This window comes from Podarcis vaucheri (assembly GCF_965113315.1).
Source record: "Podarcis vaucheri genome assembly, chromosome: 12".
NCBI lineage: Eukaryota > Metazoa > Chordata > Lepidosauria > Squamata > Lacertidae > Podarcis > Podarcis vaucheri.
In genome coordinates this window covers 60110644-60232539 of record NC_138750.1, presented here as the reverse complement: position 1 = coordinate 60232539, position 121896 = coordinate 60110644, and the positions used below count along the sequence as shown (strand labels likewise).

The following is a 121896-nucleotide window of genomic DNA, read 5'->3' as shown; positions in this document are numbered from 1 at the left end:
CTGGTAGCTTCGAGAACACTGTCCCACCATCTTGTCCTCTGTCGTCCCCTTCTCCATGTGCCCTCCATCTTTCCCAACATCAGGGTCTTTTCCAGGGAGTCTTCTCTTCTCATGAGGTGGCCAAAGTATTGGAGCCTCAGCTTCAGGATCTGTCCTTCCAGTGAGCACTCAGGGCTGATTTCCTTCAGAATGGAGAGGTTTGATCTTCTTGCAGTCCATGGGACTCTCAAGAGTCTCCTCCAGCACCAGAATTCAAAAGCATCCATTCTTCGGCGATCAGCCTTCTTGATGGTCCAGCTCTCACTTCCATACATCACTACAGGGAAAACCAGAGCTTGAACTAAATGGACCTTTGTTGGCAAGGTGATGTCTCTGCTTTTTAAGATGCTGTCTAGCATCACATACTGGTATTTAAATTCCCGGACCCTCCCTCATTCCCCTCCTCTGTTTCACACATAGGCAGGCACCATTTTTGGGTGATCTGTGTCTGTAGATCAACGCTCTACATCACAACACAACAAAAGTCAGTCGCAAGGGCAAACATTGCTTATTCATGTATCTCATCGTACAAAAATTCTCTGAAATAACCTCTGAAAGGCTGAGTAATTTATTCTAGGGAGAAGCATTAATCTCTGTCCTTCATCCTTTTTCTTTCTTTCTTTTTTTTTGACGGCTAACTCCTCTTGCTTTGCTTTGATGTCTGCTCCGTACACTGGCTTCTGAATTATTTAAAATGCAAACATCTGGATGAAATAAGCCAGTAACATCAGGACTGCCTTTGCACATTCACGCTGGTAGGGCTGATGTGGAAATGCGGAATTGAGGCAAAATTGGGTGCATTAGAAATGGTTCGGTTTTGAGTGAGGCCAAATAATAATAATATTATTAATAATAATTTATTATTTATACCCCGCCCATCTGGCTGAGTTTCCCCAGCCATTCTGAGTGGCTCCCAATCAAGTGTTAAAAACAGTACAGCATTAAATATTAAAAACTTCCCTGAACAGGGCTGCCTTCAGATGTCTTCTGAATGTCAGGTAGTTGTTTATCTCTTTGACATCTGATGGGAGGGCGATCCACAGGGCAGGCACCACCACCGAGAAGGTCCTCTGCCTGGTTCCCTGTGGTCTCACTTCTCGCAATGAGGGAACCGCCAGAAGGCCCTCAGAGCTGCACCTCAGTGTCTGGGCAGAACAATGGGGATGGAGACGCTCCTTCAGGTATACAGGACCGAGGCCGTTTCGGGCTTCAAAGGTCAGCACCAACACTTTGAATCGTGCTCGGAAACGTGGGCCAAAGTCCCACGCCAAGCAAATGTCAAGATTTGTGGACGGTAAATAAAACAAAAAACTGGGCAAAATCTTGTGTCTCCATCGAATGAAGCTCACAAATGAAAATAAGAATAAAAGTTTGCTTTCAATTCCGTAATGGTTAAAGATACCCTGATTTCTATCAAGAGAAAGGGAGCTCTTGTTTTCTGTTGATTATTGTTAGGTTTATTATGGAAAGAATCAATACTTTGGTGATTTACTCCCAAATAAGTGTGCATATATTTACCTGGGAGTCTGCCCCATTGAATTCTGTGGGACTTACTTCTGAGTAGTCATGTCTATGTTTGCTACGATAGTGTGCTACATAAATTACCAATGGCCAGCTGTATTGATTCTCTCCATAATAAACAATAATCAGTAATAACCAATAATCCATGGGACGTGGGTGGCGCTGTGTGTAAAACCTCAGCGCCTAGGACTTGCCGATTGCATGGTCGGCGGTTCGAATCCCTGCGGCGGGGTGCGCTCCCGTCGTTCGATCCCAGCGCCTGCCAACCTAGCAGTTCGAAAGCACCCCCGGGTGCAAGTAGATAAATAGGGACCGCTTTCTAGCGGAAAGGTAAACGGCGTTCCGTGTGCTGCGCTGGCTCGCCAGATGCAGCTTGTCACGCTGGCCACGTGACCCAGAAGTGTCTGCGGACAGCGCTGGCTCCCGGCCTCTTAAGTGAGATGAGCACACAACCCTAGAGTCTGTCAAGACTGGCCCGTACGGGCAGGGGTACCTTTACCTTTACCTTTAACCAATAATCCAAAACATGAAATATACTGATTAGGCTTGCCAAGTTCTATTTCCCTTCCAGTAAACTTTCTCTGTTGTAGAAAGTGATATAGAAATGCCTTCAACTCAAGCAGTAGGTCCACTTGCAATCCTATCCCCATTGTCAAATCCAGCACAATCCTAGGCATGTTTTCTTGGAAGTAAATCCTGTTCAGAATGCCCAAGATTGTATTCTGACATGATAACTGTTGGCAGGTGGTTTTTTTTTAATGGAAATGAATTTATCTTGTTTTACAGTATTGTATTGTTTGCGACACTGAATTTTTACCAATGGCTGGTCTAATATTGACAGCTGCTTTATGAAGGCCTTCCCCCTTCCCTTTACTCAGCGTGCCAGCTAAGCAAGCATATGCATGCCCAGGTAAAGGGTAAAAGGACCCCTGACCATTAGGTCCAGTCGTGGCCGACTCTGGGGTTGCGGCGCTTATCTCGCTTTATTGGCCGAGGGAGCCAGCGTACAGCTTTCGGGTCACGTGGCCAGCATGACTAAACCGCTTCTGGCGAATCAAAGCAGCGCACGGAAACGCCGTTTACCTTCCTGCCGGAGCGGTAGCTATTTATCTACTTGCACTTTGCCGTGCTTTCGAACTGCTAGGTAGGCAGGAGCAGGGACCGGACAACGGGAGCTTCGAACCGCCAACCTTCTGATCGGCAAGCCCTAGGCTCTGTGGTTTAACCACCCGCGTCCCATATGCATGCCTACTCAGAAGTAAATCCCGCTGAATTCAATGGGGCATATTGCCGGGTAAATGCAAACTGAATAAATCAAATAATAATAAACAAATAAGAGTGCATTGGTTCACAAGCTTATCCATGGTTGTTGTTGTTTTGCAGATGTTAGCCCCAGTTATGGTGTTATTTATTTATTTTGTAAAATTTAGACATCCTCCCTCAATGGCAAGTTAGTGGCGCAGCAATAAAACTGCTAGCATGTTTGCCGAGTGAAGCAGGGTCCAGTATGGTTTCAGCCGGTTAGACCGCGTCTTCAGTTTCTGGCATTGCGAGGGGGGTTGGACTAGATTTCCCTCGAAGGTCCCTTCCTACCATTCTATGATTCCCTGGTGGGCCTCTCTCACCCTCAATGAAACATATGTTGTGGATATTTCCTCACATTTATCATGCTATTTTTGTGATATACAAATGACATGAGAAAACTTGGGGGGGGGGGAACCATAATATGGACAAATTTTAAGAAAACGAAATTAAGTACTGCGCTAGATGATTGACTGGGACGCGGGTGGCGCTGTGGGTTAAACCACAGAGCCTAGGACTTGCCGATGAGAAGGTCGGCGGTTCAAATCCCCACGACGGGGTGAGCTCCTGTTGCTTGGTCTCAGCTCCTGCCAACCTAGCAGTTTGAAAGCACGTCAAAGTACAAGTAGATAAATAGGTACCACTCTGGCAGGAAGGTAAACGGCATTTCCATGCACTGCTCTGGTTCGCCAGAAGCTCCTTAGTCATGCTGGCCACATGACCCGCAAGCTGTACGCCGGCTCCCTCGGCCAGTAAAGCAAGATGAGCGCCGCAACCTGAGTTGGCCACGACTGGACCTAATGGTCAGAGGTCCCTTTACCTTTACTTTGGATGGTTGACTAAGTGGTAGATGCATGATGGAGTGACGGGAAATTGTGAGAAATTCAAGAAGAATGTATTGTGATGGGATGTAACATATATTACTATTTTCTTTTTTTTCTTCTGGATTACTTTTTTGTTTGTTATTTCTTTTTCATCTTAATAAAGCGTATTAAAAAAAAAGAAAATTTGGGGGAAACCCCCCAGTGCAGAGTCCCTCCTGAGTGGGGAAAGCGCTCTGTGCATGGTCAGAGTCACTGTGGCTGAACAGACCCCTCCTCCAACCAAAAGGGCCACCTTCTTCTCTCTTATGCCCCAACCTACATTAACCCCTCTCAAAATAAAATTAAATCCTCCTCACAACTTTGTGCCCCTCCCCCACTTTTCTTCCGATCGATGATCTCTGCGCTCTGCTCGCCTCGCCTCCCTCCGCACTCACAACTCCGCCCATCGACCACTCGGCAGTCTCCCGCCGCGCGCCGGGCCCTGCGCTCCGCCGCTCTGCGCCTGCGCACTAGGGACCAAGATGGCGGCGCCCGGTGGGCTGCAGGAGGAGGCGCTGAAGAGGAAGGAGCGGCTGAAGGCTCTGAGGGAGAGAACCGGGGCGGCGGCGGCGGCCAGGCAGGTCGGCAGGGGGAGCGGAGCGGGGCGAGGGGTTAAGGGCGGCGGCTTCGGGTCCGAATGGGGCGGGGTGGGGGAGCAGGGCCGAGGCCGGCTTGGCGTGGTGGGAGAGCAGGAAGGCAGCCCTGGTGGATCGGGCCCCGAAGCTTCCCCTCAGCCCTGTGGATCCCGAGGGGGAGGGGCGAATGACCGTCCCTGCCAGGTCACTTTTTGTGTCCCCCCTTCAAATAATTTTTATTTAGTATTATTTTATTTTATTATTAATTTTCTACTTAATAATATGTCACCACATCAGTGTTTTCCACTTTACCTCCCTGGCACTTCGGAGCCTATTGTTTTAAGCTGGGTTCCTCAAACTCGGCCCTCCAGATGTTTTTTTTTTTGGCCTACAACTCCCATGATACTTAGCTTGCAGGACCAGTGGTCAGGGATGATGGGAATTGTAGTCTCAAAACATCTGGAGGGCCGAGGTTGAGGAAGCCTGGTTTTAAGTAATAAAACTGCTCCTTTTATGGGGTACCCAAGAGAGTCCTTTTGTAGGTTCTCTATTAGTAGGAGCAAATAACAGAGGCCAACCAGAGAATATTGAGAAGTAAAGCAGCTAGTGAGCCTGATCTTTATTGAACTGTTGCAACAGGGCCCTCACTCACCACACAAAGGAGGGAGGAGGAACCCAGAACAATGGTGCGCAAGCCCTTATATAGACATTTTAAATTGCCCACCCTGGAGTCCAAGACCACCCGCAGAAACATCATACATACATCACAGGAGTGTAGCCCAATTCCACCCCCCAGGTACATCATACCTACATCACAGAAAAGTCGGTCTACAACAGAAATCTGAGTGGGTTGTTTTTACCCTGTCTGCCATGTTACCAATTTTTTTTTTTTTAAATTCCTTCCAGTGGCACCTTAGAGACCAACTAAGTTTGTTATTGTTATTCAGATACTGTCTGAAGAAGTGTGCATGCACACGAAAGCTCATACCAATAACAAACTTAGTTGGTCTCTAAGGTGCTACTGGAAGGAATTTGTTTGTTTGTTTGTTTGTTTGTTTGTTTTGACTATGGCAGACCGCTTCCTACCTGTTGCCAGGTTACCTGTTAATGGTCACTTTGACTGGATTACCTGGACAGCCTGGCCATTCTTTTGTAATGATAATACTTAATTCCTGAGCCAGGTCACAGGCTCACCCAATTCACACCTTAAATGTGCCCTTAAGGCAGGATTTGTGAGGACAGAGACAATGGGAAGGTTTCTGCATTTCCTTCAACCTTGCTGAGAAATATTTCAAGTGACTGAAAGAGTCAAAATGGTTTTAGGACTTTTCCTGTGGGTTTCAGGCATGTGGTTTTATATATTTATATATGTATTTGCTTGGTACATTTGTGAACATTATATGTAGCAGGAACCCCCCCCCCCCATCATTCAGTTTGTACAAACTTCACACACACTCACACACTATACACTACACTTCTGTTATAAATTCATAGAAAATCAACCATACATCGGATTTGCACTGTTCCACTTTTATTTTACTCCATGAAGGAAGGAATACAAATTGGGGAAGGTTTGATACAGGGTACCCATAATCCCTTCAGCATACCAGCACATCCACAGGAGCCCTGCCCAGTTGCTATGCCAACCCTGATGGTCCTAGACAGAAGACCATCAAGATCACAAAGAACTTGCATATGGGAGTGGATTCAGCACAGACTGGAACAAAGGACAATAATCAGCTCTTCCCTCTGGGGGCAGGAAACTGCAAACTCCCCTCTGTCACCTGGAAAGTACTTATGGCGAGGGGGAAAGGGGGAACCAGCCAGGTGACAGGACACTTAGGTTACCACCACAACTCCTCCCTCAACCCCTCCTTTCTGTGATGTATGCATGATGTTTCTGGGGGTGGGCTTGATCTACAGGATGGGAGTTTCAAAAGTCTTTATAAGACCTTGCACACCATTTTTTCCTGTGTCCTTCCTCTCTCCTGCAAGTGAGGGGAGCACCCTGTTGCAACAGTTCAATAAAGGCCAAGCCTACAGGCTGCTGTTTTGCTCCAAGTTATCCTAGTTGGTGTCTTCGTTTTTGTCCAAGGGAGCCCTCGGATTTTTCCGTTAACTATATATATATATATATATATGCTTTCGTAGATTTTCACGGGTACAGGAATGCAGGTTTTGGTGTCTTCGGGTGTCTTCCCGTGTAAGAGTTGGGGTGTCTGGGCGACGTTTCGACGAGGTCTCACTCGTCATCTTCAGGCTGGTGCTTTCGGCTTCAAGAAGCCGAAAGCACCAGCCTGAAGATGACGAGTGAGACCTCGTCGAAACGTCGCCCAGACACCCCGACTCTTACACGGGAAGACACCCGAAGACACCAAAACCTGCATATATATATATGACGTAAACTTTCTTATAACACTATCAACTTCCTTCCCTCATGATTTTCTAAATTAACTTTTATATCAGTGCTTAGGGATGATGGGAGTTATAGTCCGTCAACATCTGGGGACCCAAGTTTCTCAAGTCTGCATTAGTGGAAGGATTTATGCTTGTGTAATGGCACATGGCCACTTTCCTCCCCCAGGGTGTGCCCCAGGGCCTCCCCAAATATGCTCTGAAGGAAGGGGGAACCCTCAGAACAGATTTAGAAGGTTTGTGGGGGGAAGGAAGTATGGGAAGTTCTGTTTTACATGCAGAAATCCTTGTATTAGCAGAGCAAGTGGCTAATGCTAATTTGGATACAAAGTTGCGATTCCTTTTGGAAAGCAGGTGTGTTTATTTGTAAGACACACAAAAAAATGATTGCCAAATCATACATACATAATTTTATTTGTAAGCCACCTTTCCACAGCTCATACCACGCTCAAGTCAACTTGCAACATGAAAATAAACATAACTACAATGTAACAAAAGTAGTCATTAAAAATATGCAGTTAAACTGAACAGTTTGCACAAAAATCACAACAATATCTGTAATAAAGATTAAAAAACCCCACAAACTTCAACACCCCAACCCAAGAGTCTTTTCAGCTTAAGCTTTTGTAGCTGGATTCAGTCAGAGTCCTGCCCTTACAGGCCAAGTGAAAAAGGCCTGCAGGACAGGAGCAGACCCTCAGGGCTCACAACCAAGATGGTTTTCCACATGATACTGAATTAAAAGGGTCCTTACTCTGATGTATGTACATTTAAAGGGATTCCACACAGATGATGCAGCAGATTTGTGGTTTATCGGTTGCTTTACAGGGAATGACCAAAACTCACAAGTTAGGGGATTTTGACTGGTCCTGAGAGATCTGCATTGGCTCCCAGTATGTTTCCGAGCACAATTCAAAGTGTTGATGCTGACCTTTAAAGCCCTAAACAGCCTTGGTCCAGTATACCCGAAGGAGTGTCTCCTCCCCCATCGTTCTGCCCGGACACTGAGGTCCAGCTCTGAGGGCCTTCTGGTGGTTCCCTCATTGCGAGAAGTGAGGTTACAGGGAACCAGACAGAGGGCCTTCTCGGTAGTGGCACCCTCCCTGTGGAATGCCCTCCCTTCAGATGTGAAGGAAATAAGCAGCTATCTTATCTTTAAAAGACATCTGAAGGCAGCCCTGTTCAGGGAAGTTTTTAATATTTAATGCTGTATTGTTTTTAACACTCAATTGGGAGCCACCCAGAGTGGCTGGGGAAACTCAGCCAGATGGGCGGGGTATAAATAATAAATTATTATTATATTATTATTAAGACTCAACATTAAGAAGAATTTTCTGGTGGTACAAGCCATTGGGTAGTTGAATAGACTGTCTTGGAAGGTGGTGGAGTCTCTTCGTTGGAGGTTTTTAAGCAGAGATGAGATGGCAACCCAGCAAGAGAGTTGTAGTGGTAGATTTCCTGGATTGCCAAGGGTTTGGACTAGACTCTTTTACCAGCATTAAGGGTCTGTGTTACTCAAACTAGAAAATTTTGTATCTTAAATTGAACAAGAATACCAAAACTCAAGTCTCAGTTATGAGATTTGGGGCACAGGAAGTGAATGGGAATACGTAGGGCAGGCACCCCCAAACTCGGCCCTCCAGATGTTTTGGGACTACAATTCCCGTCATCCCTGACTGCTGGTCCTGTTAGCTAGGGATGATGGGAGTTGTAGTCCCAAAACATCTGGAGGGCCGAGTTTGGGGGTGCCTGACATAGGGTATGGGGGACTTCGATCTTCTGTGATCTTCAGAAACGAGTTCTAATGTGTGTGTTTTTTGGGAGGCGGTGGAGAGATTGCAGTAACTTTTGAAGACCTTTTGAGGTAGTGTTTTGGAATCCAGGAGCGTGTGAGCAGCTTAAGGTGCCATGATATGAAGGATTTGAGGAGGCAGGGATTTCTGTATGGTATCTCTTTGATGAGAGAGGCACGTCCAACTCCCAAGAGACTGTGATCTACTCCCAATACAAAAAAAATGGCAGTGATCTACCCATTTTTTTTCAGGGGGAAGCCAAAGTTATAGAGCTTTTTTTTGGGGGGGGGGAGCCAATGGATGCCCCTAGCGCAGGGGGCGGGAGGAGGCATCATTGCTAGACCGCGATTGACTACGCATGTGAGGTGACCTACCAGTTGATCACGATCAACCTGTTGGACATGCCTCATATAGTATATGGTCAAGAGAAAGAGACACTGCTCTGGACCAGAAACCCTGGGTTCAAATTTCTGCTTGGTTCTGAGTGCGTTAGGCAGCCTAGAGTGTTTTTGTGCGAGTGTTAAGGTGCGCCGCCCCTTTCTTTTAATTTCTGGGTGATAATACTGATAAATAACTTGCAGATTGATCGTTTATCTGTATTACTGGCACAGTGTACACATACCACTTTAAACACTTTAAAAGCACTCAACGGAAACTCCCCATTTACACGTGTTCAAGGCATACGTGCATTGCCACAAACCTGGAAGTGGTACGAAAAGTGGCAAAAACAGCTCTTAAAAAGCACGAAAACAATCTTGGGAGCCCTTGCACCGACCTTTGAGGCTTGTGGAGATTTGGAGTTTGAGTGATGAGGTTTGGAGGGAGCGGTTGTGCTGTTTGCAGGCTTTTTCGATCTTGTTCCCAATACAGTATATGCAATTTCACTTAAATGCCTCAGAACATTTACCCTACATAAATAGGGAGCTTGCCTATAGAATAATTTGTTGTTGTTTAGTCGTTTAGTCCAACTCTTCGTGACCCCCTGGACCAGAGCACGCCATAATAATTTAGTAATATTTATTGGGGATTTTCCTTATGATGGAAGGCATAAGCATTTGGGACTTCTTTTTTGGGGGGTGGTGAATCCTGAGGAGTTATGCTTGACGATTATGAATGGTGTAGCAAGGCAAAAAGAATTTGTCTGCTATGAACCCACCAGTGAAAATGATTGGTAGTAGATTCAGTTGCTGATGAAGAATATCGCTAGAAGTTCCTTTGAAAAAAGAACTTCCAAATTCACAAAGGAATAGATCTGTCAGAGGCTATTTGCTAAAATGGAAACCTCCCTTGTTCAGAATACTTTTGATAATCTGATACTAGGAACTAAGAGGACTCTGTTAGCTCCATCGTTCCTCAGCTGTGAACTGCCGGGAGCATCTAGCTGGCTACTATTGGAATACGAGGCTAGAGTAAAATAGGCAGTCCATATGTTTTCATGATTTGAACGCTTTATTCCAGATCTTCTCAGGGCACACCTGTGTAGGTTTAGCATTGGGTACTTCATGCATAACCTGTGTACTATGACAATATCTGCAATATATCCTGAAATAACTTGATAACGTGAACTGACTTGGTGATTCTACATTGAGGAGGGGGGATATCATTGGCCCCAGCTGAGGCTACGTAGTGCTTGTTCTCTCACAAGCTGTTGTCTACTTCACATCTACGCCGTCATGGAAGAGCACTGCTTTTGTCCCTTGGAAACCTTTTATTTCTTAATTAAAAAGAAATACGATAGCTGAAGGTTTGCTGGCGCTTTCCTTGCTGCCAGTGCCCCCAAGAAGTTGCGGCTTCTATGAATTATCCATGTTAGGAATAAAGTGATCTGTCAAGATAAACCGCCTACCCCCACAGCTCATCGTTTATTAATAGCCTGACTAATAAAGCTTCTGACAGCTTGGGAAAATGGATTGCTTCAGGCCAGGCGGTTCAGTCTCTCAGACCAGGTGGGCCGCAGCAGTACTTTGACACAGAACCCACGAGCCACACACTGAATTAAATTTCCATATCGTGAGTTAAAGTGTTCACAGTACAGTGGTACCTCAGGTTACATATGCTTCAGGTTACATACATTTCAGTTTACAGACTCCATTAACACAGAAATAGTGCTTCAGGTTAAGAACTTTGCTTCAGGATGAGAACAGAAATTGTGCTCCAGTGGTGTGGCTGCAGCAGGAGGCCCCATTAGCTAAAGTGGCGCTTCAGGTTAAGAACGGACCTCCGGAACGAATTAAGTACTTAACCCGAGGTACCACTGTATAGCTAATATTATTTAATATACACAATATATTTAATAGAAAATATGTAATTAAATGCACAATTAATAGATTTAATATACTTATTTATTTAGCAAAATTAATAATGCAGACATTGAGCTGTCAGGATATAAAAAGATGGGGTATAAATAAATATTATCATAATAAATTATTTTAGAAGGATTCCAGTCAAAATGATTCAAGGCTTTGGTGAAGCCAGTAAATAAACGCAGCCCGTGAAGAAGAAGAAAAGTTCACAGAGTTGTGGGGCCAGTGCTCGAAATCTGCCAGGCATACAATCCTGTGTTGCGAAGTTGCGACCATATGGAGATCTCTAGATGCTAGGTTGGCAACTGACATCTCCATCTGGCTGGATAGCACTGCTGCAATCCTGTTGTTGTTGTTGTTGTTGTTTAGTCATTTAGTTGTGTCCGACTCTTAGTGACCCTCTGGACCAGAGCACGCCAGGCACTCCTGTCTTCCACTGCCTCCCACAGTTTGGTCAAACTCATGCTGGTAGCTTCGAGAACACTGTCCCACCATCTCGTCCTCTGTCGTCCCCTTCTCCTTGTGCCCTCCATCTTTCCCAACATCAGGGTCTTTTCCAGGGAGTCTTCTCTTCTCACGAGGTGGCCAAAGTCTTGGAGCCTCAGCTTCACGATCTGTCTTTCCAGCTGCAATTCTAGGCACACTTTTTTGAGGATAAGAAAGCTCCTCTGGATGCAGCGGTTCTTACTTCCAAGCAAATAACAACAACAACAACAGAGTTCCTTGAAAATAAAGGAAAAATAGCGCCTAGACCATGGGTAGGCAAACTAAGGCCTGGGCGCTGGATCCGGCCAAGTTGCCAACCACGGACGGTCCAGGAATCAGCGTGTTTTTATATGAGCAGAATGTGTCCTTTTATTTAAAATGCATCTCTGGATTATTTGTGGGGCATAGGAATTCGTTCATCTTTTCTCTCCAAAATATAGTCTGGCCCCCCACAAGGTCTGAGGGACAGCGGACCGGCCCCTTGCTGAAAAAAAAATGCAGATCCCTGGCCTAGACAGTCCATTTTGACGATTGTAACCTAGGCTTAAGTCGCCATTTGGTTATATACGGTGGAACATTGGGTTACGTACCGTCCTCCTTACAAATATTACTGGTAACAAGCTCCACTAACCGAGGAGCCCCTAGTTGCGAACTTTGCCCCGGGATGCGAGCGGAAGTCGTGCGCCGGCGGTGCGGCAGCAGTGGGAGGCCCCATTAGCAGAAGCGGGCCTCGTGTTAAGAACGGTTTCGGTTTAAGAATGGACCTCCAGAATGAATGAAGTTTGTAACCGGAAGAAGAAGAAGAAGAGTTTGGATTTGATATCCCTCTTTATCACTACCCGAAGGAGTCTCAAAGCGGCTAACATTCTCCTTTCCCTTCCTCCCCCACAACAAACACTCTGTGAGGTGAGTGGGGTTGAGAGACTTCAGAGAAGTGTGACTGGCCCAAGGTCACCCAGCAGCTGCATGTGGAGGAGCGGAGACGCGAACCCGGTTCCCCAGATTACGAGTCTACCGCTCTTAACCACTACACCACACCGGAGGTACCACTGCAGCTGGCTTTTAAACTCTGGCGCCCACCTGCACCTGGGCTTTGCCGCTGGACGAAGAGCTCCCAGGGCAGTGTCTTGGGGTGGCCAAGAAGGGAGATGTGGCTCAGTTTCGCTCCGCCAGGTGAGAGTGGGCGAGTGGGCAATGAGCTGCAGATGGAGGCGGCTCTGGAACAGCCATGCCACTGACGCTGCCAGTTTTAGCCCAAAGTGGCGTGGCACAGGATCGCTCCCTTGGCCGCTGTGGGAAAGTGCTGCCATCTACCAAGGGCTGAATGTTGGATCACCCAGCGTAGACTAAAGCCTGCTTCTGTTTTTGCTTTGGGGGAAGTTGCTGTTTCATCCTGGTGACCCTATAGGCCCCAAAAGACACAAAATAAAGCCTAATGCGAGTCACGCTCCTCACGGAGATGGGTTTTTTTGTCCAGGCCTTATTAAATGGATGACACTCTGTTCAGCTGTGCATTTCCTGTTTTCTTTCCTGTTTTCACACTGCATGAGGAAGTGGAACAGCGTCTTCAGGCCACGTTAAGCAGAGCCCCAGAGAAAAATAGGAAAGAGAATGCTTGCGTTGGTGTGATAAGGTCTGTGGTTTGCTCCGGCTGAGGCAGGAAGTGAAGCTGTTGTGTTGCTGCCTGATTTCAGAATACAAATGATAGCTTTCCATTTTAACAACCAAAGCCTGGTTTCGCTGGCTCATGAAACACTTTCTGCTGTCTTAGCAAATGATGGTTATCAAGGCTTAGGCTGGGTAATTTTTAAGGGAAGGAAATGCATTTTTTTTAAAAAGTATTTGACTTATTTGGATTTTAAATTGCATTAAAAATAAAGAAAAGAAGCTACAGCAACAGTCCCTGTACAAAGGAAGAAATGCATGTACAGTGGTACTTCAGGTTAATAACTTGATTCGTTCCGGAGGTCTGTTCTTAACCTGAAACTGTTCTTAACCTGAAGCACCACTTTAGCTAATGGGGCCGCCTGCTGCCGCCGCGCCACCGGAGCACGATTTCTGATCCCATCCTGAAGCAAAGTTCTTGACCCGAGGTACTATTTCTGGGTTAGCTGAGTCTGTAACCTGAAGCGTGTGTAACCCGAGGTACCACTGTATTGCTCTGCTCCCATGTGGCTCTCAGAAGGCTGTTCAGAAGTGCTAAAGGGATACATATGGAGATAACGTTAGTCCTTCTTCATGCCAGTGACCTTCCCTGGCTCAGCGGCTTTTCAAATCTTGGTGCATGCTTTCAACTTAAGCGAGTTTTGTAAGGCCCTTGTTTTGGGAGGTTTATGCCTCACTTGTTTCCACACCCCTGATATCTGCGGCTATAGGACTCCCACTTTTGGAACTGCCCTGTGGAGTGTTTTCCCAGTCCCAAATTGCAGCCTTTATATATTTTAGCCAGGTTTGTGGTGCTGTATGCATGCTAGAAATATTCCCTGCTGGTAGTATTGCTGCCTCTCTGTGGCATGGGACGGGAGACCTTTCCAATCCAGCCACTTGTAACTTATTTCTTGAGCAACCCCGAAGCCACATGGTTCACAATCCCTCCCTCCCTCTCTTCTGCAGAATCTGGGTCTTGGCAGCAGAGCGCTGCTCAGAGTTAAAGAGAAACTGTGCTAACAGAGGGCAGAAAAGGTGGCGAAATCTCTCTCCTTGAGCGCAGAGGACGTGACAGCTTTGAAAACTTGCTATCAAGCTTTTTAGATCGGTTGGCGCCAGTCTGTGTACTGGTATAAATAAAGAAGCGAAAGAGGGCTAGATGTGGATAACAAATGTGGAACAAGGCTGCGAGACAACTTTCCAAACACATTTTACAAGTACATGGAAAGTGAGGAATTTTATAGCAAAGTGCCTTCCGTGTCTTAAGAACCCATGCTGTGTTCTTTTTTTCCAACCCACCCACTTAACTTTTCCAGTCTTGGCTAATTCTCTCTTTCTGGATTCACCTTGTAGTCATTGTTTATAGGGGTCAGAAAAAAGAACTGAAATTTAGGCCAGGGGTAGCCAGCATAGTCTGCTTCAGATGTTGTGGACTCCCTTCATCCCAGACTGCTGGGAGTTGTAGTCAAAGTCTTAATGTTCTGCTGATGGAGCACCTAGCAACTTGCTTTTTAATCCCCTTCGCCAGGAAAGCCTTCCAAAAGGTTAATATGCCGGGTTTGTGCACACAGCCGAAAAACGTTTCAGCTTCTAACATTCTGGCATCAAAATATAATGGGAGTCCAGGTAACCCGGGGCCTAGCACAATGGATGCTTTTGAATTCTGGTGCTGGAGGAGACTCTTGAGAGTCCCATGGACTGCAAGAAGATCAAATATCCATTCTGAAGGAAATCAGCCCTGAGTGCTCACTGGAAGGACAGATCCTGAAGCTGAGGCTCCAGTACTTTGGCCACCTCATGAGAAGAGAAGACTCCCTGGAAAAGACCCTGATGTTGGGAAAGATGGAGGGCCCAAGGAGAAGGGGACGACAGAGGACGAGATGGTTGGACAGTGTTTTCGAAGCGACCAGCATGAGTTTGACCAAACTGCGGGAGGCAGTGGAAGACAGGAGTGCCTGACGTGCTTTGTTCCAGGGGGTCACGAAGAGTCGGACATGACTAAACAACTAAACAAAACAACAACAATTCACACACACACACACACACACACACACACACACACACCACCTTTCTGCCAGGTCCTGATCCAGGATAGTGAACCTAACCCCGTGCATTGACACAAGGCAACACACAAGTAATGCAGAGGTCAATGGTGTTTATTGCTATAAAATTAGAAGTTCCATATAACAAGAAAATGAAACACAGACAACAACAAGCACTTTGAAGATCCATGCAGTAGTGGCTGGTGATCTTGGGCAGCGAATTCTAATTATGCCTTGACAGTTTTGTATAGTGTCTGTCTCTCAAATATTCTCCTTAACAGCCTGAGCTAGTGCGACCCTTACATTCAGAGCTAGCTGATTTTAGTGTTGGAACATTACCCTTTCGGCCACCGAGGTGGCTCTTGCGGCACCTAACCATCCATGCCATAGAATTGGTTTTCCTGGTGGTAGCCAAGTGGCCTGGTGTATTCTTCTGCACATATCTGAGTGGTTTGCTGCACCTCGGTGGTTAACTCTGTTGTGTTCAGCTGGGCAGGAGTTGCTCTCAGCCAAGGTCACTTTTAATGAATGTTAGATTTCCCAGCCAAAGTTTCGTCCCTCCCCTCTTGTTTCCAGGCTTACAATCCAAAGATAGCAGCAGCGACTCCCCTCGTGAAGAGCCAAGGCTCCTCAAGGAATTTCAGGTTTTGAAAGGACAAAATCAAATGCCCATGAAGAGCATGTTTTCTTTTCTGCTTTTAAAATGCCAACCCTAGCTTGGCTAACTGGGCCTGTATTATTGAACTGTATCTCTCGTCAAGCAGCTCTGCCTTTCCCCAGCAGGGCTTTTGTGTTTGATTTAAAAAGGGATTGTGAGGGAGGGGGTGGTAAGAGAAGACTAGGGGGAAACTAGGTTAATGATCAACTCCAAAAATGCACAGTTAGATCTGTGTCTTGCACCCAAGTGGGAATGCTTAATTAGTATCTGCGAAGCATGTGATTTACATCTGCAAACGACTCCCTGGTGTTGTTTGAAATTAACCTGTTATGTGTGTTCACATCATATATATAAATAGCAGCTTCTGTCTCGAATATTTGTTAATATCACAGCAGTGCTGTACACGGATTGCTATTTACAGACGGCTGAAGAGAGAGCGAGAGCACAAAAACAAGCTTTTGCCCTTGAGGACCTTATAACAGGATAGGTTTGAACCCTCTCTTCTGTGCAAGCCAGGAAGAATCAGTTGACACATTCATGGCTCGTTAACTGGTACAAGGGGGAAGAACTCACAGTTTTTAATACTGCAGTGGATTCCCCATTTTTAGCATAGCCAATGTTTAGCTTTTCACAGACATACTGTCTGGGCTCGTGGGGTGGCATGTTGAACTCAAAATCTGAGAGGAGATTTTTGGATGTCCGTGTTTGGTGGCAAATGGTTTCTTTTTAAATATTTGCAAATTTCCCTTTACAGTGGTACCTCAGGTGACATACGCTTCAGGTTACAAACTCCACTAATCCAGAAATAGTGCTTCAGGTTAAGAACTTTGCTTCAGGATAAGAACAGAAATCGTGCTCCTGCGGTGCAGCGGCAGCAGGAGGCCCCATTAGCTAAAGTGGTGCTTCAGGTTAAGAACAGTTTCAGTTTAAGAATGGACCTCGGGAACGAATTAAGTACTTAACCCGAGGTACCACTGTAATAGCTTTTACCAAAATCGGTTTTGGCACAGTCAAAAAAATCCCAAAAGCCATATAGAAGAAGATGCATTAAGAACAACAAGAACAACAACGTAGCAAGACCAAATATTTATTATGTGGTACATAAAAATGAGAAGGCCATTGCCTTCCTCATTTCCCTGCAAAGAAACTCACAGAGATTAGTAGTCTTAAAAAAACAACATTTTTTAAAAAACCTGCCCACCCACTTATAGCTGTGTCAGTGATGTCAAAAAGTGCAGGTGTTGGGTGGGTGGGGGAGGTAATGGGACATCTCTTTGTTACGATCTCCTCCTTCCTCCCTTGGCTGATTTGGCAGCCAGGTGAAGCTACCTTTTTGCATATATTTCTAACTCTTAACCACCTTCTGGGAAGGGAAAACAGCAGTGTGTCACACCGGAGAAACTCCAGAACATTGCATGCAAGAAGGTCCCTGATTCAGTCCTTGGTAATTCCCGTTTTAAATGAACAGGTAGCAAGTGACTGTCATAATGACTGTTAAGAGACTTCTTGCACGTGGTGGCAGAAAGTCAGTTGTTGCACAATAAGGAAGTGAATTGGGGCCTCGGTACACATAAAAGGTAAAGGACCCCTGACAGTTAAGCGATTCACCCTCTTGTCATGTGATTTAGTGAGTAGATCCAGTGAGTTGGCCAGAGATACAGATACTTGTAAGGTGGGGGCAGTGAAGGGCGTTTTTTTTTGGAGGGAAACTGCATCAGAAAATGTTCAGTTTGCGCTGGAAACTGATGACTTAGAACAGCCTTCACCAACTGGCTGCCCTCCAGATGTTTTGGACTACAAATCCCATCAGCCCCAGCCAGCATGGCCAGGGATGATGGGAGGGAGTTGTAAGTCCAGGCTTTCTCAGCCTCGGCCCTCCAAATGTTTTTGGCCTACAACTCCCCTGATCCCTAGCTAGCAGGACCAGTGGTCAGGGATGATGGGAATTGTAGTATCAAAACATCTGGAGGGCCGAGGTTGAGGAAGCCTGTTGTAGTCCAGAACTTCTAGACGGGGCGCCAAGTTGGCGAAGGCTGCTCGAGAAAGGGACCTGCTTTGGCATGTTTATTTTACTTGCCTTTTATAAACCAAGTTAAAGACTCTGAAACTGCCAAGCTTTCATAGGATGGTATTTGCAGTTGGCGCCCATTCACTGTTGCTGGTGAACTTAGAAAATGGAAAGTTTTCTGTGCAAGAATAAAGCACTGGGCGGTGGGAGAGAAACCTGCCTCTCATTGCTGAGCGGAGATCGAGAGGCATAGCTCAGTGCCGGAGCATCTTCCCCTATGCGGAAGGGTCTCAAGATTAATTTTTGGACCTCTCCATTCAAAAGATTTGATATCTGGCGGTGAGAAAGGGCTTTGCCCAAAGTCCCAAAGAACTACCACCGTATGGTACTTAGGCCTTGAAGGACCAGCGGTTTGAAATACAGTGGTGCCTCGCAAGACGAAAATAATTCGTTCCGCGAGACTTTTCGTCTTGCGATGTTTTTCGTCTTGCGAAGCACGGTCCGTCGCAACTGCGCCTCTTCAAGCGGCTTTTAAAAAAAGCGCAAGACGTTTTCGTCTTGCGAAGCAAGCCCATAGGGAAATTCGTCTAGCGAAGCAACGCAGAACCGAAAAACCCTTTCGTCTAGCGAGTTTTTCTCTTGCGAGGCATTAGTCTTGCGGGGCACCACTGTAAATGAATCCAAAAATGGTGCAAGTATAACATTAGTATCTGTGTCTCTGTTTACTTTGGGGGTGTGTGGTGGCAATAAATCACCACGATTAAAATTATAAATAAAAGCTTCTCTCTTTCCCACCCCACCCTGGGCTCCAGTGCCTATTCTGCACGGGGGGAAAACACCCCCTTTATTGCACAATATAAACGCCAACCTCTCCCGGTTTGTTTAGCTTTGCTGACGGGTTCTTGGCCTGCATTTCAGCACACACTGCCCCCTCCACTTTTGAGTGCTTGGAAATCCAAGGGAATGTTTCACCCTTTGGAGTGGCAGGGCGGAAGTTTGCAGCCTCTGATAAAGGGAGGCGATGGAATGAGCGCTGTCTGCCTGAGTTTGCTGTTTTGAGTTCTGGATTATGGCTGCTTGGGCAGTTTTCCCCCGTTCTTTCTCTTTTAATAAGACTCTTGTAAGCATACCGGTTTCTTGCAAACCAAAGGAGTGTACCCAGCAAACCTTTTGCTTTGGTCCTTTTGTAGGCAGATGTTAGCTTTCTCCATATAAAAAGCAGGTAGGCAACCACAGAGTTTGGCTGATCTTGCTAAAAGGTAAAGGTGAAGGGACCCCTGACCATTAGGTCCAGTCGTGGCCGACTCTGGGGTTGCGGCGCTCATCTCCCTTTACTGGCCGAGGGAGCCAGCGTACAGCTTCCGGGTCATGTGGCCAGCATGACTAAGCCGCTTCTGGTGAACCAGAGCAACGCATGGAAACACTGTTTACCTTCCCGCCGGAGCGGTACCTATTTATCTACTTGCACTTTGACATGCTTTCAAACTACTAGGTTGGCAGGAGCAGGGACCGAGTAACGGGAGCTCACCCGGTCGCGGGGATTTGAACCGCCGACCTTCTGATCGGCAAGTCCTAGGTTCTGTGGTTTAACCCACAGCGCCACCCGCATCCCTTGGTAGGCAGCCATTGTTAGTAGCCTCCTGCAAATCTTTGGGCACATGTAGAAGACATTATCCTTTTCTTTCTTTCTTTCTTTCTTTCTTTCTTTCTTTCTTTCTCTCTCTCTCTCTCTCTCTCTCTCTGTGTGTGTGTGTGTGTGTGTGTTGATATCTCATTTTCACATTGCATTTCAGAGACACTCTGGAGCAGTAGAAACCTATTGCAACTTATTAAGTGTTTCTAAACCCCAGCATGAATTGAGATGAACTTCCCCCCAAGGGTCTGGTTTAGTTGATGTGCAGAGAGGTGGTCCTGGGGTCCTGAGCCACATAAGATCTCACAGGTCTACACCTTAGACTTGATCTCTCTCCCTGTAGCCTGAAGTCTTTCATCAGCTGCACCTCCCTCAGCCCTGTTGTGCATCTTCCTCAAATGTTTTTGCCTCTCTGGAATGTGTCCTTGAACACTGATAACACCTCTTCCATGCCTGGGCAGTGAATAGAGGGGTGTGTGCAGAAACTAGCCTGCTGTACAAAGGCAGTGTTAGAAACTCGGATACAGTGGTACCTTGGTTGTCGAAATTAATCTGTCCGGGTGTCTGTTCAACTCCCAGAACGGTTCAGAAAGCAAGGCAGGGCTTCCGATTGGCTGCAGGAGCTTCCTGCGCTCAACTGGAAGCCATGTCGGACGTTCAGCTTCCAAAAAAGTTTGCAAACCGGAACACTCAAACCGGTTTGCAGAGCTCAGGAGCCAATTTGTTCGACAAACTAAGCCTTTTGCCGACCAAGGTACCACTGTATATAAGCTAGGTGTCAAATGGCTCCTTAAGTCAAGTTTACAGTCGCCAAAATGGGATGTCTGGTTGCCATTTTGGGGAAAGACAGCTGTAAAGTCTTATTTTTCAAAGGATGGACTGACTGTGATTGGTTCTCAGTTAAACATCTGGCCGGTTCAGAGGACAGCCTTGAGCAAGGTTTAGAGAACTTAAAGATGAAAAGTCACTTGATTCAGGAACAGTGCACATATTGGCCTATTCCTGCCTCTTAATGGTGACACAGACCATCCATAATGTAGGGCTATTCTTTACAACTGTGGGCAAGGCAGTGGGGTAAGTGAAGACAAGCGACAGCAATTAGCTATAACATCGTTCACTGCTCCTGCTCAGGCTGCACAGAGAAAAAGCATTTTGGTTCCTGAAATTCATTCTGACTGTGCAGATAAAATATACCTTAACTGATAGAATTCTACAGGATGGGGTATTAGCGTCTGAAAAGGGCCCAGAGCCAGTGGTTGATAGCTAGGTGCAACATGCACCTGCGAAAATTCGAACACTGTACGAAGGGTAAATGTTACCTTGGTTCCGAGCAATTCAAAGTGTTGGTGCTGACCTTTAAAGCCCTAAACGGCCTCAGTCCTGTATACCTGAAGGAGCGTCTCCACCCCCACCGTTCAGCCTGGACGCTGAGGTCCAGCTCTGAGGGCCTTCTGGCGGTTCCCTCATTGCTTCGGGTTAAGTACTTAATTCGTTCCAGAGGTCCGTTCTTAACCCGAAGCACCACTTTAGCCAATGGGGCCTCACGCTGCTGTCACGCCGCCAGAGCACAATTTCTGTTCTCATCCTGAAGCAAAGTTCTTAACCCGAGGTAATATTTCTGGGTTAGCGGAGGCTATAACCTGAAGCGTATGCAACCTGAAGTGTATGTAACCCGAGGTACCACTGTACCAGACTTTTAGAAGACATACGAAGGCAGCCCTCTTTAGGAAAGTTTTTAATGTTTAATAGACTATTGTATTTTAATATTTTGTTGGAAGCCACCCAGAATGGCTGGGAAAAGCCAACCAGATGGGCGGGGTATAAATAAATAAATATATTATTATTATTATTATTATTATTATTATTATTATTATTATATTGGTTCCTCCACCCACTTTTGGCTCTGGCCCTGCCTGCTGCTGCCATGTGGCCCCTGAGTGCTTGCCCATAAGGGAATGTGTCCCTCAGTTTGAAAAAGCCCTCTCACACACCCCAGACTAAAAGAAGCAGGAGACGGCTTTCCGTTCCAGCTGCCGCCGCCGCCGCCACAACCCCATCACCTGTTCGTTCCGCTGTGCAACGTCGTAATATTCAGGCTGCGGTTGCCATCATTTCCATAGCAACCTGCTGCGACCGAGCAAGGATTATGACTTCAATAAGGAGTGAACACCAGGAACTACGGCAGCCTTTCGGGCAGGCTGGCTTTTTGAAAGCAGCTAAGGAGATAAGCACATTTTCTCCTTGTAGGCAGGAATTTCTGAAGGATCTTCCAGTCCTCCATGCCCTCGCACTCGGGGCTGGGGCAGGGGCAAAATGCAAATCCCAGACCGGTTTTCAGACGCTCCCAACCAATTGACAAGCCTCTTCTATGCAGATATGGGGTAGGAAAGATCTCAGATTCATAATTGCAGATTTCTGGCTGCCTGAAATTCCCCCCCCCCCTGTCGTCTGAGAGTCCCTTGTACATTGCAAAGGATTTCGGTGGAGGCAGATGGGTCAAGGCATGGGGTGGCCCCCAAAAAGAGAGGCTGGTTGCAGCCTAGACTACACCAGCCAGAGCCTCCCTTGACTTCTTGCTGCATAACTCCTGTCTTCTGTCTCTTTCTTCATGCCAAGGCTCCAGCTGTGCCAAGGTTAAACCAGCTGTGCATGTGGAACGCCCATCCTTATTGCTTAAGCTGTACATCTTCATGAAGTGACAATCCTCTCCGATAGCCCATTGGCAATGATAGCCATTGCAGGACCTTAGAACTGATGGGATGCATTAATAATAATAATAATAATATTGTTTTATTTTTACCCCGCCCTTCCCGGTTCAAAAACTGGGCTCAGGGCGACTTACAACAAATTTAAAACACTTCATTGTAAAAGCAGCATAAAATAAAGTGTAAAAACATGAATAACAATAAAATCCAAAAATCAATTAGATAATCCCCAGGGCTAGCTGGCTGAATTGGTCCCACTTGGGCCAGCGAGGAGGCCAGGGGAGAATTAGCCGTGGGGTCTCAGAGTGGGCAATCTTCATATAAGGTGAGGGGTAAGGGAAGAGAAGGGAAACAAATTAAAGGCCAGGCGGAATAGCTCTGTCTTACAGGCCCGACAGAAGGAGGTTAAATCCTAAAGGGCCCTAGTCTTGTGGGACAGAGCATTCCACCAGGTCGGAGCCATCACCGAAAAGGCCCTGGCCCTGGTGGAGGATAGTCTGACTTCCTTAGGGCCCGGGACCTCTAAACTATGGTTATTCATGGACCTTAACGTCCTCTGCGGGGCAGACCAGGAGAGGCAGTCCTGTAGATAAAGCTCTGGAGGATGATTTAGGGGAGGGGGCGACTCCTCTAGGAAGAAAGGTGGCAATGTTTGGGATTCCCCCCCCCCCATTCTGAGAAGAGGTGAGGAAGAATTGACGTGTTAGAGGTTTATAAAACCATGCCTTGCATGGAGAACATGGGCAGAGGAACATTTTCCTCCCTCTCTCACGACACTAGAACACGCAATGAAGCTAAATGTTGGAACTTTCGGGACTGATAAAAGAAAGCACCACATCTTCACTTAGCATATGGTTAAGCCTATGGAAACCTAGACAGCATCTTAAAAAGCAGAGACCTCACCTTGCCGACAAAGGTCCGTATAGTTCAAGCTCTGGTTTTCCCAGTAGTGATGTATGGAAGTGAGAGCTGGACCATCAAGAAGGCTGATCGCAGAAGAATGGATGCTTTTGAATTCTGGTGCTGGAGGAGACTCTTGAGAGTCCCATGGACTGCAAGAAGATCAAACGTATCCATTCTGAAGGAAATCAGCCCTGAGTGCTCACTGGAAGGACAGATCCTGAAGCTGAGGCTCCAAGACTTTGGCCACCTCATGAGAAGAGAAGAATCCCTGGAAAAGACCCTGATGTTGGGAAAGATGGAGGGCACAAGGAGAAGGGGACGACAGAGGATGAGATGGTTGGACAGTGTTCTCGAAGCTACCAGCATGAGTTTGACCAAACTGCAGGAGACAGTGGAAGACAGGAGTGCCTGGCATGCTCTGGTCCATGGGGTCACGAAGAAGCGGACTCGACTAAACGACTAAACAACAACAACCTATGGAACTCCTCCCCACAGGAGGCAGTGATCGGGAGGGAGAGTGGGCTCTTGTGTTCGAATCCTGGTTGTGGGTTTCCCACTATTGGCCACTGTGAGATCAGGAGGCTGGACTAGATGGGCCACTGGCCTGATCCTGCAGACTCTCTCTATGTATTCTTTGGTTTAATTTTGTGAGCGGTTGAGGCAGTGTTCCTCAATTACCAAGGGCTGCAAAGTTTATCTTTTTAGGAGGGGAAAAATGCATCTTATAGAGTGAAAAATACGCTACCAAGGGCTGCAAAGTTTATCCCCTGTATTAAGCATGGTGTGCTCCTTGTCTCCCTTCCCTGTTATCTGTGCATGTGTGTTTGCGTGTGTGATCTTTAGAAAACAGGTTGTGCTGTTTGCTATCTCCTGGGTTTTGGGGTCCAGTCTGTCGGATGCCTGACTCAATCGCAGAGCGAAGGAGCCGGAGACTTGGAGAGAGCGCGTGCGGCTCCGCCCCCAAGCTCCTGATTGGCTCTTGTGTCGCCATCTGCCACTTGCTTGGTGTAACTGCAGCCAAACGGGACCCTCCCGCCATCTGTCTCTTGCTCACGGAACGCAACAATTGGCTTACCGATTCCCCGTCCTGATAAAAAAGTCCCAGATGGCTGGCGAAACCCAACAGCGCTGTTGGAAAGGGCAAGGAAGGATCGGGAGAGGAAAAACACCAGAAGTTGGGCAGAAACATCTCTGAAATGAGAGCCAGATCTGCTGCGCCGATGAATGCCCAAAGTTCCAAGCACGGCTCACAAAACTGACACGTGGGATGATGTGTTTTGCTCTGTGCTCTAGCGAGATGGCATTTTTCTGCCCGGGGATAACAGGCTGTGCCAGGATAATTCTAAATTCTGTGCCTTCCATCACCTCACCAGGTTGGTGCCCTGTGCGGGGTCTTCCTTCCGGCCACCTGAAAGCTGGAACGCAGCAACTGCCACCCGCCTCTGGATTTGAAGGGCACATCACAGCAGGCCTTGCGTACACAATTCAAAGTGTTGGTGTTGACCTCTAAAGCCCTAAACGGCCTCGGGCCAGTATACCTGAAGGAGCGTCTCCACCCCCATCATTCTGCCCGGACACTGAGGTCCAGCTCCAAGGGCCTTCTGGCGGTTCCCTCGCTGCGAGAAGCCAAGTAACAGGGAACCAGGCAGAGGGTCTTCTCGGTGGTGGCACCCGCCCTGTGGAACACCCTCCCATCAGATGTCAAGGAAATAAACAACTACCTGACATTTAGAAGACATCTGAAGGCAGCCCTGTTTAGGGAAGTTTTTAATGTGTGACATTTTAATGTATTTTTAACCTTTGTTGGGAGCCGCCCAGAGTGGCTGGGGAGGCCCAGCCGGATGGGCGGGGTACAAATAAATAATAATAATAATAATAATAATAATAATAATAATAATAATAATAATAATAATAAATTGTATACTTGCACTGGCTTCCCTGCTGTGTTTGGGACCATAGTATGGGAGAAAGCAGTCACCCCCGTCGAAAAAGAGCTATCGTTTCCCACCCCCTTGATCCTATTTCCATGTTTTTTCTGGCAGAGGTATTAATGTCTTGTGTCAGCCTGGTTCCCTCTGGGTGTTAACAGTTCCCATCATTTGCACCTGGCTTTGGCCAAAGAAAAGCATTGAAGCTCTGCTGCTACTTGTAGGATTAACCAGTGCCGGCGTATCTGTTATCCAAAACTCTGGTTTTTCCTTTCAAAAAAAGGTTCACCACTAATAACAAAAAAAATTGCCACCTGTACTTTCTGCTCATTCTCCTCCCCCAGCACCTGTCTGATAGCTGTACCTCAGGATAACACTCCATGCATTGGTTGAAGTGGACTGTAGCCTGTGGTAGTTTTGCCGTAAAAACGTCTTCACGGTGCTACGATACTCTATTCAGTTCTTTTCACCCCCCAAGACCTTATCCTTAACCTACTCAGCCAATGACCATTCTTAAACATGGTTGGATTGAGCACCCAGTTGTTCCAGTTTGCTTATTCTTTGTGAGCTCCCACATGCTTTCATATTTGACTGTAGGCACCCCCAAACTCTACTCTCCAGCTGTTTTGGGACTACAACTCCCACCATCCCTAGCTAACAGGACCAGCGGTCAGGGATGATGGGAATTGTAGTCCCAAGACATCTGGAGGGCTGAGTTTGGGGGTGCCTGTTTTGCAGCTGTGTGGGTGGCTAGTTGTTGTTGAAAACCCCATCTCATTCTACATTCCCATTCAGCTGTACTGACACTAAGCAAGGCGCAAACCCAGCGAAGCTCTGCATGCAATCTAGCCATGAATCCCCTTGCCCTTCGCTCTTATGTGTTTGTTGCAGCTGCACCAGAGTACAGAAGGAGCCACAGTTTATCCTGGCATTCGTCACGTTCCAGGAAACAGGTTCTGCTTTCATTTGACTGTGTGTGTGTGTTCTCTGCCACCCCCTGCCAAACTCTCCCTCCCCCAGCGCCAGCTTTCTACTTGCTTTGCTCATCCAGCTTGGACCACGGCAGTCCCCAAACGCACAACTTGCTCTGCACGTCCCAGCACCCGCCAAACATCATTTCCCTCCTCGCTGGCCTTGTGTGTGTTTGCGCACCATTTCCATTTCTCTTGTGCGCGCAAGTCACAGTGGGGAATTCAGCCTGGAGCGAAATGAAATTAAGCCCAGACACCGAAGAACCCTGGGCTTGCTGCATCATTTACATGCAGTTCAGGCACCGGGCCTTGGGTTTTTTTAGCATTGAAGTCTCGCACTGGGGAAACGTCAGGCTTGATGGGTGCTCTCCTCCCCCCTAATCCCCCCCTCTCTCTTTCTCTGCTTCTCTCCACAGAATAAAGATGATGGCGCACCGGAGCTCAAGCATTTCCGAGGCGACGGTGAAGAGAAAGATATGGGAAAGCACAAGTAAGTTGCTGCTTATCCTCTCTCTCTCTCTCTGGGATTTGAGTCGTATCGTGGCTCTGTGGTCTAGCGTAGAGGTCAGTGTTTGCTCCCTGCTTGCAAATCAGGAGCTGAGCTTTGGACTGTGTGTTCTCCACACACACACACACACACACACACACACACACACGGCCCCCTCAGAAAGAAAAAACCAGTTTGTTTATAACAGGGAAACTTGCTTTTCCTGTTAAAACAGCATACGAGGTAAGCGAGCCGCAAGGCGGCTTGTTACGCGATCCCAAGGGTGGTGAATAATGAATGACTTTGATATTGCATTTTCCGTTTCTGCTGATTAAGGCTAACGGTTGGAGCGGACTGTAGAGCGGGCAGCTCAAGAGAGGCAGGCCGTTGCCTTCTCTGTTCCACAACACAAGACAGGGTTATTGAAATGCTGAGCTGAGAAGAAACACTCGGGTTGTCTGAGCTGACCTGTGGATGATAACATCCAGACAAGGCGACTGACTCATCTCTTTTCATTTTCCACGCTTCTCTCTCTCTAAAACAACAACAACATCTGGGGATGGAGATTTCCGTAGCTTCCCAGAGGGGATGTTTGCCCGTATACCTTCTTGTGATACTGTAAATGCAAGTGGGGTTTACAAACGTCCACATGAAATGGAATAAGATGCCAAGCCCTGGAGAACGGGTACCAGCTCCCATCCCCTGTCTTCAGAGATGGGGGCAAGGGATGGATCCTGAGCGCAGAATTGGGAGCTTCTCTCCTGAACACCCTCCTCCTCCCCACACTGCGGGCTGCACACCCAAAGGACTCTCCTGGGAGGTATCTTGCCGGGAAGAGGCAGCGCTGCTAATTGCATGTGGCAGGCCTGCGAGAGCCTCGCATTTAGTGTTTAATTAAAGGGATTTCGACCTGTCCGTTTGGACAGGCTAGAGAAATGTAACAAGCCTCCAGCGGTTTCCTGGGGGGCATGGAGTATCGTGTAGCTGGTTTCTGGCTACCTGGCATTGCTCTGGTGCTGTGGAATTGAACGGAAGGCCCAGCAGCACAACCCGTTTTTAACTCTGCATTTAGACCCAGAGACGATCCTTTGCTGAGATGCCGCACGTAGGTTACTCACAAGGAGCATAGGATCCACGGTGGTGCGGTAGCGTGGGTAGAAACCTTGCACCTGGAGCATAGCATACACATGACCATGCCCCAGCGGAATAGCCATTTTTTTTTAAAAAAGAAGAAGATAAATCTCCATGATTTAAAACTCACCTCTGCTATCTTGGATATGCAAAATGAAACTGGTTGTTTGCTTCAGTCAGAATGTTAATGGACCCCAATGTCTTCCTCTCCCCTCTAAGAATTTAAAAAGAAACACAGAACCACCAACTGCTTTGGTGGGGGAAATGCGTTGCACAGGCTAGGTGGAATGCTTTGCATATTTCTATATGCCTCCGGGATTAGTTATAACCCCAATTGCATAGGAGGGTTAAAAATCATTGTTGCATATTTCTCTGGGGTGTTCAGGTCTATTAATTCTGCTCTCTCTGTCTCTCCTACTCCTATTTCCTCCCTTTAAATAAACTGTGAGCATCTCCCTCCATTTCTCTCTCTCTCTCTCTCTCTTTCTTAATTTTTTCTCTCTCTCCCTCGGCCCTCCTCAGTTACTTTCTACTAAGAATCTGGTTTTCAGATATAGAGTGCCTCTGAAGATGGAGGCTTTGTTTAATTTTCTTAGCTAACTGTCACTGGTAGAACTCTCTTTCATCATCAGTGTGCCTTAAATTGCTAAGCATATACAGTGGTACCTCAGGTTACATACGCTTCAGGTTACATACGCTTCAGGTTACAGACTCCACTAACCCAGAAATAGTGCTTCAAGTTAAGAACTTTGCTTCAGGATGAGAACAGAAATAGTGCTCTGGCGGCGCGACGGCAGCAAGAGACCCCATTAGCTAAAGTGGTGCTTCAGGTTAAGAACAGTTTCAGGTTAAGTACGGACCTCCGGAACGAATTAAGTACTTAACCCGAGGTAAAAAGGTAAAGGTACCCCTGCCCGTACGGGCCAGTCGTGACCAAATCTAGGGTTGTGCGCTCATCTCACTTAAGAGGCCGGGGGCCAGCGCTGTCCGGAGACACTTCCGGGTCACGTGGCCAGCGTGACGAAGCTGCTCTGGCGAGCCAGCACCAGCGCAGCACACGGAAACGCCATTTACCTTCCCGTTATAAAGCGGTACCTATTTATCTACTTGCACTTAGGGGTGCTTTCGAAGTGCTAGGTGGGCAGGAGCTGGGACCGAACGACGGGAGCTCACCCCGCCGCGGGGATTCGAACCGCCGACCATACGATCGGCAAGTCAGTCCTAGGCACTGAGGTTTCACTCACAGCGCCACCCGCGTCCCATAACCTGAGGTACCACTGTACATATTCTCTCTCTCTTTCTCTCTCTCTCTCTCTATGTGTGTGTCTGTATGTTTGTGTGTTCACAGTGTACTGCTTTGACAACGTTTGTTGGAAAGCAGTTTATAAATCCATAAATAAATAAAAAAATGCCAGCCCCAAAAGACCCAGAGGTTTGGCTCAGTGCACATACCCTGGAAATTATCCACCGGTTATCGTTTCTGCTTGGAGAGAAGGTTTTGGCCACAGGGGGTAAATCCTGTTGAACTCTGTGGGACTCGCTTCTAAGGAAACATGCATTGAAAGAGGCAGTAGAAAAGAGCGGAACCTGAGCAAATAAGTGCTGATGCTGCCTAGCAACATTTCATTCCTCGCCTTGCTTGTCCCCTGCAAGATTAAGCAACTGCACTAAGGAGAGCAACAAAGAGAAAGATGCTCTCCCAAGTCCCCAGCCAATTTTTATTTTTGCCCCACACGTCTGCCAAACGCACAAGCAGCCCACTCCTCCTGCTGTCCGGCATCTTTCTGAAGGGGTTTGATAGTTGGATGTGGGTCTGTGCCGCAGCAATGCAGTCTGGCTTTCAAGTCCCCCTCTTGCTGGTTTCTGTGTCCATTGGCACAAGATCTCCCAGGTTTCAGGGCTCCCTCCTTTTCTGCTTCTCTATGCCACCACCTCCTCCCAACTCAGAGGGAGAAAACTGCCTGTCCGTAAGGCTCTGAGCTCCTGTTGCAGACAGAGCTGAGCTCAGTGGCAAGATCTCTCCCAGCTCTCCAAATCCAGGGTTGCTGCATCCAGCCTCATCTCTGTCTCCTGGCCCTACTCCTCTCCAACCTGGACTGTTCTTTGTGTCAGGAGCTCGTCCTACACTCAAGTCGGACCCTGGTAGAGACACATGCCCGACTGGCATGTTCTCTCCCTCCTGGTCGTTCATTTGGGAGCTTCAAAGAAGAAGAAGAGTTTGGATTTGATATCCCACTTTATCACTACCCTAAGGAGTCTCAAAGCGGCTAACATTCTCCTTTCCCTTCCTCGCCCACAACAAACACTCTGTGAGATGAGTGGGGCTGAGAGACTTCAGAGAAGCGTGACTGGCCCAAGGTCACCCAGCAGCTGTATGTGGAGGAGCGGAGACGCGAACCTGGTTCACCAGATTACGAGTCCACCGCTCTGAACCACTACACCACACTGGCTCTCAGCTTTCTTCAGCCCGAACATCACAGCAACCGATGCCAACAGACATCGGCACACTTGGGGACCCACAGAGTCTTCGCAGTTTGCGTAAAAGAACTCAGCAACTCAGCATTTTGGCTAATCTACTTTATTTACATACAAACACACACGGAGCACTGCAACATGGCTCCCTCCCTCTCTAGCATCAGACAGCAAAGAGAGAAAGAACAAAGGACAACAGTCCCACTTCACGGAACACAGTAACACAAACATCCTGTCTCCGACACTTCCCACTCCGTGGAGTCAAAACATACACCGTCGTGTGATAGACAACAATCCCATGACTGCAACCACGGAGCAGGAATTCTAACACTTTGCCCCAGCTTCTTTCTGCCCACTTTAACCCTGCTGCCCCTTCAGCTTCTGACACCTCAACTTCCCAGTCCGCTCCCTCATTAAGTAATTTATAAGACTTCAAGTGAAGATCTCATACTGCCTCATTGTTTCCCCTGTGTGTGACATTTATTCTGTCCACGATGTTTCTTCCTGTCCTTGTCTGTCAGACTTATTCCCTGTTGTTGCTACACACCATCACGCTCCCTCTACCCATCTTCACCCCACCACCAACCCTCTGCTTCTGAGCTTTCTTCCCTTGGGGATTCCCCAGCTGATGCCTTCTTCCACTCCTCTACAGCCACCAGTCCAGGACACCCCATGCAAATACTGTATTTTTCGCTCTATAGGATGCACTTTTTCCCCTTCAAAAATTAAGGGGAAACATGTGTGCGTCTTATGGAGCGAATGCAGGCTCCTTGGCTTCAGCGATAGCAACACAAAGCCTCTGAAGCACAGAGGGAGCGCTTCCCCCGCGCGCCGGAGGCTTCGTATTGCTTTCGCTGAAGCCCCCAGAACGCAGCGCAAACTCCTGCTGTGCTCCGGGGGCTTCAGGCAGCTATCTGCAAGCCTTCGGAGCACAGCAGGAGTTCCCGCTGCGCTCCGAAGGCTTGCGGATAGCTGCCTGAAGCCTGGAGAGCGAGAAGGGACGGTACAGTGTGGGAAGGGGCTCCGTTTCTCCTGCCGCTTCGCTGAAGGGGCGCTGCGCAGAGAGGGGGAGAATTCCCCCCCCCCGTTCTCCCCCTCCTATGGTCCGGTTCGTCCTATAGAGCGGAAAATACGGTACCTGCTTGGGCCCAGAACAATCCTTGCTTTCGGCCTGCTGCTCCTTAGTCAAGCAGTACGTTTTCCGAGCACGATTCAAAGTGTTGGTGCTGACCTTTAAAGCCCTAAATGGCCTCAGTCCTGTATACCTGAAGGAGCGTCTCCACCCCCACCGTTCAGCCTGGACGCTGAGGTCCAGCTCTGAGGGCCTTCTGGCGGTTCCCTCATTGCGAGAAGTGAGGCTACAGGGAACCAGACAGAGGGCCTTCTTGGTAGTGGCACCCGCCCTGTGGAACGCCCTCCCATCAGATGTCAAAGAGATAAATAATTACCTGACATTCAGAAGACATCTTAAGGCAGCCCTGTTCAGGGAAGTTTTTAATATGTAACGCTGTACTGTTTTTAACACTGATTGGGAGCTGCCCAGAGTGGCTGGGGAAACTCAGCCAGATGGGCGGGGTATAAATAATAAATTATTATTATTATTATAAGCACCAGGCAATGTTTCTCCTTCCTAGGAGCCCATTGCCATTCTCTCACCCTCAAAACTACCCCTGCCAGGCAGAACAAGCCGCTCTTTGCTGGACACCAAGAGAGTGGCCTTTGTCGGAGGCTGATGGGTAGCCGCGTGTGACATCAGACTGAAGCTTCCCTCTTTTCTTCTTTCCCCTTTCCAGGGAGCTCAAGTTGCGGAATTACACTCCGGAAGACGAAGAACTCAAGGGGCGGGTGGTGCCCAAAGCGAAGCCTGCCTCAGGTGAGTGGGCATCCAGAACCTTTTTTTGAAATGGACCACAGCATCTTGCTTGCAACAGCGACCAATCAGGTGCCTTCTGCGAAGCTCAAAAAGAGGGGCAGACACACTCGTTCTCCTGAGAGTCAGTGCAGTGTAGCAGTTGTCGAGTGTTGGGCTAGGACCTGGAAGACCAGAGTTCGAATCCCTACTGAACTTGGGCCAGCCCCGGTCTCGTAGCCGACCTCGCAGGGTCGTTGCGAAGATAAGGTGAGGAGGGGGCAAGCCCTGCACACCGCGTTGAGCTCCTTGGAGGAAAAAGGTGGGATATAAACACAATAAGTAGAAATAAAAGAGAACACACATGGGAAGAATTTCTCCTTACCTCCCAAATCATCAGTTGTTTGCAGGCAGCAAAGGACACTCCTGTTTGGTTTCACATGGCAGATAGCAAAGAAACTCCTATGTGGTTCTCAGGACAGATCCAAGAGTTTAGCTAAGCTATGAAATTTGCTGTTGCAGGAGGCAGTGATGACCACCAACCTAAGTAAAGGTAAAGGGACCCCTGACCATTAGGTCCAGTCGTGGCCGACTCTGCGGTGGCGGCGCTCATCTCGCTTTATTGGCCAAGGGAGCCGGTGTACAGCTTCCAGGCCATGTGGCCAGCATGACTAAGCCGCTTCTGGCGAACCAGAGCAGCGCACGGAAACACAGTTTACCTTCCCGCCAGAGCGGTACCTATTTATCTACTTGCACTTTGACGTGCTTTCGAAACTGCTAGGTTGGCAGGAGCAGGGACCGAGCAACGGGAGCTCACCCCGTCATTGCGGGGATTCAAACCGCCTATCTTCTGATTGGCAAGTCCTAGGCTCTGTGGTTTAACCCACAGCGCCACCCAAGGCAATGATGACCACCAACCTAGATGGCTTTAAAAGAGCGTTGGGCAAATTCATAGAGGAGGAGAGAGGCACGGATGCTTCTGAATATCACTTGCCATTGGCATACATCCAGAAGGCTCTGTTTACATCCTTTGCCATTGATTAGACTTCTTATTCAGGAATTTGGCTGACCTCCAAAACAAGGGCTGCGTCTCTCCAGAGTTGCTTCTAACTTGACCTTGGGGAGGAAGAAGACTGTATGAACCAGAACAGATAAGCTTGCCGGAGTGATCAAAGCACTTCACTGAGGGCCCTGCCAGACTATCTGAGGATTGGTCCTTCCTTTTTCTGAATACGGGAATTAAGGGTACACCTGTGTCTCACCTGCGAACTGGCTTTTTGTGTCTTTTCCCCAAGGCGTTTTGGGAATTGTAGTACCGCTGGAGAACTAGGGTCCTCTGGCAGAAATCTTAGTGACTTAGAGTTGGAAGGGGCCACAAGGGTCCATCATTGTGGGGTTCTAACCTGCGACCCTGAGATTAAGAGGCTTACTCTCTGCCGACTGAGCTACTTGAGTCTTGCCGTGGCAGCTTGAAGTTTGCGCCCTTGGTTCATCTGATCGGGGAGGGATTCCAGTTGAGGTTCTTAATGACTAGGCCAGCGTTGGCCAACCTGGTGCCCTCTCCAGGTGTTTTGGACTACAACTCCCATTGGCCCTAAAGGTAAAGGGACCCCTGACCATTAGGTCCAGTCATAGCCGACTCTGAGGTTGTGGCGCTCATCTTGCTTTATTGGCCAAGGGAGCCGGCGTGCAGCTTCCGGGTCCTGTGGCCAGCATCACTAAGCCGCTTCTGGCGAACCAGAGCAGCGCACGGAAACGCCGTTTACCTTCCCACCAGAGTGGTACCTGTTTATCTACTTGCACTTTGACGTGCTTTCGAACTGCTAGGTTGGCAGGAGCAGGGACCGAGCAACGGGAGCTCACCCCGTCGTGGGGATTCAAACTGCTGACCTTCTGATCGGCAAGTACTAGGCTCTGTGGTTTAACCCACAGCGCCACCCATTGGCCCTGCTGGTGTCCAAAACATCTGGAGAGGGCACTGTGGGATTGTGGCCTTGTCCTTGTGCTCTCCAGCATGCATGTTGTTCATCGCATGCTTCCACCAGGGACTCCCAGAGAGCTTCTCTCCCTCTGTGACCTTCAGTGGACCTTCCCTGTTCCTGCTCCCCGCCTCTGACCCTCCTTCCTGCCTGTGCTAAAATCGCCGCAACATCTTTCTGTCTCCTTCTGCCCCCTAGTGGAAGACAAGGTGAAAGAGCAGCTGGAGGCTGCGAAGCCTGAGCCCATCATCGAAGAAGTGGTAAGTCTGGAACCTTTGGTGCTTCCTGCTTCAAACGAAACTGTTTTTAAAAACCCCGCCTGTTTTGTTACAAAGCTGACTAGTAGTGGCTCTTAACGAGGGATTCTTTTGTGTTCCTCCCCTCTCCACTTTCCCAGGACTTGGCAAATCTTGCGCCCAGGAAACCTGACTGGTGAGTATGAAGCTCTGAATGGGGTTTGCGGGGCGACCGCACAAATTACTTGGGGATAAAATGCCTGCAAGGTTGCTTAGATTTTATATTAATAGTAGTACAGTGGTACCTCGGGTTACAGGCGCTTCAGGTTACAGACTCTGCTAACCCAGAAATAGTACCTGGGGTTAAGAACTTTGCTTCAGGATGAGAACAGAAATCGCGCGGCAGCGGGAGGCCTCATTAGCTAAAGTGGTGCTTCAGGTTAAGAACAGTTTCAGGTTAAGAACGGACCTCCAGAACGAATTAAGTTCTGGAAAATTCAGAACAGATAAAGTACTTCTTCACACAGTGCTTTTGGGGGTTTGTGCCATTTTAATAGAAGCATGAGAATGTAGAGCTGGAAGGGGACCCCAAGGGTCATCTAGCCCAGCCCCCCAGGAAGCACAATTAAAGAATAGCTGTCAAACCTCTGTTTGGAAACCTCCAATGAAGGAAGGCCCAGCACCTTCCGAGGGATTCTGTTCCACTGTTGAATGGCTCTTATTGTCAGGAAATTCTTCCTGATGTTTAGTTGCAGTCATATTTGAATCCATGCGTCTGGGTCCTCGCCTCCAGAGCTTGTTTCGTCTTCCATGACAGCCCCTCAGATATTTGAAGGTGGCTAAGCATATCCACGGGTGGCGCTGTGGGTTAAACCACAGAGCCTAGGACTTGCCGATCAGAAGGTTGGCGGTTTGAATCCGTGCGACGGGGTGAGCTCCCGTTGCTCAGTCCCTGCTCCTGCCAACCTAGCAGTTTAAAAGCACATCAAAGTGCAAGTAGATCAATAGGTAAACGGCGGGAAGGTAAACGGCATTTCCGTGCGCTGCTCTGGTTCGCCAGAAGCGGCTTAGTCATGACCCGGAAGCTGTATGCAGGCTCCCTCAGCCAATAAAGTGAGATGAGCGCCGCAACCCCAGAGTTGTCCGCGACTGGACCTAACGGTCAGGGGTCCCCTTACCTTTACCTAATCATACCCACCTCCTCATAAAGCTTGGTTTCCAGACCCCTGATCATCTTGGTCACCCTTCTCTGCACACCTTCCAGCTTGTAAACATCCTTCTTAAATTGTGGTACCCAGAAGTGGACCCAGTATTCCAGGTGTGGTTTGACCAAGGCAGAACAGAGCGGTACTATTACTTCCCTTGATCTGGACGCTAGACTTCCATATGTTTCTATACATAATAGCTCTGGGTGTTCATTTGTTTTGCATCCCGATTTTATAATGCAGTTCTCTGCCCTGGGCACTTTTGTTAATCAAGTGTGCCGTGAATCAAAATGTTTTCTCAAGGGACTGGCAATTCAGCCCGGCCATTTCCTTCTCCTTTCTACTGAAGGGGTTTTCCGTTCTGCACAGCCTAGCCCAGGAGGAGCCCTAGTTCTCTTCTGATTTCCTCGCAGGTACTGCTTCCACGTTGCCAAAGGAACTTGCAATCCTGAGGCCGGATAGGTACCCTTCAGGGCCTTGGCCTCCCTGTCTCCTCCTTAGGCCTGGGCTCATTTTGTTTCCATTTCCCTCACTCCTCAGGGACTTGAAGCGGGACGTGGCTAAGAAACTGGAGAAGCTGGAGAAGCGAACCCAGAGGGCGATAGCTGAGCTAATAAGTGAGTGAGAGTCTGCATGGAAATGTGTGAAGTAGTACTGGTGGCGTCCATTGCAGTGCTGAGCATCCTACAGGTCTCTTCGCCATCTAGTTTTGGCTTTCGCTCAGCCCTCTGCGCCTCCCCTTGGTATCCTGGTGTCCCTGCCCCATTCCATAGGAAGCCGCCTTATACCGAGCCTGACGGCTGGTCCATCTAGCCCAGTTTGGTCTACACTGGCTGGCAGCTGCTCTCCAGGATTTCAGGCAAGTGTTTCTTCCAGCCCTACCTGAAGATGCCAGCAGGGGTTGAATCTGGGACCTCCTCCTTACAAGACAGATGGTCTCCCTCTGAGTTGCAGCCCTTCCCCAGGGAAACCTAGCTCAGCTTGAATTCCAAATGTGGATTCTTGACAGGCCAAGAGGCAGAGATGAGTCAGGTTGGCAAAGAAGCCAGAATGCCTCCTCCTGCTGCTGCAACAAGCTCCCCATGTGTCACGGGACCAGGAGAGGCGTGAAGTGGGAGGAGCAAAGGCAGGCACACCGGCATAGTCTGAGATTGCTTGGGGGAAACCCTGGAGAGGAGGAGACTTAGGAGTTAACATCACCGGTCCTGAAAGACCTACATTGGCTCCCAGTACGTTTCCGAGTACAATTCAAAGTGTCGGTGTTGACCTTTAAAGCCCTAAACGGCTTCAAAGGCCCAGTAGACCTGAAGGAGCGTCTCCACCCACATTGTTCTGCCTAGACGCTGAGGTCCAGCTCCATGGGCCTTGTGACGGTTCCCTCATTGTGAGAAGCAAAGCTACAGGGAACCAGGCAGAAGGCCTTCTCGGTGGTGGCACCCGCCCTGTGGAACGCCCTCCCATCAGATGTCAAAGAGATAAACAACTACCTGACATTTAGAAGACATCTGAAGGCAGCCCTGTTCAGGGAAGTTTTTAATGTGTGACATTTTAATGTATTTTTAAACTTTGTTGGAAGCCGCCCAGAGTGGCTGGGGAAACCCAGCCAGATGGGCGGGGTACAAATAATAAATTATTATTATTATTATTATTATTATTACTACTACTACTACTACTACGTGGTGTGGTTTACTGTGGGCTCGCTTCAGACAGGCAACAGTTGCTGAGTGGTGTTTCTGTTTCCCTCACAGGAGAGAGGCTAAGAGGCCAGGAGGAAGATCTGGCGTCAGCGGTTGACTCAGCAAAGCAGGAGGGAAGCGATTCGGACTGAGGCGGCCCATCCGGCAGGCTCTCCTTTGCCCTCGGTGGCCCTTGTGCGAAGCTTCTCTGACTCCGTGCTGGATGCAGGGCTGTGGAACGAGGGGACAAAACACGCTTGACACAAATCGGCAGAATGCAAGGGCATGCCTGGTGTTTACGTCTTCTCCAGGCAGGCTTTTGCTTGGGGGTGTTGCTGGCAAGCAAACGAGTGGGGCAGAGGACTTTTCTCATGCAAGGGAGAACCAGGAAGATGGCCAAAAGTAGGAGCCTGCAGAAGTGGGTCACAATCGCTTACAGAACTGTGTCCCTGTGGATACCTGCAGTACAACAGACATATCTGAAGAGGACCCAGGGAAAACCTCACCCATCCCAAAAAAACATCATAACATAAAATGCTGCATTTTAAATGAAATAGGAAATTCTCCCTTATTGATTTTCATAATGCAAAAGCACACAGGTGTTTAGAGAGTCCTCTGTCTCTTGCAGGCAAATTCCAGTATGCTTCGCAGACTTCCTTGAAGTGCCCCTAGAAAGTCACGTTGGGCAGGAAGCTGACTTGAATGTGGCTTATCCACATATCAAAGGGAGTTGGTCTCAGGGCAAGGACCCTGGATTCTGCCAACAGGCTCGCCTCTGGCAACTGCTGAGGGGCCTGTAGTTAGATTTAGCACAGATTTTCCATGTGTTTCAAAGGATGCTTCAAAATCCCCAGCCCAGCAGCTGTGAAGTGTGGCGCTGCAGGAGACACCCAGAAATTCAGCAGAAAGCTCTTTGCAAAGTTTCCATAGGAAGTCCCCGGCGCATTTGCCCATAATCTTCTCTCGAAGGCAGTTCCCTACCAGTAATGCCACGCCTCGACCTTGCGAAAGAACATAGCTGTCAACTTTTCCCTTTTCTTGCGAGGAATCCTATTTGGAATAAGGGAAATTCCCTTAAGAAAAGGGAAACGTTGACAGCTATGCGAAAGAAAGACGAGACCCTCGTGCTCTTGGCTGACACAGGGCCCCCTCCTCCCTCCAGTCCTGTGCTTGCCGCAGCCTAAGCGAAGACCCTTGCAGTTTGTGGCACGAGATGTCGGGTGGAGAATTTGAGGCTTGGCAAAAGAGCAAGATCGCTTTGAAAATCCAACCCAGGAGTCCGCCCTTGCGAGAATTATTGGCTGTGATCGGGGAGTGTGTCAGGTTTTTTTCAGAGGGAACCAGGCCCTTGGCTGCCTCTCGTGGCCAAGACCCACAGTTCTGTAAATGGTTGTGGTTGTGGTTGGAAAGGCCCTGTCCTTCTGTACCCCAGATCTCTAACCCCTATAGATAAGTTCTTCTTGCTGCTATCTGCTTGCAAAACATCACCTGAGTGGCAGTCCCACTTTAGCATAAGTCTGCAAAGCCACGGACTAACCAGTTCTGAGCACATCCGACGCGGGGCAAGCAAGCGGGCGTCTCCTGGAACAGTTTTGTCGCCAGGCCACTTCTTTGTGGGTTGCTAAAATAACAAGCTCTCTTGCATTGCAGCCTGGGATGTTAATATTTCATTCCGACATGTTTTCAGATCCGCCCGTCTGCTCCTAACTTTGAAAAGTCGATGCCACTCCTTGTGGCCATCTTCCTGTTCTTTAATTGATTCGCCTCCAGTTGTGCAGAGGTTTTTTAAAATAATAATAAAATGTTCTAAAGATCATCCACAGTGCCTTGTATTTTCTTTGATGTTCCTGGGTGATTAAATTAAAAACCCAACTGGGAGACGCACCTTCTGACACAGTATTTCATGCATGGAATTTTTCTGGAGAGGAGAATAGCTCTGGGAAGCTGGATTATATTTTTCCCAGCCTAACCTACTTTGCAGGGGACGCGGGTGGCGCTGTGGGTTAAACCACAGAGCCTAGGACCTGCCGATCAGGAGGTCAGCGGTTCGAATCCCTGCGACAGGGTGAGCTCCCGTTACTCGGTCCCTGCTCGCCAATAAAGCGAGATGAGCGCCGCAACCCCAGAGTCGGCCACGACTGGACCTAATGGTCCTTTACCTTAACCTACTTTGCAGGGAGGAAAAAGTTGGCAGAGGGAAAGCCATGTAGTTTCTTGGGGGAAAGTTTGGGTGTAACCGCAACTAAACTGAACAAAGGCTTGAGCAAAACACACAGGTTGCAAAATGGGGTGGGCCAGGAAGTGGCTGCTGTTAGCTGGTGAGGCAACCTGGTTGGGTAAACTCCGGGAAATGTAGATTTCGACAGGTTGCATGCAAAGCCCGTTTCCTGCTCGTCTCCCCGAAGAAGGAATTTCCTGCGGGAAGTCCAGAGCAGTGCCTTAAAAAGCGCTCAGGACCTGCCTTGTTCTCAGAAGACAAGACGCTCAGCCACCGAAGCACACATCCCAGGAATGATGCGAGGTCCGTGGTTGCTTTTCCTGATTGTCAGCGTCACCCTGGTGGTGGCTGCCATCTCTGAGGCTGAAGTGCCGGCCACAGAAGAAGGACCAATTTCGGAAGATGCACCTGAGAAGGAAGAAGCCCACCTTGAGCGCCGGCAGGTAAGTCTTGGCAATGTATCTGAAGGAGAGACTTCAGGGTTAAGATCTCGGGTATTGGTGGTTGCTAGCCATGACGACTCGGCTCTGCCTCCACAGTCGGAAGCAAAACGTTTCTGAATCCCAGTTGCTGCAGACCGAAGGAGGGTTATAGAATCATAGAGTTGGAAGAGACCACAAGGGCCATTGAGTCCAACCCCCTGCCAAGCAGGAAACACCATCAGAGCACTCCTGACATATGGTTGTCAAGCCTCTGCTTAAAGACCTCCAAAGGAGGAGACTCCACCACACTCCTTGGCAGCAAATTCCACTGTCGAACAGCTCTTACTGTCAGGAAGTTCTTCCTCATGTTTAGGTGGAATCTTCTTTCTTGTACTTTGGATCCATTGCTCCGTGTCCGCTTCTCTGGAGCAGCAGAAAACAACCTTTCTCCCTCCTCTATGTGACATCCTTTTCTATATTTGAACATGGCTATCATATCACCCCTTAACCTCCTCTTCTCCAGGCTAAACATGCCCAGCTCCCTTAGCCGTTCCTCATAAGGCATCGTTTCCAGGCCTTTGACCATTTTGGTTGCCCTCCTCTGGACACGTTCCAGTTTGTCAGTGTCCTTCTTGAACTGTGGTGCCCAGAACTGGACACAGTACTCCAGGTTTTTGGCTTCCCACAGGCATCTGGGTGGCCATTGTGAGAACAGGAAGCTGGACTAGACGGGCCATTGGACTGATCCAGCAGCCTCTTACCTTTTTACCTCCACCCCCATCATTCTGCCCGGACGCTGAAGTCCAGCGCCGAGGGCCTTCTGGCGGTTCCCTCCCTGCGAGAAGCCAAGTTACAGGGAAGCAGGCAGAGGGCCTTCTCGGTGGTGGCGCCTGCCCTGTGGAACGCCCTCCCACCAGATGTCAAAGAGAAAAACAACTACTGTACCAGACTTTTCGAAGACATCTGAAGGCAGCCCTGCTAGGGAAGTTTTTAATGTGTGATATTTTGATGTATTTTTAATCTTTGTTGGAAGCCGCCCAGAGTGGCTGGGGAAACCCAGCCAGATGGGCGGGGTAGAAATAATAAATAATAATAATAATAATAATAATAATAATAATTATTATTATTATTATTATGATCTCTCCAAGGGAGATGGCGGCATCTTGGACCACTCAGGGTTCGGCATGACATGTAGCAATATTTTTACCGATCAGGCTTTGCTGTTCAACACAGCAAAAGGCTGAAAAAAGAAGAATTAGAGCAGATGGTAGACATCTTTCCATGATGAAAATCTGTGGGTTGGTTTCCAAAGTGCCATTGTGGTCCAGGAATAGGGTTCTGTTATTTGTGGCATTATGGTTGCGGGCATGGTACAGCGAGGGGGGAAAGCTTTTGATCCCCTGCTAAATTTGCCCGTCTGCCCTCTGACAAAGAAATGACCGGCCCGTAATTTTAATAGTAGGTTTATTATAGCTGTGAGAGACAGAGAATAACAACAGGAACCCCCCCCACCCGAAACCCAGAAGACTTAAAGGCAGAGATTGATGTGCATTATAATGAGTGGAATAAGTATTCAATCCCTTTGCAAAAGATGACTTAGTACTTGGTGGCAAAACCCTTGTTGGCAATTACAGAGGTCAGACGTTTCTTGTAGGTGGCCATCAGGTTTGCACACATCTCAGGAGGACTTTTGTCCCCCTCCATGTTTGACGGTGGGGATGGTGTTCTTGGGATCCTAGGCAGCATTCCTCCTCCTCCAAACACGGCAAGTTGAGTTGGTATATAAATTTCCCCTTGGCTTTTTTGCTGGCCCAAGTAAGGACCAGCACGGATCGCTGGCTGTGATGAACATCTGAGGTTTCTTCCCTTTATGGTCTTGATTTATGGGCTACTACTAAAATGAGGCTGCATTTTAAACTGTATTTTAGTTAACTGTTTCTTTTTCCTTTTTTTCTATTACGTTTTATTGTACTTTATATTCGGTGTTAGCCGCCCTGAGCCCGGCCCTGGCCAGGGGGGGCAGGGTATAAATAAAAATTTATTACAGTCATACCTCGGGGTTGCGAATGTGATCTGTGCGGGAGGCACGTTCACGACCCATAGTGCCACGCCTGCGCACGTGCGTGATGCCATTTTGTGTTTCTGCAAATGCACGAGCGTCAAAACCCGGAAGTAACCCGTTCTGGTACTTCCGGGTTTGGCGTGGTCTGTAACCCAAAAATGCCCAACCTGCAGCGTTCGCAACCCGAGGTATGGCTGTATTATTATTTATTATTATTATTAAATTCACTGTACGGAATTCTGATTCCAACTATGGGTTTCCTGGGAGAACCTGGCGGAGGGAACCCATTCTGCCTCTTACCTTCCCTCTTAATTCTTGGCATCTTTTGTCTATCAGGGTGCACGGGTCGCTAAAGCCTGGTGGAAAAAGTGGATACGGGAAAGTAGGAAGGAAGAGCCCCCGACCCCAAGGCCTGGGATGTTTGGCCCGCTCCGCAATGTGACAAACACCGTACATTGCAATAGAACCGCAACACCTGGGAACAGAAGTCAGCCGGTCCCCACCCTCTCCGCCTCCCCCCACTGACTGTTTCCCGTGGACCCTTAGCTCTGTAGCTCCTTAAGCTTTTTCACACCCACACTGGATCCACATGCCTGAATTTCTGTAACTTGCTCCTGGTAGTTAAGGCTATGTTGACTAAGGCTACGTTACACACACACACACACACACACCCGTGTCGGAGGCAGATTGCCTCTCAACATCAGTTTCTGAGAATCGCAAACGAGGAGTGTCGCTGTCACGCTTTGATCCTGCTGGAGAACTTCCAAAAATGAGCGCCAGAGTGGCCACAGTGGGGAGAGGATGCTAGACCAGACAGGCCTTTTTAGATGCTTCGATCCCTTTCCTGACTTCAGCCACCGCCGGAGAAGGGCAGCGAAGGAATATTCTCTCTTTCTAGACGATTTCACAGTCAGTGATAGCCATCTTGCGGACTCTCCTTCCTTGGAGGTTTCTAAGGTTTTTTGGATGCCTGTCTGTCATGGATGCTTTTGCTGAGATTCCTGCATTGAAGGGGGTCAGACTAGATGACCCTCGGGGTCCCTTTCCGACTCTACAATTCTGTGTTTCATTGTCTTGTTATATGGAGCTTCTAATTTTATAGCAATAAACACTATTACTGGCAAGGCATTACTTGTGTGTTACCTTGTGTCAATGCACCGGATTAGATCCACTAATCTGGATCAGGACCTGGCAGAAAGGTGGTGTGTGTGTGTGTGTGTGTGTGTGTGTGTGTGTGTGTGTGTGTGTATAAAATCCCTTTGCCCTTGCAGAACTCTCAACCTGGGTAAATCCTCCCCCTCATTGCCCTAATTAGAAAAGATTTTTTTTGCTAATTGCACGGATGATGGAACAACTCGCTTGGCCCGATTCCCTCTGTGTCATGAAGCAATAACCGGTGAGTGGTGAAAGCCGTCTCTTCTGCATTGCTGAACTGCAGAATTAAATTGTGGCGCACAGGGCGGAGGTGGGGTGTGCCGCCTGTCACGGGATGTTAAAATGCATGCGCCACTGATCAATAGGAAGACGAACTGCCGCGCCATGATAAAACACTGTTAACAGAAGGATTGATACAATTCCATAGGCTGGGGTCTCCAAGCCCCGCTTCTAGCTTATCCAGAAGCAGAGAGACAGAAGCTGCACAGTTGAGGGAGGAGCTACCCAGCTACGAGATAGTAGCTAAGCAACCAGAAGGGAGGGAGCAGCTGGGCGATACATCAATTGAGAGTAGGGGGGACCCCCTCCCTCCCCACAAACTCGGAGGTTCGAGCGTGTCAGAGAACAAAGGAGACATGGGGGGGGAGAGACTTGTCATTGGCACGCTTCTTGCTGCTGAAGTGGGCAGGAGTCAGAGTAGGCAACTGATCTCCAGGGTGCCTGTTTGTGCTTGTAACATAATGCAATAAAAGGACTATAAATCTACCAGATGCTTGTTAATTCTTATCGGTGAGCCACCAGAAGAGAAAGTGGAACTCCTGTACTTGACGCTATCTCTCATGCAGCCACAGCCCTTGAAAACCCTTAAAGGTAAAGGGACCCCTGACCATTAGGTCCATTCTTGGCTGACTCTGGGCTTGCGGCGCTCATCTCACTTTATTGGCCGAGGGAGCCGGCGTACAGCTTCCAGGTCATGTGGCCAGCATGACTAAGCCGCTTCTGGTGAACCAGAGCAGTGCACGGAAACGCCGTTTACCCTCCCACCAGAGCGGTACCTATTTATCTACTTGCACTCTGACGTGTTTTTGAACTGCTAGGTTGGCAGGAGCAGGGACCGAGCAACGGGAGCTCAGCCTGTTGCGGGGATTCGAACTGCCAACCTTCTGATCGGCAAGTCCTAGGCTCTGTGGTTTAACCCACAGCGCCACCTGCATCCCTTGAAAACCCTTACTCAATCCTATTTTCTTACTGTACGTGAGGAGCCCTCCTCGCGCCTTACCTGGAGTTGTTTCAGTGACTCAGTTCCTGCTAAGCTGTTTCTCACCTGTTTTGGTCCACATTCTTGTGGCACTGGCCTCCCAGATAATGACCCCAACAGAAATCCCCCTTCAGTAGGAAGGCTGAACCAAGCCAGTGGCGTAGCGTGGGTTCTCAGCACCCGGGGCAAGGCAAGTAATTTGCGCCCCCTAACCCGTGGATTTTAGCACTCGAGTCTCTTCCGCCGCCCCCCAGATGTTGCGCCAGGTGCGGCCGGCCCCCCCTGCACCCCCACGCTATGCCACTGCTCCCACCACAAGTCTTCAGGACAGCCATCCGAAGGCTGGCGCGGGGAGAAGGTCTCTTCGCCCCACCGCCAGGCTTCGGAGCAGCCTTCCGAAGGCTGGCAGTGGGGCGGAGAGAAGCCTGGCGGCGGGAGGAGGTCTCTCTGCCCCACCGCCAGCCTTCGGAGCAGCCTTACGAAGGCTGGCGGCGGGAGGAGGTCTCTCCACCCCACCGCCAGGCTTCGGAGGAGCCTTCCGAAGGCTGGCGGTGGGGCGGAGAGACCTCCTCCCGCCGCCAGGCTTCGGAGCAGCCTTTCGCTTACCGTATTTTTCGCTCTATAACACGCACCTGACCATAACACGCACGTAGTTTTTAGAGGAGGAAAACAAGAAAAAAATATTCTAAACGAAACAGTGGATGTATGATTTTTGTGGTTCATGCTGTGGCCACAGACGTGATCTGACGGTGAGTTTGGGGTAGCCCAATGCAAAAATCCTGAGGATCCATTTGGATCCATGCTTTGTAACCACGTTTTTGCGCCATTGCAGCCCCATGAAACAGTGTGTGTGTGTGTGTGTTTTGGTGCAGGCTGTAGCCATGCATATGCTATATGATCTGATGGTGAACTTGGGGTGACCCAGTGCAAAAATCCTGAGGATCCATGTGGATCCGTGCTTTGTAACCACATTTTAAGTGGGGAGGGAAGGAAAAGTATTAAAGGGAGAAGGAACACGTGTGGGGTGGGTGGAGAAGGATGTGGCTAATAATGCAGGAGAGGGGTCTAAGGGGACAAGGAACACGCGTGGGGTGGGTGGAGAAGGATGTGGCTAATAATGCAGGAGAGGGGTCTAATGGGACAAGGAACACACGTGGGGTGGGTGGAGAAGGATGTGGCTAATAATGCAGGAGAGGGATCTAAGGGGAAAAGGAGCTCGCGTGGGGTGGGTGGAGAAGGAGCTTTTCGGAGAGCTGAGCGGGGAGGGGGGAGGGAAAGAGCACTGTTGCTTTAAAGGAGCCAACCCGACAGCAGCCACTTACAGCAGTGTAAGCAGCTCCTTTCCTCTCCCGCTTTCCTCCTTCTCTCCCTCTTTGCTGCTTTACACAGCTAATGGTGAATCCCCTGCAACCCAAGTCCCGCTCAGCGGATCAGCTGAGACGCTGGGAGAATTGTAATTTCCCCCTCTCCCTCATCCCGTGCCCTCCTGTCCCCAGCAGCCTTTTAAAAAACTTTTTTACTGATTTTCACTGCGCTCGTGGCTCAGAGCCCTCCTGTGCCCTGCCGTCCCTCTGCAGCCTCATTGCTCCGTTTAGAGAGCGCACGGACCTTTGCTAGCTGAGGCTGCAGTAGCTGTTGCTGGCTACGCGGCGCTTTTTCCGGCTCGCTATGGCTCCCGTCTGTCCCTCCTCGCGTGTAAGCGGCTGCTGCCCGCTTTGCTGGCATGGCTCTCCTTCCCTCCCTCCTCCTCAGCTCCTCCCCCTCCTCCTGGCTGTAAAGCAAGCAAAGCTAGAGCCATGCAAAGCCCTGCAAGCAGCTCCCGCTTTGCTTGTCTGACGGCAGCCATGGATCCAGTGAGTGCATTCGCTCTGTAACACGCACAGGCATTTTCCCTTCCTTTCTAGGAGCAAAAAAGTGCGTGTTTTGGAGCGAAAATTACGGTAATTCCCAGCAAGCAATTAGCAGGCTCGCTCCACCTCCTCCTCCTCCCGGCTTTGCTGCTGCGCGGCTCTTTTCCTCCACCAACGGCGCGCTGCGCCTTGGAGAGGTTCCCCTTCCTCGAGGGGGGCCGGCCAAATGCGCCCCCCCAAATGTTGCGCCCGGTGCGGCCGGCACCCCTGGCACCCCCCACGCTACGCCACTGAACCAAGCTAGCATCTTTGGGAATGCAGGGATTTGCTGGTTGCCCTGCCCAGGTGTTGTTTTTTGCCTGGTTCTTTTAAGGATCCAAAGGCAGCAAGCACTCTTACAGGGGAGGCTTTATTAACGCAGAAAAGTAACAAGGCACACGTACGTCTAAACGAAACCTAAGCAGACACAGAACAGAAGTACCTAGGCAAAAATGAACGAAAAATGTGGAATAGCGTCGCTCGTGCTCCTTCTGTTGCTGCTGGGGGAAACAGCTGGTGGGCATTGGAAGATGGAAGATGCTTAACGCAATCCTGGGTGGGTTTGATGCTGGGCTCCCCTCCAGCCCTCTGAGAAACGGCCCGTCCGTGTAGAAAGCGTTGAACTTCGTGGACCGATGGTCTGATTCTGTGGGAGGCAGCAGCTGTGCAAAGTGTGCTTGGCAAGTTTCAAAAGGTAGCGTCGTGGTGAACCTCTCCAATAGATGGAGAGGCAACATTCTGATGTTGCTGCGCCTTTGCGCCAAGATTGGCCGCTCTCGTTCGCATTTCCCGGACCGGTTTGTGCGCGTCTTAGAAGGCTGGTTTGGGGGAGAGAAGAGAGGCTACAAAGGATGCCTTGCTAGCTGCCATGATGGTTGCAAGCGCCTCTTGGCGGATGAAGGCGATGGGGATGGATCAAACTGGTCCTGCACCCGGACTTCCACCTGACGTCCCAGTGCCCTTTGACGCATCTGGCCACGTAGCACATGCCGTGGATCACCTTCGCTTCCTGCAGCGGAAAGATCCGTGGGAGGCGGTGAGAAGGCGAAGAGGCCGCCAACCGCAGCTGGAACAGGCATAGGCAAACTCGGCCCTCCAGCTTTTTTTGGGACTACAACTCCCATCATCCCTAGCTAACAGGGATGATGGGAGTTGTAGTCCCAAAAAAAGCTGGAGGGCCGAGTTTGCCTATTGTTGAGCTAGAACTTGATATGCACGGGAAGGGGAAGGACCCACTGAGGAGGAATGGCTTAGGAAACTGATGGGCTATGCTGAAATGGTGGGATGGACTGCAAAAACGAAGGGGACGTAATGGCAAAGTGTTTAAGGGAGAATGGAGACCACGGGTGGATTATCTATCAAATTATCATTCATACATGAAGTCGCTGGCAGGAGATAATAATAATAATAATAATAATAATAATAATAATAATAATAATAAATATTTATTACTTATATCCCGCCCATCTGGCTGGGATTCTGCAGCCACTCTGGGTGGGTCCCAACAGAATATTAAAAATACAATAAAACATCAAAAATAAAAAACTTCCCAAAACAGAGCTGCCTTCAGATGTCTTCTAAAAGTCAGATAGTGGTTTATTTCCTTGACATCTTATGGGAGGGTGTTCCTCAGGGCGGGAGCCACTACTGAGAAGGCCCTGTGCCCGCTTATATTGAAATATAAGCAGTGGATTATTGAAAGAATTAACGACAGTGGGGTTTAGAAAATTAAAACGTGTTGTAAAACAGCAAAAAGGAGTAAAAAAACAAACATTAGGGAAGGAGGGGTGGGAAGTAGGAAAGGAGGGGTGGGAAGTCAATAACACACACACACACAACAGAGAGAGAGAGAGAGAGAGAGAGAGAGAGAGAGAGAGAGATTTTGGAATATTTTTGGAGATTTAATAAAAATATGGAGAAAAAGAGAATGGGAAGAGGCCAGGTGGTCAGTCAAGGGGTGGGATTTCCGAGTTCCCAATGAGGGTCAAGGAGGGCCATTTGTCTTCTGTTCGTGGCCCCCGGATGTGATTCTCTGGTTGCAGTGGCAGAACCGAGAAGCTGAGCCTAGCCCCGCTTTCGGTTTCCGGCAATGCGCCACACTGATGCTAAGTCACGGGCATTGTGGGAAATAATTAGAATGGCTTACCTGCCTGCTCAGGATGCCAAGCCAGAGGTGGAGGGGGGAAGGAAGGGGTCCCAGGGCAGGTGTTGGTGTCCTGGCAAGTGCCTTAGGAGGCTGAGTACTAGTGAAGGACTCCTCAAGACAGACAGATGCCAACAAGATTACTGCAATGCGCTGTACTTGGGGCTGCCCCGTGCTTGGTTCAGAAGCTGCCTCTAGTACAGAGTGCAACAGCTAAATGGGTGCTCAGTGAGGCGCTGGCAGGACACAAACATCTCACCTAGGTGAAACAGTGGCCCTGGCTGACTATGAGCTAGAAAGTCAGGTCCAAGTTTCTATTTCGAACAACTTGGTGCCCCAGAGAGCCTGCTCATCTGCTCTGTGCCCTCACCTGTGCCTCCTGCTTGGCTGCATCCTTGGGGCCTCCATCGCCTGCCCCTCTTGAATTTGTGTCTTCTGGTGGGGTGGCAGCCCCTCTCAGCACCAAGCCCACCACTAACGCCAGCAGCCAGAAGCACCGCATCGCCCTCGAGGCGCTCCGAGGCACCGCACAACTCTTCGCGTCCGGATTTGGGGAGGGGAGAAGCTCCTGTTGGTGGAGGAGGAATTGCAGGGAGAGAATGAAAACCAGGGACAGGGGTTTAAGGACCAAGGAAGTTCCCCGAAACATCACCTTTGCCTAGGGGAACTGGAAAGGGGAAGAAAGGCAGCAACTAGGTTGGGGAGGAGTACAGAAAGCCCACAACCTATAAAGCCTTAAATGGCTCAGGACCCCAACACCTCTCCCCTTATGAACCTACCCGGACCCTGAGATCATCTTCTGAGGCCCTCCTTCGTGTGCCTCCTCCTCGAGAGGTCCGGAAGGTGGCAACACGAGAACAGGGCCTTTTCTGCAGTGGCTCCCCATCTGTGGGATGCTCTCCCCAGGGAAGTTTGCCTGGTGGCTTCATTATACATCTTTAGGCACCAAGCAAAAACCTTCCTTTTTAACCAGGCCTTTGGTTGACCCAACTTACACCCTATGCCCTTTTAAAATGTGTTTTTTTTTGGGGGGGAGGGGGGCTATTCGGTTGTTGTTTTTATTCTTATTAGGTCTTTTGTGGTTTTATATCTTGATTTTACTCTGTGAACTGCCCTGAGACCCCCAGGTATAGGGTGGTACCGTATTTTTCACTCTATAGGACGCACTTTTCCCCCTCCAAAAATGAAGGGGGAAAGTTTGTGCGTCCTATGGAGTGAATGCAGGCTTTCACTGAAGCCTGGAGAGCGAGAGGGGTCGGTGTGCACTGACCCCTCTCGCATACCAGGCTTCAGGAAGCTATCCGCAAGCCTGCGGAGCCCGGCGGGAACTCCCGCTGGGCTCTGCAAGCTTGCGGACAGCTGCCTGCAGCCCGAAGCCCAGGGAGCGTGGCGTTGTGCACCCCGGGCTTCGGGCAGCTCTCCGCAAGCCCTCGGAGCCCAGCGGGAGTTCCCGCCGGGCTCCCAAGGCTTGCGGATAGCAGCCTGCTGTCCCCAAAGCCAAAACAGCGAGACGGGGGGCTGCGCAAAGCCTCCGCAGGGCCAGCCCCACAAGCTCGGGGGGTAGCAGCAAGGCCTGCTCTTGAACGCACCTTGAATGTACCTTGTTTTTGAGGGGGAGAACAAGAACCCCCCCATTCTCCCCCTCCTATGGTCTGGTGCGTCCTATGGTCCAGTGCGCCCAATAGAGCGAAAAATATGGTACAGTGGTGCCCCGCAAGACGAATGCCTCGCAAGACGGAAAACTCGCTAGATGAAAGAGTTTTCCGTTTTGGAGGTGCTTCGCAAAACGAATTTCCTATGGGCTTGCTTCGCAAGACGACAATGTCTTGCGAGTTCCTGCGGGTTTTTTCCCTTCCCCCCCTTTTCTAAGCCGCTAAGCCGCTTATCAGCTGATCCGATCAGCAGATAAGCCGCTAAAAGCCGCTAAAAGCGCTAATCCGCTAATCCGTCAATGTGCTTGCTTTGCAAGACGAAAAAACCACTAGACGAAGAGAATCACAGAACGGATTCTTTTCGTCTTGCGAGGCACCACTGTATATAAATTCAATAACAACAACAACAATTTGCTGGTGTTTTTTTACTTTTTAAGAAAAAGGCTCCGTTTTTGGTCTTTCTGACTTCTTCCAATGGTCAGTTTCCTTCCAAAGACCATTACAGGTTCTATGCTGTGCTGATGCCTGATTATCGTCTTCCAAAGCAACTACAGTGGTACCTCGGGTTACATACGCTTCAGGTTACACACTCCACTAACCCAGAAATAGTACCTTGGGTTAAGAACTTTGCTTCAGGATGAGAACAGAAATCGCACGGCGGCAGTGGGAGGCCCCATTAGCTAAAGTGGTGCTTCAGGTTAAGAACAGTTTCAGGTTAAGAACGGACCTCTGGAACGAATTAAGTACGTAACCAGAGGTACCACTGTACTCTATTCCGAACTTAAAAATGGAAAGCGTAATGCTGGTGGTCAACAAAAGAGGTTTAAAGACTCTCTCAAGGCAAATCTTAAAAGATATACCGTATTTTTTGCTCTATAACACGCACCTGACCATAACACGCACATAGTTTTTAGAGGACGAAAACAAGAAAAAAAATATTCTAAACGAAACAGTGGATGTATGATTTTTGTGGTTCATGCTGTGGCCACAGACATGTGATCTGACGGTGAGTTTCGGGTAGCCCAATGCAAAAATCCTGAGGATCCTTGTGGATCCATGCTTTGTAACCACGTTTTTGCACCACTGCGGCCCCAGGCAACAGTGGGTGTGTGATTTTTTTGGTGCAAGATGTAGCCATGGACATGCTATGTGATCTGATGGTGAATTTGGGGTGACCCAGTGCTAAAATCCTGAGGATCCATGTGGATCCGTGCTTTGTAACCAGGCTCTCTGTCCCTCTCTTCTCCCCACTCAGCGGCTCTTCTCCCGCTTTGCTGTTTCAAAGCAAGCAAAGCGAGCCACGGAGGAGGGAAGGAAGGGGAACCATGGATCCCCTGCTCACGACTGCAGCAGATCCCCCGCCACCCGTAGGCATTCGCTCCATAACATGCACAGACATTTCCCCTTACTTTCTTGGAGGAAAAAAGTGAGTGTTATGGAGCAAAAAATACGGTAGTATAAACACCGACAACTGGGAAACACTGGCCTGCGAGCGCTCCAGTTGGAGAACAGCCTTTACCAAAGGTGTCATGGGCTTTGAAGACACTCGAACTCAGGACGCAAGGGAGAAACGTGCTAAGAGGAAGGCACGCTTGGCAAATCCACACTGTGATCAACTCCCACCTGGAAACCAATGTCCCCACTGTGGAAGGACGTGTGGATCCAGAACTGGCCTCCACAGTCACTTACGGACTCACTGTTAAAAACGTGTTTATGGAAGACAATCTTACTCGGCTACGAGGGATCGCCGAAGAAAGAAGGCAAGTCAGGAGCAAAGGATTCCTGAATTGCAGGAAGTTGGAGTAACTGAGCCTTGAGGTCCTTTCCAACTCTACAGTTCTATGATTCTGGGAGAGGGGGGTCACAGCATCAAGCCGAGCTTGGCCCTGGCACCTTTCTGTATGGGGATCCTCCACCCCATAAACTTAAATACAGTGGTGCCCCGCAAGACGAATGCCTCGCAAGACGGAAAACTCGCTAGACAAAAGAGTTTTCTGTTTTGGAGGTGCTTCGCAAAACGAATCTCCTATGGGTTTGCTTCGCAAGACGAAAATGTCTTGTGAGTTCCTGGCATTTCCCCCCCTCCCCCCTTTTTCTAAGCCGCTAAACTGCTTATCCGCTTATCCGCTAAGCCGCTAAGCCGCTAAAAGCCGCTAATAGCGCTAATCCGCTAATCCGTCAATGGGCTTGCTTCGCAAGACGAAAAAACCGCTAGACGAAGAGACTCACAGAACGGATTCTTTTCGTCTTGCGAGGCACCACTGTAGGTCCATTGGGCTCCTGAGGCCATTTGGCCAAGCCACACTAACTTGCCCTGCCCCTGATGCCACGTGTGGGGCAGGGAAGATCACAGCTGGGCCCATGGGACTCACCCAGTACTCCGGCAGACACAAACGTCAGCTGATCTGCAGTGCAGGGAGACCTGGTGGCATTGTGATGTCAGGTGATTGGCAGGTGTGTGGCCCCACCCACCTGCCCATCTTGGGGGGAGGGCGGGGAGATAATAATCCAGCCCACCAAACGGGTTCAGTTCCGCATCTCTGGCGCTAAACTGAAAGGATTAAGAACGGGAAAGATTAGATGGCTGAATAAGCTGAAAGATTTGGGCAAATATGTCCCTCTTGTGGCGACTGGCCATGTGCGAATGAATCACCGGAGATCAAACTCCGCTGGCAATTCCATCGATCGATATGTCATTTATTTATTTAGTCCAAAAAAATTACACACCACCAGATTGTAGTCATTTTAAAAAAATAAAAAATCCAAAGTGGTTTATGAAAAGAACGAAACTACAAAATTTCCGATAAGAACAGTGAAAAGCAGCTGCTTAAAATCTTTGGGGAATGATTAAAATAAACAGTAAGCTAAATATTCTAAATAATAATAATAATAATAATAATAATAATAATAATAATAATAATAATTTATTTATACCCCGCCCATCTGTCTGAGACTCCCCAGCCACTCTGGGCAGCTCCCAATCAAATGTTAAAAACAGTACAGCATTAAATATTAAAAACTTCCCTGAACAGGGCTGCCTTCAGATGTCTTTTAAAGATAGCATAACTGCTTATTTCCTTCACATCTGAAGGGAGGGTGTTCCACAGGGTGGGTGCCACTACCGAGAAGGCCCTCTGTCTAGGTATCTAGGGTAGGCCTGTCCAGACACAAAAAAAATGTTTTAAAGAGGTGCTGAAAAGAATCTAGTGAAGGTGCCAGACTGATGTCAATCGGCAGGAAATGTCTGGGTGTGGCTACACTAAGGTAAATATTGATCCTTTACAAATGCAGAATGAATATTAGGCGGCACCTGGGACAATGTCAATTCCACAGTGCCAGGAATCCTGGAGGAAGTTCCCAGGTGAATGAATCATAGAGTGGTACAACTCCACAGGTGAAAAGGAAATCATTGCAGACCCGGAAGGCTCTGCCACACACGGAGAAAGGCCCAGGATCAGGTCCATGGGCCTGATCCTGCAGACTCCTCTCATGTCAGCCTGCCTTTTAGGTAACCCAGCACTGACTCCAGTCAAGTTGGAAGGGACAAGGTAACTGTTAGGTGGATTTGTAGCTGGTTGGCTGAGCAAACCCAAAGAGTTCTCATTTGTGTTTCCTTGTAATCCTGCAAAAAAACCAACCAACCAAGGTCTTTGAACACAGAGGAGGGAGAAAGGTTGTTTTCTGCTGCTCCAGAGAAGCGGACACGGAGCAATGGATCCAAACTACAAGAAAGAAGATTCCACCTAAACATTAGGAAGAACTTCCTGACAGTAAGAGCTGTTTGACAGTGGAATTTGCTGCCAAGGAGTGTGGTGGAGTCTCCTACTTTGGAGGTCTTTAAGCAGAGGCTTGACAACCATATGTCAGGAGTGCTCTGATGGTGTTTCCTGCTTGGCAGGGGGTTGGACTCAATGGCCCTTGTGGTCTCTTCCAACTCTATGATTCTATGAATTTTTAAAAAAGGGGCAAATGTTTAATGCATATCTTTTAAGCTTTGTATAGAGATTTTTACATTAGTATAACTGACTCTGTATATTAAGGCAGCTTCCGATTCTCCTGCGATCCTTCCTGGTCTCTGCAACCAGCAAGGGTGTTGGGCAATTCCCTCGCGGAGTTGTATCGCTGGATGATTCACCTGGGAATTTCCTCTAAGATTCCTGGCACTGTTGCAAGAGCCACATAATGTTCATTCCGCATTTCTAAGAATCTTTTTGTTTGGCCGCACCCACACCTCAGAACTCCCTGCCTGTTGAAATCAGAAAGGTGTCTTCACTGTTCTCTTTCTGCACCTGTTGTTGCTGTTTAGTCGTTTAGTCATGTCCGCCTCTTTGTGACCCCCTGGACCAGAGCACGCCAGGCACTCCTGTCTCCCACTGCCTCCCGCAGTTTGGTCAAACTCATGCTGGTAGCTTCGAGAACACTGTCCAACCATCTCGTCCTCTGTCGTCCCCTTCTCCTTGTGCCCTCCATCTTTCCCAACATCAGGGTCTTTTCCAGGGAGTCTTCTCTTCTCATGAGGTGGCCAAAGGATTGGAGCCTCAGCTTCAAGATCTGTCCTTCAAGTGAGCACTCAGGGCTGATTTCCTTCAGAATGGAGAGGTTTGATCTTCTTGCAGTCCATGGGACTCTCAAGAGTCTCCTCCAGCACCAGAATTCAAAAGCATCAAAAGCACCTGTTAAAAACACTATATTCCCGGGCGAGCCCACAAAGATATGTAGAAGGCTAGCCTATGTTTTAATCAGTTTTCAGCTTATCATTGATTTCAACTATTTCTCTGGATGTTTTAAACAGCTGGGTTTTTACTTTATAATATTTTTTTTTTGCTCATTTCGTAAGCTGCTTTGGGGGTTTACCCCTAAGCAGTATATCAATCCTATGAAATAGATAAAATAAAATTAAATTAAAAAATACTGTATTGTTGAAATGGCGACAAGATCGCACTGGCCTATTTATTCTGGATGTTTGTAAGTGATGCCAATAAAGGCTTGAGGATGATGATGATAAAAAAAATAAAACATTACATCTGGATTGAGGAAACTGTGGCTTGTTCACATATGCCAGCTAGAACATATCAGACGACACAGCAATTCTTCAGACAGCTCTTGTTTATTCACAGGCCAGAACTGAACTGAACTGAAGGGTTCAGCCAGCCTGCTTATATAGAGCTCCACTACAATGCAACAGTAACCACTTTCTGTAGCTATCCAATCACTGAACGTCACTCCTTATTCCTTATTTGCATATGTGGACCTGAGTGAAAACTATCTACAGTACCCCCTGCTGGCCCAGGGTGAGAACTTCAGTGCATAACAGAAGGGACCCGAGGGTCATCTAGTCCAACCCCCTGCAATGCGGGCCGATCGCCCTGCAGGCAGCTATCCGGTGTAGATCCTGCCCTCTTCCCCTCCCTCCCTCCACCCCTCTCAAAGAAAGCTGCGCAGGCAGCTATCTGATGGAGGGAGAGAGGGGGGAGAAGGCGGGAAATACATCAGATAGCTGCCTGCAAGGCTTTCTTTGATGGGGGAGTTGGAGGGAGGAAGGGGGAATTTCAATGGGGGTGTGTGACAATTTTTTTTTTATTTTTTTGCACCGGGTACCACCTCACCTTGCTACGCCACTGCCGGTGGCTCCTGCACCAAGTGATGAATTCCTTGAAGGCTGTATCTTCTGCCACTGTGGATTCTGCTGCCTGAGGCAGTTACCTCGCCTTGCCTCATGTGTGGACTGGCCCTGCAACTAGCCCAACTCCCCGCGATGCAAGAATCACAGCTAAAGAATCCCCGGCCGTCTCATAGGTCATGTCAAATTTTTCAGCTTTTAGCTTCCCAAAACGAGAGGTGCTAAAAAGTTCTATCCCGGATTGGGAATACAAAAGGTATTTTGGTGAAAGGAACGTGATTTGGTCTTGCTGGGCAAGCACAACGTGTGTAAACCGGAACAGACAGAAATCACTAAACGTGATGGCCAAGCACTTGCAATCATATTATTATTATTGATTGCTGCTATTATTGTTTTTTTAAAAATAATTTTTATTAAGTTTCCATATTTATTTACATCTCATTACACAGATCTATAACTTAAAGCATTGTTCAAACAGAGCATCGACTTCCTTCCCTCCTTCTTTCTGACTTCCAAACATCTTTTACTAAATTCTCGCATTTCTACAACCATTTTTTTACCTTAAAACTTCTGCTCTTTTATAATCATTACCTCCTTATACATAAACCAGTTCCTTATTTTCACATTACAAAGCGTTTCAGTTCAAACCTACAAACATTTTCAAATGTTTACCATTTTCTTTCATATAGAATATAAATTTGCTCCAGTCCTTTTGAAACAGTTCGTCTCGCCAATTCCAGATAATGATTTGGTCTTGCTGGGCAAGCGCAATGTGTGTAAACCTGAACAGAAATCACTAAACGTGATTGCCAAGTACTTGCAATTATACTATTATTATTTATTGCCGCTATTATTGTTTAGCACTGCCTGACTGACATTTCAAGAAGGCAACATTAAAGTTCTTTGGTTTTCTGAAAGCAGTTAATATGCTTCTCCATCAAATTTAGAAGGCAGGAGCGTCTCCACCCCCATCGTTCAGCCCGGACACTGAGGTCCAGCTCCGAGGGCCTTCTAGTGTTTACCTCCCTGCGAGAAGTGAGGTTACAGGGAACCAGGCAGAGGGCCTTCTCGGTGGTGGCGCCCGCCCTGTGGAACGCCCTCCCACCAGATGTCAAGGAAATAAACAACTACAGTGGTACCTCGGGTTAAGTACCGTATTTTTTGCTCTATAAGACTCACTTTTTCCCTCCTAAAAAGTAAGGGGAAATGTGTGTGCGTCTTATGGGGCGAATGCAGGCTGCGCAGCTATCCCAGAAGCCAGAATAGCAAGAGTGATTGCTGCTTTCACTGCGCAGCGATCCCTCTTGCTGTTCTGGCTTCTGAGATTCAGAATATTTTTTGTCTTGTTTTCCTCCTCTAAAAACTAGGTGCGTCTAGTTTACCACTTTAGCTAATGGGGCCTCCTGCTGCCGCCGTGCCGCCGGAGCCCGATTTCTGTTCTTATCCTGAAGCAAAGTGTTGGTGCTGACCTTTAAAGCCCTAAATGGCCTCAAAGGCCCAGTATACCTGAAGGAACGTCTCCACCCCCATCGTTCTGCCCGGACACTGAGATCCAGCGCCATGGGCCTTCTGGTGGTTCCCTCCCTGCGAGAAGTGAGGTTACAGGGAACCAGGCACAGGGCCTTCTCAGTAGTGGCGCCCTGTGGAACGCCCTCCCTTCAGATGTCAAGGAAAGAAGCACCTATCTTCTCTTTAAAAGACATCTGAAGGCAGCCCAGTTCAGGGAAGTTTTTAATATTTAATGCTGTATTGTTTTTAACACTCGATTGGGAGCCGCCCAGCGTGGCTGGGGAAACTCAGCCAGATGGGCGAGGTATATATAATAAATTATTATTATTATTATTATTATTATTATTATTATTATTATTATCCTCATTGCCAACCTTGGCTCTTTCTGTTGCAGGCAAGGAGCATCTGTTCCGAGTGCGTATGCGTCAATGGCACATGGGTTCTGACCTGGAGGCCTGGATGCGGCAGTCCCATAGCAGGAGGTATCCCTGAACATGACACATGGAAAGGAGGTATCCCTAAACATGACACATGGAAAGGTCGCTGCAAGAACACTCCCTGTTAGCAACATACCCTTGGCAGCCCCTCTTCTCTCTGCCCCCCTCCAGTCTCCAAAGAAGCACAGACTGGTCCAGGAGATGCAACCGAGGATATTCCACCCAGATGCAAAGTCTCAACGAGCAAAGAGTCAGCTCTTGCAGAGGTTCCTCACGGTGCTTCCAGCTCTTATGTCTCAATAAAGCATTTGCAAAAGTCGGTGGCCTTGTTTTGTCTGAAAATAAATTTAAAAACACCCTCGTAAGCGGGGCAGCTTAAAAACAGCTCGCAAGGATGAAGGCAGAAAGCAGCCGTATTCTTATAGCTGGGAACTGGAAGGGGCAGGCGGAATATAAATCGGAAGAATTGCATAAAGAGGTGTGGGATATAGCTATTAAAGATAAATTAATATGTGCCATAGGGACGCGGGTGGCACTGTGGGTTAAACCACAGAGCCTAGAACTTGCCGATCAGAAGGTCGGCGGTTCGAATCCCTGCAACGGGGTGAGCTCCCGTTGCTCTGTCCCTGCTCCTGCCCACCTAGCAGTTCAAAAGCATGTCAAAGTGCAAGTAGATAAATAGGTACCACTCCGGCGGGAAGGTAAATGGCATTTCCGTGCGCTGCTCTGGTTCGCCAGAAGCGGCTTAGTCATGCTGGCCACATGACCCGGAAGCTGTACAATGGCTCTCTCGGCCAGTAAAGCGAGATGAACGCCACAATCCCAGAGTCAGTCAAGACTGGACCTAATGGTCAGGGGTCCCTTTACCTTTACTTAACATGTGCCATTGAGTAGTGGCAGAGCATATTCCCGCGTTGCCCAGGGCGGGCGTGCTCCTGAGGGGAAGTCCCAGCCAAGCAATTTGGATCAAAACAGCAGTCAGTAGACCATGATCTTTATTGTTGCGCAACAGGTCCCCACAGGAGTAAGATATGGTTACCAGATTTTTTTTCAATGAATCCGGGGACACTTTTCAACTTCAATGGATTTTGTATGGTGACTGATTCGTAAATCAGGGAAACGGGGACATCTGGTAATCTTAGAGTAAGAACCCCGAACACTGGGCGACACCCTGTTTTAAAACCTCCCTCTTTCCCCCAGAATACAATTTGAGCAGCATCATTGATACATCATCACTACATCACTAAAAAAAGGTAAAGGACCCCTGACCGTTAGGTCCAGTCGTGGCCGACTCTGGGGTTGCGGCGCTCATCTCGCTTTATTGGCCGAGGGAGCCGGCGTACAGCTTCCAGGTCATGTGGCCAGCATGACTAAGCCGCTTCTGGCGAACCAGAGCAGCACACGGAAATGCCGTTTACCTTCCCGCAGGAGCGGTACCTATTTATCTACTTTGACGTGCTTTCGAACTGCTAGGTTGGCAGCAGCAGGGACCGAGCAACGGGAGCTCACCCCGTCATTGCGGGGATTCGAACCACCGACCTTCTGATCGGCAAGTCCTAGGCTTTGTGGTTTAGACCACAGCACCACCTGCGTGGCTTGTCACTAGTATGTCACAAATGGGGAGGGGTATACAAGGGTTACACAAGTTCAACATTAGGTCACTTTATCAGACACCTTTCGCAACACCTCTTAAGGACCCATCACTGAAAGAACAAGGAAACTCTTGACATCTCCTTGCCCTCAGGTCTTGTCTGGAGATAGGCTTTCAGAACACCTGACTTGCTTAACTGCCTCTGAGGATGTCTAGTGTTGCCCCCCTGGTCACTCCCTGGGTGGGGGGCTGTGGGTGTGCTCTCACACTTGGGGAATTATGGGGGGATGCCCTGTTCCTGCTGCCTATGTGATTTCCTGCTTCTTGGTTCACGGAGATAGGTTGAGCCCAAATTCACCTTTCTTTAAGGGTTAAAATGGCATTGGAATGAGGAGATTCGGTTAAAGTTTGGATTTTGCACGGATTTATAAAGCTAGGTACCGTATCTTCCCTGAGCTGTCAAGTCGAAAGGATACATTCAGGCATAATATTTAATAACAATAACTAATAAATTTTTATTTATACCCCGCCCTTCCTGGTTTAAAAACCGGGCTCAGGGTGGCTAACAGCAAATATAAAACACTGATTAAAATGCGACTTAAAAGCAGCATAAAACAGCATCATCAATATCAATAAAATTCAAAAATTCAGGGGTCATTTGGGGAAACAAGCAAGCAAGCAAACAAACAAACCAACCCAGTCAGTAGACATCAAATGATCACCAGGGCTATCTGGCCAAGTTCGTCCTACTAGAGCCAGTGATAAGACCAGGGAAGAATTTAAATGTGGGGTCCCAGAAAGGGTTTCTTCATAGAAGAGGAAAGGGAAAAGGGAATAGAGGATCAGGCTAATTCAAATTGAAGGCCAAGCAGAATAGCTCTGTCTTACAGGCCCTGCGGAAGGAGATCAAGTCCTGCAGGGCCCTAGTCTCCTGGGACAGAGCATTCCACCAGGTCGGAGCCATCACTGAGAAGGCCCTGGCCCTGGTGGAAGATAGTCTGGCTTCCTTAGGGCCTGGAACTGTCAAGCCATTATTATCCATGGACCTTTTATAACATTGTAACTTTAAAGATGTGCACCCCCTGTCATTTCCGTAACAAACTAGTACCATGCCTCTTCTGCTAGATTCTTACCCAACTTAGTCCTTGAATTTAGTTCCCCTTTCCAGCACAAGTGGTTGCTTTGGAAACTTCCGTCCCGCTTGCGGAACGCATTCCCCTCCAAGTCTCTCCTTCTGGAGGCTCATTCTGTCCTCGTACCTCCTCCGCCATCAACAGGAGCTTCTCCCCTCCCCAAATCCACACGCAAAGAGTTGTGTGGAGCCTCAAGGGTGATGCGGTGCGTCTGGCTGCTGTTGGGGCTAGTGGTGGGCTTGGTGCTGAGAGGGGCTGCCGCCCCACCAGAAGACGCAAATTCAAGAGTGGCAATTTTGGTGGAAGGCGATGAAGGCCCGAGGGATGCAGCCAAGCAGGAGATACAGGTGAGAATGGAGAGCTGGTGGGGGCAAACAAATGATTTAGTCCTTTATATCCTTTACAACCCGCCATGCGGGTGGTGCTGTGGGTTAAACCACAGAGCCTAGGACTCGCCGATCAGAAGGTCAGTGGTTCGAATCCCCGTGATGGGATGAGCTCCCGTTGCTCAGTCCCTGCTCCTGCCAACCTAGCAGTTCAAAAGCACGTCAGAGTGCAAGTAGATAAATAGGTACGGCTCCAGCGGGAAGGTAAAGGGCGTTTCCGTGGGCTGCTCTGGTTTGCCAGAAGTGGCTTAGTCATGCTGGCCGCATGACCCGGAAGCTGTACGCTGGCTCCCTCGGCCAGTAAAGCAAGATGAGCGCCGCAACCCCAGAGTCGGTCACGACTGAACCTAATGGTCAGGGGTCCCTTTACCTTTATCTTACCCTTGCAATAGAAACTTGGGCACAGCTTGGGGGCTTAAAGGCAGCCTAGGCAGCTGTTTCGCCTTAGGCTCTGGTTATCTCCTGCTTGGACTACTGCCATGCGCTCTATGTGGGGCTGCCTTTGAAGGTGACCCGGAAACTACAACTAATCCAGAATGTGGCAGCTAGACTGGTGACTGGGAGCGACCGCCGAGACCATATAACACCCGTCTTGAAAGATCTACACTGGCTCCCAGTACGTTTCCGAACACAATTCAAAGTGTTGGTGTTGACCTTTAAAGCCCTAAACGGCCTTGGCCCAGTAGACCTGAAGGAGCGTCTCCACCCCCATCGTTCAGCCCGGACACTGAGGTCCAGCTCCGAGGGTCTTTTGGCGGTTCCCTCCCTGCGAGAAGCCAAGTTACAGGGAACCAGGCAGAGGGCCTTCTCGGTGGTGGCGCCCGCCCTGTGGAACGCCCTCCCACCAGATGTCAAAGAGAAGAACAACTACCAGACTTTTAGAAGACATCTGAAGGCAGCCCTCTTTAGGGAAGCTTTTAATGTTTAACAGGCCACTGTATTTTAATACTTTGTTGGAAGCCGCCCAGGGTGGCTGGGGAGACCCAGCCAGATGGGCGGGGTATAAATAATAAATAATAAATTATTATTATTATTATTATTAGTCCAAGGGGTCTGTGTCCTGCCAGAGTCTCAATGAGCCCCACCTAGCTGCTGTTTTCTATACAGTGGTGCCTTGCAAGACGAAAAGAATCCGTTCTGTGATTCTCTTCGTCTAGCGGTTTTTTCGTCTTGCGAAGCAAGCCCATTGAAGGATTAGCAGATTAGCGCTATTAGCGGCTTTTAGCGGCTTATCTGCTGATCGGATCAGCTGATAAGCGGCTTAGCAAAAGGGGGGGAGGAAAAAACCAGCAGGAACTCGCAAGACATTGTCGTCTTGCGAAGTCAGCCCATAGGAAATTCATTTTGTGAAGCACCTCCAAAACAGAAAACCCTTTCGTCTAGCGAGTTTTCCATCTTGCAAGGCATTCGTCTTGCGGGGCACCACTGTATTTTCATTTTTTATTTATATTTCCAAATTTATACAATTCGTTATTTTAACTTTTTATTTTATTTTAAAAAGATTCTTTATTACAAAACTATTTACATAGAAAGTAAAAAAAACACCACGAAAGACAACATAAACAGACCATAGACACTGACTAACCACACCTCATTTGACCTTACATACCCTTTAACTTCCGATTCACCTCATTGTGCTTTTTATACCTTACAAGTCTATACACACTTCATATTTAATATTCTTTTCAGTTAATTACCACGAAAATTTTTTACTTCGTAATTTCCTCAAACTTCAAGATTCAATCCAAATCTGTCAGGAGATTTGTGTCATTACAGTGCTTTTTAAGATATTCTTTGAACATTCTCCAATCTTTACTAAATTTCTGGTTAGAATTGCCTCTTATTCTCCCAGTCATCCTTGCAAGTTCTGAATATTCTATCATCTTTGCCTGCCAATCAGTTTTTGTGGGGATTACATCACCTTTCCAAATTTTTGCTATTAAAATCCTCGCCGCTCTTTCTGTTGCAGGCAAGGTGGAGCTGTTCCAAGTGCGTATGTGTCAATGGCAGATGGGTTCTGAGGTGGAGGCCTGGGTGCGGGAGTACAATAGCAAGTATCCCTCATCGTCACCGACGGAAACGTCGCTGCAAGAAATCTCGCTGTTAGCAACGTAGCCTTGGTCAACCTCTTCTCTCTGTCCTTCTCCAGTCTCCAAAGAATAACAGAGTGGTCCAGGAGACACAACCGAGGCTATTCCATCCCGATGTAAAGTCTCAACGAGCGAAGAGTCGGCTCTTCAAGAGTTTCCACACATCTCTTCCAGCTCTTATGTCTCAATAAAGCTTTTGCAAAAGTCGGTGGCCTTATTTTGTCCAAAAAGAAATTTTAAAACACCCTCGTAAACTGGGCGGTTTAAAAACAGCCCATAAGGATGAAGGCAGAAAGCAGCAGTACAGTGGTACCTCGGGATGCGAACGTGATCCGTTCCAGAGCCCCGTTTGCATCCAGAAGCAAACGTAACTATTGACGGCACGTCTGCGCATGCGTGTGTCGCTTTTCGCCGCTTGTGCGCATGCGTGTGACGTCATTTTGAGCGTCTGCGCATGCGCGAGCGGCGAAACCCGGAAGTAATGCGCTTCGTTACTTCCCGGTTGCCATGGAGTGCAACTCGAAAATGCTCAACATGAAGCATATTCAACCCGAAGTATGACCGTATTATTATAGCCGGGAAGTGGAAGGGGCAAGCAGAATATAAAATGGAAGAATGGCATATAGAGGTGTGGGATATGGCTGTATTCATGATAAATTAACACGTGCCATTAAGGTAAGACGGGCAATAAGCAGGAGAAATGATTCTGAGGCTATATTGATTTATTTATGATTATTAAGGTAAAGGTAAAGGGGCCCCTGACCATTAGGTCCAGTCGCGGACGACTCTGGGGTTGCGGCGCTCATCTCGCATTATTGGCCAAGGGAGCTGGCGTACAGCTTCTGGGTCATGTGGCCAGCAGGACTAAGCCACTTCTGGTGAACCAGAGCAGTGCACAGAAACGCCGTTTACCTTCCCGCCGGAGTGGTACCTATTTATCTACTTGCACTTTGATGTGCTTTCGAACTGCTAGGTTGGCAGGAGCAGGGACCAAGCAACGGGAGCTCACCCCGCCGCAGGGATTTGAAGCGCCGACCTTCTGGTTGGCAAGTCCTAGGCTCTGTGGTTTAACCCACAGCGCCACCCATGTCCCATCTATTTATGATTATTACTTTGTAATAATAATAATAATAATAATAATAATAATAATAATAATATAATTACATTGAAAAAGAAAGGAAAGAAAGCAGCAGTAAAAGATGGAGAACACTGACGTGTAAGTGCAAAATAATATCTTCCATAAAGTAAAATAAATTAAAATGGGAGCTGGGGGTGGGGGACACACACAGAGAGAAATAATAGATTCATAGAATGGGAGAGTTGGAAGGGACCCTAAGGGCATCTATTCCAACCCCCTGCGTTGCAGGACTCAAACCTGGGTGGGCTTAAACCGCCAACTGTCTGGTTAACAGCCAAACACAGTGACTCACCAGAGAGGGAACCCCTAGTTCTGAAATCTCATGTAGCCACTTCAGATCGAGATATACCCTTCAAAATAATTTTTGTTTGTGAATCCTTCTTTTTTACAAGAGGATGAGGAGGAACTGAACTTTGCCAACCGATCTGAGGCCTTAACAGTGTGATCATCGCCGTTACCAATATATGTATAAAAGGTATGAATTGACTGCCTCCCTGGTCTCTTACTGGCTGGGGTGAGAGTGTAGCAAGGCAACATTTGAAATTGAAATACTTTATTGTCACTTGTACAACTTACATGCAGTGAGATTACACGAGCACCACCCACTCAGCTCTCTTAGTCTTAATTCCCCTCGTTCACTGATACACACACACCAAACCCGAAAGTCAGTTGCCCTGTTGTTATCTTTTCATTCAGCCGCCTAACGGATAGAAGCTGTTCTTTACCCTGTTGGTGCAACTAATCATGCTTCTATATCTTCTGCCCGAGGGCAGGAGATCAAGAAAGTGCTGGCCAGGGTGTGAATCATCCCTGAGAATTTTCCTCACTCTCCTGAGGCAACATTATTCCGCTATTTCATCCAGCAGATTCATGGGACAGCCCATAATATCTTGTGCTGTATTCACCACCCTCTGTAGGCACTTCCTATAAGTTGGTGTCCAACCAGCGTCCCACACTGTGATGCAGTAGGAAAGGACACTTTCTATTGTGGACTGGTAGAAGGAGATCATCAGATGTTGATTGACATCGTTCTTCCGCAATACTCTGAGGAGATGGAGTGTCTGTTGGGCTTTCTTAACCACCTGGGTTGTATTGATTTTCCAGGTAAGGTCTTCACTGAGATAAGCTCCTAGGAATTTAAAGGAAGAGACTCTCTCCACACAGCCCTCCCCGATGTACAGTGGGGCTAGTTCTCCTCTCTTCCTCCAAAAGTCCAACACCATCTCCTTTGTCTTGCTGATATTAAGGCGCAAGTTGTTCCCTAGGCACCATGTAGATATGCCCAGGGAATCTGAGGTCACCATTTTGCCAGAGCTAAGCTGGTCTTGGTCTGGTCAGTCGCTGGACGGATGAAGACTTGGCAACCCCATGCAGACCATCCTGGAAGTAGTTCTATCCTGAAAGTACAGTGGTACCTCAGGTTAAGTACTTAATTCGTTCTGGAGGTCCATACTTAACCTGAAACTGTTCTTAACCTGAAGCACCACTTTAGCTAATGGGGCCTCCTGCTGCCGCCACGCCGCCGGAGCACAATTTCTGTTCTCATCCTGAAACAAAGTTCTTAACCTGAAGCACTATTTCTGAGTTAGCGGAGTGTGTAACCTGAAGCGTATGTAACCTGAGGTACCACTGTAGAAGGGGCCAATGGAAATGTCAGAACACACACACACACACACACACACACACACACACACTGAAAAGTACGTTCATCATTTCATTCATTTTCACTCTTTCGTTTTATTTGCATGCCAAGTTTCCACCCCCCCAAAATTATGCTCAAAGCAGCTTACCAGCAAAGCTGGTAGAGTATGCATTTGAAAGAGACGCTGCAAAACCATTTCACAATAACATAGCAAAACAATAGCAAATATAGTAACATACAACCCCCCTCCCCCCATATTTTGATACTATAAATATAACCTTTAAAGTCCTAAAAGGCTTTGGCCCTGTATACCTGAAGGAGCGTCTCCACCCTCATCGTTCACTGAGGTCCAGCACTGAGGGCCTTCTGGTGGTTCCCTCATTGCGAGAAGTGAGGTTACAGGGAACCAGGCAGAGGGCCTTCTCGGTGGTGGCGCCCGCCCTGTGGAACGCCCTCCCAGCAGATGTCAAGGCAATAAACAACTCTCTGACTTTTAGAAGACATCTGAAGGCAGCCCTGTTCAGGGAAGTTTTTAATGTTTGATGTTTTATCTCTCTTTTTATTATTATTACCATTAATTCTGTTGGGAGCCAGCCAGATGGATGGGGTATAAAATAATAATAATAATAATAATAATAATAATAATAATAATAATAATAATAATAATAATAAACGTAAATGACATGCAGCATCCATGAGCAAAAATAACCAAGGTGCTTCACCTTAGTTTAGAACCAACCCTCCCATCTTTTCACAGTTGATTTCTGGGACCAAGGAAGAGGAAGTAAGCAAAACCATTTTCACACTGGCCAAGCTTGTAGAAGCCACGAGAGAGGCAAGAACACATTCTCTTAGGGTATAATTTTCTGCACAGCTTCCCTTGAGGACTACTGTGTACAGTAAACCATATATCTCGAAGACAGTAGCCCCCAATATAACCTCACATGCACACAGTTGATTTCAAACGGGAAAGTTTGTCTGTCTTTCTGGGAGAAGCTACTGGTTTGGACTGAATTCTGCAAAATTCTGAATAAATGCTATGGAGAACAGCCAGTGGAAGGGAGGACATCTGCTTGGAGTGCAGAAAGTCTCAGGTTCAATTTCCAACATGTTCAGACAGGGCTGGGAGAGACTCCTTGCCTGGAACCCTGGGGAGATGCTGCCAGCCAGTGCCACCTATATTGAGCTAGATGTATGAGGCAGATTCCTTTGTTGTGGCAGGACTTTGGCTCAGTGGTTGAGGATCTGCTTTGTCCGTGGAAGGTTCCAGATTCGATCTCTGATCATTTCGGGTCGGATTAGGGGGGTGTCCCTTTTCTTAAATGTTGAAGAGCAGCTTCCAGTCAGTGCAGATAATATTTACTTCTTTCATAAAGTTTATACACTGCTTGAGGGTTGAAAGAACAACAACGCGTGACCGACAAAGTTGTTGTTAATAATAATAATAATAATAATAATAATAATAATAATAATAATAATTTATTATTTGTACCCCGCCCATCTGGCTGAGTTTCCCCAGCCACTCTGGGGGGCTTCTACAGAGACCAAAAATACACTAAAATGTCACACATTAAAAAATTCCGTGAACAGGGCTGCCTTAAGATGTCTTCTGAATGTCAGGTAGTTGTTTATCACTTTGACATCTGATGGGAGGGCGTTCCGCAGGGCGGGTGCCACTACCGAGAAGGCCCTCTGCCTGGTTCCCTGTAGCTTTGCTTCTCGCAGGGAGGGAACCGCCAGAAGGCCCTCGGCACTGGACCTCAGTGTCCGGGTATAACGATGGGGGTGGAGACGCTCCTTCAGATATACTGGACCGAGGCCATTTAGGGCTTTAAAGGTCAGCACCAACACTTTGAATTGTGCTCGGAAACGTACTGGGAGCCAATGTAGGTCTTTCAAGACCGGTGTTATGTGGTCTCGGCGGCCACTCCCAGGCCCCAGTCTAGCTGCCGCATTCTGGATTAGTTGTAGTTTCCGGGTCACCTTCAAAGGTAGCCCCACGTAGAGTGCATTGCAGTAGTCTAAGCAGGAGATAAGCAGATCATGCACCACTCTGGCGAGACAGTCTGCAGGCAGGTAGGGTCTCATCCTGCGTATCAGATGGAGCTGGTAGACAGCTGCCCTGGACACAGAACTGACCTGCGCCTCCATGGATAGCTGTGAATCCAAAATGACTCCCAGGCTGCGCACCTGGTCCTTCAGGGGCACAGTTACCCTATTCAGGACCAGGGAGTCCTCCACACCAGCCCGCCCCCTGTTTCCCCAAAACAGTACTTCTGTTTTGTCAGGATTCAACCTCAATCTGTTAGCCGCCATCCATCCTCCAACCGCCTCCAGGCACTCACACAGGACCTTCACCGCCTTCACTGGTTCTGATTTAAAAGAGAGATAGAGCTGGGTATCATCCGCATACTGATGAACACCCAGCCCAAACCCCCTTATGATCTCTCCCAGTGGCTTCATATAGATGTTAAAAAGCATGGGGGAGAGGACGGAGCCCTGAGGCACCCCACAAGTGAGGGCCCAGGGGTCTGAACACTTATTCCCCACCTATGTTGTGGCAGGACTTTGGCTCAGTGGCCAGGGATCTGCTTTGTGTGCAGAAGGTTCTCAATCTCTGACCTCTTGGGATCCGATTAGGGGGTGTCCCTTTTCTTAAATGTTGAAGAGCACCTCCCAGTCAGTGCAGATAATATTTACTTCTTTCGTAAAGTTTATACACTGCTTGAGTGTTGAAAGAACAACAACCCACAACCGTCAAAGTAGTGTGCAAGATACAAAGCAATAAAATTATCCAAAGGAGAAATGAACAACAATAAAAATAACAATAGATTAAAACGTCCATCAACTTTCTAAACACCCAGAGAGGCTTGTCTAAAGGATGTTTTTAGCAGGCACCAAAAAGTGCATAGCGAAGGCGCCTTCCAGATTTCAAGTGGCAGGGAGTTTCAAAGTTTAGCTGAAAGATAGAGTTGCTATTTCTTCACATTTATCCATTATTAATTTGGGTCGACATGCAATTCGTTCGTATGTAGCTAATCTGCCCATATCATCAATCCATGTTCTCAGTGGAATCTTTTTGCAGCTGTTCCAATTCATCAAAACCAAGTTTTTTTGCTTCTAATATAGCACGGTCCATCCATTATTATTTTTTACCCCTTGTAATCTCCCACGTTTCCGGAATATAATTTAGAATTAAATTCAATTCCCCTAAATAACAATTTTTTTTGGTTACCTTTGCTATAAATATCCTCACCTCGCTTCCTTCCAGAACAAATCTGGAAGAAGAGTCGGTGGAAGAAGATTGGAAGAAATTTAAAGATTACTTACAGAAATATTGTAAAATTAATGAATGTTAGAATGATGTTGGATAAAAATTAAGTGGTTTCTAGCTGTAATGCTTTAAGAGAATATGAAACAAAGGTCTATAAATGGGTAAAAGCTTAATGGTAAGGATTTGCTGAACTAATAAATTTAAGTGGAATACAAAAAAGGGAGGTATGAGGAGATCCGGGGAAATAAGGAAAATAAGAAACGGAAAATTAATGTGTTTTTAACTGTTTTTATTTTGTATTTTTCTTTTTCTTTTTCCATTTTTATTGTAATGTATGAAAAAATCATAATAAATATCTTATAAAAAAAAGAACAAATCTGGAAGGAATATTTAAGCGATAAGGTGGATAGTGATGGGAAGTAGGGGGAGGAGAGAGAGGTGGGGAAATATTGTTAAAAAGCTGTAGTCATAGGTATATATATAAAAAAGTAAAAAGTTAGAGTTGTTATACATGCGGAGATAGAAAATATGGATAGACCAGTGGTCTGACTTGATGCAAAGCAGTTCCTTATGTCCTTCTGAAGCCAGCAGTGTCTTTTATTCCTTATTCCCCCATCAAGGCCCCAACCCAACTGTCAGCCCACAACGTTCATGCGATGGGGAAACTCTGAGCTTCCAACGGCTGAGGAGGTGGTTTCATGATGTTCCTCTCCGCCCTGGAGCAGGACTTCCTTCCAACTTGAGGATAGATGACAGCCCTGAAACTTCTCCCCGTCTTCTCATTCTCTCTAGGTCGCCATGCTCAAATCCAGACCCAACAAGTTGCGCAGCTTCTGGCTGCTGGTGCTGCTGGTGGGCTTGGTGGTGTGGGGGGCTGTAGCCCTACAGGAAGACTGAGCTCCAAGAAGCTCCATCTTGAGGGAAGGAGATGGAGGCCCCGAGGATGCAGGCAACCAGGAGATACAGGTGGGTGCTGAGATATTGTACAAGGACCTCTTGCAGAAAAGGTCCATCTCACCAGAGTGGTGCATGTTCTGGTTATCTCCCTCTTGGACTACTGCAATGCGCTCTACGCATTTTAAGGTGACCCGGAAACTACAACTAATCCAGAATGTGGCAGCCAGACTGGGGACTGGGAGCGGCCGCCGAGACCACATAACATCGGTCTTGAAAGACCTACATTGGCTCCCAGTACGTTTCTGAGCACAATTCAAAGTGTTGGTGCTGACCTTTAAAGCCCTAAATGTTCTTGGCCCAGTATACCTGAAGGAGTGTCCAGGGAACCAGGCAGAGGGCCTTCTCGGTGGTGGCACCCAACCTGTGGAATGCCCAAATAATGATAATAATAATAATAATAATAATAATAATAATAATAATAATAATAATAATATATTATTTATACCCTGCACATCTGGCTGGGTTTCCCCAGCCACTCTGGGCAGCTTCTCACAGGGAGCGAACCGCCGAAGGCCCTTGGCGCTGGACCAGGGAAGAACAATGGGGGTGGAGACACTCCTTCAGTATAATAATATGCTCAGAATTTTTGTGTGTGTGTTTGGTTGTGGGTATAGGAGGGGTAGTAAAGGTAAAGGTGCCCCTGACCATAAGGTCCAGTCGCAGACGACTCTGGGGTTGCGCGCTCATCTCGCTCTATAGTCCGAGGGAGCTGGCGTTTGTCCGCAGACAGCTTCCGGGCCATGTGGCCAGCAGGACTAAGCCGCTTCTGGCGAACCAGAGCAGCGCACGGAAATGCCATTTACCTTCCCGCTGGAGTGGTACCTATTTATCTACTTGCACTTTGACGTGCTTTTGAACTGCTAGGTGGGCAGGAGCAGGGGACCGAGCAACAGGAGCTCACCCCATGGCGGGGATTTGAACTGCCAAACTTCCGATCGGCAAGCCCTAGGCTCAGTGGTTTAGTCCACAGCGCCACCCGTGTCCCACATAGGGGTAGTAGTAACTCCCAACTCCTACCCCCTGACTCTGCCATGCTCATTCTCCCATGGACCTTTTTTTCGCAGGGAGTGAGGGCCAGGAGGTCCAGTAGATGGAGATGGTTTGCCTGCGCTTTCGTCAGATGGGTGAACAGCCGGAGGATTGTCACAATTCGTCCAGGATGCTTCGGCGCCTTGAGAGGCCGCTAAAAGTCTCGAGGCGATCTGAAAAGGAAGCGTTAAGAGCATCAAAGCACCCCCGTCGCCCGGTGGTCTTCTGGGAAATTCATAAAGAGGTGGAACCAGCTTTGCAAGAACCCGACGACGCTACAACGTCCCTGTGCTGTTGTCTTTCGGGGGGAAACAAAGGCTTGTTTTAGCCGCCAGGCAAAAACACCCCTCTTTTCCCAGACCTTTGGCTAATTAAACAATCGATAGCCTTGCAAACTGTGTGTGTGCATGTGAGGTTATTTATTGGGGGGGGGGCTGCTGTCTTCGAGAAATAGTACACTGTAGTCTTCAAGGGAGGCTGTGCAAAACATGAAACCCTAAGACAGTGTCTCCTTGCCTCTCTCATAGCTTCTACAAGCTTGGTTCCAAATAAGTCAGTCACTCACGGCCAGGGCCGGATTTAGGTTTGATGCGGCCCTCAGCTACGGAAGGTGATGGGGCCCTTGAGATGTCCAGCTGTCCTTTGTCAACAACAATTTGTCGCTGTTTTTTGTGTTGAATATATGCTATATGGGACGCGGGTGGCGCTGTGGGTTAAACCACAGAGCCTAGGACTTGCCGATCAGAAGGTCGGCGGTTCGAATCCCCGCGACTAGGTGAGCTCCCGTTGCTCGGTCCCTGCTCCTGCCAACCTAGCAGTTCAAAAGCACGTCAAAGTGCAAGTAGATAAAGAGGTACTGCTTCGGCAGGATGTAAACGGCGTTTCTGTGCGCTGCTCTGGTTCGCCAGAAGCGGCTTAGTCCTGCTGGCCACATGACCCAGAAGCTGTACGCCGGCTCCCTCGGCCAATAAAGCGAGATGAGTGCAGCAACCCCAGAGTCGGTCACTACTGGACCTAATGGTCAGGGGTCCCTTTACCTTTACCTTTTATATTCTATATAGTACTTTTTGGACCAAATAAGTATCTCAAGCCATTTGCACATAACAAAAATATGTATTTTAGCAAAGTAATTGTTACAACCAGTCCATGTAGAATGTAGGCACCCTATACAGTGGTACCTCAGGTTACAGACGCTTCAGGTTACAGACGCTTCAGGTTGCAGACTCCGCTAACCCGGAAATAGTACCTCGGGGTAAGAACTTTGCTTCAGGATAAGAACAGAAATTGGGTGGCGGCGGCGCAGCGGCGACGGGAGGCCCCTATAGCTAAAGTGGTACCTCAGGTTAAGAACAGTTTCAGGTTAAGAACGGACCTCCAGAACGAATCAAGTTCTTAACCTGAGGTACCACTGTATATAGAAATGAGCAAACCAGTGATATTTGAAGGATCAGGCTAGCATTCCTTACACAACACAAAAAACTGTTGCTGTATGTAGGTTTATTTTATTTGTTTTATATTTTGGAAATGTACATCCAGGGTTTTTTCCCTTTAAATTTTTGGGGCCCCCAAGAGAATGTGACCCTAAGCTATAGCTATAGTGGGGTATCAATAAATTATCATCATCATCATCATCATCATCATAGAATCCTAGAGTTGGAAGAGACCACAAGGGCCATCGAGTCCAACCCCCTGCCAAGCAGGAAACACCATCAGAGCACTCCTGACATATGGTTGTCAAGCCTCTGCTTAAATACCTCCAAAGGAGGAGACTCCACCACACTCCTTGGCAGCAAATTCCACTGTCAAACAGCTCTTACTGTCAGGAAGTTCTTCCTAATGTTTAGGTGGAATCTTCTTTCTTGTAGTTTGGATCCATTGCTCCGTGTCCGCTTCTCTGGAGCAGCAGAAAACAACCTTTCTCCCTCCTCTATGTGACATCCTTTTATATATTGGAACATGGCTATCATATCACCCCTTAACCTCCTCTTCTCCAGGCTAAACATGCCCAGCTCCCTTAGCCGTTCCTCATAAGGCATCGTTTCCAGGCCTTTGACCATTTTGGTTGCCCTCCTCTGGACACGTTCCAGTTTGTCAGTGTCCTTCTTGAACTGTGGTGCCCAGAACTGGACACAGTACTCCAGGTGAGGTCTGACCAGAGCAGAATACAGTGGCACTATTACTTCCCTTGATCTAGATGCTATACTCCTATTGATGCAGCCCAGAATTGCATTGGCTTTTTTAGCTGCCGCGTCACACTGTTGGCTCATGTCAAGTTTGTGGTCAACCAAGACTCCTAGATCCTTTTCACATGTACTGCTCTCAAGCCAGGTGTCCCCCATCTTGTATTTGTGCCTCTCATTTTTTTTGCCCAAGTGCAATACTTTACATTTCTCCCTGTTAAAATTCATCTTGTTTGTTTCATCATCATCATCTCGCAGGGCCACTTGCATTCTCATAAGATGTAGCTTAAGCATTCCTAGGTTTCCAGACTGCTGAGACCACCTTACAGGCCAAGCAAATATTTTAGCCTTGCCTTTCGCTGATTTAAGTCGTTGGGTCAACTTTCCCACTTTATTTATTTATTTTTTAAAGAAACATGCCATTTACTGATTTTCACAGAAGAAGAATAAAAACGAACAAAGCAAAACTTTTTCTCCTTCTTTTCATTCCGCCATGGCTGTTTTCCGCAGCTTACAGTCCCAAATGAATCCACATCTAAAGTTCTGCCAGGATGGAGGCGATATATTTGCCAGGAAGATATCAAATTCCGCAAAGCCTTTTGCCAGATCTGCGCTTCACGTATCACTTTCCTGGCGATGGAAGTCGATACAACCGGAGAGTCTCATTTTTGCAACTCTCTTTCTCCTCTTGCGGCCTGAAAATCCTTCCTTGCCAGCTTTATTTTAAAACAACGAGAACCTTGTCTTATTCGATGCAACGGGAGGCTCTTGGGAAATATCTCCTGCTGCGATGCCCTGTGGAAGGGGCCTTTCTGCTGCCTGTTTCTCTCAGGGTAAGAGGGTGGGCTTCAGGTCTTGGGAAATAGGACAGCGGCCACAAACCTCCCTTTGTGAGGCCTGCCAGGAAGCCCTTGCCATGAGATCACCTGCTCAGGTGAGCTCCGCCTTCTGGGCAAGAGAAACAGCAAACACCTTCAAGAGCTCCTTGCAAAATTCCGGTCCCTCCGAATGTAGGAGATGAAGGGAATTTATCTCCACCTCCTGATTCTCGGGGTCTTGGCTGCAGCCGCCGTGGCGAGGCCAAGCCAGCAAGGAGCGATGGCAAAGGAAGGAGCGGACATTGTACAAAGACAGGACAGAGGGATGGTACAAGGGGATGCAAGGCAGCTGCTAGCTATGGTAAGTCCAGACCCTACAAGTCTCTCTATTTTCCAGGGGCAGGCTTGGATTTACAGAAGTTCCTGAATTGATCCCAAAAGGTTCGGCTTTTCCTTAGGACGTCCCTATTTTCATTGAAGAAATGATGGAGGCCATGTGACCTTGGAGCCAAGGAGATAAGTAACCTTTAGGTAAAGGTAAAGGGACCCCTGACCGTTAGGTCCAGTCGTGGCCGACTCTGGGGTTGCGGTGCTCATCTTGCTTTATTGGCCGAGGGAGCCGGCATACAGCTTCCGGGTCATGTGGTCAGCATGACTAAGCCGCTTCTGGCGAACCAGAGCAGCGCAAGGAAATGCCGTTTCCCTTCCCGCTGGAGCGGTACCTATTTATCTACTTGCACTTTGACGTGCTTTCGAACTGCTAGGTGGGCAGGAGCAGGGACCAAGCAACGGGAGCTCACCCTGTCATGGGGATTCGAACCGCCGACCTTCTGATTGGCAAGTTCTAGGCTCTGTGGTTTAACCCACAGCGCCACCTGCGTCCCTCTAAAGTAACCTTTAGAAGACATTTAAAGGGACGTTTCTTAATGCTCAATGTTTTATTATGTCCCCCCCCCAAATTTTAAAAATTGATTTTCCAGATTTTTCACACAGCAAAAAAAAAAAGAGAAAACACATAACAAAGACAATAAACTAAACACATAAGAAAATTATTACTTTAGATACCTAAATCTCTTAACATTGGCAACTGACTTCCTCGAATCCCCTCTATCTGAATTTCATTATATCACCTGTATTACAGTTCTCCAATTTCATATTTCTAATAATATTAACTCCTTTCATTAACTAACCTCTTCTCTTTTATTATTCTTCTAATCATTAATATTTACTACCACATATTTTTATTCTACCCCTAAGCCTATTTATTACTTCCAAGAATTTTCTATTTACCTTATATTACAAAATGTTTTATTATGTTTTTATATATGCCGAGTGTCTGGGGCAACTCAAGCAGATGGCTGGGATATTATTATTATTATTATTATTATTATTATTATTATTATTATTATTTAGGACGTCCCTATTTTGATCAAAGAGATGTTGGAAGGTATGTAAGTGCCTCTTTCTGTCCTTCCCTCCCTGACAACGAGGAATCAGAGACAACGTAATGGATGTTTATCAAAGATTAACATCCTGATGCAACAAAAAAGACCATTGTTCTAGGTCATGTTCTCAGGATATTATCTGGATTGCTATTACAGTCTTGTTCAGATGCTAATTCTGGTTATATTGTAAACCGCCTTGTGATCTTCAGATGAAGGGCAATCTAGAAATCTAAGTAATAATTATTCACAGTGGCGAAAGATAGAAGGGCTTATTATTACCTACTGTGGAAGAACGGTTATTGAAATTATTGGATTTGGCTGAGGTGACAAAACTGATGTGTTTACTTAGAGAAAAATCCTTGTTGACATATATTAATGAGTGGAAACTCCTTATGGACTTTCTGCCCCAAAGTGAGCCTGTGATATCTGGCTTTGAGGACTGAAAAAAGTTCGGTTTACGGAAACCTGGAAGTGAGTGTTCCAGTTTGCAAATGTTCTTTGGAACCCGAATGTCCGACGCAGCTTCTGCGGCTTCCGATTGGCTGCAGGAGCTTCCTGCAGCCAATCGGAAGCTGCGCCTTGTTTCTGAACGTTTTGGAAGTTGAATGGACTTCCGGAACAAATTCCGTTCTACTTCCGAGGTGCCGCTGTACTGCAAAGGGAAGTAGAAATGTATTAATATTGATTAACCTATAGCACTGACACGCTTACAAGGGGGTGAATGGTATACAATATGGCATGTTTCATTTAAATTCTGTTTTTTTGGCGTGTGTTTGTAATATATAAATATCAATAAAAACCATTTTGAAAACAGGGTGGCAGAAAATGAAAGGGTCCACTTCCACCATGTGGCCTCTGACAGGTTAGACATGGTAGAAGTTTATAAAATTATACTAGCAAGTTGAAAGTAGATAGAGAAAATTTTCCTTCCCTCTCTCATAACTCAAACATCCATTGAAGAGGAATGTTGGAATATTCAGGACCGATCAAAGACATAGCTGTCAATGTTTTCCCTTTTTTAAGAGAAATTCCCTTATTCTGAATAGAATTTGTTATGTACTGAAGTTCTTACCCTGGGCCAGCAGGGGGATATTGTAGATAGTTTTCACTCAGGTCCACATATGCAAATAAGGGATCAAAAGTGATTGGATACTTACAGAAAATGGTTACTGTTGCGTTGTAGTGGAGCTCTATATAAGCAGCCTGGCTGAACCCTTCAGTTCAGTTCTGTTCTGGCCTGTGAATAAACAAGAGCTGTTTGAAGAATCACTGTGTCGTCTGATATGTTCACCCACAATTTAACAGAATTCCTCGCAAGAAAAGGGAAAAGTTGACAGCTATGATGAAAGAGACAACTTCTCCAAGCAGCTGCGTAGCTAAACTACAGAAATCGAGTTCTAGTGTTCTGAGAAAGGAAGAAAGAACTTTCTTTGACTAAGTAATAACACCCTAAATCCCCTTCTTTTTATTTCCTCTCTCGATCCCAGGACCCGAGAGGGCAGCGGTCCGGGAAGGGGAAGAAGAGGAAGGGCTGGAACACAGGATCCATTGCGATTCTGGGCTCCAACGTGGCCCAGGGGATCAAAGGCTGAGGAGCCGTTCTCTTGCAGAAGAGAGGAACCGGTCGAGAGGCAGCAATCCATTATCCTGGATGTCTCCTCGAGGGCGAGAGGGTGACCTCAAGGAACTCGGCACACCTGTGGGACAGAGATGACCCAGCAGAAATGGATGGGGGGCTTGAGGAGGTGACACCCCCTTCTCCTGCCTCTCCAATTTTCCAGATGCCAATGTAATCTTTCCTAGTTCTCGTGGTGGCGGAGCAGAGATGTTTTCTATCAATAAATCTCCCGTAGAGAGTGAGCTCGCCTTGCCTCGTGGCTGTTTATTTGCACGCAGGTTGGAGCTTGAGGATGGAGGGCCAAGTCCTGGACCGGCTAACCCCCACCCCTGTGCTTTGTGTTGATGTTTAGTCATTTAGTCGTGTCCACCTCTTCGTGACCCCCTTGACCAGAGCACGCCAGGCACTCCTGTCTTCCACTGCCTCCCACAGTTTGGTCAAACTCATGCTGGTAGCTTTGAGAACCCTGTCCAACCATCTCGTCCTCTGTCGTCCCCTTCTCCTTGATCTTTTCCAACATGAGGGTCTTTTCCAGGGAGTCTTCTCTTCTCATGAGGTGGCCAAAGTCTGGGAGCCTCAGCTTCAGGACCTGTCCTTCCAGTGAGCACTCAGGGCTGATTTCCTTCAGAATGGAGAGGTTTGATCTTCTGGCAGTCCATGGGACTCTCAAGAGTCTCCTCCAGCACCAGAATTCAAAAGCATCCATTCTTCGGCGATCAGCTTTCTTTATGGTCCAGCTCTCACTTCCATACATCACTACTGGGAAAACCAGAGATTGAACTATACGGACCTTTGTCAGCAAGGTGATGTCTCTGCTTTTTAAGATGCTGTCTAGTTTAAGATGCTGTGACTTTGCCACTAGATGTCACTAAGAGACCACGTTGCGGCTGATCTTGAGAGTCATAGAATTGTACAGTTGGAAGGGATCCTGAGGATTATGTAGTTAGTACAATGCGGAGCAGATCCTGGCAGCGATTTGGTAAGTTCTACTTGCAAGGTGTCCCAAGGGCAATTTGTAACATAGGCAGCCAACCCGTTTCCCAGCTCTGCAGCTCCACCAATTTAACCGATGTCATCTTGAAGTTTAATCCTGCATTTAATGACCAGGCTGAAGTGCACTTGTGATTAAATCTGTCTGGCCTGACTCTTCCCTAAGCACAGACTTCCCGAGCCAGTGCTATTTTTCTAGAAAAATAACTCTATCTTAAACGCCTCTCTTGTTCTCTTAGAATAGCTGCCACCTATGAGGAGCCAAAAGGGACGCAGGTGGCGCTGTGGGTTAAACCACAGAGCCTAGGACTTGCCGATCAGAAGGTTGGCGGTTCGAATCCCCGCAACGGACTGAGCTTCTGTTGCTCGGTCCCTGCTCCTGCCAACCTAGCAGTTCGAAAGCATGTCAAAATGCAAGCAGATAAATAGGTACCGCTCTGGCAGGAAGGTAAATGGTGTTTCCGTGCTCTGCTCTGGTTCGCCAGAAGTGGCTTAGTCATGCTGGCCACATGACCCAGAAGCTGTATTCCAGCTCCCTCGGCCAATAAAGCGAGATGAGCGCCGCAACCCCAGAGTTGGTCACGACTGGACCTAATGGTCAAGGGTCCCTTTACCTTAAGAGGAGCCAAAACTGGCTGGGGAAAAACCCCCTGTCCACGCACTGATTAAGTAAGATGTGCATGTATTTTGCGGCCAACTACAGTGGTGCCCCGCAAAACGAATGCCTCGCAAGACGGAAAACCCGCTAGACGAAAGGGTTTTCCGCTTTTGAGTTGCTTCGCAGGACGAATTTCCTTATGGGCTTGCGAGTCTTGAGATTTTTTTCCGCTCCCCCCCTTTTCTAAGCCGCTAAGCCGCTAATAGCCTTTTAGCAGCTAAGCTGCTAAACCGCTAAGCCTTTAATAGCCGCTAAACCGCTAATAGCGCTAATCTGCTAATCCGCTAATAGGGTTGCTTCGCAAGACGAAAAAACCGCTAGATGAAGACACTCGCGGAATGGATTAATTTCGTCTTGCGAGGCACCACTGTACTGTACCTTTCTGTGTATAAGACTAGGTTTGTTTCTTTATAAACTTTGCTAAAAAGTGGGGGCTGTCTTATACATGGATTGTGCATAGGGTGGACGTTTGATTGGTTGCAGCTGCGACTGTCAGCGGCTAGGGGGCGTGTTATTGGTTGCTGCGTCAATAGCTGGTGTTGACTGGCTGATGCGGTGGCAATTGGGTGGGTGATTGACAGCTTCTGCCGGTGAGGGGACAGACGTGAGGCGGATTTAGAGACGCGTGCAGGTGAGCGATTTCTGGCAACCCCCCCTGAAAAAGTTCAAAAACCCTGGGTAATCTCCCCCCAGAAAGCTCAACAACTTTGAGCCATCTCCCCCCATTTTCTTAAATTTGAGCCCCCCAAAATAGAGGACGTCTTATACGTCGGGGCTTCTTATACACGGAAAAGTATGGTATTTTGTGCAAACGTCCAGGGCAGCTGTTTACCAGCTCCATCTGGTACACAGCTGAGACCCTATCTGCCTGCGGACTGCCTTGCCAGAGTGGCGCATGCTCTGGTTATCTGCAATGCGCTCTACGTGGGGTTACCTTTGAAGGTGACCCGGAAACTACAACAAATCCAGAACGCGCCAGCCAGACTGGTGACTGGGAGTAGCCGCCGAGACCATATAACACCGGTCTTGAAAGACCTACATTGGCTCCCAGTACGTTTCCGAGCACAATTCAAAGTGTTGGTGCTGACCTTGAAAGCCCTAAACGGCCTCGGTCCAATAGACCTGAAGGAGCGTCTCCACCTCCATCGTTCTACCCGGACACTGAGGTCCAGTGCTGAGGGCCTTCTGGCGGTTCCCTCCCTGCGAGAAGCCAGGTTACAGGGTACCAGGCAGAGGGCCTTCTCGGTAGTGGCGCCCGCCCTGTGGAACGCCCTCCCACCAGATGTCAAAGAGAACAACAACTACCAGACTTTTAGAAGACATCTGAAGGCAGCCCTCTTTAGGGAAGCTTTTAATGTTTGATGTATGACAGTATTTTAATATTTTTTTGGAAGCCGCCCAGAGTGGCTGGGGAAGCCCGGCCAGATGGGCGGGGTATAAATAATAAGTTGTTGTTGTTGTTGTTGTTGTTGTTGTTGTTGTTGTTATTATTATTATTATTATTATTGCTTCAGAAAAACTCTCGTGCACGAGGTGCAGCCAGCCCACAATAAAATACCCATCTGGAAGCTCTCTCTCTCTCAGCAAGGAAAAACATTTGTGAAAAATGTAGGGCACCATCCAATCAATACTTTCTAGGGCAAAAAAGAGTGACTAGTGGGGTGCCACAGGGTTCTGTCTTGGGCTCGTTCTTATTCAACATCTTTATCAACGACTTGGATGATGGACTCAAGGGCATCCTGATCAAATTTGCAGATGACACCAAACTGGGACGGGTGGCTAACACCCCAGAGAACAGGATCACACTTCAAAACGACCTTGACAGATTAGAGAACTGGGCAAAAACAAACAAGATGAATTTTAACAGGGAGAAATGTAAAGTATTGCACTTGGGCAAAAAAAATGAGAGGCACAAATACAAGATGGGTGACACCTGGCTTGAGAGTAGTACATGTGAAAAGGATTGAGGAGTCTTGGTTGACCACAAACTTGACATGAGCCAACAGTGTGACGCGGCAGCTAAAAAAGCCAATGCAATTCTGGGATGCATCAATAGGAGTATAGCATCTAGATCGAGGGAAGTAATAGTGCCACTGTATTCTGCTCTGGTCAGACCACACCTGGAGTACTGTGTCCAGTTCTGGGCACCACAGTTCAAGAAGGACACTGACAAACTGGAACGTGTCCAGAGGAGGGCAACCAAAATGCTCAAAGGCCTGGAAACGATGCCTTATGAGGAACGGCTAAGGGAGCTGGGCATGTTTAGCCTGGAGAAGAGGAGGTTAAGGAGTGATATGATAGCCATGTTCCAATATAGAAAAGGATGTCACATAGAGGAGGGAGAAAGGTTGTTTTCTGCTGCTCCAGAGAAGCGGACACGGAGCAATGGATCCAAACTACAAGAAAGAAGATTCCACCTAAACATTAGGAAGAACTTCCTGACAGTAAGAGCTGTTGGACAGTGGAATTTGCTGCCAAGGAGTGTGGTGGAGTCTCCTACTTTGGAGGTCTTTAAGCAGAGGCTTGACAACCATATGTCAGGAGTGCTCTGATGGTGTTTCCTGCTTGGCAGGGGGTTGGACTCGATGGCCCTTGTGGTCTCTTCCAACTCTAGGATTCTATGATTCTATGAAAATTTGGAAATGGGCTGGGTTTGGGGCGTGTGTGAATCAAGCACACCTGTTTTTGTCCCCAACCATGGCAAACAGAGGAGCAGATGGACCACTGGCCACTTAACAGCCACTGACAGATGGGAGTAAAATCCTTGATAAATGTTTAGTTTCCCTTTTACAGCCAGTAAATTCCAATTAGCATTTTCCCATATAGGTGCTCAACACGCTCAGTTTTAAAATACAATCTGGATTTATCTCCGGCTGCCAATGGACAAGCAAAAACTCGCCGGAACACGAGATGCTGGATCAGGTCGGTGGTCTGAGAGACAGTGTGGTGAAGTGGTTAGAGCATTACTCTAGGACCTGGGAGACAAGGGTTCGAATTCCTACTGGGCCATGACATTCACTGGGTGTAACATTGAACCAATCGCTGTCTTCTCTCTCTCTCTCTCTCTCTCTCTCTCTCTCTCTCGATTTTTTTTAAAAGAATACTTTTTATTGAATGATTTTATGTTACAAAAAACAATACAACCATACTACCACTAAATATAATTAAGAAATAAAAATTGCATTCACCAATATTTAGTTTCTTGATTTTTAACATATCATTTTTCAACAATCATTTAACACAATTTCATATTTTATACAATTTTTTTTTACTTCCATCAATCGCACCTGAAAATTTTCCAATCTTTTTCACTTAATTTTCGTTTCTTAATTTCACCATTGCTTTTAATTATCTTAACTAATAACTCTCTTCATAACCTTCCTTGCAATATTTCATATGTTCATCCTTACTAAACTTCTTGTAATTCTACTAGCGTAAACTGTTGATTACAATTGCTTTTCAAATAGTTCACATATTTACCATATTTTTCGCCCTATAGGACACACTTTTTCCCCTCCAAAAATGAAGGGGAAATCTGGGTGCGTCCTATGGGGCGAATGCAGGCTTTCGCTGAAGCTTGGAGAGCGAGAGGGGTCGGTGCGCACTGACCCCTCTCGCTCTCCAGAATTCAGGAAGCTCTGCGCAACCCTCGGGAGACCGGCTCCGAGGGTTGCGCAGAGCTGCCTGCAGTCCCCGGCTCAGCACAGCTCTGCGCGGCCATCGGGAGCGGGGCGCTAAGTCCAGCCCCGCTCCCGATGGCGGCGCAGATCTGCCGGCCATCCCGGGATCAGCGCAGCTCTGCGCGGCCACTGGGAGCCGGGGGCAAAGCCCCGCCCCACTCCCGATGGCCGCGCAGAGCTGCCTGCTGTCCCGGGACTGCAGGCATATCTGCGCCGCCATCGGGAGCGGGGCGCTAAGTCACCCCGCTATTCCCCAACCTGATCTGGAGGCTGGCGGGGGGGGAGAAGCAAGCTTGCTCCCCCCCGCCAGCCCCACAAACTCGGGGGACAGCGGGGCAAGCTGTCCCTGAAGGCAGAAGAGGGAGACGGAGCGCTCCGTCTCCCTCTTCTAGCTTGGGGATGGCTGCGCAAACCTGGGGGGGAAATAAAAAATTTTCCCCTTGATTTCCCCCCAAAAAACTAGGTGCGTCCTATGGGCTGGTGCTTCCTATAGGGCGAAAAATACGGTATTCCAGTTTTCTGAGAATCTCTGGTCCTGCAGGTTTCGTTCGCGCCCCCCAATAATTTTTTATTGTTTTCATCGAACATACACTTATACTACAAATATGTCACATAATTATCTTTAGCTCTGCTGAGCTTCCCTCCACCCCTTTGGTAAGTATCGTATAATATCTAACATCGCGTATTCTATTTAGTTAACTTTATTTTTACCATACGTTGTAAGAGTTATTCCAGCCCTGCCAGTGTCTTTAGGGTTTTACGATTATCTCTTATATACACCATATATTTACTCCAGCTTTCTTGAAACTTCTGTTCATCCTGGTCTCGTATTTTTCCTGACAATATGGCCAATTCTGCATAACTCATCATCTTAACTTGCCATTCCGCAATGGTAGGTATTACATTTGTTTTCCAGTTCTGGGCCAGCATAATTCTTGCTGCCACCGTGGCATATAGAAAAAGATTTTGATCCTTTTTTTTTACAGTGGTACCTCAGGTTACATACGCTTCAGGTTACATACGCTTCAGGTTACATACGCTTCAGGTTACAGACTCCGCTAACCCAGAAATAGTACCTTGGGTTAAGAACTTTGCTTCAGGATGAGAACAGAAATTGCACGGCAGCAGCAGGAGGCCCCATTAGCTAAAGTGGTGCTTCAGGTTAAGAACAGTTTCAGGTTAAGAACGGACCTCCAGAACGAATTAAGTACTTAACTCGAGGTACCACTGTATTTCCTCCCCCATCAATCCCAGTAGAAAGGCTTTGGGCTTTTTTGAGAAAGCGTACTTAAATATTTTTTTTGAGTTCATTGTAAATTATGTCCCAAATTTTTTTCACCTTACCACAGGTCCACCACATGTGGTAAAGATCTCCCTCTGCCTCTCTACATTTCCAACGTTTCTTATTTTTCATTCTGTACATCTTTGCCAATTTTGCCGGCGTAAGATGCCACCTCTAAATCATTTCCCATAGATTCTCCTTCAATGCTGTAGAAGCCGTAAATTTCATATTTACATTCCATAATTCATGCCATGCACCTAATTCAATATTATATCCAAAATCAGTGGCCCATTATAGCCGAAATCAGTGATCCCGCAGGTTTCGAATCCTTCCTGTCATCTTATCTAATTCTGCATAGTCCATTCATTTCGTCAGCCATTCTTCTTTTGTCGGTAATTCTTCTTGTTTCCATTTCTGGGCCAACGACACTCTTGCAATAGCTGCCTTCTCTCAGCCTAACGTAAACAGTGGATGGATGGCCATTTGCGAGGGAATTACAGTATTTTTTGCTCTATAAGACTCACTTTTTCCCTCCTAAAAAGTAAGGGGAAATGTGTGTGCGTCTTATGGAGCGAATGCAGGCTGCGCAGCTATCCCAGAAGCCAGAACAGCAAGAGGGATTGCTGCTTTCACTGCGCAGCGATCCCTCTTGCTGTTCTGGCTTCTGGGATTCAGAATATTTTTTTTCTTGTTTTCCTCCTCCAAAAACTAGGTGCGTCTTGTGGTCTGGTGCGTCTTATAGAGCGAAAAATACAGTATTTAGCTGAGATTCCTGCGTTGAAGAGGGCTGGTCTAGATTAGAGTCCCTTCCATCTCTACAGATCTATGATTCCCTGCCTTGTGAGCTGCCTTCTTTCCTTCGACTCTCTCATCTGTCTCTTTTCCCTGCACTTAATTCGGCTTATTTCTCTTCCCCCACCTCCTTGCCCAGTTTTACAGCTCACAGGCCAGAACAAAGTGCATTGTAAAATGTGCAGATCTCTGTTCGCAGCGGAGTTGTCGGCAACCTCCATTAACTTTCTCGTAATAAATATTATTTAACGGTGTCCCCTCGCACGGAACTGGGGGTGGTATTGTTTCAAAGGAAAGAGAGAGAGAGAGAGAGAGATTGGTGGAGTGAAATCAACACCGCAACATGCGAGGCTGTAAAACAAGGAATCATTACACTCAAATTGCTTTTCGACAGAGAGACTTGATGGAGAAGAAAAGGGAAATTGGACAGCTGGGGGTGGAAGGGGACGTGAGAAAATGGGGAGCAGGCTTTAGGGTGAACTTTCTCAACATCAACTTCGTTGGACTGGTCATATTGTGCGGGTGCCTGATGATCACCTTCCAAAGCAGCTACTCTATTCTGAACTTAAAAATGGAACGCATAATGCTGGTGGTCAACAAAAGAGGTTTAAAGACTGTTTCAAGGCAAGTCTAAAAAAATGTAGTATAAACACTGACAATTGGGAAACACTGGCCTGCGAGCGCTCCAGTTGGAGAACAGCCTTGACCAAAGGTGTCTTGGGCTTTGAAGACACTCGAACTCAGGACGCAAGGGAGAAAGGTGCTAAGAGGAAGACACTTTGGAGGGTAGGACTCGAACCCATGGCTTCAAGTTACAAGGAAGTAGATTCCGACTCAACATCTTTCTGACAGCAAGGGCTGTTCAACAGTGGAACGGTCTCCCTCAGAAGGTGGCAGACTCTCCTTCCTTGGAGGTTTCTAAGCAGAGCTTGGCTGGCCATCTGCCATGGATGCTTTAGCTGAGATTCCTGCATTGCGGGGTCAGACTAGATGACCCTTGGGTCCCTTCTGTTAGGATATTTCTGTTCCACCTTAAAAGGGAGCAGGATGTTTGTGTCACAGCCTGTGTATTTCCTGTTCACAGGATGTTTATGTGTGCTATTGCTTTCGTTTCTCTCTCTGTCGAAGACACTGACGCAGACAGTCATGTCTTTCTTTGTTCTGATCAACGCTGAATAAAAGCTTGTTAATAATGCTCTCCTGAGTGCGACTTCTGGCTGTGCATTATCTGCTGATAAGAGTGTGCACGAGCCCTGGAATGTGGCAAGGTATTTTCAGGAAACTCGTGTCGCTAATCGCTCATACTGCGTGCCTACGGGAGATCGATGGATCGGCCGGCAGCCGGCTTGGGGGCCATGATGGACTTTATCTCCCTGGCAGTATCCCAACACCTTCCAGCTCTACAATTCTATGTTTCTGCTGCAAATATACTTTTTGGAAATGCTAGAGGTTGAACTTTAGAACTTCCAGACGCAAAACAAGTGATCTTCCTCTGTGCTGTATTCATTTTACATTGCAATGGCGTCAGATTGGGCTCTTCTGCCAACACAGCATCCTGGGACCACAAGTGGCGTCAAACCACAGACTGTGACTTTTGCTGGCTCTGCAGCCTTCATTCCTGACCTGCCCGAATCTGCTGGAATTATGGCTCAGAAAGCCCAGGGCATTACCTGCGGTTTACGGATTTGAAGTTAATTAATTGAGCAAAAGCATGCTGTTTCACATTAATAAATGGTGTTATCGGATTATTTCTATATGTATTTGAAGGCGGAGGATTTGCTGCAGGCAAAATCTAGGCATTTACTTCCCACTGTGGACGGATGTGTGGATCCAGAATTGGCCTCCACAGTCACAGTTTACGGACGCACTGTTAAAACCGTGTACATGGAAGACAATCTTACTCGGCTACGAGGGATCGCAACCAGGGACGGAGAACTTGAAAATGTTAAGATCAGAAGGCGGAAAATATGAAAACAACGAGAAGAGGCAGGAACGAAGATTTGGAGATATGCTTCGGACTATGGGGAGCCTGGTAAAATTAATAATTACAATTTGGACTATAATTGGTCATTTTTTAAAATTTTATTTTTAATTGGATTATGATTCGGATATGTTGATTGGCTGTTTTTATTGGAAAATCAATAAAAATGATTTTTTTTTATATAAAAAAAGAGGGATCACCGAAGAAGAAGAAAGGTTCCAATTACATCACTGTCTGGGCGGAATGCCTTCTGCAAAAGCAACAGAACTTTCCCCCCTCTCTCCTTTCCTTCCCCTACATCTGCTTTGGGGGTTCCACAATCCTCTGGGGTAGTTATGGGTTTGGTGCAGGCATTCAGGTGGAGGAGAGGGTGGGGCAGTTACGCTGAACTTTCAGAAATCATTCCACACATGCAACAACTTGCAAAGGCGAGTCTCCGCTGGAGAGAACAGGGTTGTTGTTCTTCTGCCATTCCTCTCCTGTCTTCGTGTTTTTTCTATATGTAGTAAATTTGCAAGGAAAGGCGATAACAAAAAAAGACAACGAGAAGCACTGATTTAATAACTCCAAAAACTCACATTCGTCCACCTGTTTCTCTAACAACCCAATTTCCCTTTTCAATCTTCTTGCTTTATGACTCACACCGGAGATGATTCTTTCTTTCCGCGATTTCCTCTCTTCCCGAACATGCGCGATGTTTTCTGCATCCAGCTTGCTCCTTTGCAAACACCATCTGCCTCTGCTCCTCTGCAAATCTCTTTTAATAAAACTGCATCAGCACTTCTGCTCGCTTCTTCGAATCCTTCTGCATCTCAGCTGCTTTTTAAATTATTATTTACAGCTTCTGCAGGACAGTGGATGGGGCTGGGGTACCAATAAGCTCTGAGAGGAGCTGGCACAAAAACAGATGCCCACATTCTCCTGCTCGCATCTCCTTCCTTGGTCCAATTTCCCAGGTCCAATTCCTGGCCTCCTCAATGAAAAGCCTCTGTGCTGGTCCTGTGGGTTACCCGAGAGGCAAGGTGCAAGTCCTGTCCGTGGTCAAAGGTGCAACGTGGAAGCAGTCCGTAGTAGCTGAAGCTGGGTGCAGGGCAGGGAGTCGGATGAAGTCAGGAACAGGCTTGCAAGCAGGAAGCCAGGGCGGGTCAGGAGCTCAGGGAGGAAAGCAGGAGAGGGTTCAGGCAGGAACTAGCAGGGGCGTGGGTGGCACTGTGGGTTAAACCACAGAGCCTAGGACTTGCTGATCAGAAGGTCGGCGGTTTGAATCCCCATGACGGGGTGAGCTCCCGTTGCTCGGTCCCAGCTCCTGCCAACCTAGCAGTTCAAAAGCATGTCAAAGTGCAAGTAGATAAATAGGTACAGCTCCGGCGGGAAGGTAAACGGCGTTTTCGTGCGCTGCTCTGGTTCGCCAGAAGTGGCTTAGTCCTGCTGGCCACATGACCCGGAAGCTGTACGCCGGCTCCCTCGGCCAATAAAGCGAGATGAGCGCCGCAACCCCAGAGTCGGCCACGACTGGACCTAATGGTCAGGGGTCCCTTTACCTTTACCTAGCAACCAACAATGTTGCTCCTGCAACTTGGGACTGGAGCTGGCTGGCTTTTATCTCCCCTGAGGCATAGGGCAGCCCCAGTCCACAGGTGACTCGCCTCTCCTGGCCTGGAGGTGAGCCCTCCTCCTACGGGAACTTAGTTCCCTCCGCCTCTCTGCCCTGAGCCTCTGCAGCTCAGAAGAAGCTGGAGGGTTACCGGACCCAGAGGCAACCCCAGCTTCCTCTGACGGGGCTGAGAGTGGAGCACCTGCAGGCAATGGGTCCTCCATCACCTCAGGAGCCAGAGCAGACTCAGCTGGTGCCTGCACCTGAGGGTCCAGCGCAGGTGAGGACCCTTCAGGCTCAAGCCCCATCCCCGGCTCAGCTGGTTCTGGAGGGGGGGACTCCTGTGCAGGCTGGGATTCCTCAGGTTCAGCCTCTGAGTCCGAATCCCAGGCCAACACAGTCTCTCTGGATTAGGAGAGCTACATTCGGACCCCAAAACTTCCTGAGATAGGGTTGCGGCCGCTGAGACCATATAACACCGGTCTTGAAAGACCTACACTGGCTCCCAGTACGTTTCCGAGCACAATTCAAAGTGTTGGTGCTGACCTTTCAAGCCCTAAACGGCCTCAAAGGCCCAGTATACCTGAAGGAGCGTGTCCACCCCCATCGTTCTGCCCGGATGCTGAGGTCCAGCGCCGAGGGCCTTCTGGCAGCTCCCTCCCTGCGAGAAGCCAAGTTACAGGGAACCAGGCAGAGGGCCTTCTCGGTGGTGGCGCCCGCCCTGTGGAACGCCCTCCCACCAGATGTCAAAGAGAACAACAACTACCCAACTTTTAGAAGACATCTGAAGGCAGCCCTCTTTAGGGAAGCTTTTAACGTTTGATGCATTACTGTATTTTAATATTTTGTTGGAAGCCGCCCAGAGTGGCTGGGGAAGGCCAGCCAGATGGGCGGGGTATAAATAATAAATTATTATTATTATTATTATTATTATTATTATTATTATTATTAGCTTCCAGTCTCAATGGCCAGAGCCAGGCAAGGTGAGATGACTGTCTATGGTGTCAGGATTGACAGGGGCAGGCAGATCTGGCTTCCAAGGAATGCATCGCCTGCCGCCTCCGCCATGTTGACAATGACAGCTATGGCACAGCCCTTGGAGGCAGGATTTCCTCCTCCTTGGTGGCATCCTGCCTACATGCCTTAGGAGGAATTATTGAAGGAGCTGGATGCTTAGACTGGGAAAGAAGAGACTGAGAGGAGATATGAGAGCCATCGGCAAATATCTCAGGGGCTGTCCCACGTAAGAGGGGAACAAGCTTGTTTCCTCCTGCTCTGGAGGGCAGGACTCGAACCCATGGCTTCAAGTTACAGGAAAGGAGATTCCAATTACAGTGGTACCTCAGGTTACATACGCGTCAGGTTACATACGCTTCAGGTTACAGACTCCGCTAACCCAGAAATAGTACCTCAGGTTAAGAACTTTGCTTCAGGATGAGAACAGAAATCGTGCTCCGGCGGCGCGGCAGCAGCGGGAGGCCCTATTAGCTAAAATGGTGCTTCAGGTTAAGAACAGTTTCAGGTTAAGAACGGACCTCCGGAACGAATTAAGTACTTAACCCGAGGTACCACTGCACAGTGGTACCTTGGTTCTCAAACTTAATCTGTTCTGGAAGTCCGTTCCAAAACCAAAGCGTACCTAAACAAGGCTGCTTTCAGATGTCTTCTAAAAGTCAGATAGTTGCTGCATTCTGGATTAGTTGTAGTTTCAGGGTCACCTTCAAAGGTAGCCCCACGTAGAGCGCATTGCAGTAGTCCAACTCCCTGCAATGCAGGAATCTTTTGTCCAACGTGAGGCTCGAACCCAGGACCCTGGAATTAAGCATCTCATTCTCTTCCGTCTGAGCTCTCCCAGCTGATTTCTTAAGAAGAAACGCAGACACAGTGGTAGGTAAATAGCTGGTCCCTGGTGGAGCCACCAGCCTTCTGATCTGATGCAATCCTCTACTTGGAAAACCCTCCTAATGCCCCGCTCGAAAAACCCATCCAAAATCTGGTCTGCAATAAAAATGCAAGGTTATTGAGTGACTCTTGATCCCTTTGGCCTTGAGTCTCATTTCACTCTGTATTGACATTATGCCGGGGCAGCTGATCGGATTATAAATAGCCTCTGCCTCTCTACTTGATTGCAGCTCTGCCAAGCCTGAGCTCCCAATTTTCATTTGTTTCTTCCAAAGTCTCTGCAAAGTGCATCTCCCGTTTCGAAATTATGGTTGGCCTTTGACAATTCGGAGAGGTCAGGAGTACTAAAACGCAATCATCAAAGTTGAGATCGTCCTCTGCAAACTGAGTGAGGGGCCTGGAATTTAATTTCTGGGCCTCTCCGATGGTGATTTTGAGCCAGGAATGGACAAACCGGTCCTGTTCCTATTCCTCACGGCCCCCCACCTCTGATACCCCCCTCATTTCTCCATAAATATGAGAAATAACCCCCACTTTCCCCTCTTGCACTTTTATATGTGTTACCATATTTTTCGCTCCATAGGACGCACCTAGTTTTTAGAGGGGGGATGCAAGAAAAAAAATATTCTTTAAAGGGAGCGCTGAGCAGAACCTGTGTGCATCCCGGGCTCTGCTCAGCGTTCCCTTTCATGAGCTGCGTGGAGCGTGTGTGCGGCTCTTGGGGGCTTTTCCGGGAGGTGGGGGAAGGGACAGAGGGGCTAAGCTAGAAGCTAGAACAGCAAGAGGGAGTGCTGCGCAGCGATTCCTCTCGCTGTTCTGGCTTCTGGGATAACTGCGCAGCCTGCATTCACTCCATAAGATGCACACACATTTCCCCTTACTTTTTAGGAGGGAAAAAGTGTGTCTTATAGAGCGGAAAATATGGGCAAGTCCCGCAGGGCCCTAGTCTCTTGTGGCAGTGCGTTCCACCAAGTCGGGGCCAGTACCGAAAAGGCCCTGGCCCTAGTTGAGACCAATCTAACCACCTTGCGACCTGGGACCTCCAAAATGTTGTCATTTGTGGACCTTAAGGTCCTCCGTGGGGCACAGCAGGAGAGGCGGTCCCGTGGGTACGAGGGTCCCAGGCCATATAGGGCTTTAAAGGTCAAAACCAGCACCTTAAAGCTGACCCTGTACTCCACCGGGAGCCAGTGCAGTCCCAAAATTTGGAATTCCCTACAAACTCTTGCCAAAGTTTTCCAGTGTTTTGCAGCAACCCCCCCCCCCATTTTGCAACAACCCTCAAGCTGAGTACCGTAAATTTCGCTCTATAACATGCAGATTTTTTGTCCTAAAAAGTAAGGTGAAATGTCTGTGCGTGTTATTGAGCGAATGTGTGGTCCCTGGAGCTGACTCACGGAGTGCAGGGGCAAAATAGGCGAAAATAAGATCGGGCGGGCAGGAGGGAAGAGGGAAGGCAGAAGCTTTCCTGCATTCTGCCTCAGGGTCTTACTGCCCGCCCGCTTCTGTTGCTGCATTTGCTCAAACTCAACAAAGAGCAGGGAATCCCTTGTCCTCCTGGCAAGCAGAGGGTTAAGGAAAGGATCGCGTCCTTCCTTCTAATCGTCCCTAGTCACACTGCGTGCAGGCTCCAGCCCACCACTTCCTCCTCTCCGTGCTCTAGGGACTCGCAGGCAGCCGAAAAGCATGCAGGTGGGAGAGAGAGAGAGAGAGAGAGAGAGAGAGAGAGGGCTGGCTTGGGTGGTGGTGGGGGGAACGACTTTTGCTTTACAATGGTAGGTTTCTCATTTCTTTTCCAAAAGCAGAGAGCCCTGCCCCCAGGCCCCCTCCAAATTACAGCTTCTCCAAGCAATGTACTGCTGGAGGGAGACAGTATGCTTGTTTGGAAGAGAAACCCTGCTTCCCTGCTCGTAAGTAACAGCAGGCTAGATTGCAGAGTGAGACATGGAAATCTCTGGATTTATATGCTGTATATCAACTATCTTGGCAGATGAAAAAAAGTGTGTTACATGCCCTATTGCCCAAAAGTGTGCAAGCACAGAGCAAAGGTTGCAGTGACAGAGGTGGCCCCAAAAAAATATCGTAAATAAAAAAGAAATCATACTTTGTATATCCTGTCTGGCTTGGAGGGGGGGGGGACTTTTGCTTTCCTTCCCTCCCCATTTAAAACGTGGTGACAAAGCACGGATCCACATGGATCCTCAGGATTTTTGCATTGGGTCACCCCAAATTCACCATCAGATCACATTACATGTCCATGGCTACAGTCTGTACCATAAAAATCACGCACCCACTGTTGCCTGGGGCTGCAATGGTGCAAAAACGTGGTTACAAAGCATGGATCCACAGGATCTTTGCACTGGGTCACCCCAAATTCACCATTAGATAACATAGCATGTCCATGGCTACAGCCTGCACCAAAAAAATCACGCACCCACTGTTGCCTAGGGTCGCAGTGGTGCAATAACGTGGTTACAAAGCATGGATCCACATGGATCCTCAGGATTTTTGCATTGGGCTACTCCAAACTCACTGTCAGATCACATGTCTGTGGCCACAGCATGAACCACAAAAATCATACATCCACTGTTTCATTTAGAATATTTTTTCTTGTTTTCCTCCTCTAAAAACTACGTGCGTGTTATGGTTGGGTGCGTGTTATAGAGCGAAAAATACGGTAGTTGATGCTCAAACTTAGGGTCATAGCTATCACCCCATGTTGTGTGATTCACTCCAGACAAGTTCCAAAGTTTGGTAATAGTTTTGCGGCGTTTGTCAGAGAAATCCTTGTATTTTGCAGTGCCCCACAAACTGAGCAATCGATACTCAAACCTAGGGTCATAGCGATCGCTCCAAAACCCAAAATTGTCCGACTGGGCCTCATTGTTAATGGTGAACAGGGAAAGGGTCTTGCGAACAATTGCGGTTACTGGCAAATCACAGACTAACAACTGTGTCAGAGCAGAGAGAAAGAACAAGAGAGAGGAAACAGGAACATTTGTAGCTTGGAGCTATTCCGGCGGAGCGATCCAAGATAATGTTTTTCATTGATCGCAAAATCTGACAATCGCTTCTTCGTCTTGTGAACTTCTTTTGCTTTGTTTTATTATATTTTTCTTTGGCAGCTCAAACAAGAGCGGTTTCACTGGCTTTCAGGCAATGTTGTGCGCTCGCGATGGAAATACAAATGTTCTCAACTCATTTGTGACAGCCTCTCCCCCTTTTTCCTTTCTCTTGCCGCAGTTTGACGTTCTTGCTCTGGCGGTTTAAGTTCTCGCTGGTGGATGCGATCAGTTCTTTGCAGGGGGAACCTTTGGGGCTGAATCGTAAACACGGAACGGAAAAGTTGTAGCATTTAATTCCCCTCAGGAAGAAAAGGTCATATCACCCGTGGGGCTTTTCAGTTTAGAGCAGGGGTCAGCAAACTTTTTCAGCAGGGGGCCGGTCCACTGTCCCTCAAACCGCGGGGGGGGGGGGGTCCAGATTTAGGGAAAAAATGAAGGATTGAAGGAAAAAAATGAATGAATTCCTATGCCCCACAAATAACCCAGAGATGCATTTTAAACAAAAGCACACATTCTACTCATGTAAAAACACGCTGATTCAGGGACCATCCCTGGGCCAGATTTAGGGGGTGATGGGCCGGATCCAGCCCCCGGGCCTTAGTTTGCCTACCCATAGTTTAGAGAAAAGTCAAGTAAGTTGGGACATGATCGAAGCGTATTCTTATGGGTTAGTGGGGGAACAGGAACCCCCCAGATCCCTTGGGGCAAGATTCCCATACCCTCCAACATTTTCTGTCCCTGCCCCCACCCCTCACCTGCCCAGGCTACCTTGGCCCACTGCCATGCACTGCCTCTACTGACTGCTGTGGTCTAAACCACTGAGCCTCTGGGGCTTGCCGATCGGAAGGTCGGCGGTTCGAATCCCCGCAACGGGGTGAGCTCCTGTTGCTCGGTCCCTGCTCCTGCCAACCTAGCAGTTCGAAAGCACAACGGTGCAAGTAGATAAATAGGTACTGCTGTGATGGGAAAGTAAATGGTGTTTCTGTGAGCTCTGGCACTCGTCATGGTGTCCTGTTGTGCCAGAAGCGGTTTAGTCCTCCTGGCCACATGACCCAGAAATCTGTCTGTGGACAAAGGCCGGCTCCCTTCGCCTGAAAGCGAGATGAGCGCTACAACCCCATAGTCGGCTTTGACTGGACTTCACCGTCCAGGGGTCCTTTACCTTTTACCTGCCACCAACTGACTTACCTTTGCTGGCTTGCCACTGCCTCCATGAACCCAAAGCCTCTGCCTCTTCCTCCATGAGGTCTACCAAGGCACTTCAGAGTGTCTCTTTGAGATTGCCAGCGTGCCTCTCAGAAGGTGCCCAGATTTTTAATTGATAAGAAACACTGTACATTAGAAAACAAAAAGAAAGAACTCCTTACAGTGTTTGATTCATAACATAGAACACAAGTATATACAGTGGTACCTTGGGTTACAGACACTTCAGGTTACAGACTCCACTAACCCAGTAATAGTACCTCGGGTTAAGAACTTTGCTTCAGGATGAACGGACTTATTGTTTCCCTCACATATACGGTATATTGAATCATGGGTCAATATCATTTCAATAAATATGTTCCAAATATCATTAAATTTGTCCCTACATAATCTCCACTTGAAAGCGATCCGTTCTTAGGTTGCAAGAGTTGTCATGTCCTCTATCTGTTGACCGAAAGAGGCCATATTCTTGTCCTTCCAATGTATCAATATCCTTGCAAGTGTAATTGCACAGAGAATCCATTTGCGTTGACAACTGCTTTATAACGTGATCGCAGGACACCCAGAAAGTATAAAACGATGCAGCTACATAAGAAGATGAGTCATTCACTGTGGCAAACACTTCCTCTCTCTCTTTCACTTTGCTGATCCGGTAAGTACTTTATTGTGTGTGGTTGGGATAGGACTGACTATAAAACATTGTGTGGGTTTGCAAAATAAGGAACCCAAAGTTCTTTCCGCTAAAAGCACACGCCCATTAGCCGGGAGATGTAAAAAGGAGGTAATGATTGGGATGGATGAGATAAATGGAGAAGTATTCTTCAGCTGTTAAAAAAACAGAGCAGGTATAATGAGCACTACTTTTCTTATCTTACAGGACCAAACTCTGCACATGAGCTTGGTAACAGATGACACAACCTTGATGGCAGAAAGGGAGGAAGAATTAAAGAAGCTTTTAATGAGGGTGAAATAGGAGAGCGCAAAATATGGTCTGAAGCTCAACATCAAAAAAACGAAGATCATGGCCACTGGGCTCATCACCTCCTGACAAATAGAAGGGGAAGAAATGGAGGCAGTGAGAGATTTTACTTTCTTGGGCTCCATGATCACTGCAGATGGTGACAGCAGCCACGAAATTAAAAGACGCCTGCACCTTGGGAGAAAGGCAATGACAAACCTAGACAGCATCTTAAAAAGCAGAGACATCACCTTGCCAACAAAGGTCCGTATAGTTCAAGCTATGGTTTTCCCAGTCGTGATGTATGGAAGTGAGAGCTGGACCATAAAGAAGGCTGATCGCCGAAGAATGGATGCTTTTGAATTCTGGTGCTGGAGGAGACTCTTGAGAGTCCCATGGACTGCAAGAAGATCAAACCTCTCCATTCTGAAGGAAATCAGCCCTGAGTGCTCACTGGAAGGACAGATCGTGAAGCTGAGGCTCTAATTCTTTGGCCACCTCATGAGAAGAGAAGACTCCCTGGAAAAGACCCTGATGTTGGGAAAGATGGAGGGCACAAGGAGAAGGGGACGGCAGAGGACGAGATGGTTGGATGGTGTTCTCGAAGCTACCAGCATGAGTTTGACCAAACTGCGGGAGGCAGTGGAAGACAGAAGTGCCTGGTGTGCTCTGGTCCAGGGGGTCATGAAGAGTCGGACATGACTAAACAACAAGAGTCACGAGCCATCGCCAACTGATGCATTTTGGCATCGGTGCAAAGTGCGTATTCATTCATTTAAGACATTTCCTGATGAAAGGAATTTGCGAACTTGTCAAGGAACTGATAAAGGTTCATGACTGAGTCATCTGCAATTCGACAGATCACTCTCCTTCCCGGGCTGAGAGGGAAAAAATGGTGAAAACAGGTTATTTATTGGGACAGTGTGATTTTTGAAGCTGCTGTTAAAGTTGCAAATCAGTGAAGCAATGGAGAAATTTATTGAAACAACAATGGGATATTAGCTCCTCCCAAGGCATGATGGAGAACAGCAATAACCGGGGGAAGATAGACATAATATTTTACGAGGACAGGAAGAAACATCACGGACAGAATAATTGCCACACACAGGAAGAACAAGGATATAGTTTGAGTGCCTCACTTGTAGCTTCATAAATCATTTAATGTGTCAATACGAAGTGAAGTTATTAATATTGTAGTTCTTGTATGTGGGATTATTATTTTGACTGGAATGTAATTGAAATTAATAAGATTTTGGAATGCAGAAATAAAGAAAATCACCAAACCATCAATTCTAGCACATGGGGGGGGGCACCCAAATTACATAGTTTGGTATTTGAATGATTGGTATTAGTAATTGTATTATAATTTGGTATTGTTATAATGAGGCCATTATTGGACTGTACAGCGGTACCTTGATTCTCAAACTTAATCCGTTCTGGAAGTCCATTCCAAAACCAAAGCGGTCCTAAACCAAGGCGTACTTTCCCATAGAAAGTAATGCAAAACGGATTAATCTGTTCCAGACTTTTAAAAACAACCCCTAAAACAGCAATTTAACATGAATTTTACTATCTAATGAGACCATCGATCCAGTGGTCAGGGATGATGGGAGTTGTAGTCCCAAAATATCTGGAGGGCCGAGTTTGCCTATGCCTGATTTATACCCCACACATCTTACTGGGTTGCCCCAGCCACTTTGGGCAGCTTCCAACATACATTGGAACCTCGGTTTTCAAACGTAATCCGCTCCGGAAGACCGTTCGGCTTCTGAAACCTTCGAAAACCTGAAAACTCAATACGGAAGCCTCAATACAACAGGGAAACTCAAAACAAAAGCCGTGTAGCATGTTCACCGTCTGAAAATCATTAAAAAACCAGAGCAGTTACTTCTGGGTTTTCAGCGTTTGAAAGTCAGAACGTTTGACTACGGAGGTGTTTGACAAATGAGGTTCCACTGTATATAAAAACATAATAGAACATTAAAAAGCTTCTCTATACAGGATAGCCATCAGGCGGCTTAGGGGTTGGATAGCTCCATACCCTCCAATATTTCTCCGGTGAAAATAGGGACATCCTAAGGAAAAATGGGACATTCCGGGATCAGCTTCTATAAATCAGGGACGTCCCTGGAAAATAGCAAAACATTCCAGGCTGTCCCTGCCTGTAGTGGCCATCGAATTGGGAAGCACATGCTGTCAGTGTTGGAAAAGCAAAGGTCCTGACTTCCTTGGTCTCCTCAGCCTGGTCCTCGGACCCTTGTCGGCATAAAGGAGTCCAAGAGAAGAGTACCGTATTTTTCACTCTATAAGACGCACCAGACCATAGTTTTTGGAGGAGGAAAACAAGACAAAAAATATTCTAAATCTCAGAAGCCAGAACAGCAAGAGGGATCGCTGTGCAGTGAAAGCAGCAATCCCTCTCGCTGTTCTGGCTTCTGGGATAGCTGCGCAGCCTGCATTCGCTCCATAAGACGCACACACATTTCCCCTTACTTTTTAGGAGGGAAAAAGTGAGTCTTATAGAGCAAAAAATATGGTGTTTTCTGCTTTTATTCTTAAAAGTCTTTATCTGCAAAACGACCGACCAACTGTACACACATTAACACTACTAGCTTTCACCAAATTGGGAGCGGTGGCGAACACCCCAGAGGACAGGATCACACTTCAAAACGACCTTGACAGATTAGAGAACTGGGCAAAAACAAACAAGATGAATTTTAACAGGGAGAAATGTAAAGTATTGCACTTGGGCAAAAAAATGAGAGGCGCAAATACAAGATGGGTGACACCTGGCTTGAGAGCAGTACATGTGAAAAGGATCTAGGAGTCTTGGTTGACCACAAACTTGACATGAGCCAACAGTGTGACACGGCAGCTAAAAAAGCCAATGCAATTCCGGGCTGCATCAATAGGAGTATAGCATCTTGATCAAGGGAAGTAATAGTGCCACTGTATTCTGCTCTGGTCAGACCTCACCTGGAGTACTGTGTCCAGTTCTGGGCACCACAGTTCAAGAAGGACACTGACAAACTGGAACGTGTCAAAGGCCTGGAAACGATGCCTTATGAGGAACGGCTAAGGGAGCTGGGCATGTTTAGCCTGGAGAAGAGGAGGTTAAGGGGTGATATGATAGCCATGTTCAAATATATAAAAGGATGTCACATAGAGGAGGGAGAAAGGTTGTTTTCTGCTGCTCCAGAGAAGCGGACACGGAGCAATGGATCCAAACTACAAGAAAGAAGATTCCACCTAAACATTAGGAAGAACTTCCTGACAGTAAGAGCTGTTTGACAGTGGAATTTGCTGGCAAGGAGTGTGGTGGAGTCTCCTACTTTGGAGGTCTTTAAGCAGAGGCTTGACAACCATATGTCAGGAGTGCTCTGATGGTGTTTCCTGCTTGGCAGGGGGTTGGACTCGATGGCCCTTGTGGTCTCTTCCAACTCTATGATTCTATGATTCTATGAACCCACACCAACACAATCAATGACCACTCTATATATACAGGTACAATTAGCTGAAAGGTTGCGTGAGTCATTGTAGGCCGTTGACTCATGCTGACTTAGTTATTTTAGCATTAAAGAAACAGCGGTCAATTTTTAGCCGTGACACATGGTTCTGATAGCTAGCACAGGAAGTCAGAGGCTTGCTTCCCCGTACTTCTTCATTCAATGTGAGATCGGCCCTCATTTCCTGGAACCTGTCACTGCCTCTGGGCTCCCGCTGTATAACGATCCAATTAAAATGTGGAGGCGTCTTAATCAGGGCAAAACCACAGGTAATCCACCAGGTACCAAAAACACCTCTTTTTGCAGCTGTGATTATAGTTGCAGCTGCTCTTGGAACACTTTGCAGCCTCACAGCTCTCCCCTATTGATGCAAATATCACTAAACATCATGCATGTATATCAGATTCAGATTGGCTTACATCCTGTAGGAGGGATGACAGCAAGGAGCCGAGGTTGGGGGTGAGGGAACGAAGGATCAAAGGGAAAAATAAGAATCGTTCTGTTATGGAAAAAATTCCGGGGTGAGAGACTACTCAACAGCTTTGCTTATTGGGGGGTAAGTCCCCTGTGGGTCCCTGGGGTCAGTAAAAGAAGGAAGTTCCAGCCAAGCAATTTGGAGCAAAACAGTCGTCAGTAGACCATGATCTTTCTTGTTGTGCAACAGGTCCCCACAAGAGTAAGAACCCCGAGCATGGGGTGATACCCTCTTTTAAAACTTTCCGAGAGGCATCATTGACCATCATCACTACATCACTAGCATGTCACAAATGGGGAGAGGTATACAAGAGTTACACAAGTTCAACATTAGGTCACTTTATCAAACACCGTTCCCAACACCTCTGTTATGTACTAAGCTTGGATCCTAGAACAATAGGCAGGTAGAATCCTTGTTGTTGTTTAGTCGTTTAGTCGTGTCCGACTCTTCGTGACCCCCTGGACCAGAGCACGCCAGGCACTCCTGTCTTCCACTGCCTCCCGCAGTTTGGTCAAACTCATGCTGGTAGCTTCGAGAACACTGTCCCACCATCTCGTCCTCTGTCGTCCCCTTCTCCTTGTGCCCTCCATCTTTCCCAACATCAGGGTCTTTTCCAGGGAGTCTACTCTTCTCATGAGGTGGCCAAAGTATTGGAGCCTCAGCTTCAGGATCTGTCCTTCCAGTGAGCACTCAGGGCTGATTTCCTTCAGAATGGAGATGTTTGATCTTCTTGCAGTCCATGGGACTCTAAAGAGTCTCCTCCAGCACCAGAATTCAAAAGCATCAAATCTTCAGCCTTCTTGATGGTCCAGCTCTCACTTCTATACATCACTACTGGGAAAACTATAGCTTTACTATACGGACCTTAGGTAGGATCCTAGAATGCAACAACTGATTGGCTTGCAGGAGAAGACCTATCAGGCTCCAGGAGGGAAGTCGAATCAGCCTATCAGACGGGACTCATTGTGTAAATACAGTGATACCTCTGGTTACGTACTTATTTCGTTCCGGAGGTCCGTTCTTAACCTGAAGCACTACTTGAGCTAATGGGGCCTCCTGCTGCCACTGCGCAGTTTCTGTTCTCATCCTGAAGCAAAGTTCTTAACCCGAGGTACTATTTCTGGGTTAGCAGAGTCTGTAACCTGAAGCGTCTGTAACCCGAGGTACCACTGTAATGTATATAAAAGCCTGAGGTTTGGGAGGAAATTCAGTCACTGTTTTACAAGCTGCAATAAAGAGCATGAAATCACTGCAGGACTCTGAGGATATTTCAAACTCTTAAGTACCTGTCACCGAAAGAACAAGGAAACTCTTTCCATCTCCTTGCCCTCAGGACTCGTCTGGAGATGGGCTTTCAGAACACCTGACTTGCTCAACTGCCTCTGAGGATGTCTAGTGTTGCCCCCCTGGTCACTCCCTGGGTGGGGGGCTGTGGATGTGCTCTCACGCTTGGGGAATTATGGGGGGATGCCCTGTTCCTGCTGCCTACGGGACTTCCTGCTTCCTGGTTCATGGAGGGAGGTGGAGCCCAAATTCATCTTTCTTTAAGGGTTAAAATGACACTAGAATGAGGAGAGTCGGTTACAGTTTGGATTTTGCACTAATTTATAAAGCTAGGTGAAATCTACTCGGAGTCGAGCGTGGATTTCATGCGCTTTATTCAGCTCATAGTAGTGAGGAATGGAATTTCCCCCGAAATGTCTGCTTTATGTACATTATTTACACAATGGGCCCCACGTGATTGGCTAATTCTGGGATACTCCTGTAGGCCAATCAGCTTGCGGATTCACTTCCGCCTGGAGTTGGATTGGGTGGCTCCTGCGGACCAATCAGACTGCTGCATTCTGAATCCTATTGTTCTAGGACCAATCAGATCCTATTCAACTCAGTACATAACACTAGGTATCTTCCCTGAATGGGACGTGGGTGGCGCTGTGGTCTAAACCACAGAGCCTCTTGGGCTTGCCGATTGGAAGGTCGGCGGTTCGAATCCCACCGACGGGGTGAGCTCCCGTTGCTCAGTCCCTGCTCCTGCCCACCTAGCAGTTCGAAAGCACGTCCAAGTGCAAGTAGATAAATAGGTACAGCTCTGGCGGGAAGGTAAACGGCGTTTCTGTGTGCTGCTCTGGTTTGCCAGAAGCGGCTTTGTCATGCTGGCCACATGACCCGGAAGCTGTACGCCGGTTCCCTCGGCCAGTAAAGCGAGATGAGTGCCGCAACCCCAGAGTCGTCCGTGACTGGACCTAATGGTCAGGGGTCCATTTACCTTTATCTTCCCTGAGCTGTCAAGTCGAAAGGATACATTCAGGCATCATATTTGTAGCATTGTAACAACTTTAAAGATGTGCCCCCTCCCTTGTCATTTCCATAATAGCTCCATGTGTCTGAAGTCTAGTTTTTAATGTTTGGTTTGGGTAGTTGGTACTCTTGAGATGCTAAGTGGACCCTCCAGACGAGCGCAGGCCAAACTCTCAGACAACAAGTGGGCTGCAAAAGTACTTTGACACGGAAACAGCACGCCAGTCGCTGAATTAAAATTCCCCACCGTTAATTAAAGCACCCACAATATAGTTTTATTTAACATACACACATCCTTCACTCACATTCTAGCAACACGTGCAGATTTTACTTTAGGACAGTAGGGCCATTTCTAGACACATTCCTGCAAAGTGGTGGTTTTGACCTACAAATTGTGGGTGTGGGTGTGTGTATCAAGGAGGCTTTTTCAGCTTTGGGGAATTAAAAAACCATGATAATAAAATCACATATTAAAATTGCATGGTAAAATTACATGCCTGGGTAGCCTCGCTAAAATAAAAAGGGTTTTTTTTTTTTTAAGCAGGCGCTGAAAAGAATAGCGATAGTCCCTGTCTAATAATAAGTGTGCCTTGTAGCTTATTATTCCCGTATGTGATAAATAAAATCCATTTCCGAACTAATTTGTTCTCTAATTGCCCTCTTTCTCTAGCCATAATGATACTGGCTAGCTTAAGCTGAATCCCAAATCCGTATTAAATATTTTTCTGCTTTAAGGGGATCCCCCCCCCCAATTCTCGACAGACAGACTTTCAGGCAGCTGTAAACAAATGAATTGCCCTTTAATTTGTTGTTGTTGTTTAGTTGTTTAGTCATGTCCGACTCTTCGTGACCCCCTGGACCAGAGCACGCCAGACACTCCTGTCTTCCACTGCCTCCCGCAGTTTGGTCACACTCATGTTGGTAGCTTTGAGAACACTGTCCAACCATCTCGTCCTCTGTCGTCCCCTTCTCCTTGTGCCCTCCATCTTTCCCAACATCAGGTCTTTTCCAGGGAGTCTTCTCTTCTCCTGAGGTGGCCAAAGGATTGGAGCCTCAGCTTCAGGATCTGTCCTTCCAGTGAGCACTCAGGGCTGATTTCCTTCAGAATGGATAGGTTTGATCTTCTTGCAGTCCATGGGACTCTCAAGAGTCTCCTCCAGCACCATAATTCAAAAGCATCCATTCTTTGGTGATCAGCCTTCTTTATGGTCCAGCTCTCACTTCCATACATCACTACTGGGAAAACCATAGCTTTAACTATATGGACCTTTGTTGGTAAGATGATGTCTCCACTTTTTAAGATGTTGTCTAGATTTGCCATCGCCTTTCTCCCAAGGAGCCTTTCTCTCCTTCATGGATCACTGCCTTGCCGCGGTGAAGGGGCTTGAATAACTCAGAGAAGCTGTGAGCTATGCCGTGCAGGGCCACCCAAGATGGACAGGTCATAGTGGAGAGTTTTGACCAAACGTGATCCACCTGGAGCAGGAACCGGCAAGCCACTCCAGTATCCCTGCCAAGAAAACTCCATGGACAAAGACACCAGCCCTTTAAATAAATGCTGCATTTAGCTAGGTCAGCAAAAATGTTTAGCTTTGACTCTGTTGCCCTGACTTGGAGATATTTTGACGGTTTCCCTACTTTATCCTCACAGCAGCCCTGTAAGTTGGGCTCATCTGATGGGGAGTGACTAACCCAGCTTTGCCCACTGAGCCTCACAACCATTCGAGGGACTGAAGGCGGGTCTTGCCATTCTAGTTTGACCCTGTCATCACTGCACCACACTGTGTCCTTTGACCCAGTGAAATGGGTGAGGATTGTGGTAAAAAGGGAGCATGTTATTCCTTGAAGGAGAACTACTGTACAGTGGATGCTTGGCTTGTGAACGTGATCCGTGCAGGGTGCATGTTTGCAACCCACAGCATTTGCAACCCGCATCTGCGCAAGCGCGGGTTGAGATTCGGCACTTCTGTGCATGAGCAATGCATGATTTAGTGCTTCTGCGCATGCGCAACTGCTGAAACCCAGAAGTAACCTGTTCCGGTACTTTGGGGTTTCGGCGTCCGCAACCCAAAAAAACACAACCTGAAGCGGCTGTAACCCAAGGCATGACCGTACTTGAAAATGATTTACAGATGGTATTTAACTCTGTGTAGACTGTGTAGAGCACGATTTCTGTTCTCATCCTGAAGCAAAGTTCTTAACCCAAAGTACTATTTCTGGGTTAGTGGAGTCTGTAACCTGAAGCGTCTGTAACCCGAAGCGCCTGTAACCCGAGGTACCACTGTACTATGTTCTAGAAGCTTTTGATTTTTTCACCGGTCCACCAAACATGTACAGTGGTACCTCAGGTTAAGTACTTAATTCGTTCCAGAGGTCCGTACTTAACCTGAAACTGTTCTTAACCTGAAGCACCACTTTAGCTAATGGGGCCTCCTGCTGCCGCCTCGCCGCCGGAGCACGATTTCTGTTCTTATCCTGAAGCAAAGTTCTTAACCTGAAGCACTATTTCTGGATTAGTGGAGTGCGTAACCTGAAGTGTATGTAACCTGAAGCGTATGTAACCCGAGGTACCACCGTATAAGTGTCCCCTCTGTTTTACCGCACCTCCAGCACAAATCTGGTTTCATCACGTTGTCCCGTTGCGCCAGAAGCGGTTTAGTCCTGCTGGGCACATGACCCGGAAAGCTGTCTGTGGACAAACGCTGGCTCCCTCGGCCTGAAAGCGAGATGAGCGCCGCAACCCCAGAGTTGCCTTTGACGGGACTTAACCGTCCAGGGGTCCTTTACCTTTACCTTACCATCTGCAGATTGGGTGAGTGTCCAAGTCAGTTATAAAGTTGTTGAATGACAAAGCGTGTTCTCCTTCATGGAGAGCACGTGTTGCGGTGGGGTCTGCTGAGCCACCCCTCTGTTACCAGGCAGGGTCTCTAAAGATGGCCTGGGGCAGTGATTGGTTCACTGGGCTGCTGGGGTAAAAGTTATGTTGCAATTTTGGTGGGAGGGGTAAAATGTTTAAATACTCTGCACGCAGCCTGGAGCTTTCTCTTTGCTGCGTGCAACGGATCACCCGCCCACCCGCCCTTGAGTAAGGGGTTGTTGCATTGACCTTGCTATGCCTATCATGGGGTCGTCTGCCTTGGGGCAGGGGCCTGGTAGGAATTTTGTCCATCTGGTGGATTGGCTGGGGCCATTTGGTTTTTGCCTACTGCGTAGCAAATCGTCACAACTTGTAAGGTTGCGGTTAGGCATTGGTTATAAATTGGTGGAGGAGGGGTTAGGATAGGCTGGGCTTGCCCCTCCATGGTTGCTGCAGAAAGGGAATTCCGTTAAAGGAATCCTGGGGCTTGCCATCTTTTTGTCCAATCCCTGGAATGGGACTAGGGCCGGCAAGCCTTCGGGGAGCATGCGGGTGAGAATTGAGGGTCTGTGACTCAGCTCCATTTCTCCCCGACTTGCTTTCCCCCCGTCTTTCGGTGGTGCCCGGAAGTCAGTTCTGTCCCCAGGCGGGGGGACAGATAGTCTTAACCAATGCCTAAACAAGCACTCACAGTTTTGTATTTAAATAAAGTTGTGGCCAAAATTATGCCAAAAACCTTAAACAAAAATTAAGTGTGCGTTGCGAGTTATTTGGGGGGTGGCTTGGGGACCTCGACACGCAATGTGCCCAGGACAGACCCTTGCTTGTCACTAATGCTGTGGCGTTGCATCAATGAAAGCTTGCAAATATCCCAAACCCAAAAAACAAATGTCGGTCTCGAGGGACCACAAATTGAATCCTTTTATCCAGTGAGCTGGCTTAACTGTCAGTGAAGCTGAATTTGTTTGTTTCGGAATCAGTGCGTTTCCCCCCAGTGATGATGCCAAAAGCTGACTTGGCTTCCAGGCCAAACAAGAGACTTGCTCACCCCTCCACCCCCCCCCCGATCTCTGGACTGAGTCCCGGGAATTCCAGCAGGGGAAAGTAAATAAGGCCTCGGTCTTCAAATCAACAGCTGGGTGTTTTTTTTATGGCTAGAATATAATGAGGCATAACTCATTAATTTGCCAGGGAAACAGGCGTGTGGTAAAAAAACGTTGGCTTAGAAAGGAGGAGTAAATCTATAATTCTTCGTCCTCCTGGATGCTCTGCTAAAATGAAAATGATGCTTTTCAGAATTATTGCACGGAATCAATGCACACAGAAGTGTCAGCCAATCCTACCCTTTTGCAGGATACTCCATTCCAGGGGTCAGCAAACTATGAGCCCGGATGTGGCTCCCCAGGCTCATAAATCCAGCCCACGGACCCTGCCGCCTGCTTGGTCAGTTCCCGCACCCTGTCGACATCTCGCCATGCGGGGACTGGCGTCTGTGACATTGGCACAGCTTCTGGGTGGGCGACGACACTGGCACAGCTTCGGATTGGCTGCAGGAAGCTCCTGCAGGCAATCCAAAGCCTCACCGGCTGCGGCTGAGGTAAACTCGGGGCGGCCATGGACGGAGAGTCGGGTGGGCGGGCGACAGGTCTGGGCTGCGCCATGGGCATTGTGACGGGCATGTCGTGAGGCTTCAGCCGGAGTTTGATGTGCCTTTTGGCCCTGCGCCTGGTGCCCGGTTCAGTGCTGCTGCTGGTGGCGTGCTTGGTGGCCACGCTGGAGCAGCTGGAGCAGCTGGAGGGCACGCTGCGTGCCACCTGCCCGGCACTCCACCTGCGCGGCCTGCCAGCCAACCTGGCCTCAGACGATGGTCCGCAGCGCGTGGTGCACGCCATCTGGGAGCTCCACGGGTATGGGCCAATGGAGCAGCTGTGAGTGGGCGGCGCCAAGATGTGCTCCTGAGCGCGTGCAGAGTGCGTTCCTCCTCCAGGTCCGGAGGCAGCTGTGGGACTGGCTTGCAGGGTATTAAAATTTTTCAAAATATGAATATGATGAAAACAATGTATAGATGGTATATTACACCTGTGAAATTAGCTAAAATGTATAAGACAAGTTTGCTCCTGCCCACTTAGCAGTTCGAAAGCACGTCAAAGTGCAAGTAGATAAATAGGTACCACTCTGGCGGGAAGGTAAACGGCGTTTCCGTGCGCTGCTCTGGTTCGCCAGAAGCGGCTTAGTCCTGCTGGCCACATGACCCGGCACTGCTCCCTCGGCCAATAAAGCGAGATGAGCACTGCAACCCCAGAGTCGGTCACGACTGGACCTAATGGTCAGGGGTCCCTTTACCTTTACCTATTCTACATGTCTTTCAACTGTGGTTCCAACAGAGGGCAGCACAGCGCCTCTTCCAGACGCATTTTACACCTCTATCAGAGCAAGAATGGGGAAGAGAGCAACAGAGCGACACTTTTTGCACGCTTAGCAAGAATCTGTCTTGCTGATTTCAGCTGCCAGCTGTGGTGCCTCTGGGAGCAGGAGAAGCAATTGCCTGCTCAGTGCGTGTTCAGGCTCAGAATGACTGACGGCCCCCATTAGGAAGCCAAGCTGTTTTCATGTGACACATCGCAGGCATGTCATGTGCCTCCTTGTTTGGCCAGGACATTTGCTGAAAGGATGGATCTGGTGGAAAGTTACAGCGAGAGGGAAATAGGGCATAAGGGGACTCAGATCTTTTGCCTGGCTGTCTAACCCGGGCGTAGGCAACGAAGGGGCGTCCTACATCCAACCATAGCTGTCAACCGTCCCTTATTTGGCGGGAAACTCCCTTATCCCAGCGCCGTGTCCCGCTGCTGTCCCTTATTAATGATGTCCCTTAAATTTCCCGGGTTTCAAAGGAAGCAGCTTCTCTCCCTCCCTTCCTGCCGGCCAGGGAGGAGGGAGGCTCCAACTGGGTTGCTTGGCTGCCTGGTCCGCCCCCCTCCGGCCTCCTCTCACCAGCCTCGGCCCCCGGGAACCCCTCCCCACCGGGACTGGTGGGAGCCTTGGGCCCTTCCACCGCCATCCTCCTCACGGCCGCTGAACTGGGCGTCTCTGCCTGGGGCCTCCCCTCTGCCCATCGCCGCCGCTCCCACTAGGCTATACTGTGGCTGCACCGCCAAAGGACCCGGATGAGATGGGCAGCCTGGCACGCCCTATGAATTGCTGAGGAGCCTTGAGAGGAGAGCGAGGGCAACCATGGAGAAAGCAGTTCAGAGAGAGGAGGAGGAGGCAGAGGCGCGGGCAGGTGTTCCAAGGGCTAACCATAGCGGGGGAAAGCGGAGGAAGGACCGCAAGCACTTCTCCCATAGATTTGTAGTGGTAGACTAGAATAGTTGGTCTGATCTGTGGGTTTACTTCGGGCGCTATTCCCCCCTCCCTCTTCCTCCTGCCCCGCCTGATGGAACTGAGAGCTGCAGATGGAGCACGAGAGAAAAGATACAGAACTGCAGCAGCATCTTCGTAGCTTGGTCTTCGTTTTGTGCGAAAAGTGGTTGCTGCTTGTAGTTCTTTAATTGCAGTGTTTCATCAGCTGGTGTCTTGATCAGCAACCTCTGGAAACGAAGGGCTAAAAACTGGCGCTGCTCTCCAAAATTACCTGGCCCCTTTTAACTTCGTATTTCAGCTGGTTGACTAAAATCCCTTATTTTGGCTGCTGGTCTCTTATTTTCAAGGCTGCCGGTCCCATACAGTATTTTCAAATCTGTAAGTTGACAGCTATGCATCCAACGTAGCTAATTGTCGGAAGATTCAAAGCAGATAAAAGGAAGTGCTTTTCCACAGAATGCATAGTTAACCTGCGGAACTCCCTGCCACAGGAGGCAGGCATAGCAACCAACGGGCTTAAAAGAAGTTTGGACAAAATTCATGGAGGAAGAGAGGGCTGTTGATGGCTACAAGCCACGATGGCTCTGCCTTGTCTCCACAGTCAGAGGCTGCAATGCTTGGGAACACCATTTGCTGGAAGCCACAGGAGGAGAGAGTAGGATCTTGTGTTCGAATCCTGCTTGCCGGTTTCCCATAGAAAAATGCAACCTGTGCTGTTGATAGAAGTAGTATGACTCATGCAACACGTTGGTGACTAATATACACACAATAATTATCAAAATGATTATACGTTCTTTCTCAATCTTCCGAGAAAAATACATAACTTTATGCAAAGCCACAGAGACTTGCGAACTACCCAACCTAAATTGAACTTATAATGTCTGATTTCAATGGATTTTTCAAGTGCTTAACTCAGACCTTTGTTTTCTTTATCTTTTTAAGTAGGTTCATGAAGATACCAACAAAAGGTAAGTTTGGTGTTGTTCACAATACCGAGAGATGCTAGTGAAGTTGTAGATGGATGTTAATGAAGTTGTAGATGACAGGCGGCCACCGTTTTGCACCTGTTTCGCCCTGGCAGTCCAAGTAATCTAGAGGCCGCTGTTCGCCCCCAATGGGGCTCTTTTACTGGGGCTTGCAGGTAGCCCACTCCCAAGGTAGTTTTCCGGGCGTCTTCAGTGGTCTAATCTCAAAGTCTTGATACGTACCGTATTTTTTGCTCTATAAGACTCACTTTTTCCCTCCTAAAAAGTAAGGGGAAATGTGTGTGCGTCTTATGGAGTGAATGCAGGCTGCGCAGCTATCCCAGAAGCCAGAACAGCAAGAGGGATTGCTGCTTTCATTGCACAGCGATCCTTCTTGTTGTTCTGGCTTCTGAGATTCAGAATATTTTTTTCCTTGTTTTCCTCCTCCAAAAACTAGGTGCGTCTTGTGGTCTGGTGCGTCTTATAGAGCGAAAAATACGGTATATTGATATTCAATTTCATAGAGAATACTATTTCTTAGCTTACGTTTAAGAGACTGATTAGCAAATCAGTCTCTTAAACTTAAGCCAAGAAATAGTATCAAGGACAAGCCAGTTTGCACGGCTTTTGGAGAGGACCAGGTCATCCACTGCAAAGGCTTACGCTCTACCTCTGCTGTCTGAGGCATCATCCCTTTCCTAGAATCATAGAATTGTAGCGTTGAAAGGGGTTCCTCTGGTCATCTAGTCTAACCCCCTGCGACGCAGGAATCTCAACTTTGCTGGAAACCACAGGAGGGAAGACTGAATCGTTGAAAGGCGCGGATTCCCCTTTCCTCCCGGTTCTCCGACCCTGACCTGTCAATAACGACCCCTGCTAATTATTATTAATAGGGAAGGTGAATAGGAAAGGCATTTACCGATGGCACAGAGCAAACCCCCCCCTCCACCGCTGGGCAAACCTCCGATGCCAGGAGGGGGTGGAAAAAGGCTTTCTTTGTGGCCATGCTGCAATTATGCGTCCCCTGTGGCTTTCTGCCGCGTGTATAATTTTTGACGAACGAGGCCCCAAGGCCTTCGCTCCGATGGCGAGTTGTTTTGATTGCAACAGGCTTTGATTCATGGGAGCCAAATATATATTTATTTTCGTTTTGCTCAGCCACCCTACTGCTCCAGGTCTCCTCCTCGCCGTTCCCTGCTTGGCTGGCCTCCCTGTTCTCCATCAACTTCATTGTGGGGAGCGACAGAGCTCCTGTTGACCCAACAGGGATGGCCTCTGCGGCTCGAGGTGTCCTTTTTGCTCATCCATACACCGGCCACTGTCCTGGCTGCGTGCCGGGGGGGGGGGGAAACAGATGGATGGGCGTTGCACCAAACACCTCCCCTGGCAGGCTCGAGTTGTTCCCCTCATTCGGCAAATGAACATCGGGTTCTTTGCCCTCCGCTCGCCTCTCTGGGGCCCGTCTCAAGACACGATGGACCAAAATGGCGACATGATACAAGTAAAATCACGCGTAGCCAGGAGGAAGAAGACAGGGAAAATGCTCCTCTCCTGCTCTATAGAACTTGTGGGCATCCAATAAGTTGGACACTGGAAGATTTGGGAAAGGACTCCTTCACTAGGAGCATTGTTGAACTATGGAACTCCTTGCCACAGGAAAAAGCGATGGGAGACCAGGCTAGATGGCTTTAAAAGAGGACTGGGCAAAATTATGACGGAGGAGAAGGCTACCCATGGCTGTTTCTCGCCAACTGCCTCTTATCCTAGAGGTATCCTATGGCTATTTTGGCTAGTAGACATGGAAAGCAGTGCTGGATTTACGTATAAGCTAAATAAGCTATAGCTTAGGGCCCCACTCTCTTGGGGGCCCCCAAAAAAATCCAAAGGGGAAAAAACTGGATGTACTTTTCCAAAATATAAAACAAATAAAATATAACTTACATGCAGCAACTGTTTTGTGCTGTGTGGGCTCTTCTTTTTAATAGTATTTCAGTTCAACCATTACAGTGGTACCTCTGGTTACGTACTTAATTCGTTCCAGAGGTCCGTTCTTAACCTGAAACTGTTCTTAACCTGAAGCAGCACTTTAGCTAATGCGGTCTCCCACTGCTGTCGCGCCGCCGGAGCACGATTTCTGTTCTGATCCTGAAGCAAAGTTCTTAACCCGAGGTACTATTTCTGGGTTAGTGGAGTCTGTAACCTGAAGCGTCTGTAACCTGAAGCATATGTATCCCGAGGTACCACTGAACTTTGATAAAATACATATTTTGTTACATGCAAATGGCTTTAGATACCTATGAGGTCCATAAATTACCAGACAGCATATACAGTGGTACCTCGGGTTAAGTACTTACGTAATTCGTTCCGGAGGTCCGTACTTAACCTGAAACTGTTCTTAACCTGAAGCACCACTTTAGCTAATGGGGCCTCCCACTGCTGCCGCGCCACCGGAGCACGATTTCTGTTCTTATCCTGAAGCAAAGTTCTTATCCCGAGGTACTATTTCTGGGTTAGCGGAGTCTGTAACCTGAAGCGTCTGTAACCTGAAGCGTATGTAACCCAAGGTACCACTGTATGCAACACAAAAGAACAGCGACAATTTGTTGTTGACAAAGGACAGCTGGACATATAAAGGGCCCCATTACCTTCAGTAGCTTAGGGCCTCATCAAACCTAAATCCAGCCCTGATGAATAGTGTTGCTACCCTCCACGAATTTTGTCTGTTCCTCTTTTCAAATGTCCAAACTGGTGCCCGTCCCAACCTCTTGCGGGAGAAAATTCCACAGGTGTCCTTTCACCTGTCCAGAATCTTCCAACATTCACCTTCAGGCGACGAACCCACTGGGATCTAGTATGAAGAGAGAGGGAGCCCAGTGATGTCCATCTGGAACGCAAATGCCGTATTTTTCGCTCTATAGGACGCACCTTGTTTTAGAGGAGGAGAACAAGAAGAAAAAAAAAACTCCCCCTCTCTGCCCAGCAGTGAAGTGGCAGGAGGCACTGCGCAGAGAGGGGGAGATTCCCCCCCCCTTGTTCTCCCCCTCTAAAACAAGGTGTCGTTCAAGGTGCGTTCAGTCACCTTCAGGCGACTACCTTGGAAGCCGGGAGAGGGAGAGGGGTCGGTGAAGGTTCCTTTTGACCTGCTCTTTGGGGCTGGCGGGGGGAAGCTACTCCCTGAGCTTGTGGGGCTGGTAGTGGGGGGAGGCGCTGCCCGCCAGCCAGCCCCAAAGAGCAAAGAAGCCAAGAAAGCGAGCGGAATGCGTCTTTAGCTTCTTTAGCCCCGTGCTTCTTTAGCCCCGCGCAACCGCTCCGGCAGGGAGAGGCTGCGCGCGGCTATGGCAATACCCCCACCTCCCGCAAAAGCCCACAGGAGACGCCACCCTTTAAGGAGCATGCGGCTCCTGTGGGCTTTTCTACGAGGAGGGAGAAGGGACTGACTGGCCGCAGAAAAGCCCACAAGAGCCACGCGGAGCTTGTGTGCCGCTTTTGGGGGCTTTTCCTGCCTGCCTCCCCCCTGCATTCACTCCATAGGACGCACACACATTCCTCCTTCATTTTTGGAGGGGGAAAAGTGTGTCCTATAGAGCAAAAAAATACGGTAGATATTTCTTGGGTATGGATTTCAATTCCTGGTCCTTCCTCCCCTATCCCTCGTCCCAAGTGTTTGATGCATCCTTGCTTATTTATTTCACCGACACCTGACATGTTGATGTAAATATTCGGAATTACAAATTGCCCAGTGAAGGGCTGAAGGGCTTGGATGGAGAATGAGCGAGAGAACCCAGTATTTGCCAAAGAGGAAACTGTTTATTACCTTGGCTGTCACTGGCATTATTTTCCCCCTCTGATCCGTCAGGCTGCATCACTGACGGACAAATAAGGTTAATTCGTTTCCCTTTCCACCCAGAAGAAAGACCGTTTTTCTTTTCGGGTGATTTATTGGCCTGGCCTCATGGAACGGTTTCCCCCCGCAAAGACGTTTGTGGAACCGTTTGGTGGTTGCCGGAATGGCGCAATCGCAAATAATTTTTCAAAATACACGGCACCGCAGGTTGTCGCAGGAAGGGTGAGCTGTGTGTGATGTTTGGAGAGAGCCTGGGTCTCAGCGGCCGAAAACAGAAAAAGCCCAGGGTTCCCTTTGCAGAATCTGAAGGCTGCATTCACCCCTTTGTGTTTTGAAGCACTATGATATCACTTTTGACAGCCATGGCTTCCCCCAAAGCATTCTGGGAGTTGTTAGGAGACTTGTGTTCCCTTCGTTTCCCAGACTTCCCTGGGAAGAAGGAGTGATTGCTAAGCCTCTCTGGGAATTGTAGCTCTGTAAGGGGAATAGGAAGGGACACGGGTGGCGCTGTGGTTTAAACCACAGAGCCTAGGACTTGCCAATCAGAAAGTCGGCAGTTCGAATGCCCGCGACGGGGTGAGCTCCCGTTGCTCGGTCCCTGCTCCTGCCAACCTAGCAGTTCGAAAGCACGTCAAAGTGCAAGTAGATAAATAGGTACCACTCCAGCGGGAAGGTACTGTATTTTTCTCTCTATAACACTCACATTTTTTTCTCCTAAAAAGTAAGGGGAAATATCTGTGCGTGTTATTGAGCGAATGTGTGGTCCCTGGAGCTGACTGGCCCGAGTACAGGAGCAAAAATCAGGCAAAAATCTTTTTCCTTCCTTTCCTCCCTCCCCTTAAATCCCTCTCCTGCATTGTTAGCCAGCTGCTTCTCTGCACACTCCTCTCGTGCTCCTTGTCCCTTCTGTGTTTTTCCTTCCCTCCCCACTTAAAACATGGTTACAAAGCATGGATCCACATGGATCCTCAGGATCTTTGCATTGGGTCACCCCAAATTCACCATCAGATCACATAGCATGTCCATGGCTACAGCCTGCACCAAAAAAATCACGCACCCACTGTCGCCTGGGGCCACAATGGTGCAAAAACGTTACAAAGCACAGATCCACATGGATTCTCAGGATTTTTGCATTGGGCTACCCCAAACTCACCGTCAAATCACATGTCTGTGGCCACAGCATGAAGCACAAAAATGATACATCCACTGTTTCGTTCAGAATTTTTTTTCTTGTTTTCCTCCTCTAAAAACTATGTGCGTGTTATGGTCAGGTGCGTGTTATCGAGCGAAAAATACGGTAAATGGCGTTTCTGTGCGCTGCTCTGGTTTGCCAGAAGCGGCTTAGTCATGCTGGCCACATGACCCAGAATCTGTATGTCGGCTCCCTTGGCCAGTAAAGCGAGATGAGCACCGCAACCCCAGAGTCGGCCACGACTGGACCTAATGGTCAGGGGTCCCTTTACCTTTTACCGGGAATAGGGGCCTCCTAAGAAATCTCCTTTTTAATATACATTTTTATTAGTTTTTTTACATATCATTTTCAACAATCATTAAACATAACTTCTTATCTTATACAGTATTTTAGACTTCCGTCAACAACCTCTGATGATTTTCCGTTCTTTATCACTTATTCTGCATTTCTTAATTTCTCTATTACTCTTAATTATCATTAACTAATAATTCTCTTCACAGTCTTTCTTGCAATATTTCAAATAGTCTTCCTTACAGAACTTCTCGCAGTCCTACTAGCGTAATCTGTTCATTACAATTGCTTTTCAAATAGTTCATCTATTTACTCCAGTCTTCTAAGAGTCTCTGGTTCCGCAGGTTTTGAATCCTTCCTGTTAATTTGTCTAAGAAATCTCAGCACCCTGAACAAGCTATAGTTCCCAGGATTCTTTGGGGCGAAGCCAGTGCTAAATTTACGTATAAGCTAAGCAAGCTTATAGCTTAGGGCCCCACTCTCTTGGGGGCCTCCCAAAAATGTAAAGGGGAAAAAAACACCTGGATGTACATTTCCAAAATATAAGATAAAAAACAAATAAAATAAAACCGACATACAGCAACAGTGTTTGGTGTTGTGTAGGCTCCTAAGATGTAAGTCATAGGCCCCGCCTGCTAGCCTGCTCCCTAAAATATCATGGGTTTGCTCATTTCTTATACCTTGGTTCTCAAACTTAATCTGTTCTTAATTACCATATAGCATACAGTGGTACCTCGGGTTACATACGCTTCAGGTTACAGACTCCGCTAACCCAGAAATAGTGCTTCAGGTTAAGAACTTTGCTTCAGGATGAGAACATAAATTGTGCTCTGGCGGCCCGGCAGCAGCAGGAGGCCCCATTAGCTAAAGTGGTGCTTCAGGTTAAGAACAGTTTCAGGTTAAGTACGGCCCTCCGGAACAAATTAAGTACTTAACCCGAGGTACCACTGTATTTTCAACACAAAAAGCAGCGACAATTTGTTGTTGACAAAGGACAGCTGGACATAGAAAGGGCCCCATGACCTTCAGGAGCTGAGGGCCTCATCAAACCTAAATCCAGCCCTGGGTGAAGCAGGTTGAAAGCAGTAACGCTTTAAATGTAGGGTGTGACTTTGACCTTGGTAGGGACTAGACATATTTCTGGACTAGATGAACAGACTCAGGAGTGGCCTCACTCTGAACTTTAGTTGAGACTTCTGCATTGCAGGGGGGTTGGAATGGATGACCTTTGGGGGTCCCTTTGAACTCGATGATTCTATGAACCGTTGAGCAAAGAGCGCTGCTGCAGAGAGGGAAATTCTTCCTCCTCGTGAGCAGGTCCCTGCTCACACGACTGAGTGGGAGGATGGAGAAACTTTTAGTGTGTGTGTGATGCGCTGGATTATGGAGAAAGCTAGAGAGTTCCAGAAAGACATCTACTTCGGCTTCATTGACTATGCAAAAGCCTTTGACTGTGTCGACCACAGCAAACTATGGCAAGTTCATAAAGAAATGGGAGTGCCTGATCACCTCATCTGTCTCCTAAGAAATCTCTATGTGGGACAAGAAGCTACAGTTAGAACTGGATATGGAACAACTGTTTGGTTCAAAATTGGGAAAGGAGTACAGCAAGGCTGTATATTGTCTCCCTGCTTATTTAACTTATATGCAAAATTCATCATGCGAAAGGCTGGGCTGGATGAATCCCTAGCTGGAATTAAGATTGCCGGAAGAGATATCAACAACCCTAGATATGCAGATGACACAACATTGATGGCAAAAAGTGAGGAGGAATTAAAGAACCTGTTAATGAGGGTGAAAGAGGAGAGTGCAAAAGATGGTCTGAAGCTCAACATCAAAAAAAACGAAGATCATGGCCACTGGGCCCATCACCTCCTGACAAACAGAAGGGGAAGAAATGGAGGCAGTGAGAGATTTTACTTTCTTGGGCTCCATGATCACTGCAGATGGTGACAGCAGCCACGAAATTAAAAGACGCCTGCTTCTTGGGAGAAAAGCAATAACAAATCTAGACAGCATCTTAAAAAACAGAGACATCACCTTCCCAACAAAGGTCTGTATAGTTAAAGCTATGGTTTTCCCAGTAGTAATGTATAGAAGTGAGAGCTGGACCATAAAGAAGGCTGATCGCCAAAGAATCGATGCTTTTGAATTCTGGTGCTGGAGGAGACTCTTGAGAGTCCCATGGACTGCAAGAAGATCAAACCTCTCCATTCTGAAGGAAATCAGCCCTGAGTGCTCACGGGAAGGACAGATCCTGAAGCTGAGGCTCCAATACTTTGGCCACCTCATGAGAAGAGAAGACTCCCTGGAAAAGACCCTGAAGTTGGGAAAGATGGAGGGCAGAAGGAGAAGGGGACGACAGAGGACAAGATGGTTGGACAGTGTTCTCGAAGCTACCAGCATGAGTTTGACCAAACTGCGGGAGGCAGTGGAAGACAGGAGTGCCTGGCGTGCTCTGGTCCAGGGGGTCACAAAGAGTTGGACATGACTAAATGACTAAACAACAACAACAATAAGTGTGTGTGTGTGAAAACGTCTCATCCCTTTTTAGTAGATCACAATCAGGATATACTTCTTATTCCTCTTTTGGTTGTAAGGCCGCACGTCTGGCTGGTGTTTTTGTTCAGCGCCTAGCCGTTTCAGGTACTTCAGAAACAATCAAACAGCTTATCATGTCTGTGATGTTAATAACCATGGTCAAAGCTTCTGTTATAAATAGCATCCAAAGTAAATTGCTTGTGGCTTGATGATGTTTTTTTCATCTTCTGGCTTTGAAACACAAGAGGCAAATCGGGCAAAAGGCAGAGGGTGCTGATTCTAAACGGAAATGGGATGTTGTTGCCTGCACTTCAGAAATATTCCCCCTATTGTTAAGTATAATGGCTTAATTGTACATTGAAATGGAAAATAGCGCTGAATGTGTATTGCTAAGGGTTTTAATGTTGGAAATTTCCGTGGAGATGAACTAGGCCAGGGGTCAGCAACCTTTTTCAGCAGGGGGCTGGTCATTGTCCCTCAGAACTTGTGGGGGGCCGGACTATATTTTTTGAGGGGGAAATGAACGAATTCCTATGCCCCACAAACAACCACCCGCTCAGTCACTTTGCCCAAGAATGGAAGATTTGAGACTGGGTGATAGTTGGCCATATTGGCTGGGTCTAAAGATGTTTTTTTTTAAGAAGCGGTTTAATGACCGCTTCTTTCAGCGGGTCTGGAAAGGTTCCCTGGGAAGGGAAGCATTCACCACCCCGCAGAGATGGGCAAGGATCAAGGAGACAGGTGGTCGGTTTCACTTGTCCAAGCAGCCTGTCCACATCCTCGGAGGTAACAGATTGGAACTGATCCCATGTAACAGGACTAGACAGAGCTCTAGCACTCTCCCGCCCCGGCCCTGCTCCCACGGTGGAGTCTACCTGCTTCTGAATCTCGGCGACTTTATCTGCAAAAAACTTTGCAAAAGCATTGCAGGAGATCTTGGGGTCCCTACCAATTCAAAGCGTTGGTGCTGACCTTTCAAGCCCTAAATGGCCTTGGTCTAGTATACCTGAAGGAGCGTCTCCACCCCCATTGTTCTGCCCAGACACTGAGGTCCAGCTCCAGGAGCCTTCTGGCGGTTCCTTCATTGCGAGAAGTGAGGTTACAGGGAACCAGGTAGAGGGCCTTCTCAGTAGTGGTGCCCACCCTGTGGAACGCCCTCCTGTCAGATGTTGATGAAATAAACAACTGTCTGACTTTTAGAAGACATCTGAAGGCAGCCCTGTTTAGGGAAGCTTTTAATGTTTGATGTTTTATTGTCTTCTTAATATTCTGTTGGAAGCTGCCCAGAGAGGCTGGGGAAACCCAACCAGATGGGTGGCCTAGAAACAATAAATGATGATGATGATGATGATGATGATGATGATGATGATGACTCTCTTTGGTGGGTTCATTTCAATAGGTGCAGGACTTCGTTGGATGCAACCCTTTAACTTTGAACAGTCCTGCTTTCAAAACGGAGGGAGGAATCAGTGAGATGAACCCTGAGCAGAGAAAACAGGAAAAACCAGGAAATTCCGTCACGGAAGAGACGAAGACCGCAAAGGGAACTATGCTGAGAACAGCCGACAGAAGTAAAAGAAAAATAATAATCCAAAGAGCCAACGGTCCCTGGTTTGGAGAGAGCAAGTGTGAAAAATGGCCCTTCGATGAGGACAGACAAGGCCTTGGTGGATAAAGCGATTTCTTTTTGTGGAATTATTTACACCTGGACACCAAGGAGAGGGGGACAGGCAGCCAAAATAGACTGAGGTGGGGAAAAAAAGAAGCTTCTCTGTGGGCACTGTGGGTTTTATCTCAGTTTATTTTGCTTATTCAAACCTTTTTTTGGTAAAAAAATGTAGCAACCTGTACTGAGCATTATGGATACATATTTTTTTAAACTTAGCGGGTAGCGCCGTTCATCAATTTAAAGACAGGTTTTTATTCACCGAACGGGAACTCGCGTCCTATTAATCATGGCTTTGAGTGTTTTCAGAAGGGTTTGAGTCTGGAATTATCCATATTTTCTTTTCTCTCATCAGCTCAGGCTTGCTTTGCATCCAGGACTCCAGATCGGTAAAATTTACGGAGTTTCTTTCCCCTCCACACTTTTGAAAACCCGTCTCTTTCCAGCATTTGTGAAAGCGATGCTAGTTTCTGTCACTAAATGTCTTTCGGTCGGTCCAAATGGCTGAGGAATTCTTTACTGAAATTTAAAAAGGGGGTGAGTGAATTAGAGAGGGGCCTTTCTTGGTATCGGTGTTGAAATTTTCGGAGGTTTCATAGGGGGGGAAAAGGGGGATAACCCTGAAAGCCATTGCTAGCTCTCTTCTCCTTCGTGAATTTTGTCTAACCCTCTTTTAAAACCATCTAGGTTGGTGCCCATCACTTCGGGAGCGAGTTCCAGAGTTTAACTCTGTGTGGCATGAAGAAATACTTTTTCCCGTCTTTCCTGGGGTGGGGTTGGGAGTATGGGAGATAAGAATCCGACCTGCCAGCCTGGTTCAGGTGAGGAAGAGTGTCCCCTGCAAGTCCTGTTTTTTGTGGCGAGAGAAGGGCGGCCATTTTGGTGGTTGTGACCTTGCACAATTTCGCGGCATGATTTTTTGAAATTTTGAAATACTTTATTGTACAACTTGTATACAGTGAGATTACACGAGCACCCGCCACTCAGCTCTCTTGGTCTTAATTCCCCTCGTTTACTGACGCACACCCACCAAACCCGAAAGTCAGTTGCCCTGTTGTTATCTTTTCATTCAGCAGCCTAACAGCCCACAGATAGAAGCTGTTCTTTACCCTGTTGGTGCGACTAATCCTGCTTCTCTATCTTCTGCCCGAGGGCAGGAGATCAAGAAAGTGCCGACCAGGGTGTGATCCATCCCTGAGAATTTCCCTCCCTCTCCTGAGGCAACCTTCTTCCGCCATGTCATCCAGCGGATTCATGGGACAGCCCATAATATCTTGTGCTGTATTCACCACCCTCTGTAGGCACTTCCTATCAGATGATGTCAAACCAGCGTCCCACACCATGATGCAGTAGGAAAGGACACTTTCTATTGTGGACCGGTAGAAGGAGATCATCAAATGTTGATTGACATCGTTCTTCCACAATGCTCTGAGGAGATGGAGTCTCTGTTGGGCTTTCTTAACCACCTGGGTTGTATTGATTTTCCAAGTAAGGTCTTCACTGAGATAAACTCCTAGGAATTTAAAGGAAGAGACTCTCTCCACACAGCCCTCCCCAGTGTACAGCGGGGCTAGTTCTCCTCTCTTCCTCCGAAAGTCCAACACCATCTCCCTTGTCTTCCTGATATTAAGGTGCAAGTTGTTCCCTAGGCACCATGTAGATATTTTTTGGACCTCCCCTCTATACGCTGACTCATCTCCACCTGTTATTAAACCCATTATGGTGGTTTTAATTTCCCTCCCAAAGAGCACTTTTTTGGGGGGGGCTGAATCTTGCGTGGCTCCTCCAAACATGTGTTTTTGGGCGCCAGGCCTGAAAAACCACTTTATGGCAGGGAAATGACAGAGCAAAATCATGCAATATCACCACAACCCAAATGGGCACCTTACTCTTGTGATAAAAAATGATGGCACCCCAGATTTCGGCTTCTGAGTGTTGGAGGCTACATAAGAGGTGTACACTGGTATTAGTTTGCCTGTCTTCCCAAGTGATGTGTACAATTTTTCGGAGACACCGTTGATGGAATCTTTCAAGGAGCTGGAGGTGGTGTTTATACTTCGTTGGACTGGTCATGTTGTTTGGATGCCTGATGATCGTCTTCCAAAGCAACTACTCTATTCCGAACTTAAAAATGGAAAGTGTAATGCTGGTGGTCAACAAAGGAGGTTTAAAGACTCTCTCAAGGCAAATCTTTAAAAATGTAGTATAAAGACCGACAACTGGGAAACACTGGCCGGCGAACGCTCCAGTTGGAGAACAGCCTTTCCCAAAGGTCTCATGGGCTTTGAAGACACTTGAACTCAGGCCGCAAGGGAGAAACGTGCTAAGAGGAAGGCATGTTGGGCAAATCCATACCATATTAACTCCCGCCTGGAAACCAATGTTTCCACTGTGGAAGGACATGTGGATCCAGAATTGGCCTCCAGTCACTCATTGTTAAAACCGTGTTTTTGGAAGACAATCTTACTCTGCTACAAGGGATTGTCAAAGAAGAAAGAATAAGAATAAGAGATGTATAAAATTTTGCTCAGAGTGGGGAAAGGGGATAGGACTTGCTTTCTCTCTCTCTCTTTTAATACGAGAACCCCTGAAGGGGAACGTTTGAAGATTCAGGACAGACACAAAGACTAACTTCTTCACAGGACACCAAGGAAACTGTGGTATTTTCAAGAGTTCGGGACGGCCACCAATTTGGACAGTGCTGAAAGAGGATCAGACAAATTCATGGAGGCTACAAAGGTATCAATGGCTGCTAGCCAAAATGGCCATAGGATACCTCTAGGATAAGAGGCAGACAGTGAGAAACAGCCGCAGGGGAGAGTTAGATTGCCCATGTTCATTTTCAAATAACAATGTGAATCCATTTTCTCTTTTCTCATTAAGCAGAAACGCTTATCTTGTGCATTATCCTTTGGGAGGTAGATTAAGGCTGTCTCGTTCCTTTGGAAAGTGAACTGCTAAATTGTTTCTCAGCTCTCCTATTCTTTAATTTTATATTTTCTTTTATTTTGGGGTTTCTTTTTTGTGGGGGGGGGGTTAGAAATGGCAGGAGGCACTGTGACGACCATCAAATTGTCCTGTCTTCACGCTTTTTATGATGGAGGGCCACTGTAGCCACCCCCAACGACACATTCTCAAGATGGAGGGGGAGGGAACAGCTGCAGTTGCCTGCGGTTCCTGCGCAATGTTTGCCATCTTGCCAAAGGTTTCAGGCAGCTTTACCTGCAGCAATTGCATGTTGATTGCCCTCTTAAAAAACAAAGTCCAGCAACTGGAGGAACGTGTAACTACGCTCCAAAGAATTAGAGAGCTGGAGCTCTTCTTGGAAGCAACAGAGAACACCGTCTCCACCAAGGAGGAGACAGGGGACACCCCTGAGAAGGAGGCTAGTTCACCATCACAGGTGCCAGATATATGGAGAAACGTGACTCAAAGAAGTAGGAGGCCCAGGGTTCGCTCTGATTGTTTAGAAATACACAATCGCTTTGAAGTCCTCTCCCCTAGCATGGAAGACGAAGAACAGACTCCATTTGAGGATCTCTCCCTCATTACAGTCGATCAGGTAAATGAAGACGAGCAGCAAAGTCAGTCCTCAGGGAATGTGCAGGCGACCTTGGAATGGACAGCTCATGGAAGAACCCCAACCAAACCTAAGAGGAGGCGTGTAGTGGTGATATGGGATTCCCTACTGAGGGGAACAGAAGCAGTGATCTGTGGGCCTGACAAGATGTCTCGGGAAGTGTGCTGTCTCCCTGGGGCTAAGATCCAAGATGTAACTGAACGACTGCAAGGAATCATAAAACCCACTGACAAATACCCCTTCCTCTTGGTTCATGTGGGAACCAATGACACTGCAAGCAATAGCCTCCAGAAGTTCAAAAGAGACTACGAGGCTCTGGGCAGGAAATGGAAGCAATTAAATGCACAAATTGTCATCTCATCTGTCCTCCCAGTTGAACGACGTGGCCCAGGGAGAGAGGAAAAAATAGTGGAAGTGAACAGCTGGCTTCGCAAATGGTGTAAACAGGAATGGTTTGGATTCTTAGATCACGGACTGCAGTTTCTTGAAGATGGACTTCTGGCAAGCGATGGGCTGCACCTCACAATGGTTGGGAGGAATGTTTTTGCCAAAAATCTCAGAAACCTCATCAGGAGGGCTTTAAACTGACTAATATGGGGGAGGGAGACAGTGCTCCTGAAGGTAGGAGTCTATCAATTGATGAAGATGATCATCCAAATGTTATAGACCAAATGGAGCAAACAGCACGCAGACCTAGTGGTGGGAGGAAAAAATCCTTAAATA

At 47.8% G+C, this 121896-nt stretch overlaps 1 protein-coding gene and 4 long non-coding RNA genes across 5 annotated transcripts; 4 read left to right on the top strand and 1 right to left on the bottom strand.

Annotated features, from left to right (window-relative positions):
• The first annotated feature begins 4176 nt into the window (after positions 1 to 4176).
• CCDC12 (coiled-coil domain containing 12) lies at positions 4177 to 38641 on the top strand. The gene is made up of 7 exons (XM_082192668.1): positions 4177 to 4306; positions 26209 to 26282; positions 31676 to 31755; positions 33909 to 33970; positions 34108 to 34142; positions 35692 to 35768; positions 36900 to 38641. Exons 1-7 carry the CDS (start codon positions 4208 to 4210, stop codon positions 36977 to 36979), a joined length of 507 nt encoding a protein of 168 aa, XP_082048794.1. The 5' UTR covers positions 4177 to 4207; the 3' UTR covers positions 36980 to 38641.
• A 315-nt stretch (positions 38642 to 38956) lies between these two features.
• LOC309515073 lies at positions 38957 to 42657 on the top strand. Its single transcript, XR_014212232.1, has 2 exons — positions 38957 to 39488; positions 41866 to 42657. It is a non-coding gene; the product is annotated as an uncharacterized lncRNA (long non-coding RNA).
• A 3703-nt stretch (positions 42658 to 46360) lies between these two features.
• Positions 46361 to 52040, bottom strand: LOC309515103. The gene is made up of 3 exons (XR_014212270.1): positions 51999 to 52040; positions 48345 to 48542; positions 46361 to 46840 (listed from the first exon to the last, which is right to left on the bottom strand). It is a non-coding gene; the product is annotated as an uncharacterized lncRNA (long non-coding RNA).
• Positions 52041 to 60032: 7992 nt separating this feature from the next.
• Positions 60033 to 62599, top strand: LOC309515123. The gene is made up of 2 exons (XR_014212296.1): positions 60033 to 60263; positions 62272 to 62599. It is a non-coding gene; the product is annotated as an uncharacterized lncRNA (long non-coding RNA).
• A 10942-nt stretch (positions 62600 to 73541) lies between these two features.
• On the top strand, positions 73542 to 76735 carry LOC309515110. The gene is made up of 2 exons (XR_014212278.1): positions 73542 to 73791; positions 76363 to 76735. It is a non-coding gene; the product is annotated as an uncharacterized lncRNA (long non-coding RNA).
• Positions 76736 to 121896: the final 45161 nt, after the last annotated feature.

Excerpts from the sequence above, each read along its gene's own strand:
- CCDC12 (XM_082192668.1), top strand. The coding sequence starts at position 4,208 with ATGGCGGCGCCCGGTGGGCTGCAGGAGGAGGCGCTGAAGAGGAAGGAG. Across the intron at positions 31,756-33,908 it reads CAAAGCGAAGCCTGCCTCAG|TGGAAGACAAGGTGAAAGAG; the intron begins GTGAGTGGGCAT and ends TCTGCCCCCTAG. Across the intron at positions 33,971-34,107 it reads AGCCCATCATCGAAGAAGTG|GACTTGGCAAATCTTGCGCC; the intron begins GTAAGTCTGGAA and ends CCACTTTCCCAG.